Source organism: Rhipicephalus microplus, chromosome X (genome assembly GCF_043290135.1).
Source record: "Rhipicephalus microplus isolate Deutch F79 chromosome X, USDA_Rmic, whole genome shotgun sequence".
NCBI classification, from domain to species: Eukaryota; Metazoa; Arthropoda; class Arachnida; order Ixodida; family Ixodidae; genus Rhipicephalus; species Rhipicephalus microplus.
The window spans coordinates 52,188,123-52,332,301 of NC_134710.1; the positions used below are offsets into that span (position 1 = coordinate 52,188,123).

The window sequence follows — 144,179 nt, forward strand, 5'->3', positions numbered from 1 at the left end:
CGTCGGCATGCGGGCGTCGGAGCAGGCGAGTCCGTGTCATGACGTCACTTCTCCGCGACTGCAGCGACGCCAGTGTTCGTTCTCGGGCCACCGGCTGTCCCGGTCCCGTTTTAGAAAAAGTGGGTAACGATTTAGAGCACTTCGTACTCTGCTATGGGAGAGCATACAGCCGTCCCTTGCACGTCTCTTGGCAACGGAAAACTGCTTAATGGCACAGTCGACCGCGATTTAGCAGACTATTTGCGTGGCGACTCCGAAAGACCTCTTTGCTAAACTTGATTTCTACGTAAAGTTTTACTTCTAATTCAAAAAGATTTACTACAACCTAAACAACAAAAAACACCTCAAGGAAATCCTTGATGTTTACACTTCATCCTTTAACAAAACTTTTGTTACCATTGTCATCTTCATTGGCCACTTGATGATTATGGCGTGCGCAGGTGCATGTACATGCTCATGTGCCTTGTTCTGTTTGCGGCGTGCTCCGCGGTTGGGGAAAATGGCTGCATATCCACGGAGTGCATGATGGAGAGTGGGGCGAAGGATCCGTCCGTTCATTCGTTCTTGCTTCCGTCTGTCCATGCGTCCGTCTGTGTGACCGTCCACGCGTCCATCCGACCGTCCGTGCGTGCGTGTGTTCGTGCGTCCGCACGTCCATCTGTGCGTCTGTCCCGGCGTTCGTCCATGCATCCGCCCCTGCGTCCGTCCATGCGTCCATTCGTCCGTGCAGCCATCCATGCGTCCGTCCATGCGTCTGTCTGTGTGTCCGTTCGTCCATCTAGTAAACACTCCAAGTACCACCATCTCGCATCTTTTCATCGTATATTCCTCATATAGAAGCACCGCCATCCAGCGGACATACCAAGGACTAAACGAGAGGTGGCACACGCACAATTTCTTACGGCTTGCGCTTCTTGTCGACTTCCCACCTTTAACCACCTCGAGTTCGTGGTATATACTAGTTCACTGTATTTATGGCACGGCGACCCAACGCTCGCTAAACCTTTTTAAAACAAAAGAGGTTACGCCCAGCGAGTATAACGTAGCAACCCTTTCTTGTCAGATAGTGCTCAATGTACATGCCAATGGCTGCTAATGGGGAATGAGAGACAGGAGAATTCGGCTTTTAGTTAACGCGCACGCTGCGAATTTTTCATTGTTCGACAACGCACAGGAGAAATCTCCCACCGGCACCACCTTGCAGGTCAAAAGGTAAGACTGGTTACACACCACGACTACGACTACGACTACGAGGGACAAACGGGTGCCGCTTCAAGGAGCTTCGCCCCTGAAACAACAAGAAAAAAGCATAACCTCTGAGTTAATGATGACGACTGAAGGGTCCAAGCGTCTGTCTGTCTGGCTGTCTGTCCGTCCATCCATCCAGCCGTCTGTCTGTCTGTCTGTCTGTCTGTCTGTCTGTCTGTCTGTCTGTCTGTCTGTCTGTCTGTCTGTCTGTCTGTCTGTCTGAAGCACAGTCTTCAGCTCCTGTCATCGGCTTGAACGGTTTGCTTGTTTTACAGCAAGAGCTGTTATGAGATCACACTGAGCATCGCGTGCACCTTATAGTTTTCCGCCGCCGCCACCGATGTCCGTAACCACTATCACGCAAAATAAGAAAAAAATAAATAATTAAAAAAGAGGACATAATGTGATTCAAACCTGGGTCGCTCGCGCTCCAGTCCAGTATTCTAGCACAGAGCCACACCGGGGCTTGAAGGTTCGTTGCATCTGGCATAATATACAATTGGGAATATGAGTAATAAAGCGTTTTAGAACAGCGAAGGAACCACCAAGCGTTACACAATGCGAATTTCGTGACGAGTGAGTCTTTACTAATGCTCCAACCTATTACAAAAAACTTCAGGCATAATTCTTAATCGTCGTCAACCAAAGCTAAAAAAAAATAAAAAAGTTCATTGCGAATGTGTAGTGGGTATACTAACAGTTGATTGTCGCTGTCGGAATAAAAGGTTCCTGACAGATCAAATGTAACTCTTGTAAGGGCTTTCGTTTGCTTCTGTAAGGACTATTAGCGGTTTGTGGGAAATGTTCCCTGACCAAGAAAATGTTACTCCTGTAAGGACCATCTAGCGGTTGCTGCAAAGACTGACAGTTGTTCTCAGAAATGGACATTGGGAGAGCATTTTGTCCTCCCTCACGATTAACTGTTGATTCTGAGTAATCATCTTTAGGAGAGCGAATATATATATATATATATATATATATATATATATGTATATATGTATATATATATTGAATAACACCTGAGAGTAGGACGATTGGCCAGTGTCATTTTTACACCCTTATTCATATTAATGAAGATGATGCAATTGTTCTCAACAAATTCTCGTACACTACAGATGATGAGGTCCGCTACAGGGCCTTCAATGATGTGTATGCGAGGGAGCCTCGCCGGTCTTCGACCGCACTGTTTTGGGCAAATAAATATTCTCATGCCTAAATTGAAATCTCCCTCTTTTTTTTTTGTTCCTACTCACACTCATGCATGCAGTTCTGAACAAAGCACACACTGGCCTGAGCTGTATACTATGTCAGTCTGGTGAGAATGGCCAAATAATCCACTGACGAATGACTGGCAGATTAATGACTAGTCCATTCAAAAATTGCTCAAGTGGATCGAAAGTTGATTCCGAAGGAGTAATACTCGCTCTCATAAAGATGATTTCTCAGAATCAACAGTTAATCGTGAGGGAGGAAAAAATGCTCTCCCAAAGTCCATTTCTGAGAACAACTGTTAGTCTTTGCAGCAACCGCTAGATGGTCCTTACAGATGATTTCTCAGAATCAACAGTTAATCGTGAGTGAGGAAAAAATGCTCTCCCAAAGTCCATTTCTGAGAACAACTGTTAGTCTTTGCAGCAACCGCTAGATGGTCCTTACAGATGATTTCTCAGAATCAACAGTTAATCGTGAGTGAGGAAAAAATGCTCTCCCAAAGTCCATTTCTGAGAACAACTGTTAGTCTTTGCAGCAACCGCTAGATGCTCCTTACAGGAGTGACATTTTCTCGGTCAGAAACATTTCCCACAAACCGCTAATAGTCCTTACAGAAGCAAACGAAAGCCCTTACAAGAGTTACATTTGATCTGTCAGGAACCTTTTATTCCGACAGCGACAATCAACTGTTAGTATACCCACTACACATTCGCAATGAACTTTTTTATTTTTTTTTAGCTTTGGTTGACGACGATTAAGAATTATGCCTGAAGTTTTTTGTAATAGGTTGGAGCATTAGTAAAGACTCACTCGTCACGAAATTCGCATTGTGTAACGCTTGGTGGTTCCTTCGCTGTTCTAAAACGCTTTATTACTCATATTCCCAATTGTATATTATGCCAGATGCAACGAACCTTCAAGCCCCGGTGTGGCTCTGTGCTAGAATACTGGACTGGAGCGCGAGCGACCCAGGTTTGAATCACATTATGTCCTCTTTTTTAATTATTTATTTTTTTCTTATTTTGCGTGATAGTGGTTACGGACATCGGTGGCGGCGGCGGAAAACTATAAGGTGCACGCGATGCTCAGTGTGATCTCATAACAGCTCTTGCTGTAAAACAAGCAAACCGTTCAAGCCGATGACAGGAGCTGAAGACTGTGCTTCAGACAGACAGACAGACAGACAGACAGACAGACAGACAGACAGACAGACAGACAGACAGACAGACAGACAGACAGACAGACAGACAGACAGACAGACAGACAGACAGACAGACAGACAGACAGACAGACAGACAGACAGACAGACAGACAGACAGACAGACAGACAGACAGACAGACGGCTGGATGGATGGACGGACAGACAGCCAGACAGACAGACGCTTGGACCCTTCAGTCGTCATCATTAACTCAGAGGTTATGCTTTTTTCTTGTTGTTTCAGGGGCGAAGCTCCTTGAAGCGGCACCCGTTTGTCCCTCGTAGTCGTAGTCGTGGTGTGTAACCAGTTTTACCTTTTGACCTGCAAGGTGGTGCCGCTGGGAGATTTCTCCTGTGCGTTGTCGAACAATGAAAAATTCGCAGCGTTCGCGTTAACTAAAAGCCGAATTCTCCTCTCTCATTCCCCATTAGCAGCCATTGGCATGTACATTGAGCACCATCTGACAAGAAAGAGTTGCTACGTTATACTCGCTGGGCGTAACCTCTTTTGTTTTAAAAAGGTTTAGCGAGCGTTGGGTCGCCGTGCCATAAATACAGTGAACTAGTATATACCATGAACTCGAGGTGGTTAAAGGTGGGAAGTCGACACGAAGCGCAAGCCGTAAGAAATTGTGCGTGTGCCACCTTGGTATGTCCGCTGGATGGCGGTGCTTCTATATGAGGAATATACGATGAAAAGATGCGAGATGGTGGTACTTGCAGTGTTTACTAGATGGACGAACGGACACACAGACAGACGCATGGACGGACGCATGTATGGTTGCACGGACGAATGGACGCATGGACGGACGCAGGGGCGGATGCATGGACGAACGCAGGGACAGACGCACAGATGGACGTGCGGACGCACGAACAGACGCGCGCACGGACGGTCGGATGGACGCGTGGACGATCACACAGACGGACGCATGGACGGACGGAAGCAAGAACGAATGAACGGACGGATGCTTCGCCCCAATCTCCACCACGCACTCCGTGGATATGCAGCCATTTTTTCCAACCGCGGAGCGGCGCGCCGCAAACAGAACAAGGCACATGAGCATGTACATGCACCTGAGCACGCCATAATCATCAAGTGGCCAATGAAGGTGACAATGGTAGCAGTAGTTTTGTTAAAGGATGAAGTGTAAACATCAAGAATTTTTTGAGGTGTTTTCTGTAGTTTAGGTTGTGGTAAATCTTTTTGAATTTGAAGTAAAACTTTACGTTAAAACCAGGTTTAGCAAAGAGGTCTTTCGGAGTCGCCACGCAAATAGTCTGCTAAATCGCGGTCGACTGTGCCATTAAGCACTTTTCCATTGTCAAGCTTGGTGCAGGGGACGGCTGTATGCTCTCCCATAGCAGAGTACGAAGTACTCTAAATCGTTACCCACTTTTTCTAAACGGGACCGGGACAGTTTGTGGCCCGAGAACGAACACTGGCGTCGCTGCAGTCGCGGAGAGTGACGTCATGGCACGGACTCGCCTGCTCCGACACCCGCATGCCGACGGTTGCTTCTTTCCGAGCCCGCCGTGTAACCGCTCTTCAGTGATACGGTTGTGATTTCTTCTCAATTCCCGAGTAGTAGATTACTAAAAGTGCAAAACTACTTATTGCGGTTAAATATTTACTTAGCTGCGGAAAGTATGAATCCACTTTGAAGGTGCAGGACAGCGAGACATTAGTTGTTTTCACCATGCACGTACTCGACGAAATCAATGCTAAGAAAATATTCGTGCTAAATGGGTCTAACTTCATTACAACTTGGCATAGACTACGCGATTAAAGTCGAAGTATTACTAATTGAATTGGGACGTTTTCAGTTTACCCACAGCATTGCGATTTACCGGGCAAGTTATGTCTGCCGCTGCAAATACTCTCAGGTTTTATTCAATATATTGTAGCATTGATATTTGGCACCGGGTCTCCCACGGGTCTCCATACCGGGTCTCCCACGCCGAACGCCAAGTTATAGACGATCAAGTGTCTGATATGCTCAATCGTGGCGTTATACAGCCGTCTAACAGTCCGTGGGCCTCCCCGGTGGTACTGGTCAAAAAGAAGGACGGGGGCATCCGATTCTGTGTGGATTACAGGCGCCTTAACAAGATCACGCGCAAAGATGTTTATCCGCTCCCCAGAATTGACGACGCTCTCGACTGTTTGCAAGGTGCAGAATTCTTTTCTTCGCTGGATCTTCGATCGGGATACTGGCAGGTACCCATGGATGAAGCTGACCGCGCCAAGACTGCGTTTGTAACTCCGGACGGCTTGTACGAGTTTAACGTGATGCCGTTCGGCCTTTGTAACGCCCCAGCCACCTTCGAGCGTCTGATGGACAACATACTTCGAGGCCTTAAATGGCAGACGTGTCTTTGCTATTTGGACGACGTCGTCGTTTTTTCAAAAGACTTCGATACCCATCTTCTGCGCCTCGCAAGTGTCCTGCATTGCCTTACACATGCTGGGCTCCAACTAAATTTGAAAAAGTGCCATTTTGCCGCCCGGAAGCTCACCATCTTAGGGCATGTTGTCAGCAAGGACGGCGTTCTACCTGATCCTGGAAAACTCCGTGCTGTCGCCCAGTTTCCGAAGCCATCGACACTTAAGGAACTCCGGAGCTTTATCGGCTTATGTTCATACTTTCGCCGATTTGTCCGTAATTTTGCATCTGTCATGGCCCCTTTAACACGGCTACTTTCTGACACCGAGGGCATTTCGGCGTGGTCTTCCAATTGCGATAAGGCATTCGCGAAACTACGTCAATTGCTGACATCTCCACCGATTCTCCGTCACTTTGATCCTGATGCCCCTACAGAAATACACACCGACGCAAGTGGAGTCGGACTTGGCGCTATTCTTGCTCAACGCAAGTCTGGATACGACGAGTACGTCGTTTCTTATGCCAGTCGCACTCTTACTAGGGCTGAACAGAATTATTCAGTCACAGAAAAAGAATGTCTAGCCATCGTCTGGGCAATCACAAAATTTCGACCCTACGTCTATGGCCGTCCATTTGACGTCGTGACTGATCACCACGCCCTCTGCTGGTTATCGTCACTAAAAGACCCATCTGGCCGTCTCGCTCGTTGGGCGTTACGCCTCCAAGTCTATGATATCCGTGTCGTCTACAGGTCAGGCCGCAAACATTCAGATGCCGACGCTCTCTCCCGCTCTCCACTTCCCCATGAACACGGAATTACTTCTGTATCCAGCCTCGATGCTGTGGCACTTTCGTACGCGGACATGCCCTATGAACAGCGCCAAGACGCTTGGATAGCCTCTATGATAGAGTTACTGTCTCAGCCGTCCCAAGTTACGCCCAATCGTTCACTGCAGCGCACAGCTCGACACTTTACCATCCGCGATGGACTCCTGTACCGTCGCAACTACCTTTCTGACGGCCGCAAGTGGTTGCTTGTGATTCCTCGCCACCTACGTGCCGACATTTGCGACTCTTTTCACGCGGATCCTCAATGCGGCCACGCCGGTGTGATAAAAACGTATGCACGTCTCCGGCTGCGGTACTATTGGCGCGGAATGTACCGCTTTGTCCGACAGTACGTGCGTTCGTGCTCCAAATGTCAACGCCGAAAAAGCCCACCACACATAGCCAATGGACAACTGCAGCCGTTGCCTTGCCCCTCCCGCCCTTTCGACCGCATCGGAATTGACTTGTACGGTCCCCTTCCCTATACGCCTAACGGGAACCGCTGGGTGATTGTCGCCATTGATCACTTGACACGCTATGCTGAAACTGCTGCGCTGCCAGAGGCCACATCACGTGAAGTTGGCTTATTTATCCTTCACAATCTCATTCTACGCCATGGCGCGCCTCGTGAGCTACTCAGTGACCGCGGCCGTACGTTCCTCTCCGAAGCGGTACAAGCCCTTCTTCGCGAATGCAACGTTGTGCATCGGACAACCAGCGCATACCATCCGCAAACGAATGGAATGACCGAACGGTTTAACCGCTCACTGGGCGACATGCTATCCATGTACGTGTCCGCTGATCACACCAACTGGGACCGCATACTGCCCTTTGTAACTTACGCTTACAACAGCGCCACTCAGTCTACGACAGGATTCTCTCCGTTCTTCCTCCTTTACGGGCGCGAACCTTCCTCATTCATGGACACCATTCTCTTGTACCATCCAGACGCTTCGGAATCCACAACTCTATCTGAAGTCGCCACCTATGCAGAAGAATGCAGGCAACTCGCGCGTTCCTTAACCGCCCAAGATCAAGCGTACCAGAAGAACCGTCACGACGAAAACCTGTCTTCGCAGTCATACTCGCCTGGCGCCTTGGTATGGCTTCGGGTTCCCTCATCTGTTCCTGGTCTTTCCACCAAGCTACTGCCGAAGTACGAAGGCCCCTACCGAGTCCTACGTCAGGCCTCACCGGTTAACTATATTGTTGAGCCGGTTCAACCATCAACAGACCGACGGCATCGAGGCCGCGAGACTGTTCACGTAGATCGATTGAAGCCGCACTACGACCCACCCGTCGTACCCGTTCCATAGGTCGCCAGGATGGCTCCTTTTCTGAGGGGGGAGTGATTTGTAGCATTGATATTTGGCACAGGCCGGAACGCCAGCTGAAGAAGAGAAGGAAGAGTGTTGTTGCTGCTCGCGCTCGCTCCGCTTGACAGCTGGTCGGTTCTACCGCTACGTTTTCCACAAAGTAAACGTCTCTTCTGCTCACCACTAAAGGTGTACTATCAATATATATATATATATATATATATATATATATATATGACGCCGACAGTTTTTTTTTTATCTTCCATGTTAGGGAATAATCTTTCTTTCAAAACAGCGGTTTCGCTGCAGATCGTTGCTTATCTCTGCGATCTCAAAGTGAGATCGGAATCACCTACGTTCTTGGAACCAGCTCCAAAAAGATGAAGTAAACCCCTCAAACTCATGAGTTGAAGCAGAACTATAGTGGGAGGGAAAATCACGTTGCAGAACTATCAGAATTTTTACTAGTACACTATATTATGCTTACTATACTCGGCGACAACTTTTCTTGGCACTTGAAAGCTACGGAGGCGGAGCTTCTGCACATGCTATGCAGTACGCGAAGTTGTCCGCTTCGGCGCGCGTCTCCTAACGCTGTGGAAAGTGGTGGGGGCGCACCATCACCGTTTCATGTAGACGCAGGCGCCGCTTAGCGTTTGAGGCGCACATAAAAAGGCGGGACTTTCCAACGCCTTCAAAAACGCGAAGTCACAACAATTAAATTAAAACAAACACAAATATCTGGTGTGAGCTGCATCCTGTATCAAATGGCTCCACGTGTAAAATAAAGGAGGAACATTTATATTTCACGTTGAAAATACGGGCATTGTGCTTTGCAACTACCTTCACTGGCTGTAGGATGCACGAAATTCGGCTCCATAGTTTTCCATTCAGTGCCAAAAAAGGCTGTCGCCGAGTATAGGCGAAATATTCAGCTCATATGAAAACGCCACAGAGATTTTATTAACACTGTATTGACTTTTCTACATAGAATCGTCTGTCCTTAAATAAACCATTTAATCACTTTTCTATCAAGTTTCACAAAGACATTGGCCGTGGCAGAAATTTCTTCGTGTCAATAAAACATGTTTTTAGCGTGTATTATGAATTATTGATTAGCTAGTTTACTAGCTTCAAGTGAATCAGTTCAAGGGACTGGATATTAAACCATTATCTACAGGCCTCCGAATTATACTGTTGATTACTTGGATAGATGGTCAACATTTATGAATTCATACATAAAAAAAGATGACAAACTGATTATAAGTGGTGATTTTGACCTGCCAAATATCGACTGGGGAAGGTTTTCCTCGTATTCAGCTCAGAGTGCTGAAAACGTCATAGTTTATCTAGCTTATAACTTAGACTTGCTACTAGTTCTTAACTAATTCACCAGAATGCGAAATCATTCAAGAACCATTCTTGATGTATTCCTTGTTAGCGGTAGCATGGAAGAAATCATCTCACGTTCTGTAACGGCAGGTATTTCAGACCATAAAGGGGTTGTTCTTACACTTAACAATGTCTTGACCAAACAAGGCAGCAAGGCTCAATCGTTTCCTCCTTTCTCACGAGCACAGAATGAACGCATAGTTTATATAGTTTATATGCTGGCCTCAAGTTACGATCTCGTCGCGAGCCTTAGTTACGTGGATGACATCTGGCATTTTCTCAGGAGTTTGGTTCTTGATTTTGTAGAGCGTTTCGTTCCTGAAATAGTGGAGAAGTCTGAGCGCCGAAATCCCTGGATTACGCAAGAAACCATTTACAAATGAGGCGGAAGCTTCAGCGGTTGGGAAAAAAAACGAGTGAAAATGCATAATTATGAGCAGTTGCAAGAAGTGATTGATAAGCTGCTTGCAACATTTAAACAAAAATCTCAAAGATAAACACCACTACCACAACACTGTATACATATTTTTGCCATACTATATTAGATCACCTCTCTCGAGAGAGATTCTGGAGGGTTGTGACACCGGCTTCTTAATCTTATGACTCTTTTTCTTTGTAAACGGTAAAAGTGTGCGAAACAAGAAAATAGTGCGTACTGAATTTAATGACTATTTCAAAAGTGTATTTACAAATGATGACGGTTGTCTACCATGCTTCTCTACAAAACTGCCTTCCTTTCCTGACCTTGCTATTTCGGAGGATGACATTCTAAATTTACTGTTAAAGCTAGGTATAAAGAAATCCCAAGGGCCTAATCTCGAACAGTTTTTTTTAAGCGTTACGCAGAATGGTGTGCGAAAAACTTGCATGTTCTCTTTACAAGGTCTGTTAATGAAGGAATAAGGATCATTGTCGGAAGCATGAAAAGTTGCTAGAATGAAGCCTTTAGAGAAATCAGGGACAAAGCTTGCATAAAAAATTAAAGCCCGATTTCATTAACTTCAACTTCCTGTAAGCTCTTGGAGGATATAATTTGCAAACATATGATTAGTTTTCTCTATTAACATAAAGTGTCAACAGATATGCAGCATAGCTTTAGAAATGGCTCGTTGATACTGTACACGACTTCGCTAGCACTCTGAACAAAGGAAAACAAACAAGTGCCATATTTATAGATTTCAGCAAACATTCGATAAGGTGTGCGTGCTGTGTTAAAAAAAATGACTAACTGATAGGATGGATTACAGCCTACATCGCCAGTTCGTTGATATGGATGAAACAGCGTCAAATATAGCTCCTGCCAAGTCTGGCCTCCCACGGGTGATTTGTTCTGAAACCATTTTTTTTTTATATATCAACGATATTGTCGCTAACTTATCTGTAAAAAGCAGGCTTTACGCGGATGACTGTGTGATATTGAAAGAAATAACAATTCAGGAAGACCAGGTTAGCATAAACAGGAATTTTAATAAGGTAGTTTATTGGTGTGAGCAATGGCGAATGCACATCGATTTTGAAAATACTGTGTACTTGCGAGTAACATTAAAATAGAAGCCACCAATATATTGCTATGAAACGGAAGACCGTCAATTATCAGAAGTTACACAATATAAATACACAGGCCTCCACATAGCAAGTGATCTTTCGTGGTCGAAACACCTTGACAAAGTGCTAGCAAATTGCAGGCGTAAGTTGTTCTTTTTAGGGTGTGTATTAAAATAGTCCACACCAGCAGTAAATTTGTTGGCCTATAAAACATTCGTCGGCCCTGTTTTAGAATACTCCGTCATCATTTGGGACCCGTTCACCAAACCGACGTAGCAAAATTAGAAAGCTTAGAGAAAAAAGCGGTTAGATTCATCTACATTATGTATGGCCGCACTTCAGTAACTAACCTCGTATCTCAAAGTGGCCTACCTGCTCTGAGTAATCGAAATTGTGTATGTCGTCTAAAATTCTTTTTTCAGTTGATAAAAGGTCAGCACAAGGTAGACACGTCGCATCTTGCATATAAGACAGGTTGCGCTACCAGGCACACGCACTCACTTTAGCTGTTACTCTATTCACTACACGTGTCAACTGTTTCAAGTACTCTTTAATTCTTTCCTAGAATAGTCAATTGCAACAAACTGCCTGATAATACTGTTTCGCATGACTCACTATCACAATTTGAGTCACACCTCCAGTAGCAAGCAGTTTCCTTGTTTAGCTGAGATGTTTCATGTGCTTTTTTTTTTTACTTGTGCTAACGGATTCTATGTTCTATTTGAAATGTGTTAGAATAACGTCGCTTGCCTTTTTTTTTTCACAAAGATATTCATTTGTTCGTTTCCCATGGTTATTTTACTGTTGAGTTCACCTGTTATGTACCTCGCTGCCAAGACCTTGAAGAAAGATTGCAGTATCTATAAATAAATAAATATAAAAAATTACTGGATTCAGTCGAAAGGAGCTTATATGCAAGTGCGCTTCGAAATTGTCAAAAGTGGTGGCCCAGTTCCTGCTCTCACAGGAACCGTCAGAGCATTGGTGACATTCCATGAAAACATATCACCTAACTAGTGCTTTGGAAGCGGTACCCAATTTGTACGTATTAAACGCTGCAAATATGCGTTCTTTTAAGCGCTTAGAAGTCTTAATGCTGACCATTTGAATTTGCTTTGCCGAACTCGAATGAAACTATGTATACCACGGATTCAAGACTTGCCCTGGCGAGAATTTTAGTTGCGTGCTATTACTTTTCAATTCTTCAAACCACATTTAATCTCATAAATAAGGTAAAATCTTGATGAGAAGCGGCAAATTCGCATACGGGAATTGCATATACAGTGATATAACTGCCGAGTTTAACGTCACAAAAGCGCCATATGATTATAAGAGAGGCCATAGTGAGGACTTCAGAACTTTCGGCCACCCGAGGTTCTTCAACGTGCACCTATAAGTATGCCCGGACCTCAAGCATTGCCCCTCCGCGGTGGTCTAGTGGCTAAGGTACTCGGCTGCTGACCCGCAGGGCGCGGGTTCGAATCCCGGCTGCGGCGGCTGCATTTCGGATGGAGGCGGAAATGTTGTAGGCCCGTGTGCTCAAATTTGGGTGCACGTTAAAGAACCCCAGGTGGTAGAAATTTCCGGAGCCCTCCACTACGGCGTCTCTCATAATCATATAGTGGTTTTGGGACGTTAAACCCCACAAATCAATCAATCAAATCAAGCGTTTTCTCCTCAAGATATGGGATCACTAGTCTCATAAATGAAACCACACACACGTGCGCAGTGATTCCGATCGCCAACGGTTTTGATTTCTACATGCGTGAATTGCAGACGACTTTCGGTGTCAATTAAGTGTTCAAGAAAAAAAAAACGGTAAACACGAATCTCTTAATATCTATTCTTATTATTTACGAAAACGCCAAGGCAGGCGAATTTAGTTGGTGCCTGTTCCGAATAACTACATAGCAAAGCGCCACCAGCGCCCTTTAGGACATCGAAACTGCCAGAGGTCGTCACTGATCATACCGAGCCAACGGTTCGTGGCGGCAGAAGGAGGGATGTGTACCGTATACATAAAGAGCCCGTCGTCTCTTTACTGGTCCGGCTTCTCCAGTGGCTGTGTGAATGGTCAACAAGCCCACTGACTGGAGGAGTCAAGTTCTTTAGCGGCAACAAGCCGCCTACGTATTTTTTCGCGCCGCAAAAAGCTCCAACGCAGGAAACTATGGGAGTGCTCGCCGCAGCCAGATGCGGGCCTTTCTCGGAATGACCCTGAGTGAGCCGAGGCGTGGGACACTGCGCGGGAGGAGCGCAGAAGGTCCGCGCGAGCACCAGGCCCGCGGCCATTCCGAAGCATGCCCTGCAGGGTCGTGCTGCACGACGTGTCAGGTTTCAGAGGGCGTTCAGCGATAGGGCATGTTCCTTGCCGCGCCTTAAAGGCCGCCACGCACGATCCTGTGCGTCGGTGTTTCGCCCCAAAAGAAGCCCCAAAGAGTGACTTGGCTTTCAAGTTAGGCTCGTTGGTGCGAGATTGTGTTCCGGGAGCCGGTCTCGGCCCAGATACTTTCTGGTGACCGACTGGCTGAACGATCTGCGTGCTTGTGATCTGGAGCAGGCCTGTCAGCCACAAACATGCTGGTGGGCGACCGTGCGCAGCACGATTGCCACGAAAATGCGATGGCCAATATACCACGGCCCCATCACGAATCACCTTTGAGGGATACCTCTCATATTGAGTACGCGGCTAGCAGACGCCTGTGGCAGCTTTGAGAGAGCAGCTTTCACAGAGCTCAAGTGCTTTGACTGGTAATTTCAGAGGTGGACAAAGTGGCGCACACAATCCGAGACTGCTCCACAAGGAACTAAATTGTTTACCCTCGCATATGATCCCTGTGCGTGCAAACAAAACGTGTCAATCGCAGAACCGACCGTCCAGCCGTTCGAGGGTCCCCCACGTGACAGGTGACTCATGCATCTTTACGGCTTTCGTGAGGGTGACCCGTAATCCATGATTGCTCGTGTTTCTATATATCCTTATAATATAGCTTGTCACTGCAAAACATTCGAAGAAACCGATTCCGCGCATATGGGGAGCCATACCACACCCCCACAATGAAGTGTCTTACACATGTGTCCACTAACGCGGGCAACTTTCATTCATGAGGGAGTGTGGGTAGAAATAAGTACCGCGATTTGCTTGTATCTATAATTGCGTGATAAAAAATAGCTGCAGAATATATTCCATTACTGGTGGCTTTCCGACCAGAATATTTTAGATACATTAAGTGTTATAATATGTAGAGCACGGCGTCTGCGAATAAATAATGCTTGTATATTTTTTTTTTCGTTCGCTAGTCCCAAAGCAGTGCAGTGGTGATGAGAGACACCTTATTTGAACCATATGTCGTCCTCGAAAGCCTGCTCAAAACTCAATCGACGCGCAATCGTTCTTGTGTTTCGCCTGCATATAAAGCGTCTTACCCTACTCTCTGCAGCATATATGCTGCAGAGAGTAAGGTGTTTTATGGTTGACACTATAGTGTCAACCATGAAACCACCGCGGCGGGACCGAAGATCAACACTGAACGAATAACAATGCTGGCTATTCGCGTTTAATTTACTCAGCTGCGCTGCTAGGCCGGTGCACGAGGAATTCGTTCACAAATACTTTATCAATAACAACGATTACTGCCTGGTCTGCGCTCTCTACGAATATACCGAATAACGGTTCTCACATTGCTTGAGGTGGTTTCGATGTCTTTGAAGGTTACGAAACTGGAGCTAATTATGGAACTTATCGGACGTACGTAGGAGGTTTACGCGTTTCCTGTGTAATAATGGTCAAAAATCTCAATTTAAGTACTAGCTGCTGCCTCGCATTACAAGGAACATTAAATAATAATAATAATAATAATAATAATAATAATAATAATAATAATAATAATAATAATAATAATAATAATAATAATAATAATAATAATAATAATAATAATATATCGAAAATGAGTTCGCTGGCTTCATCTGGCCTATTGTTTTAGCTAACAGCTGTCAAGTTCTCTAAAACGTTTCGCATTGCTTCAGAGTGGATGAAATCTCGTGTGAAGCCGACGGTCGACCTGAGTCATTGGCTTGTGGGTGTGTCTCACTTAAACTGTTCGTGCAGTTCACTAAATGATTGATTGATATGCAGGGTTTAACGTCCCAAAACCACCATATGAATATGAGAGACGCCGCAGTGGAGGGCTCCGGAAATTTAGACCACCTGGGGTTGGTTCTTTAACGTGCACCCAAATCTGAGCACACGGGCCTACAACGTTTCCTCCTCCATCGGAAATACAGCCGCTGCAGCCGGGATTTGATCCCGGGTCTGCAGCCTAGCACCTTAGCCACGCCCACAGACCGATACATTTGTTGACAACTGTTCAGTTGAAAAAAAAAGAAGTAATAATTATAATAATAATTTATTAATTCACTAATATAATAATAATAATAATAATAATAATAATAATAATAATAATAATAATAATAATAATAATAATAATAATAATAATAATAATTTATGTTTATCGTCCAAATCTAACCATATGATTATGACAGACGCCGTAGTGGAGGCTTCCGGAATGTTCAAAACCACATGGAGTTCTTTTTAACGTGCACCTAAATCTGAGCACACGAGCCTACAGCATTTTCGCCTCCATCGAAAATGCAGCCCCCGCGCCCGGTATTCGATCCCGCGTATGCTAAAATTACTGTTTTTTTTCTCGAATTTTCTTAGAGCGCGCGAACTTGAAAAAAAAAAAACATGCTTGGCGCAAGTTTGCTCAAACACCCTGTATGCTAATCATGTGAGAGGTGGTGGTATAACAATGAATTAAAATCTATCCATTGATCAACCAGCTCAAGCGTACCAGTTACCTGATAAAAAAGTTCTGCGCGGGCTACCGGCTCTATTGTGCGCGAGCACGACCGAGACACCACATTTCTCGAATGAAATCTGTAAACTCGACAGAAAGCAGCGATTGTGTCGGAAGGACCATCGCGCAGGAAGTGACTTATCAGGTTACGTCTCTTACTCTTTTTTTTTTTTTGTTGTTGAAGATTGATTTCTTTTTTACTTCGAAACATAATTTGATGTGCCGAAATTCGCAGCAACCTTTTATTATTATTATTGAAAGTGTGCTGTTCATATTGGCATATGCCCCGCCGTGGAGGTCCAGTGGCTAAGGTACTCGGCTGCTGACCCGCAGGTCCGGGTTCGAATCCCGGCTGCGGCGGCTGCATTTCCGATGGAGGCGGAAATGTTGTAGGCCCGTGTGCTCAGATTTGGGTGCACGTTAAAGAACCCCAGGTGGTCGAAATTTCCAGAGCCCTCCACTACGGCGTCTCTCATAATCATATAGTGGTTTTGGGACGTTAAACCCCACATATCAATGAATCATATCGGCATATGGAATAAGATATACATATTAAGGTCGATGTTGGTTGTATAGGACTCGATGGTTGTCCCTGCTGAGTCATATAGTGTGGTGGCCCGGCAGGGCCTACTGCTCGAAGATAGCGCGTCTTCGGATCTGCTTTAGGTCTGGGTATATGTCCACTATTAATGGCCTTGCTGCTATTGGTTTTTAACATTTGCTGCATGCCGAACGAGCAAAATGCAATTGCATATCACTTGCGCTCGTAGGGGACGTCTTTCGATGCGATTGACCGGGTCTTAATAAAACGGCAATAAAGTTCTGCATTTGTGATGTACTTGGTCATCATCATCTAAATTAAAGCACGGTTCTACGTTGGGCAACGAGAGTGCGTATACGAGGAACGATAGTAAACAGAACAAAACAAAGAAAGAAGCGAACAAGGGACGTCTCGGTGACGCGGCCTGTTGATTTGTGAGTATGCTCGGTCCCTCGAAAACACCCGCCGAGTCAGAGTGCCAGGTGCTCCACGCAACGATCACAGCGGAGAGAAGCGAGAAGTGGATCGAGGCATCGACGGGCTATCGAGTTTTCCTGGTCGCTCCTGAGTCATCCTTCTCCGCTGGTGATGACAGCACGCTCGATTCTCCGGCAGAAGTGAGAGCGACGTGCGGTGTTCGGCGCGGCCGACGGAGCTGAAACGAGCAAGCGCTCGGTGACGTCACCAGCACGCGCCGTCTCCTTACCCAATGGAAAAAGTTACCCACCGTGACGTCACAACACGACGCGCCTTCTCCGTGGGACGGGCCGGCCTCCGCGCGAGCGCCGATCGGCCGGCAGTCGTAGTGAGGTCTGGCGCTGGTGGAGGTCGGACCGCGCGCTGTCGCCTCGTCAGTGCCGCGGGACTGGTAGAGGATAACTACGTTGTGTCTGCACCATGCTCAAGCACGTACACTCGTCAACAACAACCCTGTCTCCGTTCCGCTGCATCAAGCCACAAGCCAACGATGCGCTGAGCCTCAACAGCAGCGTGAGCTTCGGCAGCGGAGGCGCCGAGCAGCTGTCGTCGCGGTCATCGAGCACGAGCAGTCTGCACGAGGCGCTGCCGCCCAGGAAGGTCAGTTTGCCGCCACCCTCCTTGGAGTCCAGTGCATGTCATTCTTTCAGTGGTGCAGCACGAACGCATAGATGCACCGGAACGGCCTGCGGCTTGATAGCTTCGGCGCACGTGCTTTCGGACTGCGTTTGGGCTGTCAGCGCCGAGTGCCCTGGAGGCGTATAAATAAGCGCCTCCGGAGCATAATCTCGTGTGCAAATTTCTGTTGAACCGCTCAGTTTGTGCATATTGCAGTTCTTCACGGTCGATTCAGTACGCTTGCAAGCACATTCTCGTCTCCCAGCGCATATGCTGCTGCACTGAGCCGCATATTCCCTTCGGCTGTGCTTCATCAGCTCTCGCCTCTCACAGTCTGAACTCAAATCAAATAGAGTTCAAAGGTCCGCGCAACTTGCGTGGTACCCATATGCATATGAAGCGTGCACCGTCGATATGACATTAGAATTGTTACTGCACTTGCTTGTAAAGAAACGTGCGGTCTCTCAAGTGACTCTGATAAGAAAGGCAAAAGGCTGCGTGGTTTCTTGTTTTTTTCTCTTAAATCTCCCAAGTCTACTTGCGCCCGGTGCTGTCTGTCGCGTTGAGAGCGAGTGCCGTGTTTGCTTTGGCGCGACCGCCTCCTTCGCCGTCCCCCACGCTTCCCCCTAATGTTCGGGAGGGGACGCCAGGCAGGCGCCGCGGAGGAGTTCCACCCTTGACGCCGCCGGCTGGCATGGCTTCCCCAAGCTAGCATTCCCGAGGGGCAGGATAAGGTCGGATGCTACTTCAAGGACAAAAGCCTGCGGCTGGCTTCCTCGACGCGTCTGGCTCTTACTTCTTTGGTTCCGTAGAGTCCGCCCGAGATTTTTTTTTCTTTAGAGCACTCCTTTTTTTTCCTTTTTGTTTGTGTCGCTTCAAAATTGATGTTTGTTTGCGCCAAAGGTTTAGCCATGGTTGTTTATCACGCCTAAAAGGTGAAGCGGGTGCTAAGTGGACAACGGCCTGAAAATCTCGCAGCTAAAGTGAACGTGATGTGAGCATGCTTCTTCAAGTACCCGAAAAAGAAAAATTACTTGACATAACTACTTGATATAACTTTCTTGATAGTTCGTCGCAGATGAGATAACGTGTCATCGCGATTTTATCTCGTATTTGTCCAATATTGTAAGCTAAACGGGCTTGATATACGTATTTTTTAGTATCTTCATTTACATGCGTGTTTACTCATTACTCATCGTACGTGTAATGTGGCGACATCCGTTTTCACCAGCAGCTCCAGGCTAGTGAACTCTTCCGCTTAAGTTGGCGCGAAGAGCTGACCCACAGCTGCGAACTTTGCATTCGTGGTAGATGGCCGTTTGCTGCGTGACGTTGCTTACCACGAGCGCGCCTTGAGTTTGGTTTCTTTGTGGATGCCACGTCTGAATGTTTTCTGCTGGGACGATCACATGGGACAGCGCGTGTCTACTTTCGATTGGGTAGTTCACGTGTTGCTTTAGCGTGAACGTTGTGCAAGGATCTGTGAACGTTATGCAAGGATGGTTTGTACTACCACGGATATACCTTTCAGTGCAGCCGAATGCTGGCTCTGTCAGTGCGTCTGACCTCGACGGCCTGGTATTGTCAGTGAAGCTGCACCGGACGTGATTACCTGACCCCTGACGAACAAAGGACACTCTCTGGCTCGTGCTTTAATATTATCTTGCCACTTCTGCAACATCGGTTAAGAGAGCTCATAAACCACCGCGAAGCTTCTTTGGTCCAACCTTTGTATCCTGCACACTTTATCACATTCGGTGTCGTCACTATTCCCCACGGTGTGGTGTGCTTGCTGCCTTTCAGCGGGCGGCTTCACAAAGGCGCTCCCCCGAGCAACTTAATGGCGCTTTCAACACACTGTTTCCCCCTGGCGTTAAAGTCTTTCACGCTCGGCGGGGGACGGTCGTTATAAAACAAAACAAAAGGAACAATGAGAATACCCGCCGTTTATTCGGTGAGGGGGCCTCCGTTCGGCAGCTCAGTTACGCACTTCGCGGCTACCGCGACCCCGTTTGTTTAAGGCGTTGCAGTCGTTTGCGAGCATCGGAGCGCCCGGTGAACGCGCGTACATTGTACAAGTGCACATGATGCGGGCCCGCTAATGTTTCGCGCGCGCCTTGTTTTTTGCAAACTGTGTTTGCCGGCCAGCCCCGCGCGGAAGAGATTGTTTCGAATCATTGGGAATATGGGCTTCCGCGCCTTGTGCCGCAGTGACCACATGCATGCTTACTGGATGGCACGGCCTTTCGCAACCGCCCCTTTGCAGAGCGTGCGACGCACATTGCATCGGCGCGTGTGGGCAAAGATCAGTTAAAAGTAGTAACCTTGGGCACGCATGAAGCAGTATACACACGCGATATCGAGCATATGCGTATACTTGAATTGTGTGTGTGTGGCAAGACCATGTTTGCGACTGAATGCATGGGAACTAAGTTAGTTTCTAAAGAATAATGTGAGGGAAGGTCATAGAGAATCACTGATTGATTTATATGTGGGGTTTAACGTCCCAAAACCACCATATGATTATGAGAGACGCCGTAGATGAGGGCTCCGGAAATTTAGACCACCTGGGGTTCTTTAACGTGCACCCAAGTCTGAGCACACGGGCCTACAACATTTCCGCCTCCATCGGAAATGCAGCCGCCGCAGCCGGGATTCGAACTCGCGCCCTGCGGGTCAGCAGCCGAGTACCTTAGCCACTAGACCACCGCGGCGGGGCCATAGAGAATCACTTTCTCACCAACTGCAGATCAATAAGTATACCCTGCTGGATGTTTCGCATGGCCTGGAGCACAGTCAGTCTGTTTTGGCAGCGGTTCTTTCGTAAGCTGTAAGATCGAATCAAGCTGGGAGCTGAGGTGTTCGCTGGAACTGTATACAGACCAACCGTATAGGGTTTGTGAGGTGTAAAAAACATCCGAGCGGAATTGCCTCGACGGCACTTCTTTTCGCGGCTCTGTTGACAGCTGATCGCGGCTACAGTGTATCTGGAGGAGCAAGAACCCACCACAGCGTGGGTTTCCCGTACATCCCTTCGCGCTTGTGTTATCAGCCGCCTTGAAGTCGCCGGTCGTGCCCTAAGGCGCCTCGTTTATCTGTCGTCGCCATGTGCTCGCGGATAGCTTTTAAGAGAGAAAGATAAGACGAACAGCCACTGTCGTGGATGGACGGAGGCAGCTGTTGTACGCTTGTCGCGCTCGCTCTTTGAAATACTCCAGGAACTTGAGCATGATAGCACTCTCCGGTACTCAAATTGCTGCCGGGAGCCATATAGATGACGGCTAAAACCCCCAGTCATGCCCCTGAAACGAAAGAAGAGCGAGATTAGCATTGTCTATCTAAACTGTACATGGGGATGTCATTGGCACTCCGATCGTGTACACATGCCTCAAGAGCCCCTTGGAGACCCCTTACACACAAAAATATTCCTGCTCATGTTATGACAAGGTACCTGCCTTATACAGGTAAATATTTTGTCATAACATGAGCAGGAATAGATGTCTGTATCAAGCGGTGGTGAACGAGCAATGAATCAGTCATTTGCTTCCAGGTGCCTATTGATTGGTATTCCGCGCTGATTTGGTTGATATGTGCGGGTTTAACGTCCCAAAACCACCACATGATTATGAGAGACGCCGTAGTGGAGGGCTCCGGAAATTTCGATCACCTGGGGTTCTGTAGCGTGCACCCAAAGTATTTCGCGCAATCGAGTGAATATAGCCCACCATATGCACTTGTTTCCGTGTCCCTTTGCGCAACGACGAGAAGTATATGGAGGAACTGGTTGCCGTATGCGCCGGCGTGACTAACGCTTGTTTTTGCCGTTGCCGCACTTTCTCTCTCGCGCGCTCATTCGTCCTGTTTTCCCAAACGTCTAATAAGACGCGGAACTCAAGTGTGTGCATATGTGCGCGCAACGTGCCTTCGCAAGAATGGGCGCTGGTAAATCGCGACTGCAAGCACACTTTCAAAGACGGCTGGTCATTTAGGGGAGCTTTCTTGGAAACGAGAAACTCAGTGAAATGAGGAGCATATAGGCCCGTTAACGTGTGCGCTCGAGTGGTTCGTCAACAAAAATAAGCGGCGGAAATGGCAAAACTTTATGTTCCTAAATGCTCTTCTATATCGATGGTCAGCCGGTTTTGTTTAATGATATTTACAGCAGGTCTAATTGGCCGAAATTTTCTCCTAGAAGCAATTCTGGCTTACTTAGTTTTTTTCTTCTGAATACCGACCAACAGGGAGCATAACAATGGCGAATATGACAAGCTATGTGTAGTTACGGATGAGCTCACGAAAATTTTTTGTGAAGAGAGAGAGAGAAACGAGAAAAAAGGAAGGCAGGGAGGTTAACCAGATTCTAGTGTCCGGTATGCTACCCTACACTGGGGTTGGGGAATAGGGTGTTGAAAGAGAAAGGGAGAGTTAAAAAATAAATAAGAGAAAAACACCGACACACACGCACACACAAAATCAGTCCACTCAGAGGCGTTCCGACAGGCCAGTAGTTCGTAAGAAGCCCAGTAGCGCTTGCACGGCTTTCTTCTGTGACGATGAGTCATGACGATGGCGCAGTTTACTTTCTTCTGACAGCGGCTGGTCATCTACCCTGTTTAGTTTATTAGAAAGGTGTTGTCTTTCCAGGTTGTATTTCGGGCGGTCACACAGGATATGTCGAATTGTTTCTTCATCTCCGCAGTGTGCACAGTCGGCGGTGTCGGCCATACCTATGCGGAACGCGTACGCACGGGTAAACGCGACTCCCAACCATAGTCTGCACAGAGCAGTAGCGTCGCCTCGTCGAATTTTTGCTGGAAGCTGCATGCCTAACGTTGGATCAAGGGATCGTAACCTTGCATGCGTAAAGAGAGGCTCATTCCAAAGGGCCATGCCTAACGTTGGATCAAGGGATCGTAACCTTGCATGCGTAAAGAGAGGCTCATTCCAAAGGGCCATGCTTAACGTTGGATCAAGGGATCGTAATCTTGCATGCGTAAAGAGAGGCTCATTCCAAAGAGCCATTTTGTGAATATGGCTGCTTATTCAAGGGGGCTGCTTCGCCTTACGGCTTTGATCGTTGACATCTCTCTATCTAATAATAATAATAATAATAATAATAATAATAATAATAATATAAAGCCAACAACACAACGGGCTTACAAGAGACCTTGAGAACAGTTACTATATATATCAAACCAAGTGGCCGGGTTTACGGGACGGCTCTTTCGTGAGAAATGTTTTCTCGTGGTCTGTGCTTTAGTTATTTCGCTTCGTTTCGCGATTGGCTGGCCAATTATAACACATCGTTCTTGCGTAAGAGGATATGTGCGATTAAAAGCCGTGTGACCAATCAAGATTCCAAAGCCATGCCATCAATATAGTCATCACCAATTAAACTCGCAAAGGCTTTTTTTTCTTTTTTGCTGATTACCGTTGGGCAGCCGCTTCCTCAACTTTGTCCGGGTATCCGCAATATTGCCTCCAGTCCATTCGTTTCTGTGGCGTAAAAGCTTTGTTTGTTTGTTTCTGTGTGTGTGTGTGGGAGGAAACCAGCAGCGGTTTAAAGCTCCCCCACCAAGATCGCCTATAATCGCGGAGACAACTTGTCTTTTTACTCGATATGTGCAACTGTTATGAACACATACGCGGAATCATATTATACGTATACTCTGGGCGCTGCGAAATCGCTGGCGGCGTTGGAAGTAACCGTTGCGTGACGTACAGACAGTCGCTAAAGAAAATAATAAGAGAAGAAAAACGGTGCGACGCGCGCAGCGATGCGTTAATCTCTGAGAATGACGACTCCCTTTCTCCCTTCGCTTCTCTTCTATAACCAAAGCGGCCGTAGCAGTTCCCAGTAGGCTTCGCCGGACAGAATTAAACAGAATAGCTTCTGGGCTCTCCCGCTTGTCAATACTGCCATCGGCTCTGCGGGCGACCCTGAAAGCCAAAAAGTGCTTGAGGCGTGCACCGGGCGCTGGTTTTTAATTGCGGCTACATGCTGGCGTCACACGCGGTGAAGTCCTGAGCGTACGTATACAAACACCTCACAGCGTGAAAGAAAAGAAATTAAAAAAAAAGTGTCCCGTGGGAAAAGCGGCGTCTGGACCGTGAGCGGCCCCAATTGCGAACGCCGTTTTGGACGCGCGCCATGTCTCTTGTCACCACGCGGCGCATGGATAGACGCACAAACAGATTCGGCCAACCGATGTGCCCTCTCATACGTATTAATCGCTTCGCGGTGCGCCGGCATTTGCTTGGGAGGCCGCCATTGTCGCGCCGCCCGCACCTTCTCCACTCCTGCGTCCCCTCTCGCTGTTGCATCTGAAAGCTCCATTTGCGGACCGCGCGTACCTCATTCACTGAGAAGCCCTTGGAAGTATACCGTGGGCACGACTCGCAGATGAATGCCACCTCCTAATGAGTGGAGGGAACGGGGGAATGTTTTTTTGGTCTGGCCAAGGGCGCCCCGAGATGCCTGTGTGGGTCGCTGCGAATCCTACGCGCTTTTCCAAGTCATGTGTGGCCTGGCATGCAGAAGCTGAAATGGTACTGCGTGGGGATCCGAGGGCTGACCGCTATCGTTCCTCTCTCGTAGCAGACGCTATACGGTTCTCGTAATTTAGCCCGCCCGGGCTCCTACTTGATTTTTTTTTCTTTTTCCCCCACCTCTTTTTCGGCTACACCTTAGTAAGTATACTTGCCAACGTTATTTGTTGCTCGCACTTACTGCGTGAGCCATTGGTTTTGCCACTTTTGGACGAGGAATCACACGACGTTGAATGCTATTCCCAATTAACTTCAGATTCCGCGCGCTCACCTTAACTTACAGAGGCAAAACTACTTATTGAAAATAATAATCATCTGCGCCAAATTTTTGCCGTCCGTGAAGTGGTCTTTCGTTCTGGCCGACCTCATCGCGCTTACGTCGCCACATAAGTTTACCTTTAATGTGGCTAAAACGACCTCGATAGAAGCTGTCAACGCGTGTCACCTCTGGCTGTTATAACCGCTATGGGCATACCTAAAGGTACCGCCATCTGCTCTCTCCCTCGCTGCCTACTCTCCGGCGCATTGCCTTTTTTTTTTTTTTTTTCGCTTGCGACAGTGGCGTTTCCGTAATGCGCCACGAGCTTGCTCCGGCGGGGAGAGGAGGAAGCGGCGCAGATAGAAAGAACGCTGTACTTTTCCGAAAGTATAGGGGCTTTAGGTATACCCCGAGATCGAGCGGCGTCGCCGCCTGGCGGCCACTGACTGAAGTGCGCCTAGTATGGCATGGCCTCCGAGATTGCGGGCGCTTGTCCTAGAGAAACCCGCCGCACCCGCCATTTAGGAGACCATGAGTATGGATTGCTCCCTGCGTCGTCTGCTAGCCCCATAAGGCTAGCATGTGTGCGTACGTCATGCTCAACCTCAAATTGTGGTTTGTCGTCCTCTGCTAGCGCAAGTTTAACTGATTGTACGTTAGACTAGCACTATATGATCTGCAAATACATTTGTCCATCCTCGGCTGTACATCCACTACAATAAGTCTTGTTCGCATACTTGCCGAGAGTGCTGTGTGTCGTGGTACCCTCCGTTCGCCGGGATCATTTTGGTGCAGGTGCCACTCTGTAATGTAAGCATATCTTAATGTATACTTCGAGTCATCCCAATCATGAAGAGTAATTAGATATTGTGTTAATGCAGCGTTTTAGTGACTCCGCGATAAACAAAGTCCTGCATTGTTGTTTGGTGTTTAGCTGCGGTGCTGTTGCTCATTGATTAAGCTAGTAGCTTTAATTGTTCTTGAGTTATCCTTTCATTGTACGCTCCTGATCTCACTACAACGAAATATTTCTGTCTCATATATTGTGACACTTCGGTACTTAAATTGTACCTTAAAAAGATCAGAAAATGGAATGACGCGGAGTTGGTTACAACTTGTCGCCGCGCGCTATTTTATTATTGAAAAATACGTGGGGTCTAACGTCCCAAAACCACCATAGAATTATGAGAAACGCCGCTATAGTGGAGGGCTCCGGAAATTTCGACCACCTGGGATTCTTTAACGTGCACCCAAATCTGAGCACACGGGCCTACAGCATTTTCGCCTCCATCAAAAATGTAGCCGCCGCAGCCGAGATTTGATCCCGCGACCTGCGGTTCAGCAGCCTAGTAACTAAGCCACTAGACCACTGCGGCGGGCAATTTTACTATTGGGCGAAATTGACACAGACACATCCGTGTGCTTACATTTGGGTTCGCTTCAGAGTATCCCGATATTCAAAGCTAATCCAGATGGTGTGCCTCCAGATTTTTTTTCCACTAATAATTTTACGTAAATAATTTCACGTAAATATCTACCTTTTTGAATTATCTTGAGCAATTTTGTGACGTTGTTATATACTGACGGAAAGAGCGGACACAATTCACCTGAAAAAAAAAATGTTGTCCCATAAAATAATCTACCCTTCTTTCCATCATCACTGTCATGCAGACAATCAAACGAGAAAAAAAAAGCCATGTGCTGAACCGTTACTTTTTTATACTGTTCTTGAAATAAGAAGTAGCGTGCTAAAGCGCTGTCAGCCATGCAACTTTCCTAAATAAAATTAACAACTTTCTTACATCAGTTTCACGGAGAATTGAATTAGAAAAAATTCGGATTGGTATTCGCGGTTATTTTAGCTCATCGCCGAAGAATACGAAATTACTTCCTCTCTCTCAGTACTCAAGACCAGCATGCATGAAGCAAAAATGAATTCAGTCGCACTGCATGCTGCAGTGCGTAGTTGGAAATATGCAGCCAACGTGATAGTGCGAAAAAGCGCCTGCGATTTCGCACTATAGTTGGCAAGCGCGAACATCCCTTTCAATGGCAGATTGAGTTTCTCTCACGAGGAATAGTATCGTTCGGCGAGCGTCATGCATCGAATCGGCAATATATACGCATATTACGAGTAGACTGCAGTCACATTTTATTCGACGACAATCGGCTCACACCACTCACAAAAAATCACAGCATATCCACAGAGTAAAAGGTGATGAGTGAGGCGAAGCGTCCGTCCGTGCGTTCGTTCGTCTGTCCGTGCGTCGGTCCATGCATACATCCGTGCGTACATCCGTGCGTACATCCGTGTGTCTATCCGTCAGTCCGTGCGTCCGTCCTATTCCATACACTTTTGGTTGACCCAACGCCATCGAGGAAATGAGACGAGAAATGGTGATGAGACAGCGCCATCTATTATACTGTTCAGGAGATACTACCGGTTACGCCTGACGCAGGACAAGGTTAGACTAAGAGGAGCTTATCCAATACAAACCGCTGCTGCGTACATCTTTGTGCGTGCCATGGGCCACCTATCCACTCCAGCGCGGTGACAGTGCTGCCACCTATAGCCCGATCTCCGGGCGAATAGACAAATACATAACAACGTGCGGCAGCACTCTCGTTTAAGCTGTGATAACACTCATTTTTCTTTGTTCTTTTCTAATCTGTACTTTGAGGAATACTGTGTAGCACTTGAACCTCGCTGTACTCCAGCAGTCTTTTGAAGTTGTCACGTAAATTTTGGCATACAATGTCGTCCGGGTTATGTGAGGCTATAAGCGCGAGATTGCGGTATTTGCTTGTCCAGTGGGTTGGAACGCCCGGCCGCTCCCTGGCTAACATCGCCATTCAACCAGAGGCAGCCAGCCGCCGCATGATCTCGAAGTGGCAGCACGTCTGTCTCCCCCTCGTCCTGGATGGACGACAACTCTGGACGCACCTGTGGGCGCGGTGCAGGGGACCGTTTCACTGGCCGCGAGGGGCCGGGATCCGCAAGAGCAACCGCGCGGGACGCGGGGACTCTCTTGGTGCGGATCTATTGTGGGATCATACGCGACCGTTGTGTACTATATTTGTGTTCGCAAGTGGCCCAGTCACTGGGTGTCCGGGCCCTGCTCTTGGCGTGGGCCGATGATGAGACGCAGAAGATCGTGTGATTCATGTCACGCCGTGTAATCTGTCCCTGTCTATATATATATTCTCTATCCAAACCAGACTTCTTCAACGACATGTTTCCATGCGCGCAACGTGCGCGGGTCAGTTCGCGCCAGCACGGCGTGTATGAACACCCAGACAAATTGTACTCGCTAATGGCTCCGCGAAAACCAAGCACGCGCAGCTGGCAAACGTCGTTGAACGGCGAAATACGATCCCGCGTAGCATCTTAATCCGGATTTCTCGGCTTAGCCGATTCGTTTCGCTTTTGTCTGACCGGCTAGCCAAATGTTTTTCTCTCTTGCGGAGCGTGACTGTGCCTTGGAAGAATGCTGGCAGTGCGTCCTCTGCCCATGAGTGGAAGGAAGAGGGCAATTTGGGACCCTCGTGTTTCGTGCCGTTTGCTCGTAATTGAGGCGGCGGCGGCATGCTTGACACTCGCCATAGAGTGCTCGCCAGCGGCAAGCAGGACATTGGCCCCCTGGCAGGGCGCCGCCGACAAGAGGAGCGGCCGCCCCCCCTCCGGATGAGTTTTGTTCTTCCTTGATGCGCGCTCGTTTCCCCTCGCCGAGGGCTTTGTCTCTGCGCGGCGTTGTTGCGGTGTATATATATATATATATATATATATATATATATATATATATATATATATATATATATATATATATATATATATATATATATATATATATATATATATATATATATATATATATATATATATCACTACCGCGTCTTCCTGCCCTCACGCGCAACTCGTGGCGTTTCAGGGCTCGAACACCGACGTCCTGCGTCACGCTTCCCTGCCTCTTTTAGCGCCCGTACTCGTCGTTGCCGGGAACGAGGATTAGTAGTAGCACCCCGTCGACAGGAAGCGAGAGGCGAGTTTCTCGTGCGAAAACATAAAAGGAGCTCATTTAATTTCCTACGGTCAACGCCTTTCTTCCCAACAAGCGTCCGGGGGAAGTTGCATAAAGCTATATGAACTTGGCAGTGTAGGGCGCTGCGGTGACAGAGGATAGATAGATAGATAGATAGATAGATAGATAGATAGATAGATAGATAGATAGACAGATAGACAGATAGACAGACAGACAGACAGACAGACAGACAGACAGATAGATAGATAGATAGATAGATAGATAGATAGATAGATAGATAGATAGATAGATAGATAGATAGATAGATAGATAGATAGATAACCCTATGTTTATCCACCCACATCGTCCGTTATCCGTGTCGTAAATAGTGTGCAAACTTAAAATTAGTTTAGGACTTTGCCAGGTGCGCAATCGACAACAGTTAAGCAGGTGAGTTGCGCTCTTCACGCAGCAAAAACAAAAAAAAAGTGTGCGGTTTATTTGGTCCGCGGACAACACCATTGTGCGGGGGGGGGGGGGGGGTAGATGGAAGGTTTTCTAGAAGCATGGAAGCATGCGTATAAAAGCTATCAGGCTCTTTGGCGTACATTTGCTCATGCTGATGACTTCTGGACGAATAAAAATTTTGAACTGTCAATATGCATATAGTGTCGTGGTGATCGATGTTCAATCAATCAAACAGTCAGTCAGTCAGTCGGTCAGTCACTCAGTTAGTGAAAATGTTTTATTTTGATCATTACATACAGAAGATGAAAAACGAGGAACATTGCTGAAGCTTGTCGTTTATGGATAAATAGTCTGCGTGTTAGCTTATATTTCCCGGCCTGCGTATTTAAAAAAAAATAAAAAAGAACCACTTGATTGGCAGTTATCAAGGTATGCGTGGTTATTTGACGTATCACATGTTTTGACCTACAATCTGGTGCACCTGAGTCAACGCCGAGGCCAGAGATGCGCAGTGCATCAGTTACGTCACTTTATAAAACTTTCATGACATTTAAACAACACGCAAATTTTAATAAAATTATGATAAATAATAGATAAAAAGCGCGAAGGATACGCCATACTGCTGCGACGTTCACGGCTATAGCTTGCGTGTATGGAAAACTGCACTGAAGTGCTCGCAGAAACGCTTTCTGGCCACGTTAGCATTGAAAATAGATGCATCATTGCATCTCCTTCGCATTGCATTCGCACTGCATAATAAAGCGGGAAAGTGAAAGAAAAAATCAAATGAATATGCCCCTTGTTTGCCTTTGCCAGAGCTGGGATGTGGTGTACGAGCATGAGCAAGTGAACATGACGCGCGCTGTATATGTTTATATGTATTCAAGACGTCGCGACCACAGAACGGTCGTCGAGTTCGTCTTCAAAACGCACTTCGGCTGCCTACGCTATGAATGCGCACTTTGTAATGTCTCTTCACATATCGGTTGCCCCATATTGTATTAGACAAATTAATTTGAGAAAGCTTGAATCGCGCAATGCGCAGCCGTTGTTTGCACAACACCAAGGTTCGCGTAAACGAAAAGGATCGATTGATATGTGGGGTTTAACGTCCCAAAACCACTATATAATTATGAGAGACGCTGTAGTGGAGGGCTCCGGAAATTTAGACCACCTGGGGTTCTTTAATAAACGAAAAGGATCAACGTTATGCTTATTGTCTTTGCGTGCTTGTCAGCGCATCGTTCGTGCCGAACGACCAGAGTCGTTGCGTGCACAACGCGTCGATCACTGGACCCACATATGGCGGCGAGGTAGCGAGTGCGGTGTCGTAATTGCCACCGCGTCGTCGATTAGCGGCCCCTTGCAAGGCCGCCCCTTTTGAGAGCGGGGGTTCTCTCGTTTGCTCCCCGACGTCGACCAAAGAATGATCGCGGCCGCCGGGAGACTAAACACTTTCATCGGCCGCCGCTACTCTTGAACAAGCTACGCCTTCAGCGCGTCGTTTAGTAGTACACACGGTGACGCTCGATTATCGGACGATCATCGCCGGCAGCGGGGTCTCGAAACGCGTTGGGGCTGTCGTGAACAGTCGCGAAAAGCGCGTTGCCTTTTCTGGCCCGGTTGCGTCGAGACGTCTCCATCGAAGGAGGGTGTGGAAGGCTGAGCCGTCGCGCTGTCACCTGGTACCGTTCTGGTCTAGATCGCGCGCATGTCGCGAAGACTGCCCCCTTCGCCCAGTTTCTTTCTTTATAGACGACCGGTCCGGGAAGGACAGATGCCGCGCGGCCACCGTGGACTCGGAAAGTCGGACGTGGGACGCGAAAAACTACCGAGTGCGGCATCACCTGACACGCGCGCCGTGTCATTGCTGCGGTCGGCAAGATTGAGACGAGCGGCGCGATTTTCGTACGAATACGGAACCCGTGCCTGCGCGTGTGGGCGTTCCCCTGCGCGTGCGTCGCTCCTTGTACGAGGGACGCGCTCGTGATTTGCCTGCGTGCCGAGCGAAGAGTTGTGCCGGCAAGGAGTAGCCTGGGTCAGCGGCCCTCGATTCCGTCACGACTTGGTCGCCCCCGTCTGACTGCCGGCAGCGCGCGCGCTTATATGAGGTCACGCTCGCGTCCGACCTTCGGAGCGGCGAGCCCGATCGGCTACCGCAGCGCGGTTAATGCGCGCACGCATTGGTCGGTGGCCAAGCCCTCATTAATTACGGCGGCACCGGTTTTTCGCGGCGCGACGCCCGCCGGGAGCTTGATCGGCCACCGCTCCTCGTCGGCGAACTCCTCGCTTCCTTTCCGCCTTTGTCATCGATCACCGCCACGTCGAGACACATCCTGCCGGCTCTGACAGGTGGTGGGCCTTTCACCTTGCCTCTGTGTTGAAGGCAGGCAGTTACGATTCAAGAAGGCAACTGCTAACGGTGAATACACGTTGTTCAATCCTTGTCAGTATGTAATATACTCTGCTTTATCGGCACTATTGTTTTCATGCGAAACTTTCAAACGATGACAAGTGGCAGCGTCGTTGAGCTTCTCTCTCTCTCTCTCTCTCTCTCTCTCTCTCTTTGTTCACGGCGCTGCGCTTCTGAGCTCGCTAAGCATTTAGGAATTCGTACTCGCACGATAATGCATCTTTTAACCTTCCCTTTTTTGTTTTTTTTTGGCGTTCTCACTATCTTTGTACGAAAATTTTATACAGTTATAACGAAAGGCAAGATACTAGACAGGTAAATATAGGAACTGACGGTAAGCAGCAGCGCGTGAGCTTGCCAGCTCGAAACTGGGGATCGAAGTGCCGCTCGCATGATAGTTGCTGGTTTAGGCCCAATTAAAGATTGAAGGCTTTCTTGCGGCACAGATATACTTGTGGCATGTCCTATATATAGAACTGTGCATACGCTTATAAGCGGGATCGCTTCTCCGCAAGTAGTTCAACAACCGGAAATGTTCGTTAGATGGGCATCAGTTTACAGTCATGCTTATAAGTGATACTTCTTCAGTGGCGCCCCGCCGCGGTGGTCTAGTGGCTATGGTATACTCGGCTGCTGACCCGCAGGTCGCGGGATCAAATCCCGGCTGCGGTGGCTGCATTTTCGATGGAGGCGGGAATGTTGTAGGCCCGTGTGCTCAGATTTGGGTGCACGTTAAAGAGCCCCAGGTGGTCGAAAATTTCCGGAGCCCTCCACTACGGCGTCTCTCATAATCAAATGGTGGTTTTGGGACGTTAAATTCTACATATCAATCAATCAATCAGTTCTTCAGTGGCGCTGATAGTGTTGAACGCCTGCTATGGTGATGTTTTTTTTTTTTTGTCGCAGCTCTAGCAGTGACAGTTACCCGCTCAGCAACTTCTCAGCTATGTGTGACAAAGAAAAAAATTAAACAGAACATCGGCGCTTACCATCGTGTCAGTTTGGCTGCTCGCTGCGGCTTTAATGTAATTGAACAGAGAGCGGCGGGGAAGGAGTACTGCTCCTGTTTCGTTGCAATGTCGCGCGTCTGTGCGCTCTCACGGCCCAACGCGCATGGCCGCGCAGTTGTGTGGCAGTCTGATTGCGCAAGCCCTCCCGCGTTTTCCGCGCAGCACCCCGGGCATGTTTATCGTGGGGCGACGAAAATTTCCCATGGCCGGGAGCGGAGAGGAGGCCCGCTTCTCTCTTCCGATGTTGTCTCGGCAACGTATAGCGGCGGCAGACCGGCCGGCGTAATCTCCCCTGGCTTAGCCGGAGTAATGTCTGTCGCTGCAGGGACCAGCTTGATGTGGCCGTTTCCCTGGGCATACCTTCCCTCTTACCTTCTCGTCTAAATCAATAGTATACACGCTTTTCGTACTGGTCAGACCACATTTATTGGCGTCGAGTTCGAAAAACACGAACATTTCAATATCGACCACCTCAACGCTTTGGAATGAATACGGGAACGACTTCGGAGTGACGCTTAATATTGTTTCGTTTAATCACGTACAGCTACTTTTTCATGGTGTCTATATTGTAAGCTCAGAGACGTATTCTGCTTTGTGGCCCATGTATACGCGTTTCGTAATACTATGACATCGTTGCGCGCCTCGGATTTTATTATGCCAATAGTTAGACATTGATTTGTCACACTTCAACTTCGAGAACGACCGTGAGTTGCGAGATGCGGAACGCCATCATCAATTAAAAAACCAAGCTCGCGTTTGTTGCGAGCTGTTACCTCACGCTGGCTATTAACTTCAGAACTGCGAGGCGTCAAAGTGTAGAGAGAGAATGGCTGAGTACGTGTGTAAACGTAACGGCTACCTGGCCCCACCCGGTGCAAGCCGATGACAGTGTAGCGAAACTTCGGGGTTTGTATAAGCTACGCACATCTGATGACCATCCGGGCGAAGAAGTGTGGGAGCGATTCCGCACAGGCAAGCGATGACAAGTCGACACGATTATTTCGGGGAGCACTCGTTGAGGTTTTATTTATCTAACACAACTTCAATTTACACAATGCACTAGGTCACAAATATAAAACATGAAAAATGATCCTCGGCCTGCATGACTGGTCTCCGGTGGTGAGATGTCCAGTTGACCCCAAGTCCGCTCACCCCCCAAAAAGAGCCCGAGTCGCTGCTTAAGTAGGGTTTTCCAGCATCCACGGCTGCGCGGACCAATCAGGCGCAGGATAGCCAATGCAACACGAGTTTTCATGGTCGCGTGAAGCCTGCCTGGCAACAAAACTGTGGCAGCTTCTGGAAACGGGCGCATTCTCTAAAACGGCCTTGATCAGCTAACAAGTGCTGAAATTTCGGTCCCCTTTTGCCCCGGAGGACCTAAGCAGCGGCTCGTTCGTTTGAAGCGTGGGGGGCACAGTGGTTAGAAGAAGGAGAAAGGCATCTAATTTCTGCAGTCCGGTCAAAAGCACGGCGCGGCGCCTGCTTTGGCGGGAAGCTCACAGTGACCGACCGGATGCAGCCCTTTCAGTGCAGACTCTCATTCCTCCTCAAGGCGCCCTCCCCGAGACAAGTCGTTAAATGGCGCCTCTAACAAGAGCATCTAGCAAAGAACGAACTCCAGCTGTAGCCGAAAAAGAAAAAAAGCTCTCCGCGAGACATTGCCTTCGCGACAACAGGGAACCTCTGTCGGGAATTGTGTACACGCATTCCATTTGCTCGGAACTGTGCACGCAACGTAATCGAAAGCAGAGATGTCGGTGGTACGTGTCGTTCACAAGCTGTGGGGGGGCTCCGATCGATAGTGTGAAATGTATACAAGATGATAGGTTATCCGCATGGATATTACCTCCGCGCTGGAAGTGCTTGGAAGATACACTGCGTTGTCTAACGCCATCTTTGGTGGCGGCGCAATGTGGCCCGAGAAACGGGCTGCGCAAATGGGATGGTGCACATATCCGACCGTCATGGCGGCCATGCGTGGTGTTGACTTGAGAAGCGACACGCCGTTTTGAGAAGCAACTCTTTGGGAGTGTGTATAACTCGGGGGTGATGAGGGTTCGTGAAGCGCATCGCACATAGGAGGGGCGCAGCGCGTCCGTTTCCAGGGTGGAGTGCGCGCTGTGGAAGCCCAGCGCCGTAGTTGGTGGGGCAGAGAGCGAAGTAGATTCACGACCGGAAATGGCGCCGTGCAGCCCAGTATATATATATGTATATAAAAAGTGAGGGGGGGGGGGGTACTCGTGCTGGTCCACCGACGTACGATTCTCCCTCTTTCTTGAGTTGCGGAAAGAAAAAAAAAACGCCTAAGGGGGTGCAGGCATCCATGCGTCTCGTGGCGAGAGAAGGCGTATGCATTAGTAATGCCGTCCTGAAAAGAAAATTTAAGAGAATAAATGGGGGACACGCAATGAGGGAGACGCGCTTCGGGCGACATCACTCGCGGAAAGAACGATGCCGCGTCCTTGTCGTCTTTCGTCACTACGCACTATGTTGCGCGGGGTTTTTCGCGGTGTAATGGCGAAAAGTGGTATTGAAATACGGCTGCGGTAATATTACGTTCATAATGGCATCGCGCGTCTTTCCGGCAGCTGGAAGAGCGACGCCGCATAGGCGATTGACCTCACTTTGCGCACACTTTTACGTAGTGTTTGCCACTGGTGGTGGTGTACATATATGCGAAGGCGAACAATGAAATGTAATGACGCACTTCGGTCGCGGTCCTTTTTTGTTATTGGACCAGTGTTCTGTTTACTGTTGGCTGATTCTTGCGTTTACTTCGCGAATCCTTGTATTCACCTTTTGCGTCGCTGTCGGACTGCGGTAGCCACCGCGACGCAAATGCGCAATCACAAGGATTCCTCGGACGTTTTCCCCCACTTATCGCCTTTGTTTTCCCTAGCGACGACCCAAACGAGTTCTTGCAACCTTCGTGCGACCTCGTGACCCTCGCGGCGATGCATTCTGCCCCTCCCCGGGCTTCTCATTCGCACGCACACTCGTTCCTACGATGAACGAGCGGAGCCCGGTTCCCAGGCGCGAGCACGGTGTTCAAAGGCTTGCACGCAAAGGCAGCAGCTGCTCCCTCAACTGGTTTCCCGATCCCGTCTCGGCTGCTGTCGCCGGCGAAAGTGACACGCGATTTTTTGTTTGCCGTCTTCTTTCGGCGAGTTCCCTCCTCTCCCCCCCATCGTGTTGCGCGGGTAGCTTGTTTTTATCCGCTTGTGCTGTTATTTTGAGCAATGGGTGTTCCGCCGCCAAGGACGTCGTCCTCCTCCTCTGGCGAGGCGGTTGCCCTCTCCTTTTCCACCTGGCCGATCTCACGGGAAAGAACGGCGCACCCCTCGGAGCGTTCTTTGCCGGCGCAAGCAGGATCTGGGAAGGAAGCCTGCCGTATCCGCCTGGCGTGTATGTACTACACCGCGCGCTCTCCTCTAATCGCCCCGGTAGTGGAGCCGCTCTCCCACCGCGTCTTTCTTTTTTTTCTCCTCCCAACTCCGGATGGGAGAACAGCGAGAACGGCCCATCTCTCATTGAAGGTGCGCTGGGCCCGCACTTTTACCGTCATCTGATCGAGCCGCTAATAGGTCTCACGCTGCTACGCCGGATTGTTTCGTGTGTTCGCCGTGCCAGCCACCCCAAACGCGGGGGCCCATCGCGCTCGTTGCGTCACGGGCGCGCCCCCCGTGTGAGAGCGGAATTTCGGGCCAGTGTGTTTGCCGGAGCTATATAGTAGGCCACCGGCATCCGCGGCAGAAAAAAGAAATAAGAAAGTGTTTGTGCACCGAGCCTCTCGGGGTTGGCCGCCTCCATTCATGCACTCACTGGCGCAGCAGGCGAATGAAATTCTTGGGTGTGTGGCGCGCGGCGATTTGCTTATCGGATGGAAACTAGCTGTGGCATATGGGATTAAAGCCTATTTGTCGAGGTTTGACGGTGTTTGGGTGTTACCGATATAACGTTGTCGCAACGGCGGGCAAATTAAGCCTATAGCTGTGCGCTGTGTGTTGTACTCTCAAAAGCCATACCTATTGCGCCAAGATCCTAAAACACCAGCGCCATTCATTCAGCCTGGAACTGGAAATTCTGAGTTTGGTCAGCCGTTACAGCACCACCAGGCGTAAGAGAACTGTAATTAAATAGATGGGGTAATCATACACGTACATACATGCGCTCGTCTCGAGCCCTACTCACGTTTCCGTCCCGCATTGATGTTGGTTAATCTTGCCATATCCGTAGCGATTTTGGTTTGTTTGTAATCGCAAGCTCAATTGCAGCCACCTGCGCATTTCCAGTGCATTTGACCTAATTATGCCAATGAACAGTAGAGCGGAAACTCGATATACAAACGTCCGAATCGTGTGTGCATCACGAACGTCCAGAAATCATTCCGGAAAAGAAGTGATAACGGGTACGTAAGGACAGGACAAGAAATAAAAGGAAACACGCACAAAATTCCTTTGATTGCCCTAACAATGACTTTTTTTCTTTGGTGTTTTAAACGTTGAAATGTAAGCAGGTGTGCGCTTCCTTTGAGAGGACTCTCTTCAACGTTTCCAGTTAAAGTTTGACTATCAATTATTGGCGAAGCTAATCACCAATGCATATAATGTTCGCGGCTTTTGGTTTGAAAAGCGGTGGTTGGTTTTAGGGAAAACTTTCTTTCGCGTCCTCTGCAAATATGATATGTGCGTGCATAACAATATAATCACAAGCAAGCTATGTTTGCGTGAATTTGAATGATTGATGAACTGGACGGGGTGACGCGTTATCAAAGCCCGCGCTTGTGGGCATGTGGTTTCGTGCGTAATGATTTTTTGTCTATATTTGACCTGCAGATGCATTGGTTCCGCATGTATGATGGTGCCTCGATGGGTAGTTCTGGTTGTGCCGCCAATAAATGGTCGGTGTATATCAAAACGGAGTTTTATTAATGTAACGTCATGCTTTGGAATAAGTCACTGAATAAATTAGTCAACGGGCGGTTACAGAGAAAGTTGTTTATACTTGCATAATCCAGTATTCACACAAAGCTCTCCTCAGGAAGAAAATTCCAGCACTAGTATCGGTTGTAATTTTCCCATGTATAATGCACTATTTGTAGCGCGAGAGGCTTTCGAAAACACGCGCCCATGATTTTATGAATGTAACGACAGATGAAGAGAGTGAGAATTTCGGGGGCTTAGGATTTGTATATACGAAGAAATTTATAAAGCTAGTGTGTCAATATGTATATAGACGTAGGCCTTAGGATCGAATCTAGGCTGCAGCGCTGTATTTTCGATTGGAGCGAGTTCGCTCAAGAGGTGCGCGATAAAGAACCCCTAATGGTCAGAATTACCGGAACCCTCCACTATACGACGTCTCTCATAATTATATATCATGGTTTGGGACGTATTATCAATATATAGGTGTGCATTTGCTACAAAGTTGGGACTGTATGGACTTCAGTTTTCGAAACCCAAATACAGCAAAAGACGACACCCAAGACATAGCGCAACTTTTCTGGATTTTATTATTTGTTGTTTCTCGTCTTTTGATGCGCTTATTAAGTTTTAACGATGAGCGCATGCTGGGCGGGGCTGTGACGTATACTGTACGAAAATAGCTGACGGTGTTTTGCGCGAAACGGCGAAGAATTCCCCGCGACGTATTTGTCCATTGCGGGAGACTATACGTTCGGGGACAGCTTTGGCACAACATATCGGTCACGAACCTCGCTGTCCTTCCTCGCGGGCCGCCGTCGTGACGTTGCTTTCACGGGGAGGCCCCGGAGATTCGCGGCGCGTGGGGACCGTTTCGGACGCTCTTGCCTCGGACTGGAGGACGACCTTGGGCCGCCTTGTTTTTGGCGCTTTTATTTTCACGCCGCGGTTATTGCCGGTTGCGCCGCATATCTGAGCCGTTCTTCCCCGGCCAAGAACTTCCGCGTCCACTTCCCGCCGACGAATCTGGAACGACTTGGCGATGGTTCCTTATTCGTCCATGCCGCAAGTCGTCCGTGCTGCGCGCCATTACATAGCTGCGCTGCCCTATACAATCATAGCGCTGTTTATTTATTCCCGCTATTGTTAACTCTATAGGGTTATTCAGATAAACGCCTGCATTTGCTTCGGCTGAGCATCTCTGTGATTGCCGAAAAGACGTATGAACACGCAAGGACGAGTAAGACATGCAATAAAGTAAAAGCCACCGTCAGACGTGCCTTTCGTGCACGATCAGCCAAGATAACTTGCTCTACATATTGTATTGTATCTCGGAGGCTCGCGATTGGCCATTCCATCTATACAAGTCTATCAGGCCTCTTCACTCTATTGCCTTCTTCGGGGACTAAGGGATGTGGAATGAACGTCTAGTGGTTTTATTAAACGAGGAAATACAAAGGGTTGGTGAGCATGTATTATTGACTCTACGTATATGGTATATTGAAGCTTTCTCATATACTACGCAACCCAGTTAACGTCTCGCAAGTGTCTCCTGTCTCGTGCAACACGCCGCTGAATCGGTGTGCACGATTCTCAAAAGCCTGTCCACACTGCACAGATCCGCCCGCAATTCACTTGCTTGTGAATCTACAATACAGTGCAGACTCTATAAACACGTGCGCGGCTACGATACGACGTTCCGCCGCAGTCTATAAAGGTATCATATGAAGTGAACTCGAAGAAGGGGGAAAATGACGTGGAGCATGAAAAAAAAAAAAGGATGACTTCGCAATGACGTTCCTAGAACCTCGAGGAGTGGATCACTCGTTTTTTATGCTCTCTGCACCACGTGTTTCGTGCTGTGCGCAGTAAATAGAACTTGGAACACATAAAGGGCGCCTAAACCACCACGAGTTCAACTACGAGACAGTTGTTTCTCGCCTTCTCTACCCTTTCTACAAGCTATATCTCCTCGCCACTTGTTTCTTTTTAAATAAAACACGTGAAATGTCAGTACTAGGTGCTGAGTTAGTCAGGAGAGATACGCTTTTCACGCTTTTTTTTTTTACTACACGCTGCTGTCTTCGCTCCTGAAGTTGTAAATGCAGAAAATGAAGAGAAATCACTTTATCGTGCACAATACAAGGCATCGTAAAGCAGACTAGGAAACAATTGACGACAAATATGTCTCGTATATTGGCCAATCGAGAGCTTACTTCATCCTGGCGTCACGCGAAGAAACCGGTGACGTCACGAATTGTGCAGCGAGAACGGGAAACGCCGGGAGAAAATGAAACGCCCGTGTTTTCTATTTTAGAGGCTGTTTTTGGGGGCCCTTTAATCTTGTTCTTATACAGCGGCCCAACAAAGTGATGCATTTTTCGTCGCACAACTGAAGACGAGGTTGTTGCACGCATTGCGCACTTCCTGTCGTCGCTTGCGCGTAATTCGTGACTGTGACGCAATTCTTCGTCACATGCAGCACCACGTCCCCGTTTGTTGAGGTTCTGTCGCCGTTTCCCTCTTTTCAGTCGCGGATAAGAAGCGGAGGAGGGAGAAGGGTCGCGACATTTCTAAAGCAAATGAAAGCGTCCCCCCCCCCTGTGCGAGCGACCTCGCGTGCCGTGTTAAACGTCGTCGGCGCTGCGCAGGAAAGGAAGAAAAAAAAAAAGTAATAGCTAAGAGAACGTGTTGCCTTCTTCCGCAAAGTTGCCGCTGAGAGCAAATCGATTCGCCCCCCTCAGGGGGAGAACAGCCCCGAGAAAGTAGGTTTTCGAAGAGCGGGCGATGTGGCCGCGGAAGCCGACGCAAAATCGTCTCGCTTTCGCGCGGCGCTCGATGTCCTCTTTTCGCTCGTCTAAGAAGTCCCGACTAGGGTGTGACGTAACGAGATGAGTGTTAAATGTGTGCTAATACTCCTTCTAGATGGAGGGACGGCTAGTCGTTGACCCCCTTGGTGCGGCTGAATGGTTTCGACTCGTTCTGGGGGTGCCGTATACACACACACACAACGCCGCGGCACTCCCATTGTCGTGCGGTCTTTTGTCCCTCGGCGCCCACTAATTGGTTGTTTCGGCCACGCGAGCGCCATGCGGCACGTGCCCACTGCGCGATTTTTGTCGGGCGTCTCTGTGCACTCTGCTTGACCCCGCGTCTCTCTGGAAGGAGCACTTCCGGTTCGCCAAGTCAACGTGGCGTATACCCACTCCTTTTTTTTTTTCAAATTGTTTTCTTCCTCGGAAAATCTGCGCTTCTCCTTAACGACGGAGAAACTTCTGACAGCCTCTGCCAGCGCTTTAAAGGGCCCCTAAACCACCCACAGACGCTCGCATGATGTTCTCCGTGCCTTTCCTTTATTGACAACGGCCGTCATGACGTCACCTGTAAGATTAGGTGATTAGGCGAGCGGACGCCTAGCGAAGGAAAGGGCGAAACGAGCGAGAACGCGTGCAATCCCGCCAGCGTTCCTCGTAGACTCGTGTACAACTGGAACGCCACAACGAAATTTCGACCTCTGGGTGGTTTAGGGCCCCTTTAATACTTACTCAGCGTTGGAATCTTTCTACCCGCGTTTATGTGCCTATTTCCGAATTTTTTATGGCTGTCATGCGGGCACCAGAGGATTCTCATACTGTAGAACACTACAGGATTTTCTCAAGTTAAAAGCCATGGTGGAAGGCAGAGTCAAAAGCAAGTGGTAGAAGCGAAATAGAAAGAAGCAGATGCACCTTTGGGGTGACACAGAAAACTCCGGATCTGATCCGCGCTCTTAGAAGTCGAAGGTGCAGATATTTATTTGTGCATTACCAAATTCCCACTTAAACTTATTCAAAAATGGGCTGGTATAGCGCCGCTGACAAGACAACCACTTTTGTGTTCGCGAATTAGTTAAAAACTAACTTTCTACGTGAAGACTTATGGCATGCCATGGCGTTGCATCTATAGTTTTGATCAGCGTTGGTGAAGGTGGGAGCGACGCGGACAAATCGGATTGTTCCTCATACGCGCGCGTTAAGATAAGCTTCCATTGTATTAGGTTTTGTTCATGCAGATGGGGTTTGTGTGCAGTACACGAGAAATTATGAAATCTCTTGTGTCTCAAGCATCTTTCGGAAACAAATAACGAGTATTCCCAGCCGCCCGTTCGTGCGTATTTTCTTTCTGCCCTTTTTTATATCAGTTTTCGCCCTCGAGCGATATGCCCTGTATCGCGTCACATTGTTTCGAAACGCGGCAGCTTGTCTCCTGTTCTCGCGGAAGAACAGGCGCTACTCGAAACAATGGAGCTTCAGTATATTCTGTACGAAAGAAACAACATAATATATGCGCGCGTATGCTGTCGCTTGTTTCAACCTTCGTGAACCGCCTTTGTTCGTCGGCGTGGTGGAAACTTCCGACTCCTTTCTCCTCGCCCTCTGTGGTAAATATTATTATGTCACGAAATTAAAATACGATTATAAGGCACGCCTTAGGAGGGGACTGTGGATTAGTTTTGCCCACCCGGAGTTCTTAACGTGTGTGTATATCGAAGGGTTATTATTGCGCTTCTCCCCATTCAGCATATGTCTGCCACCACCGGGATCGAACTGAGTACCTCGAGTCGAACAACTCGTCACGGCGTGTATACTGCGACACTGCGGAGTGATACCACACATACAAGCATTGTTACGGTATACCTATCTTTCGTAAATACAGCGCATCAGACCCACTGCTTAATTCCCTGGAGTGATACCACACATACACGCAGGTTTACGGTATACCTATCTTTCGTAAATACAGCGCATCAGACCCGCTGCTTTCCTGGCAAGGTTTCTTTTGTTTAGTGCGTAGCGAAAGAGTAGGCCTAACTTTGCGTGCCAGCCCCGCACGCGTCCGCAGGAAACGAACCAGTCGCTGCGTCCGTCCAGCGCGCCCTTGCGCGCGCTGGCCGAGGTCGTGGTCACTCAGGCGCGGCTTTTTCGTGTTCTTCCGTCCGGCGCACCCTCGCTGGTGCGTGCGCCAGGGGTCCTTGTTCTGGGAGCCTCTGCAGCAAACGCACTGCGCTTATCCTCCGACTGCCTGTCGCTTCGCGAAGCAACTCTCTCTCTCTGCACGCCTTGCAGGACCGTCAAAGTGTGGTTGCACAGCAGCGCTGTAAAAGCGTCGATAATGGCCGCGGTGTGCCGTCGGGAGGACCCAGGCTGGCGGGACGCATCGCTGACGCTGTCCGTCCGTCGGCCGCGGCGCAGGGTCGTTAGCGGTTACAGCGAGGTTGCTGGTGCGGATAGAGCTCCCACCGCGGCCGATGATGGATGGGCGAACCACCCGCGGGGGCGTCTCTTGTTCTTGTCCGCGCGACACGCCCCGCGCCTCGTTTTCATCGACGAGTCGGAGGAAGCTGTGCACGCGATGCAGTCGCGCAGCCTCGGACTGTGCACTACTTTGTTCCGGCACCCCGCCCCAAAACCAGTGTGGGCCCGCGCCGCTGTCGTCTTGGCCCGATTTCGGCCCTCGCCATATCATGTATAACTCGTCTGGTCTTTCGTTATTTTCTGAAGGCTTGCATATCCTACTTTCACTTTTCTGGCTCGCGAAGAGTATATACGCATATGCTGAATGAACAGGTCGTGAAGCTAGTGACGAGTGCAGTCGCGTGTGGAGGCCCGCGCACGATGCTACCAAATATATGTATGTATGGTGGGCTATATAATATCTACAGCAGTCAGTTCGGAAATGTTTCAGCATACCCTTATAAAACGTTTCAGAAGTGTTCGGGGTGGCAGTGATCCGAGTTGAACGGCTCAAGGACGACGCCGGACAAGGAGAGAGAAACGCACACACGCATGAACGAACGAACGAACACACACACACACACACACACACACACACACACACACACATCACATCACACACACACACACACACAGCTAAGATCATGCTAAGCCAACCCAACACGCCCAGTTGTCCTCCCTGATGTCTCTGAAACGGTGCTCGACTGCTGACATGACGAAAGTCGCGGCTTTGATCTCAGGCACTCATATTTAGCGGCACCTTAATGAACGCCAGGTGGTCGGAATTATCAGACACCTCCACTACGGCGAGCCTCATACAAAAGTCTCAGCTACAGGCGGCTGGGAATACTCGTTATTTGTTTACCAACGATGTCTGCCGAGACCCGAGAGATTTCATGCCGAGACCCGAGAGATTTCATAATTAGTACGTACTCTCGTGGTTCTGGCTCTACAAATCATAAGCGTAGCGCTGATCGTTTCGACGGCACTGCTCCAAGTTCCGAGAAAGCCTCGCGGCTCGATGAGGGATCGGTGCTGTATGCATATTCATGGCGCAGATTAATATGATCCTGGTGTATACGTAAGAACAGATGCGCAATGGCGGGTAAGTAATGTACGCGTCCTTCCGTATCCATTTCGCGCAGGGCGTAGTTGCAGTTCTGAACGCAGAGTAACTGTACACGAGTAAGCTGTCTATTCTCATATGAGACGAGAGAGACAAAAAGTGGTAAAATTTCGTACTCTGCATGCCGTCAACTCGGAAGACCAGAAGTGACCTCTTGTGGGAATAGGAGGAGGAAAACGGCAGGCGACGTTGCGAGCATTGGGAGTCGGGGAAGGAAAGTGGACGTAGCAGCAGCAGCAGCTTGTTCGGAGGCTGGCACCTATGAAATGAGTCCCGACGTCATTGTCGCTTTGGCTTCGCTTAGTCAGCTGTGACGACTGGCCGGGGCATTGAACTGAGTCAGCTCGTTAGCCAAGGACGCTCCATGGCACCCCGCTCTGGTGGCCGTGGCACCCCGCGCGGCCGGCATCTTGCACCGTAACGACAACACGATTCATAGGAAGTGGTAGTTTTCCTTTGTCTTTCTTGTTCGTCTCTTCACGTTGATAGAGAGGGGGAGTGCATGTGTGAAGGTATCGTTCCCGGAAATATAAAGCATGTCGCTTGTGGTTTTTGCTTTTATGTTTATTTCGTGATGAGGCAATTTGCGTTGAACTTGACACATTACACGAAAGGGAAAGGAAGGGGGGGGGAGGGGGCACATGTTTTTAGGCGTCTTTCTGTGTAGTCCAGTCGCATGTAGGTTTGCCGTCGTCGACGGAATGCGATTCACATTCAGTGCTTGCCATAAACGCCGACGCTCAGTTAGCCCGTTCGTCGTAAAAAAAAAAAAAATGTCCATGTTTGACGTACCTAGTGTCAGTTACAGGATTGGATGAACGAGTAGAAAACAAATCCAGAGGCGGCGAGGAGACTATAGTGGCGTTGCAGGAACGAGCCGTGTAATGTTTCCAGTCGCTGATTTCGTAAGAGCGCAGAGCGGGTGCTGGGACGAGTTGTCGAACGTTGAGTGGAGCAACATGCACGCCAGGAGGCATTTTAGCATATAAATATATCCGCGCGCGCGGATGGGCTGACCCCTGGCACATGGGTGTCGCCGTGGCTCTTTTTCCACGCCGCGTGCTTCGGCGGCGTCCGTGCGAAACTCGTGATCCGTTGCCGAAACAGCTGCATGCGGCACTCGCGCCGTGCGAAACTCCTCTCTTCCGGCGTCTTCGTGAGCACTCTTCGTCACGCTCTTGATGGCGGTGGCCTTCGTTAGTTCGTGTATTCCCTCTTTATGTGTTCTTCCATTCTTTTGTTGTTGTTGGGTTTCTTCGTTCATCGATAAAGACCGGCATACCTTTTGATGGGATAGAAACTTCTGTTTCGTATTCGAAAGGTTTGCCTATTTACAAATACGTATATGAGCAATCTTAGTTTGTCTTGCTACACGACAACAGAAAATGCTGTCATGTCACGGGCGTGACTCCTATGGCGGCCACGTTTCTATAGAGGTGCGAAGAAGAGCAAGCTGATACATAGAGCTTCGTGCGCTTTGAACAAGGGGAAAAAATATTTCGGAAGATCAGTCTTTAATGACATGATTCGACGTTATTCTTACGGCTGCTCAATGTTCTGTATTCCACAAAGAAAGTTGGTTACGCGCTGTGAGTTCAATCAGTCATACAGGATAAACGCCTGGCAAGCGTCTATATAAGCCGGTGAGGATTATAGAAGAGGGCTCGCGGTCGATAATTGCCAAAACGGCCAGCTGATTTGCTTTCGTGCAATAGCGTACGAGTACTACGAGACTCAAAATCGATCCCAGAAAAAAAAAAAGAGAAGACAACGTTTTTCTTATGTTCACGTGTGCTCGGGGGTGAAATGTTTGCTCACATATTTACAACGGTGAGAATATTAATACAGCTCTGCCACCTCTACAACTGTGGTGGTATCGATGATGAGTTTCCGTTTAGCGTGCGAATACATGCACGCTAGGTTTCAGATACTGGTTCGCAGCGGTGTCATCCGATCCAGGTTGTTTCTGGAGGCCGGCCACGTTGCTCGAAAGGCGCGCTGTGACCAAGGCCGCGTTGCGGCGGCACCTGCAACGTGCTTTCGCGGTAATCACGTCTGGCGTCATTTTTTACCGGAAATCGTGGTGATTGAGACGTCTTTCGTGGCGAAGACGAGACAGCACCCTGAAGGAACCAGTAGATGGCGTCATCGAAGCGAGCACAATCTCTCTACGCCAGTGGTCCTAACTATATCGGTTTTCCAAGTGCCCAGGGCACGTTTGGGTGCGGGCACTCTTGCGACTGGTTTGCCACGTAAGCGGTTTGTCTTATATGACACTTGGAACTTGGGTAGTATTTTATTTTAGGGCGTGGTTTGTGTTGCACCTAGAAAAGAAATAATCGCGCAATCGGATGGGGTATCCGGTAGGGGTATTCCCCGTGTGGACATATAATGGGGGATAAGTATAGCTGCGTTGCGAAATGCAAGCGACGAGCATCAAACCAGGAGTAAACAAGGCGGCGTCATGCAATATACTTACTTGAGATGTTTTCTCGTTAAATCATTATTATTAGTGTGCTCGCCGAATTATTATCTTTTCTTAATGACATTGCTTCGCATTTTGCTGTACACCTGGAAATGCGTTCACACTCGTGGAACCAAGAGGGAGGGAGATAAAATTAGCGGTGCTCCGCTCGTGTTGACGGGTAACCGCTCGTTCACTTTGTATACGGCACCGACTTGACCGCAGCATTTGACAAGGTCCGCTGCCAGTGCTTGTGTAAGCGACTTCTGTTTGATTTGTGGCGCGAACAAAGGCTGCGCACTGAGTGGGTCATGCATGCCCCTCTAGTTGTCCTCTGCTGGTAAGACAGCCTTCGCGGAGTCTTATTTATTGCTGAAGAGTGCGGCTCTAAAGCGGGCCGCAAACAAAGGGGTCGACCGTCTCGACCTACAGTCCGCCGTTTCTTCCGTTTTCCACCGAACGAGTGATACATGCGCACAAAGGACGCCCTGCTGTCCGCCACAGAGTTCTGTTTCGCGCTCAAGTTTGATTTTTTTTTTTTTCATTCTCGTTTGCGTGCACAGTCGCTGATGTTGCGTCTGACATTGTCCTTGAATGTCCGTCGTCCGAGAGGCTTATGCGCTGAACAAATTAACTATATCGCCACTTCTTGACCCGACTGTCAAGTAACCTTGTCACAGACTGGCGCTTTCGGCTTCGTCGGTGACATTGGCACTATACTTGACCGATAAGCTGTAGTCCTTATTTCGGCACAATCGCTTCTCCCCTCCCCCTTTAATGCACGCTGTGAAGGCGTAGATTGAGGCGGCTGGCGCTCCTTGCCACCATATACCTGCAAACAAGCGTGGTTGGTATTTTTATGGCTGTATCAGCGGTTGGGGTGGGAGGGGAGGGGGTGTTCGGCACTTTTCCCTAAGTAAGCTCCTGGCTACGATCTACCTGATCGAATGTATGCTGCCGTAGATTCAATTCGTCTTCCTAATAAACGAAATGTTATACATTAGAAGGCTTTATTTTTGTCCGTGTTAGTCAATATAGCTAAGTTTGTATGACGGTAGGGCCGAAGTTACGGGTTAAGAGGTGGGCTTCTTTAACCTGGCAGCACGTGTTTTCGGCCAACGTCACTGCAAGATCTTTCTGTTCAAGGTATCAGAGTTCAAAGCGGTTTGCCAGAGCTCTCACTGTCTGCGAAGAGCCGTAACACGTGCCATCGAGGAAAGCCTCGCGTTTGGTCCCCCCTCCTGTATTCCCGGCCGAGCTCCGGCAAACGGCTGGAGTCGCGCTGACCAAAGAAGCCTCCCCCTTCGGCTGGCCCCTCCAAACAACAACTGCACGCATGGCTGCTGCGCAGCAGGTGCCCACCCTCGGCCGAACCGACAATGGGGCGGGTTCCCCTCCTGCTCTGGAATGCGGTGGGGAGGAGGCTGGCCCGTGCGTCGAAAAGCAGCCGACGGCCTCGTCGGAGCGGGGCCCGAGTTCCCGCGGCGGCCTATTTGAAAAGCACCGCGTGGCACTCTGGGAAAGATCCCAGCTCTTCTCCCCGCCCCTCCCAACCCCGGGATCTCCAACGGTTCAAGTCGTCGGCACCGACTCGCGTTCCCTACCGCCATTGCCAGAATCTAGATATCCGATCACAGATGGTACTGCTGTAAAGATAGCCGCTCTCGGAAACTGCAGATAACGTCGTCGTTGCCCCTTTTTCTCCCAAAAGGAAGCTCTGCACCCGGTGGTGTCTACAGATGGCTATCTTTATTGACTCGGTGCACATGTTTTCGTGTCTACAGCGAATATGTGCTGTGCTCGTAAATGAAGCGACGGGCTTGATGAGCTATGAAGGTGACTTCGACGTTGTACATGCGTGGTAGCGGATGGAGGAATGTAGCGTCAAAGAATTTCGCCGAAGCGGTCACCGGTTTGAAAGCCATACCGCGTGCAGCGCCGGCAAGCCCTGTGCACCGGCAGCATCTTGTTGTTGCGTATGTCCGAATGGTCCCAGGCTGCAATCATTTAAAAGCTATTATGAAGACGCGCAGTGATTCTGAAGCTGTTAGGTCTTGCGGACATGGCGTGACTTGAAAATAAAAGGACGAGGTGGATTCCTCCTCTATCGGTGACATTGAAACGGAAACACGCGCGTTTGAACTGGTTCGTACGTTCTCAAACTGAAAAAAACAATTAGGCGCGGGAAAGCGCTGCGACTAACTACTAACGCTACTGCCAGCTCGTTAGCCAAGGCCGTCGGTGCCTGCGCCATCTCACGACCACAGCGATAACGCGGGCCTTGGGAAGTCGTTTATTTTGTCGTCCCGTTTTCTTTTTTGTTTTTTTTTTCTGGCGATCGAAAGAGGGGAACGAGAACGACATCTATAAAGATGCAGTATCATTCCCGTAAATACAAGGGCTCTTGGCGAGCTCCTCCGAGTAATCGGCGTTGCACAGCGTTGCAAACAGAGGCAACTATTATTGAGGCATCTTCCTTTTTGAAAGCAAGGCCGAGCCGCGACTGAGCAACGCGCATGGACGCCGGTGCATCATAAAAATTGGGCGTTGTTCGGCACCGGCAGTCTTATACCGGTTGTCGTACCTTTTATTCATACCTATACCTTCTATTCATGCATTACTCAAGGTTGCTGCGCTTCATTCAGCGAAATGGTAGCATGTGTAGAATGTACTTCGAGAACGAAACAAAAAATTCTGCGTGAGTTGCGTCAGCGGCCCCTGTGGCCTCTTCGTTCAAATTTGCTTCCTCGTAGTCGCTCATTTCGGGTTACGTATGTTCGGTAACCAGGAAAGCGTGGCGAAACGATCGGTAGAGCGCGCGGGGCTAGAAGCATCGAGATTCCTCATCCGGCAATCGCCCGTGAAAACGAAAAAAGCATATCTCCGCATCGGATCGGTCCGCGCGGTTTCTTTTCCGCCGTGTTGCGTCGGAGAGCGGAGGAGCGCGCGTGTCAGTGATGGATTCGAGACTTCGCGGGATCGCGGTGTTGTCGCGATCGTCGGAGCAGGATTCCGGCCGCTCCTGATGGCGTCGCCTGGTGCACCTCGGCGACGGCGCGTCGGGTTCCATGCTGATCAGGGGGCCCTTTCCGTGGGAAAGACGTCCTGGGAAAGCGGGTCCTCGGATAAGTGCGACGTGTCGCTATGCCGGCGGCGCCTGCGGGCTGGCCGTGCGAACAGGTGTCCGACAACCGCCGTCGACGGCAGCGACCTCACTCCCCCCCTCCCCCCGCGTGCTTAGCTCATTCACGTATTGCTGATGCACCCCTTTCCGATTTTGAAAGGCACGGACGTGAACTGATATTTGCCACCCCACCCCCCTCCGTGCGCGCAGTTTGCTACTAAAGCTACTCCGCGCACTGTTTGGGCAGCGCGCAATCTCTCTCTCTCTCTCTCTCTCTCTCTCTCTCTCTCTCTCTCTGTGTGTGTGTGTGTGTGTGTGTGTGTGTGTGTGTGTGTGTGTGTGTGTGTGTGTGTGTGTGTGTGTGTGTGTGTGTGTGTGTGTGTGGCAATGATTTGTGATATGTGCCCCCTGGTGGTCGATCGCTCTATCAGGATGATGTCGACCACGCCATCATGGCCGAGAGTTCCATCTGCGCCTTGTCCTCGGGGAAACTGATCTTCTCCCAAATACATTTGCTTGTTGCATAATCACGGAAGGGCGAGAGCTTTGGGAGCAGCGGACGTAAGCAATTTAAACAGTTCAGAAGGAGTTGTTAAGAACCAGTTCCATTGTGCCTGTGCCTTACGCTACCATTGCTGGGGCTTTACTCTTCATTTTTAATGAACAGCGAATATACATAACGCATGTAGAGTGGCCACGTTTTCCTGAAAAAAGAAAAAGAAAGAAAGCGATCCGAAGGGAGAGGATTACTAGAGATCAAGGTAACCTTGAATAATAGACGTAATGTTCAATCTTTGTCGCGTAGTGCCATTTATTGTAACCTAGTTTTCTATCAACTAAATCAACTCTATCATCGTCATCATCATCATCAGCCTGACTACGCCCACTGCAGGGCAAATGCACCTCCCTTGATCCGCCAATCAGCCCGGTCTTGTGCTTTCTGCCGCCATGATATGCCTGCAAACTTTTTAATCTCATCGGCCCACCTAATTTTCCGTCTCCCCTTCGTGCGTTCGCCTTCTCTGGGAGTCCAGTCAGTTACCCTTAATGGCCAGCGGTTATCCTGCCTACATGCTACATGCCCGGCCCATGTCGGTTTCTTCTTGAATTCAACTATGATATCCTTAACCCCAGTTGTTCCCTGAGCCACTCTGTTCTCTTCTTGTCTCTTAAGGTTACACCTACCATTTTTCTTTCCATCGCTCGCTGCGTCGTCCTCAATTTATAGCTGAACCCTCTTGTAAGCCTGCAGGTTTCTGCTCCGTATGGGTAAATCAACTCTATATATACATGTGCAAAAGAAAATTGCCGCCCGCATCTTCCCACAGGTGAACTTGAGTAAACGCGTCGCAGAGGGGGGGGGGGGGGGGGTGTCACGTGAATGTTGCGTAATTGTGTATGGTTTGGGAACGCTTAATTGCATTTCATCTTTATTATTCTTGTTTATGTAATGAACGAGAAGTGTTGCCTTCGACGTCAAGTGAAAGCCAAGACGCCCTTTTGACTGAATCGGAACGCGCCATTCTGTGCCTACCTGTACGGGGTGGTCTGTGAACGCTTGTGCAGACGCTGCATGCGTTGGCCTTGCAAGGGGAGAGAGGGGGAGGGGTTGACAGTTTTGCGGTTGGCTTCCTGGGCCGGCACGAGACGCGAGCATGCGCAGTTGGGGTGTGGACGGCGCCGACGCCGACGCCGAAGCGTGACATCGTGCGACTGAGGTAGCCTGCTATATGTGACCTAAAGATACTCGTGATTGGAATGACGCTTGTCCGAAAGAGTCAGTCATGTTTTTGTTGTTGCTCTAAATGGGCTGCTCTGAAGAAGGAACCGCGCATACCGCGTCCATAAAAAGCTCCCCTTTGCGTCTGAATCTGTACGAAATGGCGTTCCAAGGAACGACGTTTCAGGAACGAGTTCGTTTTGGGAGGATTGATTTGACCGATTTTAACGTCCCGAAACCACCATATGTATGTGAGAGACGCCGTGGTGGAGGGATCCGGATTAAAAATTGGTATAACTATATGCATGTGGATGTAAGCTTTCAAATTCTAGCTTTATTTTGCCTCAGGATTATCTGAAACCATATATTTATTGAAAAAGTCAAAGTAACTTTAATGCAACGACGCGTTCCAACTTTTTGAATGTAATTGTAACGAGTTTCTTTGGCATATAAGGAACTTGTGACGGGAACTTGTGACGGGAACTCGTTCCAAAATCGGGAAGGAACGAGGAACGTGTGAAACACTGGTCAGAATCCGCCAGGACAGTGAGACCGTAGACACGAACGAGTGTCAAAATGTATATACCGTGGAGATGCCACAAAAATAGTGCATATTCTTACATACATGCGTGCTTCATTCCAATGATCGCTACATCTGAAGTGATCTTAAAGAGGGATTTGACCAACGGCATAAGACTTTGGCGGATTGACGATAAATAGTGACCATTGCAGTTATTGAGCTGACGATTATAAAACACCCTGAGATTAAGTAATTGCGTTATTTTTATGTTATTGTGACAAAAAGAAGAAACGATCCTTGGCTTCAGCTTTTAGGTGCGGACTGGCAACCGGCCCACAATGTAAGAAACCGGCCTGCCGTTCTAAAACAGGACAGCTTGCAACCCTAAACGTATGCTAACTTAACTCGACTAAAGTGAAATAATGAATCGCTTAACATGAATCAATCGTACTTTGAGGACTGTATTGTCGTTAATTTTGACATCATAGGTGCATTAATATAGCAGAACATCGTACGTGGCCAAATTATTTATTAAGTTTTATTGCTAAATTTCTTGCCCCGATTGCAGCGCGTGACTTCAGAGGTTTTGAAGTGTATTGGTCGTATTTTGATAAAATGGGTCAAAGAAGGCTACGTGCGGTTAACTGCAAAAGTTTACGGACCACCAGATCGTGCGCCGAGCTCTTATAAGGTGCATGTAGGCGCCACCTAGTGGTGCGCCACCTACCGTGTGTGGACTGCGGCGCTTGGCTCGAAGCGGGTCTTGCTGTTATTCACTGCTACATATTTTTTGTACCGCTGCGCAGTGCATTGCTAACACGCTGGTTTTCACGCAAAGCTTTTATCTACGACGTGAGCGTCACACGCCTTTTTTATAGCAGGATCTACGCTATCACATTTTGCTTCGAACTGTGCGCCGTTGGGTCCGTATCACTTTGTGAGAAACATTGCGACTGAGAAGCCATGCCATAGACGAGACATCTTTCCACACAAAACACGTAACCACGAGTGCCGAAGCGTCGCGTTGAAAAAATGAATGATGATTTGATTGATATGTGGGGTGTAACGTCCCAAAACCAACATATGACTACGAGAGACGCCGTAGTGGAGGGCTCCGGAAATTTCGACCACCTGGGGTTCTTTAACGTGCACCCAAGTCTGAGCACACGGGCCTACAACATTTCCGCCTCCATCGGAAATGCAGCCGCCGCAGCCGGGATTCGATCCCGCGACCTGTGGGTCAGCAGCCGAGTACCTTAGCCACTAGACCACCGCGGCGGGGCAAAAGTGAACGATGGACAATATTTGTGTTGTGCAGTGTGAAAAAGATGGAGGCGGAAATGTTGTAGGCCCGTGTGCTCAGATTTGGGTGCACGTTAAAGAACCCCAGGTGGTCAAAATTTCCGGAGCCCTCCACTACGGCGTCTCTCATAATCATATAGTGGTTTTGGAACGTTAAACCCCACATATCTATCAATTCAGTGTGAAAAAGTATAGCCAGGTCATCGGCACATCGATTAAGAGATGGCTGCGCCTCGAGCGCAGCGCTTCTGTTGATACCGCTTACGTAGCGTCATTGTTGCGAAGAATAATCTTGATCACGCGCTCACATGGTCCATAAACTTTTGTGGTTGACCGTATTCTTCGTATTTGCTGATGAGAAACTGGGTAAGACCTAGTGTATAGGTGCCGTAAATACCTACGACATCGGGACGTTTGGTGCACGAATTTCAAGGTTGATTGATATGTGCGGTTTAACGTCGCAAAACCACGAACCTCAAGGTGGCGTCGCCTATCGCATTTTTTTTTGCTTGTGTTCCAAACATCTCGTGCCTAGCTCGGTGAGGTTGGGATTGTGAAGAGTAATTTCTTAATAAACAATCATTTTTTTCTTCCGTATCCCTTTGAAGCCGTGCCTTTATATATGCGTAGACATTACCGTGAAATCGTATATAGCTGAAAACTGTGCTCTGAGCAAGCAACTACACTGTAAGCAAAAACTATCCGAGTTTGGGGTTTTTCCGGCTCATGACCTCTGAAAACTCCCTCGCGTTTAAAATTACTACCTCGCGTAGGAGTAAAAGATGGTGCATGACATAGTTTTACCACCACCTCTCAGGCAAGTAGTAAAAGGATGTCAAAATCCAGTTTTACCACTTAGGGAGTTTTCTATCACGTGATTTTTAACCTGCGTTTCAGAGTTTATTACCACGTGACTGCAAGGTGCAGCTGCTTCGGCGGCTTTTGCCCCATACCCCCCCTTGTGACGCTCTCAGCGAATACTGAAGGTACGCGAAGCCCACAGATGTTTTTTTTGTTTTTTTTTTTTTGCATCGCCGTGCCTCTGGACTGACTTCGAGTCAGCGCACTTTTACTGGAACTGGGGGCAGCATAAGCACAACAAGCGAGAACAGCATTCTTTGAAAGAAAAAAAAGAAAAAGACGGAGGGGGGGGGGGGGGGCCTCTCAAAAGAGAAAAAAAGAAAGAAAACCTGCTGTGGAAAGTTGTCCTGCATATTTTCGCAAATAGTTGCTTTTGCTCGGCGGTGGCTTTGGAGACAGACAGTGCAAGAAGCTCGGTATCTGTGTGTCTGGTTGGGCTGATGGATCTCACGTGTTTCCTACATCATCGAGCGACCGTGCTCTTCCGAGCGCCTCCGAACCTGCACGTCGCGGATATCTCCACATCTGCCAGTGGTAACAAAATCAATCTGGTGTCGTCGTCCGTGCTTGCCTGCTGGAGCAGCAATAAGCAAAATGCTTCACTCTGTCGTCGGCACCGAGCCGCGGCCACCAGTGACCAGTGGGAGTGTGTCGCCGGGGCAGGTGAAAGAAGCATCGCATATATTTTGTTCCACAGTAGGCGATGTCTGCACGAGTAAAGTGCTGCCCGAATTGCCCACGTCATGCACCAACTGTTCTCAAACATGTAGCACGAAGCCAATAAGAGGCAGACTGAACCAACAAGTAGCGGCCGGTGAGCACGAAGAAAACCCGGACCTGCCCGGATGGTGGTCTTTCGTTGGAAGTATGCATACACCGCCCGTCTCCGCAAGATAGTGGTCACGCGTTCATTTGTGTCTGAAATGACGACGAAATTCGCACAGGAAATGTGTTCTGTGATTGCCAGCTGTGTTTCATCGGATAGCAGTGCTCCTCGAAAAGGCCTAAAACGCCGTCGGTAAGAAGCTTGAGTGCAGGCGTGCACCGCTCCTCTACGCCCGTTGTGATGAATACGTGCTGCTACTGTGTTTGTGCACCGTCGCTCAATTAAAATCACTGAGCTACCATGGTTTGTGTGTAATTAGGTATATTTTATGGACTTGTGCATCAGCAGTGCTAACACGCGTGGGGCAAAGAGCCCGGTGTGCCAAGCAATTATTGGATAATCAAAAAGGTGAGATCGTGTAGATTTATAATAAAAGGTCGGTGTGACATTTAGTGCCCTGCAGCCCACCTGAAGCTTACGCTTGCACCTTTAAGCGTTGTTGTTAATCGATGGAAAAAAAGAGCTCTCCTACCGGTACTACTTGGCCGGTCAAAAAGTCGTGCCTATATATATACCGGATTGTCGAAGTGTAGTTGAGCAACGCGTGCAGTCTGTTCTAGTGGTGTATTATTCTGCATTTGTTGTGCGTGCGTGTTTGTGTGTATGTGAATCTATGTGTCACCAATTCTGCCGTTCAATAAATTCAATCAGTTCTGCTATTCAATAAATTTGTCATCTCTGGCCGATTGCACCCGTCAATTTTTATTTTTTTTTACCACCAGAAATAACTCCCGGTAATCACCTCAAAAACCTTGTGAACGTAGTAAAAATTTACTCTCTCTATACTCGCTGAAAACCTCACTGGGGTAAATATTCACTACTTTCCCTACGTTCAAAAACTCAGTTAGCACGAGAGTAAATTTTTACCTCGGTAGTAGGTGGTAAAAAAAACCCAGGAAAGGTAGTGCGCTAGAGGACAAATGGTTTACCCAGTTTTTGAGGTTATTTCAGGTCATTTTTGTTTAGTGTGTATAAATTCCGGTTATTCAAGTTCCCCGTGAAATGTGCATGGTCATGACTCATGAATTTTAACGGAGCGTGACAATCAAGAAAAAAAACAAATATTTAACGAAAATTTAAAAATCAGGCCCCTTTCAGGCCAGGCATGCAGACACCCTCCTTTGTCTTTCTCACTTCTTTTTAGTGGCGAAGCTCCTTAAGCCGCGGGTCTGTACATGCATTTCTCTCTTGGTACGTGACCGCCTATAGTTCTATGACTGACTCACTCAGCAGGTGCGGACGGGCGGATGTACGGACGGACGCATGGCCGGATGGCCGGATGGATAGAGTATTCACGGTTTACCGATAAAACCCTCCGAAGCTTCGCCCCACTGATGGTCATTCACTCCGTGGATATGCAGTAATTTTTATCATTTATTTTATGTGAGAAAATTACGCGCGCTGTTTATTTGTTTATTGATACTTCAAACCCATCTCCGTGCGTAAAGGTCGCAGTGTGCCTTTCAGTAGCGGGCTGCGATCTTTTCCACTCATTGGCCGTTCCACCACTCCGTCCACCGTCCAAAGCTCGTCGTGGTTGGACTCCTTTATGTCTCTTATTCCGAGGCCAGTACCGCTTACAGGATTACATGCAGTCGTTCTGCCCAGCCGGCCGTGAGAACGAGCGCGCCGCAGTGGCCAGATAAAAAGCGACGCGCAAGTAACCCTCCCGGATCGCGCCCGAAATCTCTCGGCTCATTCCTTGCGTTTCTTTCTTTTTGAGCCACTTATTATCCAGCTGCTTCCCTTCGCTGTCCGTGTTACCGCGCGACATTGCGGGGGTCCTTGCAAGGCCATCGGGCCGTGTGTCTAGCCCTTCCGACCGGTTCTAGCGCAACAGGCAGCCACGGTCGAACGTGCTTTCTGCTCGCGACGGTGGACCGCAGACGGCGCCTCTTGGTTGCGCCTGGCCACCGTGCGTCGAGATGTCCTAGGGCCATTGTTTCGAGAGCCCCCCCCCCCCACCCTCCCCGCTGAGATTTGTTTTCAGTGCGCCCTCTCCAGGAGAGACGACAAAAAGAACGCGTGACCAAGCCGTCGGCCGCACTCTGCTTCAGCCGTTAGCCCGTGGCTGTCTTCCTCTCAAGTGCATCCTGTAGCTGGCGTGTATACCGTGCGAATAATTGGAGCGTACGCCCTTTCATCACCCACCCCCGTCGCACCCTTGGCGAGTTATCGAACATGCGTCCCACGTCACATATTGGCCTCGTTCCTTTTCTGGAGGTATACATTGGACAGACACGCTACTGTGACATGATGCAAGTGCAAACGCTACTGCGACTGTGTTCTTACTTTCTAATGTTGAATTCCAATGGCGGAGTCGGAGCAAGTTTTTCTGCTCCTTTCAGAGCAAGTGTGTTCCAATGCCAGAGTGAGAGCGAGAGTCAAATGTTCCAATGAGAGAGCCGGAGTGGATTCAGAGCGGGAGTCCCTCCGTGGAGCAGGAAAAACTGCTCCGCCGAAATCGGTGGAGTGGACCGGAACTCAGCGTGACGCATTTCCTTTAACACGTTTGCCTGCTTGGGGGCGCAGCTGGCGCGGCGCGAGTTGTGTTGATAATGGCGGACGGCATGGACGGCTCGGCTACCTCGGCAAAGCGCGCGGCAATGCTTCTGCTACTCGATAGCGACAGCTCTGAGTCGGAAAGCTCAAGTACTGACACGAGTGATTCGTCGGACAGTGACAGCGACGCTAAAGCTTGCGCTTACGAGCGGGAATTCAACAAGTTGTTCCGCATTCCCGCGGAGAGGCCCAAAGTCGTCGGTTTCATCGAGGACGTCGTTCGGCAGTACTCGGATCACGAGGTAAAGAAATAGAAAAAAAGAAGGAAAGCATTATGCTCAAGGTTTAACACGTTGTGGTGTTTTCGTTTGTTTCTTTTCTTGAGCAGTTCCGGAGGCACTTTAGGCTGGCTCGACCTGTGGCCGAAAAGTTGGTCGCGGAGTTTGCTGTCTCGACAATGTGCCCTTCGAGCACACACGGAAGAGTTCAAGCGAAATCGGCGGAAACGCATGTCTTGACATTTATCTGGTTAGTTACACCTCCCCACCTTCACCCCCCCCCCTTTCTTTTTCTTTGTACGATGCCTGCACAAGAACGCATTTGACTATGAGCCTGTTGCTTACAGTGCAGTGTGATCTGAAGCTGTTTTTTTTTTCTTTCGGGTACCTGTAATCCCCCTGCGCAGGTACGCGGCCAACAAAACCTGCATGCGAGACGTGGCAAGCCGTTTCGACATGTCAGAAAGCACCGTGTACAGAGTTCTTCAGAGAGTAGCACAGTTCCTGATGACGCTGGGACCATCGGTGATCAAGTTTCCCGCAGACTTGGAGAACCTCACTAGCAGTTTTGAGAAGGTTTGCTTTGATTTTATTTATTGTGAGGACCAATAATATTGGCCGGCCAAGCTATGTTGATCATATCACAAACACGAGTGCACATTTTATTGTGGGTTATTTTAAGCTCAATTTTACGCTGAGGTGGGACTTTAAGAAAAATGTAATAGGTCGTGATGATAATACCGAGCTTCATCCAGTTGTGTTCGAAACATTCAACTTATGTCTCTCCTGCAGTCACAGTCGATTCCTTGCATGCGGATGATGCTGCATGCTTTGTCATTTCTGTTCAGATGTACGATACAATATGGATGAGGTTTGGTTTTAAATTTAAGAATTAAATTGCAATTACGTGCTTCAACTCCATTTAGGAAAAAACATATGCAGGCTTTGTTTTGTTTTCTCTCCCATTTTACCATTGTAAAAAGAGAGGTGGATAGCAAGAAAACGTGTAGTATATGGTGTGGACAGCAATGTATGTTATCTTAAATAGTTCTTAAAGTTGAATTTGGTTTGCATTTTGAATCTTTACCATAAAATATATTGTGCTGAGTCATGAAGCGTATGCTGTGATTGTGAGTTAATGGGCTTGATCACCAGTATTTCCTGTTAAAACTCCTCGCAAATGCTCATTTCTTGCTCAGGCATGGATGATATCACTCATTAGAAGAGTACAACTTGCTTGCAGGTGTCTGGAATGCCTGCTGTTATTGGCTGTATAGATGGATCGTATGTCAAGATACAGTGCCCAGCCAACAAGGTTGCCTCCACATACTGCAACAGGCACCATTACCTTTCACTAACGCTGCAAGCCGTCTGTGACCACAAGAGGCGCTTCCTCGATGCGTTCACTGGAACCTCCAGCCAAATGCATGATTCTCATGTGTTTAGCTTATCGCCTCTTTCAAAGAACATAGCTTCAGTATGTCAGGGCCGTTATCATATATTAGGGGACGCAGCATATCCGCTGCGGGAGTACCTGTTGACACCATACAGGGATTACGGTGCAATGAATAAGCAACAAAAAAGCTTCAATTTTAAGTTTTCAGGCACACGAGTGCTCATTGAAAATGCATTCAGCACACTCAAGAAGCGCTTCAGGCAGCTCATGTACCTGGAGTTGCACACTATCCACTGGCTCAATAAGTTTATTATAAGCTGCTGTATCCTTCATAACTTGTGCATCGATTACGGTGATGAAGAGCCAGATGATGATAATGATGATGATGGAGCACCCAATGCTATTTAGTGGGAGAACTGCACAGATAACCATAGTGATAAAACTGATGAGGAGCGAGCTTTGCACAAGCTTGGCGAAATTAAGCGTGCAAAGGTATTGATCAAGCTCCTGCAAAGTGATTGTGGGAAATAACACCATAATTCTCTGTTTTGTCTGAACTGGCCCTTTAGTTCCCCACAGTAGTTTGGAGGCTGTGTGTGTGCACCAATGCGCAGCCCCCTTTATATACACAAACACATGTTTTGCACTGCACATTTTATTTCAACTAGCTAATAGTATTTTCGGCCACTGAAATTATTCATTGTCTAGGCCAAGAAAGCGGCTCATAAGCTTCATTTTTTCTTCGTGCTGTTTTGCTTTTTCTTGCCGAATGCGCTCCTTCTGCTCTTGCCTCTCTTGATGACGCTTCCTTCTTTCATTCTCGCGTTCAGTTCGTTTTTTTTCTTTTTCTTCCTGAATTTTCCTCATTTCATCAAAGAAGTGATTCATTTCCAGTAATCTAGAAGCCGAGGGTTTCGGCTTTTTGGGCTCAGGCTCCTTCGTTGTGCTGGTAGACTCCTGGCTAGTTGAACCTTGGCTTGTCAGCTCCTGGCTCCCCGATGCTTGGCTCGTCGACGCTTGTCTGGGTGGTCTTTTTATGGAGACTATTCCAGAGCTGTCCCTGAGCTCTTCTGGCTGAAGGCTGTCATCTAGCCAGCGTATTTTGGCAATGTCATCTTCAAAAGGAACGTCGCAAGGAGAGTTCCCCGATTTGCTGTTATGTGCTGCAGCGCTTCTTTTTCGTCGCATGACTGTTTTGTAGCGGCTGCAGCACTGGTCACCTGTTTTAGGGACCCCGACAGCCTCTGTAATGTCGGCCGCTATTTTGGCAAACATTGCCTTTTTATTTTTAAATTTCTTCATCGGCCCTATTTGGGAAAAATACTGCTGGTAGTACTCGAGCAACAGCTTTGTTTCTCCCGCCGTCCACTCACAGCCTGTACCTGAAAAAAAAAAGTGCTTGAGACATTTGTACAGACGTTACCAGTTGCACGTCACCCGACACAGTTGTTAGAGAGTTGTGGTATTCTGCTGTGTTGGTATTAATGTAGAGCTTATAGGCATATATAAGCACCAACCTGTTTTAGTTTGTCTTGATATCGATTTTTCTACTTTGATTTTTGTCGTTACAGTGCTTGGTGTTCTTTGCACTGATCTAACTGTATATATCATGTATAATTCATTACTTGAATGCATTTGTATCCTCTCCTGCTAGGGCCTCTAAATGGGCCTGCAGTTTTCTCTAAATAAATAAATAAATGGACTCACTGCGTTGCTCGCTCATTTGGCTGTGTTCTGGCACTGTGAATAGAAAAACCAAATGCATTGTTATTCATACAGCTGGTATACATGAAGCGACATAACGACCGATTTGTGTTCTGTGACACAAATTGCTGTACATTGAAGCACCATGTGAATTTCATGCAACTATGTATGCACTTAAGCTAACCATGTGAGGCTTCCTAACACAGCTTCACAAAACAGTAACTCTATGTTTGCTATGCTATCTCATCACGACACAAAATTTGGAATAACAATTTCACGTAAGCATACATGGTGGCATGCAAGTTCTTCAACAATAGCTCAACACATTGTGCACATTCTTGATTGAATTACACACTCTCATCATGATGCACAGAGTTTCTGATCAGCTGACTGTTCATCAAAATGAAGCAGGATCTTTCAGGCCTGAAACAGGCAGTGACACTCCAGGAAAAGCAACGTAATTTCTGCGGACTGAGACCGATTCCTAATTTGGATGTGCTCAATGTCCCGAACTTGGTAATATTGCCAACCCATTAGATAGCAGAACATGCACACACGCTGCTACCTCTGCAGCTAAAATTTCCTGGGGGTTACTTTGGAGGTATCTCGCCGCAAATGCGTACCTGCCAACCTAGAGACTTCTGAAATCGGGAGATTCGCCGCGGGAGCGGAGTAGGGGGCAGAAAACAATTGTTTTGGACGATCGGTCCAATTGCCCTTATACCAAACACGCTTGTCACCAACGCGGTTCGTTTCTATTCGTGTGGCTACATTCTAAAGTGATAGGAAGTCGCTTCTTACTAATGACGCCGTTCCGTGCAAGAACAGCGGCGTCACGCGCACGTTTACTTTTTGCTGTATATTTACAGCGGTGTTTGTGCAATCAATGCGGTGAAGGTTTTCGTTCTCTACGGACACAGGCAAACGAACAACGGTATGACGCATGCGATGCGTTTCAGTGACATGATCGCATCAGCAGTAGAGCAACGTTGCAACATGAACATAGCGCGTGCAGACAATCGCTCCACCCAACACGTGTGTTGCATTCAACTTACAATTACAGCACAGTGTTGAAATTGAGGAGACACTTACCATGTTGCTCCGCATACTGTGTGGTCACCATCGCAGACATCGTGGACAATAGCTGCTGCACGCTTGGCGTGGTATCCATTTCACACAGGTGAATAGCGCTGAACAAGCAAACGAACGATGCGGCGATGCTGGTAAGCCACGTGGTAAACAGACAGCGGAAGAGACCACGCGCAAGGTATCCTGGGTAACGCAGCAGCTTCCGCCTTGCTCCAGCAGGGCGGGTTGTGTTCCGATGGCGGATTTGGAGGATTTGCTCTACGCCAGAGTCGAGTGCTCGCTCGCGGAGTCGGTCGGCTGCACCCACTCCGCCATTGGAATTCAACATAAGTTGTGCTTTACACCTTCGGCGAAAGTTCTTTCCATTCGAGACTGGTAAACGAGTCTTATTGGTACGTTTATTTTAGTTTCTTTCGAGGGTGTGATAAACTTTGATCTCTTTCCGTGTTTGAGAAAATTAGTCCGTACGATATAATCTCATTCGCTACTGGTTTTTGAGCGCGAACAAAGGGCCCTCGTACGCCAGGCCGAACAGCGTTAACTCATTGTTTATGGCCCTTATTGTTTCGGTGACTACACTGATTTGAAAAGAAAGGAATCACGACTACTTATCATGAATTGCCAGCAGACATTGTGTTTGGCGACGACCGGAAGCCGAGAACACTGCGCTTTCTTTGTGTCAAGTCACGGCTGTCCTGCTGAGATACTATGAATTCCGGAACAATGCTGAAGTAAGTAAATACAGTGGCACTTTCTCTCTCACCCCCATCGTTTCCATTTCGAGTCCTCAAAATTGCATTTCCTTGTCTTGGACATTTCTCCTTCCGTCGAAGGCTGCCGCTTTCTTCTTTGTTTCCTCCCCGGTCACGTAACGACACTTTAATCGCGTTCATTTGTTATGCGATCCTCGAGGCACCCTTATGCGCGTCAGCCCTAACGACCGGGAATGTCTGAACTGCTCGGGCGGCTAACGTCCTATTGTCTTCGTGTAACTTAGCAGCGTGGCAATCTTGTCACGGATATGGGCGGGAATTCCAGGGGAGAAGGGCACATTTTCTTACTTTCGATCCCCGCGTTTACCTGCGTCGGAACACTTCGGCCCCAAAAGAGCAGGGCCCCGCATCGTCGCCTTCGGATCGCTCGAATGAATGCAGAGCCGCCGCCTCGGTGTCAAACCCATTGTTCGGCGGCGTCATCATTTTGGGGGAGGCAATAGATTTATCGCTGCCGAGCGTGTACACACCAGCGGCGGCGGACGCCAAACGGCGGCTCGTTGCGTGCCGGGCGCCCCTTCTCGCAGGCGCCGCCGCTCGAAGCGGCCAGGCTCAGGGAGATCGCACTTTTTGCCAGGAATGCGGCTCCTCTCGTTGCCGGCTCGGCCTTCGCCGCCGAGTGGCAGGAAGGGGGTCGTATACGGCAGCGCGAGGGCTCCGCCGCCGGAGTGACCCTATCGACGCCACACGAACTTCGTGCTCGTCGCGTGCCGGACCGGGCAACATCGCTGCCGCGGCCGGAGTGCACCGCGCGTCGAAAGCCGGAGAAGAGAGTGCGGCGCCGGGTTTTGCGCAGAGAGGTGCGAGAGAGTGCGTTGGGTGGAGACGAGAAAATTACAGGCATTATGGCTGTCCGTTCGAATTCCAGGCCAGTTGATCCGCCTGCACGGCTGCTGCTAGCGGCGGTGTCGAGAAATGCGTCGGAGGGAGTGAAATTGGTGCGCCGGATGTCCCTTTGCGCCTCTAAAAAAAAAAAAGGTGTAATAAATATGCTGAATGGAAGTAGTGCGCTTGGTGGCTACGCTGGTATTTTTTTACGGAGCCACTGAAAGAAAACGTTTCACGAAGAGAATCCGTGAACGGCGGTGAACCTCGGTGGTTGTTCTGCTACCGTGCGCATGCACCGCAGTGAAAGCTATCGCCAGGCTCGTCTTGGCGTCGCTGATTGTCGCTGGCGTCGCTGGAGCGCCCGCCGGTGCGGCTTTTTCAGTTGAGCAGGTGCCACGTTAGCGTTTCGTCTGAATCCCTATACGCAGAGGCACTTATTGGCCGAAAAAAAGCGTCCCCTTTCTCTCCTCAGTTGCTCTGTTCTTTACACGGCACTATTTGCTAACCCAGAACGCTTGACGTTATGATGAATGTGAGCTTTAAGGACATTCTGCCTCTCTTATTCCTTACCCCCTCTTTTTTTTTTGTTAACGCGGTTAATCGGTTTTACTAGCGTAGTCCTTTGTTCCGTATTGTTTTCCAGTGAAGAAAGGCGGCGCGCTGGCCATCTTCTTGGGTGTTTCCCTCGCGCGCCCGTCTCTCTTTTCCACACGGGCGGCCTGCTCTTACCAAGTATCGTTCTGTGTACACACACACGCGCCACGCGTGGTCAGGCACTTGGCCTATTGTCTTCGGCAGCCCGTTTTCTCTCCGAGCTCGTCGTTTCCTTTCGGAGCAAAAAACAATCGGCTGTGAAAAAGGACGCTCGCCGACACCACGGTGGGATCCCTTTCAACGCGCCCGCTATTTCTATAGTCCGGCGAGTTCCACTCCAGAGCGTCGGAGGCAGCTCGGGGCTCTTTTCTGTCGCCCGCAATCACTTTCCGGCTTTTCGTCTCTCCTATAGGGCCGCGGAATGTGGGTCAACCAGTGGTGTGCTCCGCAGTTTTTTTTTCAACCGGTCCAATGAGCCTCGTGTGGCGTCGTCTATAAATAAGGACACATGTCGCATGCGCCACGTCGGTTGCTGCCCGAGGCCGTATTTACAACAGCGCTCGTGCGAGCATCTGCAACACATCGCGTCGAGCGGGCTGCTGCCGAGGGGCCTCCGGAGTCGCTGAGAGGGGAGGAGCCCGACGATGTCGCCGACGAAGAGCGTCTTCGCCCGACTCCGCGGAGGGCCTCCTCGAGCGCGTGGCGCATGTCGGACGCAGATGGTGCGGCGAGATGGCCCGCGGCACGGCCGGCTGCGACCAATTGCTCGCCGGAGCCAAGGCTGCGCAGCGCGACCCGCGCTAATTAGGCCACCTCGCGCCGCTTCTGCCGTCGCGAAGGCGATCTCCGTTTAAGCAGTTCTCTCGCACTCCGTTGGCTCCGTTTCAGGAGACGTGTGACAGCACCCATTGTCCAATGACACGACCTTGTCGGGGAGAAGACGGCTGGGAAAGAAAAAAAAATGCACATGTGCTCGTGTCGCCAATGCACTTCAAGTCATACGTCAGTGACGAGACGAACGTAACCTTCTCGGCGGTGCTCAAAATGCGTCCGACGTTCCTGTTGCACGTTGTCTCACACAGCGTACAGTATTCCCAGAAAACGGCAAACGTTTTAAGGAACTGAACGTTAGATGGCGCTGAAACGTGCCTAACATGCGGACGTCGCAGCCTGTCAAGATCGAATCCGCGACTTGTGCGTGTTCGATAACAGGAAATCATAACGTGTGCTCCAGAGAGAGCTTTTAGTTCAGTAGTTGTGCTCTCATTATGCAGTAACACTTGACCGAATGCGATGAACTGTATAGTTGTTAAGTTAAAGACGCGTGGGCTATGACACGCGTAGGAGAGATGCAGACCCACTGTGGCTTGTGTGTGCAGCTCTGTTACGTTTGTCGCCCTCAGCGCGCTTTTCTCCTCAGAACAAGCTAAGCCTGATTGAACATCCCGTAAATGAACTTCTTCTTTCCAGGAAAGAAACGAAAATCTCATTCGTGCCTGCTAAAAGCTGTTTCCCATAACTTAATTAAAAATTTATATCTTCGCAGTTTTTGCAAACATGAATAAAGACCCCGAGTTTAAAAAAAAAACTAACAATAGGCTCGCAATCTCAAGCCGTATAACACAAATAAGCATAAATTCTAGCTGTGAAGTGCGCATAAAGTACACACACACACACACACACACACACACACACACACACACACACACACACACACACACACACACACACACACACACAGTATCGTTTAAAGTACGTATCGTACTTCAATTGCCGTAACACTGCATACTCTGTTAGATACTAGAGAGTTTTAGTTTGGCGCGCGCAACGGCACATAGCCCACGCAATGCGCGAGAGGAAGCAAGAGTGCGCATGCGCTGAACCTAAAGAGAGATGCGTGCGTTTGCGCACACAGGGGATGCGCGCATCTCGGCGCTTATGTTGCACCCGCTATGGCCGTTGCGTACCTTATCGACGGCTCTCGCAAGATCACGAACTGCCGAGACCAAAATAGGCAAGATGGCTGCGACTGAGAGCACTATATACGGTGGTCGTGGCAGCTAACGTTGTCCGTGTGAATTTCGGCGCATTTTGAACTAACCTGAAGCTAATAGGCGAACAGGTGCAGTGGATTGGGATCGCGGCTATAAGCTCGAACGCAACGTTGGACGACCGGACACCTCATTTACGAAAAAGCAGGAATCCGACGGTGACGTGAAGCGCCGTGACGGGTTTGTGGGTTGTGTATATACGGGGCGTTGTGAGTGATCCCTTGCGGTGGTTGTTGCGTGTGTCTAACCGGAAAAACGTCCGAATGATCGCCTGCAAAAGCATTCCAAGTGTTAGAAAGTAAAGGTTAGTTCTGGTCATGCATTTAGCGTGCATGGGGAATGCACCTCCGTGTCTACGAGGCTCGGGGTATTTTTCTTGCACACGGTGCTCACATCATTGTGAAAGCGGCTATCGCGACGGGAAGAATGACACGTGGTGACGCCGCCGCCAATGGGGGCATTTGTATTTAGCGTTGAGCAATCCCAGTTTGTTGTTGTTTTCTCTTGTCTCGTGATCTCAGAAAATAGGGAGTTTTACAAAAGCGCACCGCGAGCCCTTGCGGTGTAGTCGCTGCCACTGCGCATGCGTCGTACGCGAGCCGCCGTTTGCGTTCGCGGCCCGCCCGCAGAAAATCCGAAATAGAGCGCGGCGTGTGCGGCCCCCGTATGCGGCCTGCAAAAGCTGGTGTCGAGGGTACGTGTAGTTTCCGTGCATTTGAGTTTGCGGGGCAGCTAAAGTACCTAGGTTGTTCCCTAGGAGGGGCAAACGTTATTCTACACCTCACATGGTGTCTGCAACGCCCACAGCGCCTGCAAACGTAATTCTAAATCTCCCTAATGCCTGTAGCAAATAATAAATCTTTAATTGGCAGCAGCAGATTGTCTCTTCTCTCATGCTGCTAGCTCACTTAGCCCCAACACCTCAAACCACTACTCGTCTTCGGAAAATATCGCCTTGTCTCATGCCCTGACTTTTGTGTTGCGTCGCCAATTATTACAACTTCCGAGTTGCTCCTCCACGAGATGGCGTGATTCAAAGGTACAGTTACTGAGGTAGCATATACAGTAACTCTACTCAAAGGCAGGCCTGTTGACGCCAAGGAAGAGTATAACCTCTTTGGTTGACGCTCAGGCGCTGTACACGTTTCAGACGTTGCGCACGGTAAACTAATGTTGTAGAACGCAACATTAAACGCTTAAACGCAGCGCGCAGCACGTTGCGAACGTACAGCCTTGCGTTCACTAAACAGAAATTATGTACTGTTTGCAAGACTATACGATATGTATAAGTTGCAACTCCGCTTAAAACCGCATCTTGTGCGATTATTTGCATTCGTAAAATAATGGTGACCCCAACTTCTCCTGGACAGTTCCCCAGAATTCAGCGTCGTTCTTCATGTAATAAATGCAGCATACTTAATTTAACTCAGCTTGGCCGGTGTGCTTTTCTCTGCTCACCTGGTACAGTCGAATCGAAGCTTCCTCTCGGTATGCACAGCGCTGTATCTGACGCAGCACCCGAGATATCGCGTATACCCTCGCCTAAAATAAACAAAACACTCGGCCTTGCGGGGTCAGCGCTAAAAAAAAAAAAATGTGCGGACGAAACGAATAGCCGGCTGCTCCAAATCAGCGGAAGCTCGGCCCCACTGCCTTTGGGTCAGAATCGAGGTCTATGCGTAGACTCACGATAACAGGAAAGCCAGCAGGCTTGATTGAAGAAATAGTCGGCCGGGGGAATACCGAGCGGGGAATCGGTAGCGCTTACGCATTTGGGGCTGCACTGCGGGGCCTGCCCCATCTTGAGCCAGCGCGGGCGGCCGCCCAAGGCTGCCTGCAAGCTGTACGTCTTCGTTGGCGCCTCGCCTCCGGCTGTCCGCGGAGATGCCGACTGGCTCCGCGGGGGAGAGGCCGACCCAGTTCGCATGCTACAAGTGGTGATGCCATTGGACCCTGACGGCACGATGAAACGTGTCAAATATTATGTCGCCTTCTCACTTTAGCTCTCTTATCACATCAACGGAGATCTGGCAAGCAGGAGATCACAGTTCGGGATTCGCACCGCGGTACATCACGCATTTTCGAGTGAAGCTCGTGGTATATGTACATGTTAACGGAGCTGCATAATATAGAGGGAAAAATGTTGGAGGCAAGAATACAAGAAATAAATATTCTGGACGAACACAACAATAGTAATTTTGTTGTTCGTGATTAGGTTTTTCAGTGTGTGTGTGTGTGTGTGTGTGTGTGTGTGTGTGTGTGTGTGTGTGTGTGTGTGTGTGTGTGTGTGTGTGTGTGTGTGTGTGTGTGTGTGTGTGTTTGTGTTATAAGTTTGATCCGAGTTGCCGTTAACCATTCTCCACACCTTATGTAGTTCAGCACTTAAGCGCTCTCAGATGCAGACCACATCACCACCCATCTCGTGCAAGCATGTACAACCATTAAGTAAACTGCGCAAATGTTGATCGTGCGCTGATGTGCGTACTTGCAAGAGGACAGATCTCCCGGGAGCTGCGGCGCGGAAGCGTCTTTTGTTTACATAAGCGCGTGTATTCTAGATCCTGGGCGCACGCCTATGTTTACACTTCCACTCTCGTGTTTCCCTGCCTACATCGACGCGTGCGACTGCGAAGCGGTCTGGCGCACTCTGGCTGAGGACCTCCATCGTCGCAGACGCGGTTGCCGTCGTCGCATATACATATATGGTCGCCCAGTGTGTTCATTGGGCAGGCGTGCCCCCGTGGCTCCAGCTGGACGCCGCCACCGTGTGGCAGCGTGTGTGGGGGCGCTATCGCTTGAGGGCCGTGGACGTGCTGCGCTCTCAGAAGATCGTACTCGGAAACGAGGTGACAGCGGGCGCCGCCTGCAGGCCTCTTGGATCTGCTGAGACGCGCGAAGCGGTGTCTCGCGATGAGCTTCCATGGCGCGCTCCAGATATGTTATCCTAGAACAAGGCGCATGTGCTTGGCGAAACAGTGTCTCGCATTTCTTGCTTCTTGTTGAGGGGGCTTTTTTTTTTCTCGAATTTTCCTCGTTTATATAGTCGAAAAGCCGGCATCGCGACAAAAGCTGTACGTGGAGTGCAGTGCATGCCGGAAAGGCGAAATCGAGCGAACCAGCCGGCGTGCGAATAACAATGCAACAAATGAGGCAATGATACAGTCGAGTTTAACGAGGTTGCAGTGTCTGGTTTGCTATCCTGCGCAACTACGACGGGAAGGGAGGTGAACGTGGGGATTCACTGATAAGGTAACAAGGGGAACGCCGTTCATGCGGATTGGTTCGGATCTTGAGAGCGGAAGGGCGGGAGGGAGGCATGGTCAGCAAAATCTGGTTTGCTACCCAGAACTGGAATGAGGGGAAGCTAGGAGAACGGGAGTGTAGTGATAAAATAAAGAGCGTATAACATCACTTCCAAGTATAAGACGCGCTGCTGATACTCAAAAGTACGCTGAACTATCGCAGGCGTTTGTGCGGGCCTGATAGTTTGCATTGAAGGCACGCCCAAATTGTGCCCCGAGAATCGGTGAATGAGCTTTTCAGATGGTATATGTTTTGTTGCACAGATAGCAGGTTACAATTTACGGAATGAGATAGGAGACCTGCATCGCCGCTCAGTCGTGGTGTGGTGACGTACTGCATTGTGTTCATCGTTCGTTACATGTGATGGTCTGATGTGGTCTGTTTTTCGTTCCGTATATGCTCTACCTCTTGCACGCTCGTCCGTCGTCGTGCTGAACTTTTGTTGGGGGAAAGGGTGTAAAGATGACTGTCGCGCTACACAATGGTTTTCTGTTTCCTCAACAGAGGTCTCCTATGCGATCCGGAGAAGATGAGCTGGTGAGTCGCTCGTCCTTTAGTCACTCTTATTTTGACATCGCGCTTGTGACACACTTGGGTCAAGCTTGGACAAACTTACATTTTAAAGTAAGCATGGTTGGTGCCAGTCAAAACGTTCGAAAAATATACCTGTGCACACCAAAGTACGTCGTACTCTCTTTTCTCCTGAATGTGCTATACCGTAGGCACTTTCGCACGTGCGAAAAGTTTACTACGATGTTTTTAAAAAGTTATTACGACTCTTTTCAACGCCAGTGTATAATGTAAGTTCAGCGTTTACGTTCACAGTTGTTATTTTCTTTGTATATGTCAGCGTGAGCTGTTCGAGTTATGACCATTTATTTCGCGTGTCACTCGATTAATCAGTGTTGGGGTCCAGTCAGAATCTGTTTCCCTCAGACTTGAGCAGTCGATTGTCGCGAACATCAAATGTCGATGCCTCGGAGGTTAAGTGCTCATTAGTGCTCGGTAACTGTTCAGCGACGACCGAAGTTGAGTTAAAAAAAAATCTGCACGAGAAAGTGCTGCTAACGTAACTCAAAAAGTGATGTCGGCTGACGAAAGGAAGCTCTAGATAAACCACACGGTGCATCCGTATCCCGCCTATAAAGTACACCGCTGCAGGTGCTCCGTGGTATGTCCCACCGCGGGCGCGTTCCCAGTGGAATAATGTTGGCATTGACTCAGGCGCAGCGTTTTTTTCGCGTCGCCATTGTTTCCAGCGCTGGCGCGTTTTCATTTGCCCGTGTTTATTTCGTCTCGGAAGACGAGAAATTCCCCGGAGGGCGACTGGCTGGCAATCGCCGATGCGTGTCGACGGTCGCGGGATGACAAAGACGATGACGAACGTGCGAAAGATGAAGCCCTGCGCGGCCTGGGGGCTGGGAGCGCGGCTTGCATAACGAACCGTTGCCCCAAGCGCTCGATAGAGGGCATTGTTTCCTCCACACCGCGGCGCGCGTCAGGGAGGCCTTGTGGCGTCTTTAACGATCGTTTTGCGCGCGAGTCTTTCTTTTAAATGTTTTTTTTTTTTTTTGCAAGCTGCGAAGTTTTGGGCTTGCAGAGGGAAGTAGCCCGCGGAAGCAAGTCCCGGGATTGCGCATGCCTAGGCATTTTGGCAGCAGTGATGCGACAATCTGAGCGTGGCACCGTCAGGTGTCGCGTTGTGCGGCTGGACACATCGCTGCGCCGACTGCTTATGCGAGCCGCGGAATCATTGAGCAACGCGGTAGTTGGTGTTTCAAAAAGCCCGTATAGCAGCGACAGGCGTGCGTCAGCGCTTGACATGCAGGAGCGTATAGCCCGCCTTATTGGCTACACCCATGCCGCTCGACCCGGTTAAACATGTATTATTGCTTTAGCATTTATTTCCTCTGGTTCAACTAAAGAGGGATTGTAATTTTTTTATCAATGCAAGTCGCGGTTATAGCCTCGGCCAGCCATGCAAGATAATCGCAAGCGTTCTGGCCTCGAGAACGTGTCCATCATCAGCTCTGTCTAGCTTTATAGATTTGTGTGAATACGTGTCCGAATTAGGAGGAGCCACTTGCCCTTAGCTTGGTGAAAGCATGTATGGAATGGACAGCAAATAGAAGCGATTTGTGGCTGTACTTTCCTGTCAGGGATGGAAGTCTGGTCTACGAGTTGTACGTTGCAAGGCTCGTGCAGCCATCAAGGAGTCTCTATCTAAAGAATCGCGTAATTAGAGTCAGCAGTGCTGCAAATTGCTTGTTTTTTTATTATTCACTTAGGATGCTTGTTATCACGTGTCGTACAGCCCTTTCGAAAGAGCCATATAAAAAAAAAGAAGGCTGGAGATGGCTTTCGGGAAAATCAGCGTTTAGCATTTTCTTCTACTATCCCGCTCATGACGCGCCATGTCCCCCAGTGCATGTTGCCGAATCGAGCTGAGCTTGCGCGTGAGCGATGACTAACGCCCTAATTGATCGGCGGGTGGCTGACGCTGTGCAGCGCGTGCGTTCGTGATCGGAGCTCATTCTCCTCCCTCGGCGACGGTCGTCGCTGGGTCAATATCATTACTGGAGCAGCTCCGCGCTTCGAATCGTCGATGAGGAAGAAGAAGAAAGCGAAACGCTGGCACTCACGTGTCGGGCAAGCCACAGCGCGCATCGCGCGAACGCTTTCTCGAGACGCCTCCGATCCCGCATCTCTCTTCTTGCCGTTGCTTCACTTTTTTTTTTTTCTCTTTTTGACAAAAACCTCCGCGACTGGCATCTTCGCGAGGGAAGAAGATGCGCCGGCAAAAATAAATCGGCTCGCTTTCGCACATAGCTGGAGGTGGCCATCAGAATGTATTGCGCTTCTTTCGTCTATTTTTTTCTTGCTTTATTTTCCCCCTTGTTTTCACGCGCAAGGTTAACGCGCCTCGCGCATGACGCAGTCGCCTCGGCCAACGTGTTCCTGGTCGCGCCGTTGCCTTGTTGCCAGCAACGGCGCCCGGAGAGCGGACCCAAAAAAGTGGCCGTGAAAAGAAAGAAAGAAAGAGGAGACCCTGCTGAGCGTCGAAATTCATTGCGGGCGACTGCGGTCGCCCGTTTGTTTCCCCGTGTTGCGGTGCCGTTTCGCCCCAAAATACACGCCACGATTCTCCTATTACGCCGTTGAGCGGCCAACTGAAAAGAAAGAAAAAGAAAAAAGTGTTGAGACGAAGTGCGGACACCTGCAGGCTGGCCGTCCAATTCGGTCCCTGCGTGCCTTCGCGGGAAGGTCGTCTTCTCGCATGATCTCGCGATCGCCAAAAAATTTTGAGAACCCGGAAAGAGAAGTTTTTTTTTTTTTTTTGGGGGGGGGGGGGGGGTTGGCATTCAGGAGTAACTTCTCGCGCGTGCACTTGGCATTTAAAAAGGAACAAAACAAAAAACGCCGAATGTTTGGGTCTACCCTTCAAAACACTATTAGAACTACTACTCGCAGATATAATGCGACATCGGGGGTGGGGGGGTATTCAGAAGTAACGTCTCAAGTGCACTTGAAATAAATAAAAAGAGAATATTCTTGGGTCTATCCTTTACAATACCATAGAACTACTCCTGGCAAATATTATGCGATGGCTCTATTTCAAAACTCTCTCTCAAATTTCTGTTCGCGATTTGATCAGAGAGGCGTTGCACGTATAGTTATCGCTAAGATTGGAATGTCGTCAATGGTGGATTGTCGATACAAGATAAGCATAGCACTGACAGTAATTAATACCCAGCCCTGTTTTGCATCATAGCCCAGTTCTCCAACGATGGCGCCACATTGCCATATTCTCCAACGACAACGTATTAGGCCGACTACTTTGGCCAATCAGGGGGCGATCGTTTCTCGATGTGCCCGTCTTGTGGACTATCTATCTCCACTGATTGGCTGGAGCTATAGGCGAGCAGCGCGCCCGTTGTTCCCAGTGATTTTACCGCGACTTCATTGAGACGTCTCGAAGCTTTCGCAACTCTCGACACAAATGAGAAGGACGGAATGCGTTTGACCGCAACGAGTGTTGCCCCCAGAGATCCGCTTTTGGACGCACATCTCGGAGGCCGTGCACGAACTCGCACGAATTACTTTAGCCCTTGAATTAGGTTTAACGCAGCTTCCCGCCTGACGCACGCATTATTGGTTGATATGTGGGGTTTAACGTCCCAAAACCACCGTATGATTATGAGAGACGCCGTAGTGGAGGGGTCCGGAAATTTCGACCACCTCGGTTTTTTTTTTTTTTACGTGCACTCAAGTCTGAGCACACGGGCTCTTCACCTCCATCGAAAATGGAGCCGCCGCTGCCGGGATTTGATCCCGCGACCTGCGGGTCAGCAGCCGAGTACCTTACTAGACCACCGCGGCGAGGCATCTCAACACGTTCTCACGCAAGTTCAGACTTGTCAAGTTTGCTTAACAGTCCTATCACTGTACGTTTTATCCATATTTCTTTCTCTTTATACGCTTGAAATGTGCTGGTGGGTTCGGTGCGTCGACGTCAAGAGCGCCATGAAGTCACGGCTCCCTGTTTTTTCGAGAATTTGAATGCGCTCTGCCAAAGCGGACATGTCCGCTCTATAGGTGGGCAATATCTCCCCAGAACTTAGGTAGTGGTGAATCGAACGACCTGGCGGAATTCGGCATGAAGGCGCTGGTGTTTCTTGAAGTATGTTTTTCCGCCTACTTATTTCTTTCTCATCATCCGTCGTGTCCTGTGGTTGCATTATTACGGTGGCAACATGGAAAGTGACTTCAAGTTCGAGCTAACGGCGACAGGGCAAGAACATGACAGATTTATTTCATTTTTGTTCAGGTTACGCCACTAGGCAACGCCATGATCGTACAATAACTCCCTTCCGTACCCACAATAACTGCTTCAAATATTCATTTTCCCCCAGAACTCTGCAGGATTGGAATAGTTTAAATAAACATTAAGTCACAAGTCTTTAACATCCTTTGCCGCTTGTCTGAAAAAAAAAACAGAAAAAAATAATTTTACATGTGTGCTAGCTTTGTTTTTTTTTTCTTAAAGTGAGACTGACGTGTCATCGGTAATGCTGTGTTACGTTTGCTTACGTTGTAAAACGCAAGTGATAGTTATTTGTTTGCTCTGTGTTATATTGCTGCCTACTATGTGAAATGTGATAGGCTGTTCCAACTGTTTGCCTGGTGTTATACGCTGATATTTACGTCTTTTGTACCCACCTGCTAAAATCCCTCCAGGGGATTGCAGTGCAAATAAATAAATAAATAAATAAATAAATAAATAAATAAGGCGAAATGAGGTCTACAAAATGTCGCGGCAGGGTGTCGTGCACGGTTCCGGTCTCTGGTCATCGCGCTATTCCGTAAACAAGCGTACTGGAAATGCGCGATGGTCTTGGTCGAAGAAAATTTGTGATTTTTTGGAATACACTGTGGCGCATTTTGTGTTTTTTTTTTTGCCAAGAAAATCAGATTCTTAGTGCTCGCAGAATGAAACGGCTCTCGAAAATTTTGGTATTTAACAACTGGTATGCGCTATTCGTTCCAGCATGCACTAGCTAGCCCAACAAAAAATGTTCTACTTGATTATGCCCGCGTCGTGTGGCAGTGAATATATAGTAAATCAACTAAAGGTTCTGTTAAAACTACGTCATCGTGACAGCACTAAAGGTGGTGGAAATAAAAGTATGTACGTGCATGCTCTAAATTGTCGCGCTTCATATATCGTGAGTGCTAAACAATGAAGTTAAATAGAAATCCTGCTTTTCCTATGTCCGCGGCGCATCTCTCCCACTCTTTTTTTCTTCTTGTTTCGTTGTATCGCTACGCTGAACAACTCAATCTGGCGGGCTGCTATAGGGATTGCGCTTCTTCGAACGTTTGCTGAGCGAGTTCATCTAGATGCTCAGCGAACCATTCTCTTGCCGGGCGAGCGTTCGCCTAGCGGAGAAGCCAGGCGTTAGGGAAAGGGGGCCCCAACCGCGACATTCATTCCGTAAGAAGGAGCCGCCTCTGTCCTGGCGAACTTGGCCCCGTCGCGCGGCAGAGAAGTTTTTTTTTTTTTTCTTTCTTTGGTCGACTTCGCGCGCAGCTGTGAGAGGAGCCTTTTGTTTCAGCTGCTCCACTTCTGGAGGCGCCGCGATTTCTGTTATCCAGGACGCGCCTCGGGCTCGTTCAGCGCTGCAGCTTAAGTGGCCCAGAATTACGAGCCTCCAGCCACTGGAGACGAAGAATTTCTCGGTTTTTTTTTTCTTTAGGAGCTCCTCGCGTAACCTCTTAGCCTGCTGAGGCGAGAAACACCACCACAAGAGGAGTAACACCGAAAAACTAATCGCGGTCACAGCATGCCAGATTATACTCGCTTCCACGGCTGGCGCATTGTTGTGTAACCCAGGCCGCGTCTTAGATGCACGTGTGTATACGTTGCCACGTGACCGTTGTGTTTTCTCAGAATCTAGACCGAGCCAGAAATCGCTGAGGCGTGTCTCGATTTGGACAAGACGGTGTGACATCTGCAAAGTTAAACAGCACGAAAGACACAACATGCACAGGTGAGCAGCACATGGTCCTGTGCGTGTTTAGTGTGTTCGCCTTTCACGCTGTTTAACTTCGCAGATATCGGGACTTCCGCGCGCATTGGCTCCGGCTGGCCGTTCTGGGCCCCTTATTCGCGCATTATATTCCCAAGTACTACAGTTGCTCGTGAATCGTCATAGCGCGTGATATCGCATGAGCCATCGCGGGAGTTATGCTGCTCACCTTGAAGAGCTATCGGGGACATACCATCGTTGATGCGGGAAACAACTTTCTCTGCTGGCGTGCACAGTGCTGCAACTGTCACATCCTTCAGATAAACGAGACGCCGTTGTGGAGGGCTCCGGAAATTTCGATCACCTGGGGTTCTTTAAAGGCTGGTGCACACCGGCGACTATATAGCAGCGGTCGCGCAACCATTTGCGACTGGTCGCAAACAGTCGCGAACGGTCGCAAAGCGACTGCTTTGGCTAGTCGCTTCCTGACCGATTTTTCAGTCGCGCGACTGCGGTCACAAAAGTACTGGAACCAGTCAGCGATGCTAAAGTTTTGTTGTTTGTTTTTTTCATTGCGCTGGCGAGAACGGATGAAAACAAAAAAATGCGGCACGCTCGGTTTGCTTCGCTCACTCAGCGGGCGGCGATCAGCTGATCGGCGCTGGTCTCCCGAGTTCTCGCTGATAACGAGATCCGGACGTGACTCTGCGCTATTGCGACTTCCGGTCGCTCGCATGCAGCCTCTGCCGCTGTGAACATCAGTCGCTTTTTGGTCGCCAGTCGCACGCGCGACCGCTGCTAGTCGCCGGTGTGCACCAGCCTTAACGCGCACCTAAATCTGAGCACACGGGCCTACAGCATTTCCGCCCCCATCAGAAATGCAGCCGCCGCAGCCGGGATTCGATCCCGCGACCTGCGGGTCAGCAGCCGAGTACATACCTTAGCCACTAGACCACCGCGGCGGGGCACGCATGTATGCATGTTAGCATTGGTGAACGTGTTTTATAAGTGAGGTAGCGCAATACAGTTGACGAGGACAATATAGCAAACGGGACGTGCACATGTCTGCGCTATTGTTCTTATAAAAGAATAATTACTTTTCAATGGCCAGATTGTCAGCATTGGAACAAAATACCTCGTCTATTCGGACCACGGTTCAAACAAATACTCGTTCTTATAGCTCTACGTTACCCATGTTTGCATAAGCGACCTTCTCTCTTTTCAGCATCGTAAAGGTCTCCGAAATTTGGGCTCCATCGAACTATTGGAGAGGTTTTATCGCATACTGAAGCTTTAGCGTGCACACACGAGGACGATATGGACACAAGCGCAATCCCTATCGTCTCTGCCCGCTATAAAGAAGCAGCAAAACCAACTATAGCCCGCCTTTCCGTATTACTCATGTTTTATCGAATACGAGTGCCGTGGTTTTTCGTTCTTTCGAACGTGCTCAGCCACCGAGTTAGTATAAAGCAATAATTTATACATTCGTGTGTTTAACACACCCGCCATCCTCGCCAGTCATCTGAACGGCAGTCAGCCACCGGGATCGCCTTCCCAGTTTGCGAAGATCATATCGCTTCATTAACAGAACGTTCCCACGGCGCGCATTTTCAATACACTGTGGCTTCAGCTGAAGCGTGAGGAACATGGCGCTGGCAGGAACTCTGCCGTGGCCCAAAAAGGGGAATAGTCACGCTTGAAACTCAGCGGCGCCTCTCTTGATTCGAGGCTGGGATGCACGAATTCGGCAACAACTGCTCGAAACATCGGCGTTGCCGGGACCGCTTCCTTGTGAGGGCGCTCATCGAATCTAATCGGTGATGGCACGGGAGCCAGGAAGCAGCGTCTTCATTGAAAGTGTGGCCCGAGTATACAGCCGCGACCTCGCGCCGATGGCGGAGACTCAATGACCCTGATCCCTGGACCGGAGAAGCCCGGTAGCGGCCAGACAGAGGCCCAGGCTCGCTGTGGTCCTCTTGAGGAAGCCCCATAGAAAGTTGCGCCGGGCGCAACAAAAGACGCCTCGGATGCGAGCCAGTCCTTTCCCGGAGGCATCGCGCAGAAGGCATTGCTCAGCCAATTGGGCTCGTTGAGCGTGACCCATCGTTTCCTATAGCGCCGGGGCTGCGCGAAACGGTGGGCCCTTCCGGCCGTGACTGCGAGTTCAATGGGTGACGAGAATGATTGACAAATGACGCGTGGCCCGCATGCAAAAGCAGCCAACCAGCGCAGACTCCACAAGCTGTGCACCCTTTTTGGGCCGTCGTGCGCTGCAGCTGGCGACGATGAGCTCCGCCTGCGGCGATGTGGACACGGATGTTTGTTGCCTGAATGGAAACGGCTGCCGAGGTGGTCCATTAAACGTAGGGAAATGACGCGATGTAAATGTGTTGCTGCTCCATCTCCTTATGGCAGATTGTTTAGTTTTTCGTATATAGCCGGCGATTGAACTATATACACAGTGCACCGATCGATGCGCATGAGCGCAGAGCACGCGATGTATTCTTTTGTGACTTTAGCTACGTTGAGCTTGATGTCCCGCAGGTATCTTGAGTCGCCACATGGGTCATAAATACTGAGAGTCAAAGCCGCATAATGTTTTCTTTGTTTTCGCACGAAACGTTTCCATGAAGTATTGTTATCTGGATTTTGACAATCACTTCGTAGCGCCGGAGGCTGCCCCAATTCCTTCACTGTTCTTCCCGATTACGAATTTTAGAAGTTAGCCAATGCGGCAGTGCAACACAGATGCCACTCATGCAGTCCGGTGCCATGATACGACAGACTTTCTTCTGGGTCACGAGAAAATCTTATATTGTAGAGGAGCATAGTGTTGCCTAACGTACATACAGGGTCTGCCTTCACTCGATTATTTAGATAGATGGTAGCTTCCCGGTGGATGTTCCGAGGTCCAGCGCGAAAGCCTGCAGGAGCTACCTGCCAGCAGCATCGCATGTGTTATGTATAAGTGCATGGTGGTATACAAACTCGGTCATACTTCGCAAGGCTCCACCTGCCGCCCGTCTGTTAGCGGGCACCTGGCTACACAAGAAGTGTCGCCGGCGCCGACCTATAAGTATAAAGTCGGCGCACCTGGCGGCGACACGTGAATCGTCGCACCATCTTTCATTATTATGGTCACGTTTTTATTCCTTTCGTCATGCAGCTTCGCGCGCGTCTGGTGGCTACAAAGGCTTCCGTAGGCCGCCTGCAGTCATTGCAGTAATCCACACTTAATTGCGCAGCCGGGCGCGTGCAGTGTACAATGGGAGATTTGAAGCCTCCTCAGAAGCGTATACCCTTACGAAACGCTCCCGTACACTTCTCCAGCCAGAAGACGCGCAGATCTTTTTGTTTTATTATAACTGCTATCTCTATTTCTTCAACGACAGGAATGAGGATACACAAAATAGAAGCGCACAAGTATACACAAAAGATAAACCGAGGAATCTGAGCGTTTCTTTCTGCCGGTTTCGTATTGGCTGCGAGTCCAGGCAGTTCCTTTTGTCTTTCTCGGGCTCCGCCGCGAATGGTGGGTTGCGCGCAGAATACTTATTTTCCGCGTCGAGTGCAGAGATGGGCCACCGCAGATCCTCGCGCCCGTCGGGACGCCCTTGGAACAGGAACTGGCGCCGATGCGGGGGCGTTGCGGATCCTGCTCGCGTGCCCCGATGACAGAGCGCGGCAGTGAAAGTGGCCGGCGTGCACGAGTTTCACGCGCTGTGAGCTCGCGATTAGCATGCGCGGCGGCAGCTGCGTGCAGTTTGGAGCGTCGGACCATCGCCTCCTGCGACGCGCGCCGAAGCACCGCTCTTGCTCGATTCTGCCGAAACGCAGCGGAGAGACGCTTGCAGCTGGCGTCAATGGCGGTCAAGCACCCTTCCCATGAGCACGTCATCGGAGCAAGCGTAAAGAGTAATTGCGACACATGAGGATCGCTGTAGTGGTAGTTACTTACACGTGGGGGCGCCGGTGGCAATCGGCTGTTATCGAAAGCTTTCGCGAATTCGTCCTCTCCGCTAAATGCGTATAAGTGTAATGTTAGAGATATCAGGATAAAGCAGGTACGAAAAAAGAAAGCTTGATATTCTAGGTGTTATTCAACAGCTGAGAAGAGCGGTTTTTTTTTTTTTGTACACCGGTGTTTTGCCAAAAGCCGCTGAGAGAAGTGGAAAGGTGATCGATATTTGCGCGCGTTTGGTTGACGTTAGTCTGTTGTCCTAATCAGGGTGACGAAGATGCAATGTGCATTTCGGCTACAATCGAGCATTCACTTGCAGCGCACGGTTTAGGAAACGTCGTACGAAGGCAAAATGTCGTTTCGCCGTGGGACCCGCTGCGTCGTGAAGCGCCGCGTGACGACAGCGAGCGCAGGATCCCGAAATCCTATACCGTTCTGTACCGGAGATGGCACGGAAGCGAGGACGGCGCCTGAGAATGCTCTCACGCGAGGCGAGTAAAACGACTCAACGCTTTCCGGCTGTTCCGCTGCAGCGTTATTAAACCCTCTGGTCGGCATTACGGATGTCGAACCGACGGGGGCTCTTTTATTTCGGCAGCGATCGGCCGGATGTCGGCCGTGTCCGACGATGGGAGGGAGGGTCAACGTGGATTTCCGGTGGAAATGCGCCAAGGTCCACCCATTGTCTGACCGGCTCGCACGTGTACGCTCGGGGCGAGCAGGCTCGGATCTTTGAATGGCGGAAGCCCGGCTTCCGGCCGGCGGCACGGAACCGTGGCGCGTGGCTGGAGCTCCGGAACCGCGCGATTGCCCCGTGTTTGCGTCCCATGATGGCCGGCGTCGCTGAGATTGCTTGCCGCTTGAACTTCAGAAAGGAAGCGCATGTATGCGAGAACATGTCTGGATTTTTCAGGTATCGCTGTGCCAGGTTATTTATTTATTTGTTTATTTATTTATACGTGTACCTAGAGCGCCCTCTAGGGGCATTGTCGTAGGCGGGGGAGGGGGAGGGATACAAATGAAAAGTACATACACGTCAGTGAAAAAAAAAAGAACAATTCGCACGGCACAAAACGATGGTGTTACGAAGAAGATGGCGTTCCAAAGAAGACATATGTCTATAGCCATGAATGTCCCTCGATTCCACACTCATGGAGGAAATTCGTCAGGATGGAAAAAAAAAAACCGTTTATTTAAGGTCTATCAAGTTTGGCATCTGTGCCGATTCGCTGTATTGGCATTTGTAATCACCTCGTGCACAATTACCTCATAAGTGATATCGGTGCGCTTCGAACACCATCTCACGGGGATATCGGTGCGCGAGCGGAAGGACGATAATAAAAGTTGCCCGTCTGATCGTATCGTTGACAAAAAGCTAAGTGCACAGTTACAAACAAGCACTTTAAACGCTGTGTCGGGCCACCTTTACGCTCGTGATATTTCCAGTGGCCGCAGGGAGGCGAGAGGACTCTGTTATTGTTTTTTTTTTTTTGACCGAGCAGTCGGACTGATACAGGATTCCTTGTGTGTGTTACTGCACGTATGTATGGCTGGAAATACTGTCTAATTAAAATTATGACCGTGTTAGACGTGCTCGATGCCGCACTTGCAGTTTGCGCACGCGTCGGCCGCGAAGAAAACCGGAATGTAAGGCTATAGCTGTATTGCATTCTGATCTGTATTTGTCATATGTTTGTGATAATCACAATCGATGTGAAGCCACTTTCGAATAAGTGTCCGCGAAATGGACTTACGTAAAAAAAACGCTGTTTTTACCCTCACAGAATGTCTTTTTGGCAGCATATGCGCATTCTTTAATACGCGATAGAGTGAAGAGCAACGTTGCGACTGTGTTTGTGTATTTTAATCTCCTGATTAGTGATGCCCCCCGACGAGGTGACGTGCTGGCCCAGATTGGGATGCTCGCCACTCAAGACACCCTTCGGGTCGTGGAGGCCGCAGTATACCAGCGGCGCGCAGTGTGAGTAATGTCCGTGGAGTACACGGAGTGCGTAAGCGCTGACGCACGCGCCTCTGCGCGACTACAATCCAGCTCATTGTGGCTGCTATTGTAGGAGTCTTCACAAGACCAGCAACACCTCTTAGCGTGTTTCTGCCTCGCTGGCGTGCCAGGGCGTGCGGTTTAATGATAGCGTCCGTACAATGGGCAGTCGTGTTGCGTGCAGTTGGGGGCGTTCGACGTGAGTCCTCATTGGGGATCGTCATAAACTTGGCCTTGCGCCAGCACCTAGCCCTCGCGCCTCCTTTCGGCGCGGTCCGCCTTTGTTGCTGCTTTCCAAACTCTTCTCGTCGCTGACTTATCTTCCTCTATTTTCCGTCTTTTCCAGTCCAGGAAAAATAAGAGAGAGAGGCAGTCCACGCTGTCTTGTTTGGCGGCTTGAGAATATATTATAGCGTGCTCGGTTGGTGACCACAGGGACCACACTCATACCTGTGGCAAGTGCGACGCAACGGAACAATGGTGCCACATCAAGATAGGTGACACGAAGGACTCTCGGCAGCAAAGTGGAGCGGTGACTCGCCTTGTTAAGAGCAGTGATTGTCTTTGCATATACGTGCCCCGCATGCATGTCCAACGCAGTTGGCCAGCTGCAAGCTTCTGCGATGCACGAACTCCTCTGCGTCCTCGGGCAAGTGCGAGTTGTCGTAACCCAGTAGTTCAAACATACAAAGTCGCCGCAACGGAGTCGTTTCAGATATATGCCCTTCATCTGGTTCGGCTTTCTTTCGTCCCGGCCACACCAACCGCTCGAGTGTGGACCGGTTGTTTAGCATATGCACATGGTCCTCATGACGTCTCGTTGAGCCACTTCTGGCGTGCGTGATGTCGACAGCCTCCTTGCAATCGATGGCTTACGAGGAGCGGCCATACAAGTTAGCGTCGTCCGTGACAGCTTCACGCCCTGCTTACTTGCATTGACATCTTGTACACCTGTGCACGACAGGGTGCGTATAATACACACGACCGCTCTTCATCGTGATCGGCTGCGTGGGAAACAGCGCGCTCGCTTCGTTATTGACGCTCGCTTGGCGCCGTGGTGCCCCGCGATGTTGCGGGTGCCGGGCGTGCAGTCCTTTGCGGCTCCCTTTATCGACAACGGTGGGCAATAATCCAAACCCGCGTGCGTGTGTTCTCATTCACGCGACGAGGGACTTTCCTTGGGAATCGGTGCTATGGTGACCACCTGGCGCTGCATAGTGTTGCTCCATTCCGCATGTACGTGCTGCAACGCACTTTGCGTGCAGCCGCCGCATAATTTCCAAGTCCGACTCGGGCGGCGTCCCGCTCGACCCACATCGAAGGGCCCAGGAAACGACGCCGCCAGAAAGAGCAGTTTGGGCACGGCAAGACCGCGTGCTTCGCCCTTGACACGAGCCGCGGGGGGTGCAGCCGCGCTACGCAGACGCTGAATCAGTGCCCTTCATCCGGCGCCAGGCTGGGGCCGAGGTTTGGAACCTGCCTGTGTTTGGCGTCTCTGTTTCCCCGACCGTGGAGTGTGCTTGGGTTAGGCGAGAGTTCTGCGGTATTTATTCTACACTGCACGCGCAGGGCGCCGCACTGCCATTATGTATTCGAGCTCACGTCCAGCCGCTGTCGAAGGGGAAAGAGTGACTGGCCGCTCAGCCCGTGCATTCCAGGGCCCCGTCCATCTGGGAACGGTATATACGTTAGTACAGCCGGGTGGTCGAGGGTCACGTCTGCGTGTGGCAGTTGTGATCAATCGCTGTTTGGCTTCGCGCGCGGTCTTGTTTGCGTTACGGTTATTGGGCCCTCACGCGCTGAAGCCATGAGCGTGCAGCCGCTACCGCTACTTGTGCAGCTGCAAGTTCCCTTCTCTGTGCTTGTTCTCGCACTATATTTTGCGAACAAGTGTATACATCTGGCATATGCGTTTAGAGCTCATATTTTTTGCTTTATTTGGTGTCGTTAATACTTATGGAAGTCCTTTAGCGTTTTGCGCTCCCTAATGCTAAATTTCTGCATCATTTTCGCTGTCATACGAGAACGCATTTGTGAGAGCTCTTATACTGCATGTGCAGTCACGGCAGCTTTCGGACGTCTGTCATGGTTTTCTGGCGCCTATTTGTTTAACGACTTAGAACAAGGCTCACCCTGCCAAACGGCCCACGCTAATTGCTGTTGTAACGGGAAGGTGGTTAAGACTCGCTCCACAAAAGCGTCCGTTTGGGCGGAACAAAGGACTTCGCGTACAGCATGTGACCGAGCCCGGTGCTGGAGAACTCCGTGGGTGCGTGCACGAGTCGTGGCATGGAATGTCCAACGAGCTCTCGACTGGGCTGTCTCGGCGGCCGGCCAGCTCTCCTCCCGCGCTGCTCACTGCGCAATGCCCAGCGTTTTTTTCCTGTGCTCAACGAACGGGCGGCGTGGGGACGTGTATGCCACGTGATCGCGCGCAGCGACGTATCGGACGGATCCCGCGTGGGCCGCGCCGTGGTCGGGTCCTCTTATCGGCCGAAGCCAGTGCGGTCATGTGCGCGCCATCCACGCACCGCCGGCGACCGCGGGGCGTTCGGGCCAAGCGATTCGGCTTCCCATGGGCACGCGATGATGCGGCGTCGTAATTCTGGCCTTGCGGCCGGCGCGCCGCATGTGCACCCACGCTGTGCCGTTGTTTTCTGGGCTGTCCGCAGCGCGCACGGCTCCCACGCTGGCTTCTCTTTTGTTCACTTATTTGCCCCCCTGCGTGCCACGAAGTGCGACGCCCGTCCCGATACGACCGAAGGGCCATGCGGTGATGTCTCTGCCGGCCCTATCGTGCCACCTGTCCTTGCGGTTCTTGGGCAATGGCGCGATACCGCGATGGGCGTTTAAGGTGTCCACATTTCGTTTCGTCTCTTCACGGGCGGCTCCGAGTTGTGTTTGTTGGGCGGCACGATAGAGTTTTGCGGGTGGAAGTCTTCCAACGCGCTCTGTTTCTGCTTATATGAACGACAATCGATCCGAGCGTGGGTCTGAGTCCTCTGATCCGATGACGCAGCTCCCCCCCCCCCCCCTTTCAACACGAAGTGTTTCATGCCGAGGTCCAGCATGGCTCGGCTGACGAACTTCCACCAGGGAGGTGGCGTTGAAAAACATGTACTAAAAAATTGCAGAGAAAAAAAAAACTAGAAGTAAAGCATTCGTCGCTCGGAATCAAACCAGCAGCCTCAGCCCGATTCGCAGCGCGTGGCGCTAACCACTGCCACGGAGCGTGTGCTGTCTGGTTTATACTAACGGTAAGCCATTTGTATACACCATACATCGTTTGGCAGACCTCAGAGCTCCGAGACTTTAGCGACTTTTTGTGCTCTCCTGCACGCGCTAATGAGACTAGATGGCGTATGGCTCACTTATCACGCTGCCACGGCCGCGTTAACTAAAGGAGCGCGCTGCTGACACACGACGCAGAAAGAATTGTGACAGTTGTTCGCGCTTGTCCTGTGAATACTTGTGCGCTCCTTTCGGGCGTCTTTCTTTCTGTTTCAACAGCGTGCTTGAAGTGTCGAGCTGTTACACTTGTTTGTCCGCGCTCGTCCTTTGTATGCTAATTTGTGCGTGCTTCCTGCCTGAGAGAGAGAGAGGTAAAGATGCAAGGAAAGGCAGGGAGGTTAACCAGACGCACATCCGGTTTGCTACCCTGCACTGGGGAAGGGATGAAGGGGAGAAAAGAGGTTGCAGAGAGATAAGAAGGTATACACAATCACGAGCACACTCGGGGGAGCACACACAGTCTACAGGCGGTCGCTCAAGTTTGTTGTCTTTAAGTAGGAGTGCTTTAGTCGCTTCCTGCGCAACTGAGGCAGATGAGGTCCCAGAATCTTCTGCGCACAGAATGGTGCGCTGGAAGTTTCGAGCTGCTTAGCGTTCCTAACGTGACTTTGAAAGTTATTACTATTACTGAAACAATGCACGACAAACGCCCAACTACCTCTGTAAAGACACGTTTCAGTTTCGTGTTATAACGATTTCTATATAGGGGGATCAGCCACGTGTTTAGTGTGTGTATTTCCTATCTTGTTCTTATGAGGCAATGTTACGCTTTGACGAATGTCGTCGTATAACATGAAACGTAACTTTTTTTAATATTTATTCGCAGCTTAGTTCAGAAGCTTCTTCGAACAGCTTAGTTCGACCAAAGTGCCCGCTAGTGGCGGTATACATGTAGCTACGATTTTCGAAAAGTGTGTGGTATATACACGCCAATCTATAGTAAGTTCGCGAAGTCGCCACTGCAGTTTGTTCTCCGCACCGCCATTTGTAGGTGCCCGCCCGTGTCAAACATCTGGAACCTTTCTCATATATTTCTCTTAATTAATAATTATTCTGCTTCGCCACTGATCCGCAAGACGCTGCTTCTTATCTCTTGAAGTGGTCCGTACCTCGGCTTAAAGCTGATACATAATTAAATTGGACGAAAACAGACAATTAAAAAAAACTAACTCGAATGATGGAACTTGAGCAGTAAGTGAACGAAAAGGATCCACAGCTGACGGTGGGCATGACTCGGGCGATGTCACATGGCTGGCAAAATCGCTTTCTTTGGTCCAGGAAAAAAAAAAAGAGGTAATGTGCGAACTCAAATACAACTTGCCAGAAAAACAAAAGGTGACACTTAAGGGCGAAGCAATGAATGTGATAGCAACATATTCGAATGTGTCATGAAGCAAGGCTAGCAGTTTTAGGAGCAATAATAATTGTATATTAAACAACCGCTTGTTAAGTAACCAAGTTTCCTGCGGCGCGACCACAGTATAGATGACCACAACAAGGCTCGTACGTAGTAACGGCGTTGGTAAGCGCCACCCGTGGGCAGCGCATGCTGATACCAACGTTTTTAGAGCTGATACTAAAGGCTATACGTCGTGTGTCGCCGCTTGTGGCAGTTTGTTATGTGTATACAGAGCGCATCTATATGTGGGGATGCCCTCCCGCGGGTGTTCTCGGAATTATAGCAATGCAAGACTCACATGGCAAAATAAATTACGTATTTATACACGTGTATATTAATGGCAGCAAATATAGTATTCGATAGAAACACTGGTGAATATAAATGAAACACAGTTCACTTGATGACAGCCACAACCACATTGTGGTCACTGAAGTACATTGGCAATGACACGCAGTGCACTCGTGATGTCGTGATGCAACACTGTTTCCGAACACAATATCTAGACACGTGTTGTTGCGTGTAGTAGGCTGTGTGACGTCAGACAGGGGTGGAGTCCCAAGTTCGGCACCGAGAAACGCCACAAGCCACTCATTTTCATATCGAAGTGCATTCACGTTGAAGTCTCCTGCGACGATCACCGGCACATCCTCTTGGCACAGCGTGCTGAAGTTGTGGAAAATGATGTCGCTCCGCGAGTTTCCCGGCGAGATGTATAGACTGCTGCGGCGATGAAGCCATGTGATCATCACAAGTCACCTGGGGCAGCGAGTTGAGATGGTTTCCTAGGAATGCTGCGCGGTAAAAGCGTTATCCCGTCGAAGCGTTCAGCAGCTTGGTGGTTTTGCCGTTTTGCGAGGCTGATGCACTTGCACCCGGGGAGTTCGACGGCAGTGTCCATCCGCGTTTCCGTGAAGGTACCTCGCAGACGACATGATCGTGCGAGACATCGACGGCGTGCGCGGGCAACGAGCGTATATATATATATATATATATATATATATATATATATATATATATATATATATATATATATATATATATATATATCCGGATTTTCTGTATACCACGGTGAAATGTGAAGTACTGTTCTGCATGCTTTTGTTAAAAACAGTCCTTCCAGTGTGGTGGCTCGACTCAAAGCAACGTATAGACGAGCTTCTGTGCATGCGTGGAAGAGGGGCAGCTGAACACACGTGACCGGAGCGTATAATAAGTGGGCTTGAGTATACATCCACCTTGGTTTGTTGCCCCGCCGCGGTGGTCTAGTGGCTAAGGTACTCGGCTGCTGACCCGCAGGTCGCGGGTTCAAATCCCGGCTGCGGCGGCTGCATTTCCGATGGAGGCGGAAATGTTGTAGGCCCGTGTGCTCAGATTTGGGTGCACGTTAAAGAAACCCAGGTGGTCGAAATCTCCGGAGCCCTCCACTACGGCGTCTCTCATATTCATATGGTGGTTTTGGGACGTTAAACCCCACATATCAATCAATCAAATCCACCTTGGTTTGTTGTACATTCTAAAAAAAATATCGAGTAAAAAGGGTGTCTTTTTGTCCCACAACAATAATCGTCATCAGACTTGCGTGCGCTTCCTTTCTTGAAAACGCTGGCCACTTTCCTATCGAGAATGATATGTAACCCTGATAATGGACATGCCGATCGTGACCGGAATGTACCGGGCGCGGGGCGATAGCGCAAGGATGGAACGCAGTATATAGAGGACGATTATTGTTGTGGGACAAAAAGACACCCTTTTTACTCGCTCTTTTTTTAGAGTGTAGCCTAAAGTTTGAAATGCGTGCATGCAAAGGCGTTCGCCGACGTATATGGGCGAAGTAAAATGCGCATGGTCGTGCGGACACGGGCATAAAGGCGATTGCGGCATTGGTTTGTCTCTGTCCGTAAATACATGAGACGGTGAGAAATTAGTAAAGAGAATTATGTGGCACGCATGCGGTTTTATGCGGTACCGCACGTTTCAGATCATTCCACTGCACATCAGGCTTAAATAGCTTATGACAAACGGTACAGAACCTTCAAAACGTGCACAGCCACTGGATACCTAGCTGTGTCTCAAGAAGCTTTCTCGGTGGCTATGTATACTCGTGCGCATGTTGTCAAGTGCGGCAGTTCGCGACTGTGGCAGGGATGATTGCAGAAAATCAGTTTCACCAAAAAGAGGGAAGCTATAAATGTGATAGCGACAAATTGCAATGCTACACGAAGCGAGGCTGCAGAGTCATTTCCGGTGACAGTGATAACGTTAGACGAGACGGGTATTCGCGCACACGTCGAGGCTGGGGTCGATCCACCGATGTCGGCGTCTTCATTGCCTGCTATGTATCCGCGCTTTTTTAACTGAAGAGCTTTATCTTGAACAGCAGATCGCGGCATGATACATACTTCCGTCGCAAAAGCGGCCTCGTCTTACGCGATATTCAGTACATGGAGGGGATGCCGGTGCTTTATGGCATTTTTTCCCGTCGCTTTCCTCCGGGAGAAAAGAACGTCCTCTGAGTAGACCCCCCCCCCCCTCCTCTTTACTAAGGGGCGTAGGCGGAAACTTTTCTTGGGGTGGGGCATCACCTTGATCTGAAGTGGGGACCGGGCAGGCCAGGCGTCATTTTGTGCTCTTTTTGGGCCTGGTGTGCCACCCCTTGGCTGCGCCACTACTGACAATTAAGTTGCGAAAGTTGTCGCGTACGTGTTCATTGAGAGACCCGGTTACTGTTTCTTTCGTCCCCCCAATTTTTTTTTAATGTTGAAATTTTACGTTGTAATGATTCAGCGGCACCAATTTCCGTCCGTGATACGCCATTCAAAGGAGTGCTGAATACTTCCGGGCGGAATAAGAGAGCGAGCAGACCCATTGTTGACGCCCGAGGTTGGGCTCCGGGTTTTATGGTGGGAAAGCACACGATGGGCGCTGCCATAGCGGGACCAGGGAACGTCCCGTGAGCCCTTTCTCACGCTATATATAGGCGCGTCTCGGTGACGCACCTCTGCCGACCCTCATATCATATGCAGTATAGCCATCTTATCGAGGTTTCCAATTCCTTCATTAGTCATAAGACTTGAACCGGTGGCTGATGGTGTTTTAATGACTGTGTGTGTGTGTGTGTGTGTGTGTGTGTGTGTGTGTGTGTGTGTGTGTGTGTGTGTGTGTGTGTGTGTGTGTGTGTGTGTGTGTGTGTGTGTGTGTGTGTGTGTGTGTGTGCGCGCGCTCTCCGTTTTTCGAACCCCTCATCCTTTTCTCCAGTTTACGGTAGCGTACCGTTCCTTCTAGACTGGTTAACACCTCCGTCTTTCCTTCGTTTCTTCCTTCCTACCTTCCTTGAGCTGTTTAAAGAGTGTGACATCAGAACATGCCTGCTGTATACGATTGGTAAGGCAGAACAAGTATATTACTCAGTCCTTCGATTTCTTCTCTAAAGAATCTCCTGTTACCGAGAGCACCTTCTTTTCGAAAAGCGTGTAGTCGCAGAGTCTGGAAGAACTGTCGCTTTGATACCCATGAGGCAGCCGCGGAACATGCATGCAGGTTTTCAAATTTTACAGTTTCACGCGGCTATAGTCTTCTAGTGCCGTGGCGACGCATGCGTGAATGTGTACGCCTTCTCGGTGGCCCGAGCAAACTTACTTCGACCGGAGCATCGAATATGGGCCGAGTGTGGCACCAGATTTGGAGGCCAGGCCGGCTGATAAGCGCTGCACCATCCGCCGCAGTGCATGGCGGGCGTGTCCGACGGCGTCGCTGGGAACCGGGCCCCAGTTTTCCTCCTTTAAACAGTTTAAAGGGAACGCAGGAAACCGCTTGAAAGGAGAGCGGCTTCCTGCCCGGAAGTTCTTCGCCGCCGCATGTACGCCAGCTGCACACGGCGGGGAAGAACGGAGCTCCTCAATGGGGGAGAAAAAATAAATAAAGAAGGGCTCTTGGTTCCCTCCCGAGGTCGAGCCATGGCCCTGCGTCTTACTGACGGCTAGGCACAGGTGCCACCACCGCTGCCGCCATCCAACGTGTACGGTCCGGGGGAATCTGTTAATTGGAAGGTCTATAATTAGATCACCAGTTGGGGGGGGGGGGGGGGGGACATCCGTGCAGACCACATGTGGGTCACGTGCTGCGGAAAACGGTAACACGTTTCCTTTCTTTCACTTTTCTGAGTAGCTCTTTTCGTTATGTTTCGGTTTGCTTCTCCGAGTCCTGAAGTTCATCTATAGATGAAGCATCGAAAACGAGCGCTGGCACAGCGTCAAAGATACCCATACGGCACGGCCGAGTACTAGCAGGCTGATGTAGCGAGCAACATTTTGTTTGTTTCCTTATGCGAATGCATATTATTGATCTGGTAGATAATATAACAAGTATGACTGAAAACAGACGACACGTACGCACCCCCCCCCCCCCCGATACACGCACAAAATAAAAATAAACATCAAAGCCAGGTTTTTAATCCGCAACACCGATATTAAACATTGCTAAATCACTGTAAAAAAAATAAGAGCACATTACCGTACACCGACGCAGGCACAAAAGACTTCTAGGCGTCGAGCCTGCTAAACATGCTCCTATATGCACCTCGGTTATATGCCAAGAAATACTAACATATTAAGTATTTATATCCATAAACTATAGTACTAGAAGTTGACGGCTCCGCATTACTGAGCTTGCTAACCGAGAATGCAACGAATAAATGTACGTTTCAAAGGGCGCTGCCATTACTGGATACCTTCTTTGATTCAGTTCACATGACCCCCCATGTTTGGTTCGATCCACTTAAGTACACAAAAGTAAGCCAGAAAGGTTCCGACTGCCCTATACTTCGCGTGAAGCAGGTTCATTTCCATGTACGAAGCCGGCACTTCCTCCTCATCTGCAGGGATGGACCGCAGCAGTCGCAGTGGTGGCCGTGATTCTTTTTTTATGTTCTGCTGCATATGTCTGGGGCCACTTCACAGGGCTGGTGGAGTATGGGTGACGTGAATAGGGGGAATTTCGTATGTTTACTGAACGGAAGAAAAAAAGAAAAGCGTGGGATATGAGTGGCAGGGGCCTTGCGCGCACGCCCACTGGGTTCGATTTGTGTGCCAGTGAGGCGCTGCACGAACAATCGATTGCACTTCGTCTTTCGTGTATCTTTCAAAGCGCACTGCTGCCAAAAGGGGTGCTGATCGAGAGACAAAACCACTGTCGCCAGAGTATGTCACGCTGTAATGGAAGCGAGGAAATAAACTGGAACGCGCCTTTTCTCTTACCCATTCGACCTTTTCTTTGTCGTTGGTGCGTTTCACTCGCCTACTGTAGCGCCCCGTTGCGCCCAATCATATTTTTAGCTAATTAACCGTAAGAGACGTTGTACTTTTGTTTCTCTATTTTATTATTATTATTATTTATATTTTGAGAGTCGCGTTTCGGTCCATCGTGATGTGGCAAAACGCCCACGGGGGTGGCGGTGAATTCTTTCTTGTCCGCTGAATGCGTACGCCATTCTGCAGTGGGCCGTGTAGTTACGCTGCCCCAGTTATTTAATTTTTCAATTTTACCCCAAGTTTGCTTGTCTTTCCGAGCATTCCGACGGGCACATTTGCCCGTAGATATGCGCCCCTAAAATCTCTCGCGAGTCTCCGTAATTTGGACTGGTTGCGTTTCTTCATACTCCATATCACTCTCGGACGGTCTTATGGCACTATGTGAGCAAGACCTCAAGTGGGACTAAGTCAACCGCTGCTCTCGGGCAGCTGACTAAGGATTTCTGCCGCATAGCCACCGTTATGCGTGTTTTTAAACCTAACTGGTGGTTTCGGTGGTGTTTGTTGACACTTATTTCTTAAATTTTATATGTATACGTGGACGTCTTCACATAAAGGTTTGGCAACCGATTGAGCGACAATTAATCATTACCGCAAATCTCATTTACGCTGGCCGTGTTGGACTCCGAATTATGGTAGAAGGAAAGTGAAAAGTGTGGGGGCTGTGTGCAGAGGCGCGTTCACAGCAGCACTCGGGAGTTTCGCACAGGTTAGATCCGCTCGCAGGTTTGTAACGGAGAGTTGCGTGTTTTTTTTTTCTTAAGGGAGGTGGGGGTGTGGAGACACGTTTCGGTGCACCACCACGTGCGGTGCAGGTCGTATACGATGCTCCACGTGCTGCACCACGCGCCGCCTGGTTTTGCGGAGGAAGACGCCGCGGCGGGGGCATCTTCCGAGACGCACCATCTGTCGTTGCCGGTCGTGGCACGAGCGACCTGCCCCCCTCACCCGCCGCCTTGAAGGAGACCCGCGGCCGAGAACATCCGGTGGATGCACCCGAGGGGAGCGGCACGGCGAGGCGGCCGCCATGTTTAAAGGTCCGCCTTTGTGCTCTCCAGCTGCTTGCTTTGGGTCTTGTGGCGAGACCGCATCTCGATTTCGAGGCGCCCAAGTTCGGTCTTGCGTGTCCCGCACTTCCACGAAACTTATTTCGGCTTTCCCGAACATTACCGCCATTTCACGAGTACTTGTTATCCCATGGTTGGTATATACTTGCTGAAAAGCACCATGTGCCGCTGAAACGTCGCGCACAGAAACACAAGCACCGTGTTGTACCCCTATAGACTCTTCGTCAACTTCAATTCCTGACTCACAGTGTGAAGTAGTTGCCGTCATATCACTCGTCACCCCCCCCCCCCCCCTGTTTTTTTTTCTTTTGCCCTCCTTGTCGTGGAATAACCTGCCACATATAAAATCGGCTTAGCTGTGCACGCAACAGTTTCCGTCTCCTGTTTTTTTTTTTTTTTAATTTTTGCTGTGGACTCACGAGTATGATCGTTGGCCTGCTTGCTGCGACATATCATTGGTCCGTCGTCAATGGAACTCTATAGCTCTTCGGCAACGCGCTGCAAAAGGCGGTGTGCCGTTCAGCGACTGCAACCGTATGTGTACTCTTCTTGGCAGTTTCGAAGGCGTAGCTCGATGTAACTGAGGCTTGCTTCTCTTACTAGTAGCAGAGTTACGCACGCTCCCAGTTCTAAGGACAGTTTCTTTTGAACAGAAAGACGACATAGAAGCTGGTGGGCCGCACGCTTCTGTTAGAGTAGCGGAATCCGCCTGGAAGTCTGCAGAAATGACCCCTTGCATATATGTGCCTCCTGATTTTGATTATCATTCGTTCGTGGCGTGAATTTAAAATGCTGAAGTACATCTCTAGTCGGCGAAGTGTAACGAACTCACCCATGTTTAGTTCCCCGAGCACTCAAAGCACGTGGTTCATTCCCACGAAGTCGTGCGAGACGCTTGACGCGCATAAATCGTGTATGTTGCGAGGCAGTCCTGACATGGTATCGGGTTCATTGCACTGGATGATCTGCTCTGGCGCAGCCTCCACTCTGGGAATGGAGTGGTTCCCTTTTGCAGCTCGTAAATAGTGCTGTTGTCTCTGCGCGCCTCAAGTTGCTCGCCGTCTGCGCCGCCCGAGCTCAGACGGAGAGGGATTTGCGTCGGGCTAAGCATTCCGTGAAAATTATATACAGCAAGGGAAAGAAACAGTCGACTGCTACGGTTCACCATGTCGTCCGCTTTAACTCGTTATCGCATTCTGACCAGCACAGAAAATTAACCGGCGGGTGACACAAGTTGTGCAAGTGGTTTGAGACCTGACCCGCCGCTTCCTATCTATATGGTGTTGGTGGCGGCTTAGATCGAGGTATTGCATTCGAAGAAGAATGGCTATTTGGACTAGTTTGTTTGAATTCATGGTAATAAGGGCTGCAGCGCGAGCACGAAGGTGCTAGAAGAAACAGACGAAAGGCGAGGCACGGAAGGCAAAAAGGACAACACGACAACAAGGATCCTTAAGCTTCGCCGTGTTGTCCTCTTTGCCTTCCGTGCCTCGCCTTTCGTCTGTTTCTTCTAGCACCTTCGTGCTCGCGCTGCAGCCCTTATTACCATGAATTGCATTCGATCCCAGGCGTGGCAACTGTATTCCGTGGAGGGGCCAGGCATGAAAATGATCGTGTTTCAGACCCCAGAATTAATATTTAATAAAGTCCAGAAAAGTTCACATCTGCTGGCTTTTTAGTGCGGTGCATCGTGTCATAGAAGTATGTGCGAATTTGCGTGTTCCAAACGCCATAGGTCGGTCACTGTCAGTACACATTGATTTTGTCGTAAATGGTGCAAATTGAGACGATAACGGCGAAGTGGAAAAAAGCAGACGACGAGCTCTTCCAAGAGCACAGCCTTCTGCACGCACTGTGAAGTCTTGGAATGCACTGCCACGTTTTGGCCGTTGCCGGCTACACACATTGTGCTTTTACATTGGCTGCTGCCTTCTGTGGCGAGAGATGGTGAGAGAAAAGAAGCGAAGAGGCTAAACTGTTAGACGCGTTTCTTTGAAGCGCGTCCTCTTGTCTGGTCGCTCTCGACTAGCATTAAAAGTGGCTCTCGGGAAACGAGTCCTGTGGTTGCGACAACAGGCGCGTCCTTGCGACGAAGGGTTAAAGAGCACGAAGGTCGGCTTCAACGGTTGAAGGAGGAGGAAAGCGACGGAGGAGGAGGAGAGCTCCGGAGACGTCCGTGACGTCGGAGTGCAGAGTCCGCGCTGGATTATCATGGCGTCACGGCTGAGCGCGTGCGGAGCAATTACAAAAGCTCGCAACAAAGGGAAGAAGCGTCGTCGTCCTCTGGCTGCTGGGTCTCGCCAGAGAGCGCGCATGCCAACGGCCAGTCGGGGAGGTTCAACGAAGCCGACAGGCCCTCGGCACCTGTGTAACGTCGCCGTCGTAACTTCGCTGTTTTGCCGTTTGTTGCTCGAATAATCACTGCCCTCGGATTTTGAGACCTCTCCGTCTTCCAACGGTCGTCGACGGAGCCTGCGGTCGCGTATCGTCTCCACCGCGGCTGCCTGGAATGCGGCAATTATTTCCGTCTTTAATGAAAAATTTGCGTGCTTGCATGCGTGCCCTAATGCGTGCGTCTATCTTTTTATTGAACACCCCTCCCTCCTCGTTGTAACGCTCATGTTCGTTAATCGTGTGATGTACTGCTGCGTGCTTACAGGTAACGCAGTGAGAAACAGAGGGGAATTATTGAAACGTTGCTCCTGAACCTGCGGAAACGAAGCATGGCAGGCGAAGTAACCGGTTGCATAGTGGTACTCTCTTTGTGTGAGGTGGAGAGACCAACGTCTCCGTTATTGTCGCCGCGAAGGCGAGCTCGGTTTGTGAAAGTCTCTCTCATCGGTTGAAGCACTTGGCTGCCTCTGCCAAGGGGCTCACGGGATGGTTCACCATCATCGCATAACGTTGCCCGTCCCCTTCCGTCGCCCCTTTCGCTGGGGCGTCCGTCTCACGTGCCCCCGAGAAAAACCGCAGGCGGGCCGGGGGAAATTCTTCAGCACGGCTCATTAGCGGCCGTGGCTTGGGACAATGGTCGCCGTGGATGCACGCCTTCCCGGAGGTCCTATCTGCAGGGCCGATCTGGCGGGACGCGCCGTTTGCGAAGACGCGGACGACTGACCGTTCACCGCGCGCCATTGTGGACTCGTTTTTGTGGCGCTTTGCAAATGCGCGATTGTCTTCGTTAGCTGATGCGGCAAGAACAGGTCATCGAGAACATGTCTTATGAATTTGCAAGTGCCACTGGCGGTGACCCACATTGCGGGCACGCGCCGCCGCTTGCATGAGACGCCCCCGGCTGTCTCTATATTGGACGCAGTCGGCGGCGTAGTCCAGGGCTGGACGGTTGCCCCAAGGAAGCCAACCACACGCACACTCGTAGTCGTACGAGCCGCGGCGTGCGCTGCTGTCGAAAAGCCACTTGGAAATTTCACAACCTCCGGGCAGGATCCATCCGCAGTCGCTGGCGTCCTTTGTGCCTGTAGCGCGGCTCGTCATTATGCGGTGGCGTTACATAATGTCGCCTCTTAACCAAGGCGCCACAAAAGCCGCTGGAGCGATGCCGCCATGGCGAGGACTGTGCGGACGCGTCGGCGCTCTCGGTGCGCATCGTAACAATTTCTCACACGTAATGAATACGTCGGCCCTGTTCTCACTGAAGGGTCGCCAGCGAAAAGTTTTCAGCGTTTCGAAACGCCGCGCGCTAAATAGGCCGGCACTTTTTCGCCCCTCTGTTTTGTGCACGAACTGGAAGGTATCGTTCGCCTTTTACAAAGCTCGTGCGCTAACGACTCGGTGAAAGCTGCGAGTTGTTGCAGCACGGGGCTTGGCAACGCAGCACACGGGAAGCCTGACAGAATTCGACGCCTCTCGCTGCTGGCCATTGATTCAAGATTTTAAACATATTGGAACAAAACGTTTTTTTTTTTTTGTGGTATCATTCCTTTGCAGCACAACGGTTTCAAATTTCGAGTATGAGCTCCGGACTTCATGCCAGAGTTCTACGTTCGTGTTAAAGTGTCTTGTCACGGAACATACAAGCACGTGAATCACTTTCGAAATATGCGTGTCCGTTTCTTTCGGCAAGCCTCCGCCGCCAAAAATTAACAAACGGCAAACTTTTCTGTACATGGCGAGGCTGTCTGGATTCTGCTATCGCTGACCGTGGTTTCCATTCACTGAGTCACGCTTTGTTCCGAAGACAATACGATTTTTTTTTCGCGTATGCGTATAGGAGCACTACTGTCGTGTAGAGCGCGTGTGTACTTTCACTTGCGTTCTCCTGCTCTTTCGAGGGAAGAAGGTCGTCAAGCGCGGGGACTCCTCGATCGATTTAGGCCCGGGAGGGCCCACATCCGCTGAGGCGTTGCTCCTCTGAAAACACGACCGGGGGCAACGCTTCCTTGACGGCGGGGGCTCCGCTCGCATCGAGCTAGTCGACACTACCGGGGGGGGGGGGGGCGGGGGGCACTCCGCGAGCTGAAAGTCATCGCTGAAAGATTCATCTGCAGCGGGTGCGTCCGCCACGACGTTGCAGTGGGTGCGGTATTGTACGCGCGCCTAGCACAGCCGCCGCCGATATACGCTTGCTTTTTGCCCCCTTAGAATGCAGGCCGCGCGCGGATTCCCCATTTCCGCCTATTGTCCCTCTACATTACGCAGACATCTAAATGTTTCATTTCGCAAATATCTCTGCGACTCGTATATGCTGCTCCGGTGACGTTGGGAGGCGTGGTGCCTTTCTTTTTTTCATACGCGCCGTTTGTTGGAACGTCTTGAGGCACTGCTGAACGAATATCCGCGCTGCTTGCTATTCACCGAGCGCCACGTGGTAACGCACTTTGGAAACAGGGGTGGCAAAAGCGCACGCGTTCCAGCTTTTCTGTGCGCCTGCGTATTATCGTGTGGCCGCAAAGTCATTTTTGTGTTTCGCAGTGTCGCTTTCACGGATTTAAAAGCGCTTTCTTGTATACGTGCGTCTTCTGCGCAGTCTGCCGAAACGTCCAGCCGTCCAGGTCCTTTCATCATCCATTCAACGCACCTCAAGCCCGCTCCTGCGCGCTGCCTTCGAGGAAAACCCGTGTCTCCCCGCCATAATGCTCCCGCTGGCACTTTTCATTACGAGCTGCGTGCTGTTGCGTTAGTCCGAGCACTAGCAAAATAGGGGGGGGGGGGGGGGGGGTTGGAGCGTCACAGCGCGGTACCCACAATTGCGTGCTAGCCGCGGAGGAAGCCTCTCTGCTTGGCTGATTCTTCACTTCACGCGGTCGAACAGTGACCACTGTCTCTCCTCGCGCAAGAGCTGGCAGGCCACTGTCGTGGATGTCCTTGTGCCATCGGTCTAGACACGGACCGTAGCGTCTGGGTCCGTGCTCGCGTTCACCCGTTCGTTGTCCGGAAGCGACTGGCGTGCGAAGGACTCCTCGAAGCAGCAGCTGCGCGTCCCTTCACGCGCCCTTCCGTGACCAAGAAACACAGCCGCAAGCGATGGGACGCCAATCTTGGAAATTCCGTCCTCGCGTGCTCCCCCAACGTTCCTTCACTGCACTTCGTCCGAGAGCGGCTCGCATTTATTTGCGGTGCCGCGTCGGTTCTCGGTGAGAACCGGCAGCTGGTCCCGGAGGCCTGCGCGTCGACCGAGTGCGCAAAACAAGTTCAAGGTTTCTGCGCACACTTTGAGACGGTGTTTACATACACAAGGTCATCCACTTTTGATGGACGTGGCTACAATATATGAAAAAAGGGTTAATATGGATCTTTAGCAAAATGAATGTGTGCAGGCATTACTTGAAAATTTTTAATTCCTTGAATAATGCGATGTTTCTTCTATAAGTCAACCATACCTTATTCCGATAATTATAATATAAATATACATTCTTTCAAGTAATACAACTAGAGTGTCAACAAAGAACTCGTAGGCGATCCTGGAATACTCCAGATCGAGCTCTCCATTGTCATATTATGCGCAACATAATTCTTTTCCATGCATGAAAGAAAGCCAGGAAAACAGGAATAGGGGCCAGCGGCTCTGCAGGGTGGCCTACAATTTTCTCATCGAACCACTTGAGGGGCTCGATAATGAATTACCAATCATATAACTTGGCCAAATACAGAAATAGTCAGACTTGCTACGAGTGATAGCAAAGAACGCCGCCTTCATTGTGGTCTCCAGATACGTGCCACTTTCATGTAGGTTTTTCTTCCAATATCTGGTAAGATTGGGTACAGTATGGTGAAATAACGGGGTTATATTGAAGTGAGCGACGCTCGATTTAGTGATGACGATGTCTATGCGCCGTCGGTCAACGCGCATTAGTAGAGCGTGCGTGACCCTCTATTGTGCCCTTATTGTACACGCAGACAATGGTGAAGGTGTACGCGCGTGTGCTCTGCGCCGACATGGAGTACAAAACGCTGAGCATCGACGCGAGCGCCTCCAGCTCCGATGTGGTGCGGCTGCTGCTGAGCAAGTTCAAGATGAAGCACCGGGACCCCAATCTCTTCTACCTCACCATGGAGGTGTGGGTGCGCAAAACGGGCATCCCCATTCGAACCATCATGGTTCTGGACGACGAGGCGCGCCCCGTGGAGCTGCAGTCGTGTCACCCCAAGGGCGATTCCAAGTGAGTGCTCCTCTGCAGTCTCGTGATCGAGCAGGGTTTCCTAACCGCGACTGGTCTTTGCTTCAAGGCATGCTCTTAAAAAAAAAAGAAAAAAAAAAGAGATTTACTTCAGTCTCGAGATTCCAAAAAAAAAAAAAGTTGTAGTCACTACTGTAATCCCCTCCAGACAGCGCGAGAGATTAACCGAGTGCGTTTGATTTTGAATGGCATGCAACATAACCCAGCGTTATTAAGTTGACCGCAGACTAGAGTGATGTGCTGTATTAGGGGATAGTTTAGGGGGATGTTCTGATAGGGGATAGCATCGCGCGCAGATCCTTACGCGCGATGCTTTTGTGCATTCTAAGCATTTTATCGTTGCCTCTGTTTCAGATTTCTCCTTCAAATGAGGCGAGGAGGCCTGGTCAAAGTTTACGACAGCTGTTTAATGGCAGGTGTAAGTATCCACGTAGGCTTACTTTCTGGTGCTAAGACGGCGTAGGTGTTTAGGAAAAGTTGAAATGATTCGGTGCGTGGCTACGGTTGCTTGCCAACATGTGCGTGCTAACATAAAAATAGAAAAAACTGAATAATGAGACAAGCCCGTGGGCAGGATATCTTATGTAAAAAGAGGGATGACGTACTGAAATACTGTGATCTGCTGACGTAGGCGCATTTTGGTGGTATAGCAAGTTAAAAACCAACTCATATAATTGTACCTAAGTGTTAATTAATTATAAGCGCCAATATGATATCTACGCTATCGGTGTTCTACTAGTCGGTTGAAGTCGTGTCACGCGTGCGCTGTTTGTTCAATTTCGAGGTGCGTATACAGTAAAACGAAACTAGCGATGTAGCGCTGTATTAGGATCACGTTCCGGTGACGCGCCGCCTCAGTGTACAGTGGTTGTGGCGCTCGGTCCGAAGGTCGCCCGTTCGAACCCAGCCACAGTGGTCGGATATTAATGGGGGTGAGGCCCGTGTATACTTTGTGATGCCCGTGCACGTTAATCAACACCAAATGGTCGGAAACTCAGGAACCCTCCACTACTGCGTACATAATAATAGACAGTTATAGTTTACCGTTAGCGTGATAGTGGGCATTCGGTGAAAAGCATTACCGTGCAGGAAACGTTCGCTGTGGACGGCGTCTTATAGTTTAGCGCGAGAACATTTTCGTGGTTTACGTGCCCCAGCTGGTATGGTGGCGCCACCTAAGTTTGAGGGTTCACAAGTTAAAAAAAACAGTGAAAAGGAAAGAAAAAAAACCAGAATGTTTGCCTGTTGCATCGAGCGAGTTATTGTTACTAGTTTATTTTTGTAATATTAGAAGTAAATTAACATGAACCACACACTTAATGCAAACACGTTTATGTTGCCAATTAGTTTACATCAATCTTCTAGTTAAGCGCAGAGAGGTTCGAAATGGGAAGCTATATCTAAAATCACGCTAGCTTATCTGTAATACTCGGTCTTTGAAGCCAACTGAAGGCAAACAAAGCAATTTAAGACAGTCGTTTCCTGCGAAGGAAGTGAGTCTTTCAATCACTATACCAAAATCACTTTGAAGTGAGCATCCGAAAGTGCCACCGGGTTTACGTCCACTATGTACACCACGCTAACACGTTAACGTTAAAGGCCTACTCCGGCGATTTTTTAACCTTGTCAGAATAATGGTGCTTTTAGGTTCTTCAGACACTCTTCTCATGCGCCCGATAACTGAAATGCTAAAAAAATTCGAAAATAATTTTTAATTACCGAAAAACCGCATTAGAGATATCGAAAACAACCCAGTGCGCTTCTACGTGTGAAGTAAAGATTTGCCTGACACTCCCGGAACCTGCATGATTGCACATGATGCCCACCAGATGGCACTACCTGTCCGCGTCGTCCGCGTTGATCGACTAAAACACTTACCCTGTTATGGTGAATATATGGCGAATCGTGTGCGGCTCACAACGCAACACCACTTGGCACCTATCACACACCCACCAACATGGAAAAGGAAATCGCACGCCCAACCAAGGAAGCACCGGCCAAACCCACACAATTCAAAGCAGACACTGCAGTGGCACATCAGTTTGTCACTTCCGCCAGACAAAACTCGAACATCACACACACAATGTTGCCATTAATTCTGGCAAGCAAAGTGAGCGTTTCGAGGCAAGCTATAAAATTCATTTGAAAAGAATCTGCGAAACTCTCAGGCCTGCAATTTGGCATGAATGGCGTAAATTTGCAAATAAATGTACCCAGTGAATTTCATTGAGATCCACTGACTTCAAAAAATTGCCAGAGTTGGCCGTTAAATTTGAAAAAGAGCGCGAGTACGGCTAGCGGTACGGGTAATGTATGTACGTATCTGCGCATGCACACTTCAATCCCACTATCACGGTAAGCCCGCTATCCCTCTAAGCCCGGTATACTATAATTGTCTATTCATATCATGGTTTTGGCACGTGAAAAGCAGAGTACGATTATTATTTACAATTGCGCACCTGGCACAAGTCGCACTATCGTGTCTCGTCAGTTGTGTTTGCGTTGGTACGCGCGGCGAAGAGGGCACGCTTGGCCGATGGTGTTTCTCCTTTCGTTTAGTGCGGTGAGTGATTTATTTATGATGCGAGTTCCATTTTATTCTACTTGGTACACTGGTGGTAAGAGCGTACCTGGCACTTCTTTCTTGCCTTTATGTTCTTTTTTTTTTGTCGCATGATATTTTCCGTATGAAAGCCCTGCGTCATGGAGACACTTATGCATGCAAAATCTATGTTTATTTTCTCGAAATCGCTGTCATACAACACGTATACATCGTTCATGTGTGGCTTCTGTGCGCGTCAGTATTGCCTATAGTAGGTGGGACATAACGCAGCATGCTTAGAAAAGATACACATAACATTTGAGTTGGCTGTCATACGCCACGTATACGTCATTCGTGTGTGGCTTCTGTGCACCTCAGCATTGCCTATAGTAAGTGCGACATAAATGCAGCGTGTTTAGAAAAGGTACACATAACGTTTGAGCTGCAAAATTTTTATTCGTTTTATTATTCTTTGGAACTTTTTTGAAAAAAATTCTTTCTTCAAAACTTACCTTTTCTTTTGCAATTACATGACTTGACGGTTTTTACTTATTTTTTCCCCGGTTGGAAAGAGCATGACCTTGACTTGGGAAGTGAACTATTGCTCAGACGGGTGTTGTCTCGCATTGTCTTACACTAGTTATCATGTGATGGAGGCTGCTAGATTTATCTTTTTTTTTCTGAGGGGGGGGGGGAGCTGTACAATATTGCATTCTGGCTATGCCTCTGCAGTTATGTCATTACCTTAGTTCCTAAAGAAAATTATAGGCAAAAGTAGTTTTGTTCGTTGTTTATTATTATTCGAAATATTCACTTTATGTCGAATTCAACGAATTCATTCTCAAGCATGGCTGCATGTTGTCATGACCTCATTTTCTTCTTCATCCCCATGTGCCATCAGTCCCTGTACAAGAGCCTGCTGGTATCAGAACGGACAACAGCGGAAGAAGTGGTTCAGCTTGTCCTTCACTGCTACAACTCCAGTGACCGAGGATCCAAGTACTCTCTCTACGAAGTGTGCCCCATCAAAAGTTGTAAGCATTCAATACGTCGTGCGCTGCTCATGTTGACCAGTTTCTTTCAGCGATCCGCTATCCTCTTCCTCCTTTTTCTTCCGATCCTGTAAAATTTCTGTCATATTTCATTTTCTTGAATTGGGCCTATCTTGACCTGCGAAGTTATACATGGACATTAATCATATTAACTTTTGTACTCAGAAAGGATGTAATATTCTGTTGCAGCTTCTGTGCAAATCCTTGTCATTGCATGGGCTCTGCAATGAGCTTCTATTTAGTTCGTAACGTCGCCCTACTTAAAACTTCATGAAATCTGACAGGGAAGCCAATAAATGCAATTCCAGAGCAGCTATAGTCATCGTGCGCAATCAAAGGTCTGTGCGCAGTAGGATGGTGGAAATGTAAAGTATTTGCAAATTATTTCAGCCAATAAAGAATCACTTGTTTCTCATGTTGAATTCTACACGTTGCATCCAGCTAAACTGTAAAATCTTCTAATTTCTGCTGTGAAGCTACCGTCTTAGGTGGTTCTGGGGGCGGACAGGCCAAAAAAGTTTGGCTGCCTGCCCCTTGCACTCCCCCCCCCCAACCTTCTGAGAGCTGGTATAGTCAAAACACAAAGCTTAGGTTTCCTGCCTTTATCTGCTCATAGAAAATAATGTGGCCCTGTACGCATAATCTCAGGCTGCACTAAGATTTGTGCAAGATGCACAAGCTATTGCAATTTTTTAAAGTGTAAAAACAACTTTTTATTGGCCAGATCTGAAATTCGTAAAATTTTCTGGCTCTCAGTGCTGTGCCGTGTAGCCTGCTTGCGCTAGTAGCGTGGGTAAGCGCATGCGTTCGTTGCGCCTTCCTGGTCTAGTATATTCCGATACTTCAGCTGAGCAGAGCCTCAACATTATCAGCTTTTCTTTCATGCACCCCTTCATCCTTGCGCTCGAGAAAACAATTAATCAGCTGCAGTATTTTCCTCAATTTGTTGACTGAAAATTATTCTGGAATACTAGTTAAGTTCTGACTTGACTACCATTTAGCTTGACTGACATTTATTGACATCAGTCGCATGTGACAGCTTACTTTTGATGAAACATTTTTATTTATCTGGAAATATAGTTAAGAATTTATGGTAATATTCAGAAAAACACCTTGTATGTGCACTGCTGTGGAAACCTTCAAAGGGTACTGATACGAAAATTTTCAGTTATTGTGTTTTTGCATCAATGATGGGCCAAGCACCCAAGAGCGTAGAAAACGTACTGATAAGCTTGTGTGCGCCCAGAAAAACTACAGCATGCTTTTAAAACCTAATTTCGGTTCCTAATGTAACCTGACGTCACGACATGGTAAGAGCAGCACCACTAGGCGGTAGTATGTGTACGCGCACGTTTTCATGACGTATCCTCATCAGCACTTCACTTGTTCGATTGTCTGCTTCGTCTGCTGTTCCCCGCATGTGTGGCAATGGTTGCAGCAGACAGGCTCAACGTTTGGATGGCATCACTTTAGTGCTGGATACATGGTCCGAATTCGAATGCGATTTTTCGTACGGTTGTTCGTGCCAACAGCCGCATTCGTGCAGAAGCGCGGCAATTAAGGGGCGCCATGCACTGGTAGGCACTCATTGTAGGTTTGTTCCTTGCCGCCCTAACAGCCCTGACCAGCATTATTCAATTATACGAGTTGCGAAGCTGCATTCCAAAATCTGGACACGCAGTTCAGTTGGCCCAATTTTTCGGGAGTTAGCTGACGTTTGCCCCCCCCCCCCCCCCCGAGAGTAGCAACACAAAATACAAATAATGTGTTTAATAGTAGGTGTCATGATCAACAGGTGGCGCGACAGTCTGCTCAATCCCGACAGTTAGTGGGGGCAATAACGTGTCCAAATTTTGACACATGGAGCCTATGGAGAGTTTCGCATGTGATGTGATTGAATGCATGAAAAACATTGGATAAACTGTTTATGACAGGAAATAACTCATGATTGAATAAAGTGATGTTTCAAGTGTGCTATTTTTGTAAGGCAACTTTCGTTTTTGAACCACCAACAAGATACAGTAGACTCCCATTAAACGAAACTTTCTTAAATGAAATCGCTGCTTGAATGGAGCAACTGGCACTAATATGTTTGGTTTCCTACTTGAATATTGTACCGCTGTTCATCTCTCAATAAAACAAAACTCCTCTTAAAGGTTTCGTCTACTGTATTGAGCTGTGATAGCAGGCCGTTTCTCAGGTAAAAAGGCAGTCGCACCGACCGTCTTGGGGAACCAGCTTGCTTTGTTCCCACATTTTCTTTTTACATCGAGGTCGTCGAGAAAACCAGTTACAAGTGTAAAAGCGTCATATAAGTGTACAAGTTTTATTGTGTTGGCAAAAAGAAGCGCTTAACAATAAGCTCACATTAGAAAGCGAGCGGTGCTATCGCGAACGTTCTCGGCCTTGCTAGACCTACGCTCGGAATCGAGAGTGAATGTGGGCTGGGGAGATGTTCGTTGCTCGCGAAGCCATAGCATTGTTGGCAATGTTATTAGACAACGAAGCATGTCTGTGTGAAGTTGTTTATATTGTGCTTTATAAGAAGAGGGTACTATGTCTTCCGAGCATGCAAGCTGAGGTGCCATATGTGGGCGGTGAACGAGCCGGGCGGAGACCGAGCACTGTTGGCTCGTTCTCCTTGTGAATCGTCGTACACCGCAGGCACTGTGGCACACCAAATCGGATGCTGAATCGCACCACGCGTCCAACATTTTTTAAGGTGTAGGTTCTTCATCGGCAATTCGAAGTCAGTCAGCAACTGCATGTAGTGTGCGTATGCATCCGAAGTGAACAGAGTAAACTCTGCTTGGCTGGCGTTCAGTCTTTGCCTCAACCTCGGTGCACGAGGTCGACCTACGCTTGCCTCAGCACCGTATCGCACTGTAATCGGTGGAACTTGCACCTGCTGTCTGCTGTTTCACTAGTGCAAGCTAATTCACAGGGCTAAATATTGATACCATTACGACAAATTGAAATCAAACGATTTCTTCGTCCTCTGATAAGTGTATATATTGTATTTGTGTGCACGGACACTGTATTCCAAACATTGCTAGCTTGCTTCACAGGTAGTACGCTGAATGACAGTGATTGCACAGCACGAGCAGATTGAGAGGGTGATGCGCAAGTGCCATTTTAGTGTTTTGGTGCTTGACGTTATCACAACTTGCCAGACTACTGCGTGAAGTCACCAGGATTAGTACTGTAGCCTGACGTTAAGTTATTAGTGTCGAAGTCGGTTGGTGTAGACGATCGAGAGGGTCATGCGCAACTGTCGTTTTAGTGTTTTGGAGCTTGATGTTATCACAACGTGCCAGGCTGCTGCATGAAGTCACCAGGATTAGCACTGTAGCCTGACGTCAAGTTAGTGTCGATGTTGGTAGGTACGCCGTGAGAAAATTGACTTTATTATCAAAATAAAATATCTTACCAGCATTTTCTGAGCCTCGCTTGTGTTCAGAGCCGTCTCTGTATACAGGAGATTTGTATGGCAAAATAAACTCCCCTTTGAAAAAAGGTGTCAGTACCTTTTTCAAGTTTTAACCTTTACATTCAAGAAACACATCATGTCGTATTAATCAGGTGGGACAATACAAAGCAAGTCTATTTATTCTCTCAACTTATGGTTCTGTAGTGTCCTGAATCAAACTTCTCTGTCTGTTTTTTTTTAATGCAGATGAAAGAGCACTCCACTCTAATGAGCTTCCCCTGAGGATCCAGCAGAACTGGCCATCTCCAGAGCATTTTGCCTTCCACCTCAGACGGAATCAGGAGGGCACACATCAGAAACGCCAGGTTAGCTCCGCTGTTATTCTTCAGCGTTATGACAGATACCAAGATGGTTTCCTTCCTTTCACATTTTCTATGCTGCATGTGACACCTGATTTTGGCTACTTACTTCATCACTACCAATCATCTCAAAAATGAAAGAGGTACAGAAAAACAAGGGAAAAAAATTTTGCTAAAGATATATATACAGAGACTGTGGGTGCATTGCATATATACAGAGACTGTGGGTGCAGTTGCTTAATTTTATCACAAAAAGTTCTTTTTTTTTTCTCTAATTTTTCGTCACATTTTCTGGGCTCGCTTACAGCACTTTTATGGAAGCCATCTATATTCTAAGTCAAAATGAAAGAGTGTTGTGCTGTTGCTAAAGTAAGTGGCTAGTTTTGTTGTTATAAATATGCAAATTATTTCTTATGCATTTAAGTATCTGTAATGAATTCTACAGTTGAGAATGAATAAGAAAGGAATTGAAAGGCTTCAGTCACCATATACATGTCTCTGGTGTTATTTCATTAAAAAAAAATGAATGGTGTCTTTGTATTCACTGCAGCTACCTTGGACATGCCAAACAGACATGACTGGTCATCTCAATTTTCGCCTCAACGTTTCAAGGAACGAGTTAAGTCCAGCAGCTATTCATTCACCTACATTGAAGCCATCGTACAACAACTATGAGAACTGCTTTTACATCTGAAATTCAGTAGTGTGATGTATCATCATGAGAAAAGCAAAATGTGTGCTTGAAACACAACCAATATGACATGTGGAGAAGCAGCAAATGTCAAATCATGGGCTTTTTCATGTAATATAAGTGCTTTGGCCAGCATTGTTGATTTTGTTGAAATGTGCACAATAAATCATTTCACATAGTCTATGGCACCTGTCCACAAGTCCAAAAGCCAAGACAGACATTACTTCTGTACCAACCAGTGTCCATCATGCTGCAGAGAGAGCATTCAATATTGTCATTTTCTGCGACTATAACAAGTGCACTAGGTTTGGAGGTGCAAGATCTTTATACTGAATTCATGTAGGCACAAGGGCTGTCTAGCTTGTAAATCGGTTTCCAAACTTGTAACTGTTCTTCCTGAATATGTCTGAAGATAGAGAGGGTCTGCTGTTGGCAGTGGTTTGCTTTGTCGTAGCAGTACAGCTTTCTTTTGCATTTTGCAGATCGAGATGTAGATGTGTGCAATTAATTCTCTCATGGCATGGTCTGCTGTTTGAAGATGTTCATTTTGCTTGTATAATATCATTGACCAAAGACATGTGCTTAGCATTCTGGTAAAAGGCCACATTCAAAGAGTCACTGGCAAGCTGCTGAGTGTAACAATGAAAAGAACTGTTATTTGGGCATGTTTTGGCAAAAAAATAAATAGGAATGTCTTCTCCTACCATGTGGCCACATCGACATGTATGCCAGTGAATGATGTGGCTCCAGAAATGTTTGCTCATGGTTGCCAGAGCATATATATATATATATATATATCACATTCATGTAATATATCACACAGTGTCTTGATTACTTTGTAGATAAATGAAAATTGCAAATAAGGGTCACACATTACTCAACCCACAGGTCATCATGCATGTCATCAGTGCCTAACATACTAGTCATGCAAGAAAGCGATAATAATGATGCCTTGACATGGCGTGAGTTTCAGCATTTTGTAAGATGCTGTTGTATTTGTTTTTCAACAGCTTTTGTTTCAGCATATATGGCTCTGAGAAATGGGTTTGAATATGCATATTTTCTTTTGCTATGGTTGTTGACTTGATAATTATTTATGCTTGGAAGCTGCATTTGCCAAGCATTTGATATGGAACCTGAAAACATTAAAAAGCATGTATTAGCAGACTTCCTGTCATTATACAAGCTAGCTTTTAAAGTAAAGTTGCTCAAATATTTTCTTGCTTTCTTATTACCGATTTCATTCGGCTTGAATATTCGGAATAAAACACTAAAAGAGTGAAGTCGTTGACAATTTCCTGTGCAAACTGGTGCCCTACGTACTGCCTTCACAATGCTTCACTTGTCTTTTACTTTGCAGGATGCCATTATTTTTTTTCCTTAAGAAGTTGAAACCCAGAAAAGTAATACTCTCATCCCCGCCACAAAGCCTCCGAAGCTACTTGGCAGTGTGAAACAGCACACCTTTTAATAACTTTTACTGATGATAATTGTTGTACTACCCTTCATCAAACACAGATAAGGAACAATATTTCATTTTTATGATGAAAAGCCTAAGCTTCACTGTAAAAAGTTTGACCATGGGGAACTCTCTCGCTCTAGTTCATCTGAATATTGGTAGTCCTACACATGTATGCAGTTTTCTTTGTAAGCTGTTAGACTCAAGGCAACTTTTCTGGTGTTCTTTCCATTTGTTTTTTTTTTTTGCCTCTATAATTGTGTAAGAAAAAAGTATACTAAGCTTGTGGTGGTTGTTCAAAAGTCGGACCTGACTCATGCTTTAGCATGCAGGCAAACTGGCCCTTTGAACTCTGCTATATGGCACATCACCACAATTTGGCCACACAATTTTCTGCATATTTTTGGCTTAATTCACATATCTTGTTGCAGTATCTGTCTGCCAATTTACTTTCTAATGGGAACAGATGGTGTAAGGCATGTAAAAAAAGGAGGCTGCAACCTTTTACATTATCTGGTATATTCACATGTGTATGCACTGTGTTTGCCCTTGAGTTTGCACCTCCTGACAGTTTGCCTGAATTATGAAGGAAGAAAGATCCATTTTTGCATTTGATAAGTTAAGAAAGCATGTAGATGCAACCACTCTAGGGCCTTGCAGTTTTCCATAAAGTGCGTGTTGCTTACTACCAGAAAATATGCATAATATACTGTAAAGTGATTTTGCATATGTGGATGAAATGTAATGTCGTAATTACATTGTTGTAAATTGTGGCCAAGTTTCACTTGTAAAGATGCCATATCAATGACCTTTACAGCACATTAATTAAACATCTATTTCAGTCTTGCAATTGCAACAGCCATAGCTGATTTAACATGGACGCAGGTATTTGCAATTGCTACCCAGCTTTGCACGCAGGGGCCTAAACGGCCTCGGTTTGTTTGTTGCATTGATGGCATTTTTGTAATGTCGGTGTTTTCAGAGTTGTCACACTTTACTCATTTGATGTTGTACAGGGCAGGAATGAGAAGTTTGAAGCTGAATATATATTGCAATGTTCTATTTAATTCTATTTTTAAGGCACATTACAATGACCAAAGCAGAGTATAGACTATTTTATTTCTGTACATATATAGTATTGTAAAATACAGCAACAATAAAATTATTGTTTCTATGAAAATTTCATGATTTCTTTTGGTGTCCATGTGCCGCATTTACTTGAAAACCAGAGCAAGTAAGGTTTTAGAACATTGCAAACGAGTTCCTGAATCCTGAAAGCTGGCGGTAATGTTAAAGGAGCCCACCAACACTATTCAACCCCACATGTTTCATTCGCGGGTTGCGTAGGCTCAAGTGCAGACTAATGCAGCAATACACTGCAGTGGTAACGGCATGCAATCTGAAGTTATCCGACTTAGAAAATTCAAAATACAAGAAAAAAAATCAGTATATATATATATACTGAGAACAGTATATATATATATATATATTTGTTTATTTATTTACGTTTCAAATATAAAATCTTGTCGCCCACCAGCTGCTTTTCGGCACCTTTTTGCTTTCGAATGTTTTGCAGATGTAAGTTTGAGTCTGTGTGCTGTTCAGCAAATGACCACACACAGCCGAACCTGTTCACTGGAAGGGGTGCTCGAGCTAGCTGTGAGCTAGCTGTTTTACGAAAACGAACATCAGTTCCACATGGCCTTGCCGGAGGTGCACGATGGGGGTCGGAGATAACTGGAATTGAGGACAAAGGTGCCAAGGGCTTAAAGGCAGGCATTTGAAGAAAATTAGAGATAAGCCGGGATTTAGAAAAACGAGAAAACGGGAAGGTTGTGTCAAAACTCCTGGATGCAACAACGTTCCCAGCGGTTGTGGGGGAGCGAACGTAAACATATGCTGGTCGGCCGCAGAACGGGGCACCTTTTGTGCGTGTGAGTGAGTGTCGCCAACTAATATGAACTCACTCGGATATTCTCCCCGAAAAATATCGCCTACCTCGCTGTAATAACAGCGAAAGTCGGGCTAGTTGGTGGTTCATACTTGGGAAGTAAAAACAGCGCACAAATATAGACAAATACAGAGGAAGCTGGCCTTGTCGGCGTCTCTCATAATCATATGGTGGTTTTGGGAAGTTAAACCCCACATATCAATCAATCCTCTGGCCTTGTCTATATTTGTGCGCTGTTTTTACTTCCCAACAATGAAGCTGTGAAGCAATTTTCAACTGGTTTATTAGCAAAGGTGCAAAGAAGTACAAAAAATGTAAAACAATGCCAGTATTAGCTCCTAATTGAGAGTAAATAAACTATTTTTACGCAATTTCTTCCGAACGTAAGGTTGAACAAGTTGCATTATCATTAAGAATGTCGCGACGGAAATAGACAAAAACATTCAAAAGCGCAGAGACGCAAACAGTTGTGCTCGCATTTTCCAACCTTTCATCGCTCTTTTCGTCTCACAGTATTCATATTCCCTTCATAACTGCTCGCTCAATTGCCAGCACTGAAGTCGTGGTCACTGAAAGTTCAAAGAGGCTCGAGTCCACTGTTAAGAGATCGCACACATGCTAAGTATATTTGGTTGGTTAATATGCGGGGTTTAACGTCCCAAAACCACTATATGATTATGAGAGACGCCGTAGTGGAGGGCTCCGGAAATCGTGACCACCTGGGGTTCTTTAACGTGCGCCCAAATCTGAGCACACTGGCCTACAAAATTTCCGCTTCCATCTGAAATGCAGCCACCGCAGCTGGGATTCATCGCGCGAGCGGCGGGTCAGCAGCCGAGTACCTTAGCCACTATACAACCGCGGCGGGGCCATGCTAAGTATATTTCGTGGTTGTCGCATCTGATACTGTATTGTATGAATACTAAGGCGTGTTTGGAGGAAGTAAAAAGTCTATCTTATTTTGTGTTAAATTAACAGTGACAACTGCAATTGCCGAGGTTGTTTATTCTAAACGAAATGATTAAATCTGAAGCTACGTCTTCAGAAGCGACATACTCACATTTACTATAAAAAAATTTCGATGCATCAAGAAAGGTGCAGCTCTTCCAGACCAGTTAGTTGTGATCTTGTACGATCCGAGTAAAATGAGCTCACAATTCTACTTCCGCGAAACCTGGTCGGTGTGGAAGGCTCCATGCATCTCGGGCAAGACAATACGGAAAATTAGCAAGGGCTGCAGGTATGTAAATGCAAGATCTGTAATTACCTGGTGGGCACACGCTAGACGAATATTAGGAGATTTCGCTGGTCGCACACAGATGCACGTGCTAACTACCGCAAGCGCCCCTCGGTGGCGCTGCAGCGGTGGTTCGGGAACTAGACCCGCGGTTTTGGAGCACGCGGCGGGTGGTACCCGTGCGCTCTTTCATCCAGTGGCCGTGGCTCTATCTTTCGCGAACGCGGCTGTGTTCGCTGGTTAATCGGCCATACCATGCTGAATGCGCCGGTTCTCGTCCGATCACCGAAGCTAGGCAGCATTGGGCTCGGTCAGTACTTGGGAGGGAGACCACCTGGGAACACCGAGTGTTGATGGCACCTTTTTTGGCACTGCGCCGTGTCGCCTGTAGGCAGACAGAAATTAGGTGCCTTCTTTCTTCCTTTTCCTCATGAACCACTTACATACATGACCAGATGGGAAACTGATAGAGCTTTACACGTGGAGAGCGTCCCTTGGTGTATTCTGCATTGTTGTGGCAGCCCACAACACAATACTTCGGACCTCGGCGACGCTTCCGTGGGCCGCTTCCATCGCGGAAAGGCAACTTCACACAGCGAGCGTCTCGTTCCGGAGCTCCGGCGAGCTCCGTCAGGGCCAGGCGCGGCGTTGTCTTCGCTCCACAAACTTGAGCTTCGGTTCCCTATGCGGCCTCCGGTTCTTAGCAAATAGTACGTCACACGCAAACAGGGCACCCAGTCGGGTTTCGGTTTTGCACCTTTTTGCTTATTAAAATTATTTTTTTGAATTTTCTAAGCACTTCAGCTATTGGGCTCGTGACAAGAGATGTCTCAAGAACATGGAAACACCATAACCTTGGCGTGGTCAAAAAATCACCGGAGTTGGCCTTTAACGCGAAGTAAGCGCGCGGAAAGCACACACAGCACGTACAAGGGTCTACTGATATCTGTCGAGATCAACTTTACTAGATCGAGATAATGTGCGTGCCAGAGCTCACGTCAGCGCCCTTGTGGTCAAAGTTCGCAGTTGCTGTTTAAACGACGCAGCCTTCCAAAAGCACCCCTTGATGCTCTTCTACAAGACAAGGACGAGAGGGGGCGTTCTTCTCGCTGTTTTAGGAGCCATTGACGGCACGCGGGGGTATGTTATCGCATGAGCTATTCGTGCGACGGAGATTGCCTTTCATCGCTGCTTCAGCCGCGTTCGTCACCAGTGCATGTGCGCTTCTACTCGCGCGCATACCACAAAAGATGAGCGGGGTGATATCACATTTGGGCTTTGTACGGAACAAGTTGGTGACAGAAAAACCCGCTGAGTGTGTCCATATAGTTGCTATCACAATAAAATAGTGCAAAAAACCGAAACGAAACATGACGTACAAAGCGCTATTTTATTCAAGGTAAACAGCTTCCGAATGATAGCGACAGAAAGAAGAACAACAAGGTATTAGAATTGAAAATGGAACAACAAGGTATTAGAATTGAGAATCGGAAATGCAGCCGCCGCAGCCGGGATTCGATCCCGCTACCTGCGGCCAATTTCAATGCGAACAAATTCACAAAGTGGTGGGCTCAATGACAGGTCAAGTCACCGCCGATGAGGTACAGAAGATTCAACAAGAATAGCTGAACCGCCACCACGACTACCCTCACGATCGATGACAATGCATAGCCAGACATTGCATACAGGACGCCGTCGTGTGATGTCAACCAAGTTTTCGGTAAGCATATGAGTGAAAGCGTATGATCAATGACTGAGAATAAAGCACTATAGGGTCATCGTATATAGTGTTTACAAAGGCCCCGTATGTTAAAACGAACAAAAGACAATATGTCGGCATTGTCTTATTTTTGGAACGCAAGTTGGCGCTTCGCGTGCAAGGGCATCAGCTTTTTCATTTCCTTCAATTTCAACGTGGGATGGTATCCACTGAAATTTTACACTGAAGTTCTTGCCGATCAGGTGTTTAATGTGCACCAGAGATTGTCTTGTAAATTTTTCTCGAGGTATCTCTCAATGTAGTCGCTGTAGCGCCGAGTGTGAATCAGTCAGCACTACCACATGCCGTGCAGAAAGCGTTTGCAATTTTCGCAAAGCTGCGGTGATTGCTGCGCTTTCTACTGTTGTGGACGACACAACACGATCCAGGTGGCCCGAACATGACACACCGAGGGAGGGTATGCAGAAAGCCGCTGCGCAGCTATCCGTTGGTGTGCACACCGATCCATCAGTGTAAACTTGTAGGTGACCATGGTACATGGTGCTCAAATGGTCCAACACCATAAACTTAGCTTTCTCAGTTGAAAATGTGCGTTTCGTCGGCAGCTTAGGGAACCTGAAGTTGCATGCTACGTCCACAAGGACGATGGCGGATCGATAGGGCCTCAATGAGGTGATTTCGAGCCTATATGTCGAAATGTGTTGAGCGCCGTGTGAAAATGTGAGGCAGGCTTGCTCTTAGCTGCTGGAGAAGGGCCGTCAGGTAATTTCCTCCTCCTCGACTAGCTTCTACACTAGCTAAGGAGGGAAGATGCTTGATTTTCGGGTTTGGGTCCCCTCGATGACTCGAGTGCACGGTGGCAGCGCGAAGGAAGAGCCGTAGTCCGGAGAAGAGACGCTTTATTGCAGCCTCAGGCGTTTGCCCGAGTCCAAGCCCGAACCTCCGCTCTCCTATTTCGGATTCAAACATCCTCTTTTCAACCCTCGGTTGAACGAAGAGTCTTCACACAAACCAATCACATGTTGGGACTCGCATCATCACAACCAATCGCAGAAACACCTTCACAACAGGCACTCACAGGTTAAAACCACGTTACCAAATAAAACACGCAAAGGGATAGGCTCTGCGCGTGTGACACTCTTTCCCATGCCAGGCCGTGCTGCCTCCGTCGGAAGCCGTTCTCACGCTCGAGCCCCGTCAGCTCTCTCATTAAATATTGCTTCGTAGGAGCCTCCCTAAGAGCGGTGAATACACCGTTGGGCTCCGTGCGCTTACCAAGTGTGCATGCGACAGCGAGGCGCTCCGACATACTAACAGCACTCGGTAATGACGTGCAGCGGGGGAGGTTATACTCGTCTCCCTGCCGCCACTACGTCTCGGTCAGCCAAGTGGTTGCGTCCCCACGTCATTCTCAATGGTGGTGGTGGTGGTAGTGGTTAGAAGATGAGAAAAGGCACCTAATTTCTGCAACCCGGTCGGGAGCACGGCGCAGTGCCCGCGTGCATGCGAAAAGTGGTTTAGACTCAGATGGTGGTGCCTGATCTGCCTCTTGCTAGACGCTTTTCCGAGTAACCTTTCCCCTTCTAATCCCGAACAGGGGCGACCTTGACGGCTTCGCTCGTGAACCGTGCGAACTAAGAAGTCTCCTTTCTTTCCCGTGCATGGGTCTTCCGCGTTCACCTTCGCGGAACCGATCAGCTTCGTTAGTTGACGGGACAGGAGCTGGCTACGCGCTCTGCATCAGCCGCATTAATTGCGCTACACACAACACCCCGGTAATTGGTGCCTCATACTAACTGCCGTCCCTTTGGAGGACTCGCCCAGTCTTGATAGCTGCGTCAACAAAGCCTGAGACGTCAGGATGTGGAATGGCAGAGACTCGGCTGCATCGCTGATCTTCTTATTTGACGTCGCCCGAGGGAATCCTATCGCCAATCGAAGACCCTTTCTGTGCACTGCCACCAAGCGTTCAAATTGTCTCAGTGACGGCGATATCAGCGGCAGCTGGTAAAGAATGCGGCTTGTTATGAGCACAGCATTCAACTTAAGCATCGACATAGGATTGTTGCCCTAGCGTGCACCTGCCATGCGACGAAGAGCATTGATCGAGTATCTGCACGGATGTGGCCATAATACCATCAACCGTGGCCATAGTAACTTGTCATCGATGGTAACGCCCAGGAAACGAACACTTGTCGCACGGCGAATGAATTAATGGCCTCTGATACTTAGTGACCGACGCGTTGACTTTCACCCCACCCCCGGGAAGGGCATGAAGGCCGATTTCTCCGCTGATCGAGAGAGGCCAACTGCCGACAAATGGCGTTCAATGATTGAAATGGCGCCCTGAGATATCCGGGCCAGATGTTTGTGTTGGTATCCTGAGATCCAGATGCAGATATCATCGGCACAGATTGATATTTTAACTGCTTACAGAGCTACTCTCAGAGTGCCAGGAAGGCTGGCCATTGCAGCGTTAAAAAGTAAGAGAGATATGACACTTCCTTCTGGAACGCCGAGGGAAACGCTTTGCTCTTCGCTCGTGACATTTCCAACTTTTACCTGGACACGCTGTTCTCCGATAAATTCATGTATGAAACGAAGAGCATTTCCCGAAACACCCATGGCTTGGAGTCCGTTGACGATGCCTGTTTGAAGCACACAGTCATGTACTTTGGCAACGTCCATGAAGACGGTGAGTGTAGAGAAGCCGCTGACACGGTTGTGCTCGATGTGGCTCAGCAGGTCAAAAACACTGTCTTTGGCACTCAGCCGTGGGCGAAATCCCGTCATACACATGGGTCATCTTCCTTGTTGCTCAAGGTACCAAGTTAGTCTTGTGCACATGAGTTTTTCCATCAACTTAGATGCACATGATATAAGCGATACCGGTCGATGTGAGGTGAGGCTCTCAGGATCTTTTCCAGGTTTCAGCACTGGCACCACCCATGCAAATGGAATCTCTCCTGTGCTCCAGACATGATTAAATATGTCCGAAAGGCGCACCTTCGTTCATATGGCAGGTTTGTCAGCATCGGGACCAACAGCACAGCGTCTTTTTATTTTGCTAAGCGCCATATCCAACTCTCGAAATGTGAACGGTGTATTCGTTGTATGGGATATTTGAGGTAGCAGAGGTATCGCCGCTCCTGCTGATCTGCCAGCTGTGTATACGTCTGCGAAATCGTCTGCAAGGGTTTGCAACGATTTCGGGTTTGCAAGGGTTTGCAACCTTGCTTCAAAGCGATTGCTTCGAATGGTCTGTGAGAGCGGATCTTTACAGAAAGACTATTTATGATTCTCCATATTCTTGTCAAGGGTGTAAACGGCGATAAATGTTCACAGAAAGCAGTCCATTGAATACGTTTCCTTGGAATACATATACGTTTCCTTTTTTTCCTCATGAGCTTCCGCTCCGCTCTTCTACGTGCTGCACACAGGTTCTTTAACTTCAAGTTAGGCGCAGGGAAATGATCGGGCAATTTCAGTAGCGATGTAGGCACTCGCTTACTCCGCAACATCTCTGCAAATAGCTCACCAGAGTATTCGTCCAGCGCTGTTCTGTACGTGTCCCAGAGAGTCACATTGAAGAAATGTCGACCAGTGGTCCCAAATCCAATTATATTGGTGAATATGGGGATATGGTCGCGGCCCATTCTGTCTGGGGGCGTTGCTGATGATACCAGAGGTCCACAGAGTGTAGTACAAGGTCTATCACACTCCATAAATCTGGTAGCCGAAAAAATGTTGGTTTGCCATCATTCGCCACACATATATGAGTCAGCAGCATCCGCTGCCGCTAAAAGTTTCTTGCCTCGGGAGTCAGCCCTCTTATCTCCCTAGAGTGGGGGATGTGCGTTAAAGTCACCACAGATTATTCGAGGAGCGGGCCACCGAGTGCTAATGTCCTTTAGGAGAGCCTCCATGGAGACCTTCTTGCGTGGACTTGTGTAAACCGATATTACACTCAGTTTTCGGTTTCCTATGCACACTTGAACCGCAGCGACTTCCACTGAGTTGGAACAGAGGTCTTGCATTGGTAATGCGACGTGAGTCACTTCCCGCCTTATGTATATCGTGGCGCTTCCATTTGCAAAGGATGGTATGTTCGATTTGCAGTGTCGGATATAGTTTATAAGCGTCCTTCTATTAAGGAGGCCGGCTTCCGAGAGGGCTAAAATCGGTATTGGAATGTCTCGCAGGAATAAGTTAAGCTCTCAGAGACGCTGCAGAAGACCGGCACAGTTTTATTGCATTATTAAGGACACTTTTGAGGGACGCATTGGGCCAGGTGGGTGAGATATTGCCATTATTTTACTATGTATACGTGGAAGCAGAGCTCTGACTCGAAAGCCAGTACTGCTTCCAACATATCCTTCGTAGGACTCGCTGGCATCTTTGCGACGTGTGAGCGTAGTGCCGTGAACAAAGCTCGGATCAAACGCTCGATGTTTTCCTGCTGATTGCTTTCAGTTGCTTTACATCGGTTCAATGCAGCCGCATAGGTGCGCTTGGTGGGCTCTGAGACACGTTCTTCAGCAACAGTAATCACTTCCGTTGGCTCAGTTACGTCTCGTGTCGGTTTCATGCGCGGGAAATTTTCTGCATGATCGTTATCCGTCGGGTGCAAACCTCGTCCTCCGAATGGGAATCCAGGCGTACTGGCTCTGCGGTGCCCACATTCACTCCCAATTCGGAACGCCCGGACACGATCAACCTTGGTTTTACCAGACATGAGCAGGAAGACTACGTGGAGACACCGCCATGTTGTTTCAAATGTCAGCGTTTCGGGCATGTTGCTAAGCATTGTCGTGGATAACAGAGGTGCAAGCGCTGGGAGGGGGGGGGGGTCTCATGACTTCAAGACGTGTACAAGTAGAAAAGAACTTGTGTGTGCTAACTGCAGTGGTGACCATCCAGCTAGCTACGGTCAATATCCAGCACGGACAGCCGCTCAGCGAAGAAATAAGACGTTTGTTCTCGGCCCGAAGGCTGTGAGCATCGAACACAAGGAAGACGACCAACGCGCCGCAACGTAGTGACTTAGATAACGACCATGCAGAAAATTTATAGGAAGCTGCAGTGATTCCTCTTTCCATGTACCCCCTTCTAGTACAGTGTACTCCATGGCATGTGACTCCATGGTTTACATTGCTACCGGTAATAAAGTGCGGAAACTACTCCTGCCCAGGGATCTGGACACTGTCTAATTTCACCACCTTCCTTCATGAATTTCACTACATTGTCAAATTTCAAAATGACGGCGTTTTAGGCCAATCAGAGAGGTCGTAGCAGTTCACTGGGCCAATCAGCATTGATCGATGGCGGAATGTGAAAACATGGCGGAATTTGACAGTGTCCAAAATAACCAGCGCTTTCTGTAGAGGAGGCGCTAAAATAACCAACGTTTCTAGAACTAACATCTCGAATAACACCCCAACTCGGTGTTCTTTGAAACCGGAACTGTTATTGGGCGCTTTAAACACGTTTTTAATAGAGTGCCTCGATGCCCGCTCGCGCGCACCTAGGCACCCTATAGTTTAAAAATAAATAATCGTCGTTACCGTCGGGTACTCGCGCAAACTAAGTTTACAGCCATGATAAGTGGGTCATAAGGTACCTATTGCAAAAACAACAAAAAAGGGGCAAAATCTTTGTATCAGAGCTCTTTTTAACGCCGAAGTCTCAGAGTTGCTCCAAAAGACAGTGAACATCAGTGAATTTTCGTAAGCATCCGTAGATATTTTTTAACGGCAGAGACTGCTGCACCGCGCAGTGCACGAGCCACCCCCACACAGAAACGGCTGCTGCTCCGCACGGAAGTAGCGTCATGCACTTTTTCGGTTAGGCGCTTCTTTTAAATTGCTGGAGCAAACTCATGGAGGAAGTTTTTTTTTTTTAATTTCTCCATGGAGCAAACTGGTAGGTGTTCTGTGGTTGGAGTGTCTAGCGCTACGTGTAGACGTGACCATAGAAGCCGTAAAAGTTACGTCCAAACGTAAAAAACGAATAAGAAAATGTTAGGTCCAGCGTGACAACAATACAAAATTGGCTTGTTAATCGTTCCGAACCACTTGGCAGTTGTGGCGTAGTTGGCTAGAGTAGCACATCAAGGTCTGGTAAGGTAGGTGGTTCGAGCCCCATTTCAGTCTTTGTTACTTCTGTTTTTGTTCGCGCATGTATTGTTTGCGCCCCCTCATCGGCCTCCCATCCGCCTGACTTGCTGGTGGTGACGGTAAGGTCCACAGGCCTTCTAATATTGGAAGTTGGATGACTCTCGCAGAATTTACTATATTTATTATGCTAAAGTGTTTTGAAAATTAGTGCTCTTAATTGGCGAGACGCAAAAGGACACGAAAAACTCAAATGCAGCTGGCTGCATTGCTTTCTCCGGCACAGGTGTCAGGAATGTTGATTTTCACGGTTTATCAAAGTTTTGATGACAAAAAGGCACACTGCAACGTAGGCTCAGGAAACTTTTTTTATGTCGCTCAGTGTACCATCACCCGACGAGGTAACCGGCAGGCCGCTTCAAAATACTGACGTGCCACCGCAATGGTCTAGGCGATCAGCACTTGGAAAGCTGACGGCTACGCTAAAGCGCTGGCCAAGTGTTCGCATCTTGAACGCCGAGATAAGCTTGCGCCGGCAAGAAAATGCCTTACTATCGTGGTCGGCACGCAGCTTTTAAAAAAAAAAGCTATTTAACCGTGCTAGTCACTCATTGTTTGCGGTAAAATGATGTAATAGAGGTCTTTAGGATTGAAAAGCCGACAATCACATAACTAAGGTAGTTAATTTTACTTTTGTTGAAGTGAATTCATGTCGTCAGTCTCCAAAACGAAGGTAGGTCAGTAGTCATAAAATGATTGGCTCAGCAGAGAAGTCTTTTGCAACGAATTCAAGACTGCTGGTAATATCCATAATGTTAGCTGGTTTTCACCTTTGTTTGAGACGTTCTATTTAACAGTGCAGCATGTACCAATCTGTGGAGAGTTTAGTGCAGATGATTTTACTCACACGTTTTTCCTTACATGACACCGCTCTTGGGTTACATACACAAAACAGCTTTTACCAGTTGTCTGTGAAAGCCCACCACCTGTGGCAGCTTAATATTTACAAGGTGGTCAAACTGGGCATCAGAAGTATTGGCTTTCAAGCATTTTGTGGACATCTAAAAGTAAACTGAGCTTGCATTTTACCAAAATTGCCTTCACATTACTTCTTTTTTTTTGGAGAGTGTCAGTTGAAGAGCTTTACTTCGATGCTGTCATGTGGGCTTCGAGAAAGTTTCGTTCATGAGCTCCACATTTCTATGACAGCAAGGGCTTTGCAGAAGCTTTGCCATGTAATTGAGATTACAGAGATCGCCTTCTCTTCTTCAGGCTCAAAAAGGCCATTAAAAGCAGAAACCTTGACTGTACTTTAGGTACAGCTCATTAGCATGTTTAAATAACACTACAAACTTGACCACTTGTTTTTGGAAGAGTTGGTGAGTACTGATCATGAATTTAGCGCTAAATAGATGAACTTATGTAAGAGTAAGAGCATTTGCTTTTTAGTGCTAAAATCACAATGTTCACTTGATCACTATACTTGCATATACTGCAATCTGAAAAAAAAAAGAGTAAAAATGGTGTCTTTTTGTCCCACAACAATAATCGTCAACCGGATTGCTCTCGTTTCATTTCTTAAAAATACCTGTGATTGTAATGGCAATTGGCTTAATGCATCGGCGTTCTGATGGTTCTTGCCATGCATGTAGATGATGCTGTAGTGATACGCCGATAACTTGATGCACCGAATGGTGGAGAAAGGACTTGAGCCGTTGACTTTTGTGGACCCAGTACGCCGAGCAGTGGTTGATGGTCAGTGACGAAAGTCACCTTTCTACCCGCAATATACTTGTGGGCTGCAAACACCACAGCAAGGCCTTCTCTGTCCTACTGAGCGTATAATTGCGTTCGGCCGGCCCTAGAGTCCGAGATGCAAAAGAGATCGGCGCCTCTCTATTCTGGTCGTCACATTGAGACGGAACAGCTCTTATGCCGTATGGTGAAGCGTCACATGAGACAAGAAGCTCTTTCTGTTCGTCGTAGTGTGCCAGTACAGTCTGACTGAGCAGCAATTGTCTTAAGCTTGTCAAATGCTTCTTGATGCTTGGTCTCCCATCTCCACGTGACGTCCTTCTGAAGGAGCTGGTAGAGACAGCTGGCAACTGCTTCCTGTTCTTCAAGAATCTGTCGTAGAAAGCCAGCATCCCGAGAACTCGAAGAGACTGTCCTGACCATGTGCGTAAGATAATGTTGTCAGTGTGAAGCCGTGGTGGATCATCTGTTTATGTGGCGTTTAACGTGGCCTCACTGATGAGTGTGCAGGCTGCACCCAAGTAGACATCAAAATCCAAGAACTTGCCAAGAACTTAACAATCGAAGAACTTGACAATCAAGAACTCTCTTGATTGTCAAATCCTTTTCTGCAAACAGCCGTTGCTGGACATGCTCGTTCTGAAGACCGCAAACGAAACGATCACGCTGCATTACGTAGTGTAATGTCTGCCGTAGTGTCTGTGCTTGTCCTAAAGTTGCATTCTGCCGCTAGCGTCTTGAGTGCCGTGGCGTAATTACTGACCGCCTCGTCGTGCAGTTGGTCGCGTCGTTAGAATTGTGCCCTGCAGAAGGCCTCAGACAGTTGTCGATCAAAGTGAGCCTTCAGCATCTCAACTATGTCTTCGTAGCTCCCTTGATTTGGCTGCTTGGGTTGAACGAGGGTGCAGACGATGTCGTTAGTCTGTTCCCCACACAGCGTTGGCAAATAAGCACGTTTTTTTCTTGAAGTGTCCGTAATGTCGTTAACCTCGAAGAAGAACTGTAGCCTCCCATACCAGGATCTATAGAAGCCGGAGCTGCCACTGAATTCGGGTAGCCGACGTAGGTCAGGCGTCGCCATGTGTTTCCTTGACGTCAGTGGAGTGCCGATGAGTCCAGTCTTTCTCGTTGCCAACTGTTACACCTGTACAGCTGCTTGTGGCTGTAGATGCTTTATTTAACTACAGCAAACAACAAGTTAATAGTCATAGCTCAGACATTCAAGTCACTGCCACCTTGCGTTCAATGCAAGGCCCGCGCACGTGCCACAGCTGTAGGGCAGTCGCGCGCGCACTTCGTTGTTGTCATCTGAGGCGACATGTCACTTGCATATACTGCAATCTGAAAAAAAATATCAAGTAAAAAAGGTGTCTTTTTGTCCCACAACAATAATCGTCATCTGGCTTGCTTGCGTTTCTTTTCCGGAAAAGACTGCGCTGGTCACTTTCGTATCAAGCATCCTATGTCGTACTGACAGCGCGCATGTCATTGGTGACCGGGCAGTACCAGGCTCGTGGTGATAAGGCAACGAAAGGAATGCAAGATAGATGAGGATTATTGTTGCGGGACAATTATACGCCTTTATAACTATCTTTTTTAGAGTGTATACTTAAGCAGTCCATTTATCATTCATCTTGATGACTGAAGGGCACCAACTAGTTGCCTCTGGGACTAAAAAACTGTCCCGCTCACGCACTCAGTGATGCTCCCCGAAGGCAGGGTCACCAGCTGCGCGGCTCTTTAGGTTAGTCTAGAGCAGGGGACCGCAACCCTTTTCGTGTGGAGGGCCGCAGTATGGCATGGACCTGGTGGGGCAGGGACCACACGTCTGAGCGAAGAGATTGGGTGGTTGGAAGGGGGGAGGGAGTATGCTATGCACGTAAGGAGAAAAACGTTTTGCAAATTGACAATAATGTAATGTCCAAAGGTGGAATAGAAGTCATGTTTATTTTCAGCACTCACCTCACAGGTTCCAAATTATAAACATAGGTTACTAAAAAAACCTATTTATCGCGACTTTAGATTCAGAACATTGTTAGCCAACTCACGAATGCTATCAACATCAAGGTCGTGCGAGCGACAGACTGAACATTGCGGAAGTGTTTCTAAGTTAGTGGAAGAGCGGGAAGGGGTGAGGTTGTAAAGGGAGGTCCGGATCGGTGCCGGGGACCACATGTGGCCCGCTGGTTGCCGACCCCTAATCTAGAGTATCCACCTTTGAGGAAGTGCTGCATGCTTTAAAATTGTATCCAACAATAAGGAACGAGCATCATACATGCACGGTGTTGCGAAGCGCACCTCCGACGACGTTACGAAGGGCGCCTCGAAATCTCACCGCTGCAACCACTGTTTCGAAAGACGGCGACGCCAACACGGTCCCGAAGGCTCCACTGCTTCGAACTCCGCCGGGAAGGTCACCAGCCGTTTGGTAGCGTAGGTTTTTCAGCTCGCGACTGCTTCTGCGCAGAGCTGATAGACGAGCGGACTAGACGACGGTGAGTTAAACAAGGTTTATGTACAGCATATATACAGAGGCGTTACAAATTCGGCACTGGGGCCGACAGAGACACGAAGAGCCGAGCTCTCCTCTCTAACACACAGGCCTGCTCTCGAATGAGTCTGCTGTCAAAGGGGTCTCCTGTCAAAGGGGCTGCTAACACATAGCTCAACTCTCTATCACATAGCTCTCTTCTCTGACGCACATGTCTGCGCTCCAACAGATCGGCTGCTCGCGACGCACATGTCGACTCTCCAACAGGTCTGCTACTCGCGACGCGCCGCAGGGCTTCTTTTATATGCACCGGGTCCAACCCAAATGTCCAACCAGAAGCGCCGCTGGTTGCGAGGTCAGACTCCTCCAATGGGGTCGCCGCTGGGCCGGGTCATTCTTTCTCATCGAATCTGGAGAGGCTGCGCTGCAGGTGGCTGCACCTAAGGACGAGTGACGTCGCAAGCATTGCGTCAGACCCGCCAGACAGGAAGACGCCGGTTGTTTACTCGACGGCTCGCTTGCTGAGGTGACTCACTGCACGTGGGCGCCAGAAAGGCGCCGTCGTGTGTTGACGCCGTTGAGTTATTCGCGTCAGGCGGGCTGGCCTTGACACAAATTGCCTTTTTCCGAGGCACGGACGTCCGCTGCGGACTCGCAGGCATAACAACGGTCAACACTTGCATGAATCAGATGTTCTGAATAGTTCACATCAGGACGTGCATTGCTTCCCCTTTGCATATTTCTCTGCCCATTTTGCGCATGTCCGCTGAGTCTGGTTACAGCCATGTCTTTCACATCTTACAGTCCAAGAGCCTTGCTGATTGCACTGACCATTGTGTATCTGTTCGAAGCATTGACTGGGTTAACATTGACCCAAACAACCTGCTTCTCTCTCCCTTTTTTACTGTAGTAGCACTGGAGTGGGTCCATAGAAACTATGGCGATACCGTGGGACTCGTGACACTCACACACAATCAATGTGGATTTTCACCTCGCCCTTGTCAAAAGCACCTTTTAGGTATCACCTGAAGTCATCCTCATGGCATGGTTTTCGTGGTCTTATAGTATTTGTGTGTGAAGTCGCTTAGAGAGAGAAAGAAATAACATTTATAGATCCGGCGTGTAGGAAGTGCCCGGCCTCCCAGGGCGCGGATGTTCCCTATCTTAAGATTACGGCTATTAGAGTCCGATAATCTCAGAGCCTACAGCTCGAGGATGTTGTGCTCCGACTAGGCGACAGTTACTCGGGCGCCTCCGCGCCCGTTAGACGGGTCGTTGGCTCCTTCTCTCTGTCACTTCGCCAAAGCCTCCTCAAGCCGCTGGAGGCTCATTCCTCTGTTGCATGCCAATGTACGCTAGAGCACGAACAAGGTTGTGGATTATGCCGTCTGCTTCAGCTTAACTCTCATGTGGCCTACAGGATGCAGCAAAGGACGTCTTCTGAGATGTCTTTGACTTCTCAGCCTCAAAGGTTGACATCTTGGGCTTCACAAGATGACGCGAAATTCTTACAAATTAGGTCATTAAACGTCTTTGCTCGATTGGTGACCATCTCAGTGTTGCAATATTTGCGCATTAAACTATGGCTGTGTTTCACTGTGGCCTGGAGACTGTCATTCTAATTCCACCAGTCCCCTGGTGTCTTTCGTTTTTTTTTTGTCTCCAATGCAGAATTATTTTTGTGCTTCGTACTGAGCCCCAGTTTGAGATGAATGTTCGACACAGCCAATACAAAGGGAGAGCCGGTATCAGGCACACAAAAGACGAAAAAGGAAGAAGACCCGAAAAAACTTATCTGCGCATGTCCATGTGCAAGGCTACACTATCAATCCGGCACACGTGGCGAACTACGTGAAAGATAATTGTTAAGACATTTTATTTCATCTTTTTGCAATTGACGGTTCGCTTACGCATGCGCTACAACTTATCCCTCATGTGCTACCACTAATTTGTTGCAAGTATTTTGTGCGCTTCCTCAGTTGATAGTCAGCGTTTGTGGTGTCTACTATTCCTTCTTGTGTCCTTGTCGTACGCACTGTTTTTTGTAGAATGAATACTTACAAACTAGCTCAGCTTTCTGTTATCTTAAAAGAGGAATATGTTCTCCGCAGAAGACCGTATTCGGAATTTACTTGTCAACTACATGTCGTACATCAATAATGTTACAACTTCACAGCTTGCCAAGTTCACATTTCGAGGGGGGCATATATATATATATATATATATCATCAGCCTGACTACGTCCACTGCAGGACAAAGGCCTCTCCCATGTTCCTCCAGTTAATCCGGTCCTGTGCTTGCTGCTGCCAATTTATACCCGCCAACTTCTTAATCTGGTTATTGTCACAAAACGAGCGCTCAAAAAGGGCGCGCCGCCAAATTCTCGCGACGAAGCGCAGGAGTGACGCCGCGAGGTCAACGATAAAAAAAGAAAACAAGCATCCGAAGACTCCCCGGGCACGCGTTCCTCTCCCCTCGGAAGCGTAGGTTCGCCAACGAACCTCCTCGCATCGGCGGCCGAGCAAGCCCTAGAACGTTCTCGATGGAAAGGGGCGTGGTGATGCAGGGCTGCGTCATCCGTCGCGGACGGCCCTCGTACCGTCTCGCCCTTCCCCCGCCTTCGCTGTGTATCGCGCTGACGAAATGATGAGAACTTTCTGGAATCTCGCGCGGAAGGTATTTATTCGAGCAGCCGAGATGGGAGATCAGGAGAAGGAAGTTAGCGCCAGAGTGCGTAGGGTATCCCGCCGCGTCTGTCGGTGAAGGTTTTGTCCTTAGTGACAAAGCAGGAGAAGAAGAAAGTATGCGCCACAGTGCGTAGGGTGTTCCGCCTTGTGGGCGAAGCCTTTTGTCCTCAGTGACAAAGGAGGAGAAGAAGAGGATTTCCACCTGAGGGGTGAAGACTCGAGCTACAGGCAAGAGTGTGTGTCTACCGCTATCGAACGAAGACGCGTGGCAACAGCTGCGTGTGTGAAGCCGACGTGTTTCCGGCGAAGAAGTTTGAAGCTTGGAGAGCAGCCAATTGAAGACGCGAGGTTCCTGGAAGAGAAACTTCGGGGGCAGCGGAACGACAACAACGCTGGACTTTGAGTGAGTGATTCTCGGAAGAGTATCATTCGGACTTTTGTTCCAAGACCTTTGGACTGAATAAGTTTTATAACTCTTTAGTCTTTAAGTGTCTTGGTTGTTCGATGCATGCGGCTGAATTGTAGTGCATATTGTTGTCTGTGTCCGTTGTTTCGAGTATGGCTGATTGTACTGTGTACTACGTTGTTTGATTGGTGTCATAATGTATTCAACTATTGTCGAGTGTGCATACTTGTGTATCGATTTGATCTGCCGTAATTGAGAATATAATTTTTGTTTTGTTTATCAACTCTTGGCTCTGACTTGTTCTTTGGGCCACAGCCGGCGTCCTCTGGCACGCCAAATAGGACCACTTCTAGATTGCCCACGCTTTCGTGGTGTGGTTTTGGGGGCCAATACTTCGGCCCTTCGAATTAGCCCGGCGATCGCCTCCCTAATTAACGGGACCTGTGACAATTAATCTGGCGTCCGCGACAAGGACCTTTTGGTGCACAGTGTGTCCAAAGTAGTGAGATGGAGCCTCGAGTTGTTGATAGTGCTATCGGAACGATTTTGTGTGTTGCTCAGTGTTCTCATTAACGAGTGCAGGAGAGTGCTCCGATACACTGATTTAGGCAGATATTTTTTGCACGCGGCAAGGTTTTATTTGCGAGACACAATGGATCTCGAAAATTTAGTAGCTCTTGGTGAGGACATGGGTCTTTCTGGCGCCTAACTACGGAAGTGGGTCACCTAGAAGGAAAAAGAAGAAAAAGAGAGGGCCAAAGAAGAAAAGGCAGCTGAGCTGGAAAAAGAAAGGTTGGTGGTCGAAAGAAGCGGAAAGGAAGCTGAGTTGGAGAAAGAGAGGTTGGCAGCTGAGAGAGCGAAAGAAGAAAGAGAACAGCAATTGAAGTTGGAACTGGAGAGAGAAAAGTTGGCAGCTGAAAGGGCGAGAGAAGAAAGAGAAGCAAAGGAGCGACAGCTGAAAAAAGAAAGAGAAGCGGAGATGGCTGAAAGGGAATGGCAGCGGCAGCACGAGATGGAACTCGAGCGGCTCCGTTTGCAACAGCGAAGTGAAACTCCAGTCCAAGCTAGAGTTGAAAGCAGCGAACGGGAAGATCATGGCTTCCGCTTGAACCCAAGCAAGCTGCTCGTAGCGTTTGATGAAAGGAAGGACGACCTTGACGCGTACCTTCACAGATTTGAGACGATTGCAAGGAGCCAGAATTGGCCGGAACATCAATGGGCAACTGCTTTGAGTACTTGCTTGAGTGGTGAAGCGCTCAGTGTTTACGGTAGGCTGACGCCGACCGATGCAGCCAACTATCAAGGTGAAAACTGCGTTGCTGAAGCGATTTAGATTTACTGTGGAAGGATTCCGGGACAGATTTCGGACAGGAAAGCCAGCTGATGGTGAGACGGCTACGCAGTATACCGCCCGACTTTGGCATTATTTCGACAGATGGATTGAACTTTCAGGGACAGCGCAGGAGTACGATGAGCTTAGAGAGCTTCTAATTAGAGAACAATTTCTTACTAGTTGCCACCCAAGCCTGTCGCTGTACTTGAAAGAGAGGAGAGCTAGGTCACTTGAAGACATGCTTCAATGAGCTGATCAATTCTTGGAAGCGCAAGGTGGCACTAATTTGGCCAAAGTCAAGAAAGAGTGTCCTGAAGATTCGAAGAAATCGGCACCCGAACAAAAGAAGCGTGCACCGGAGAGTGTTCCGCGATGTTTTTTTGTGTAACCGAGTGGGTTATCGCGCTAACAACTGTCGAACTAACTTGACGAGTCCCACGGTCGTAAAATGTTTCAAGTGTGGTCAGACTGGGCACAAAGCAGACGCATGTCGTAACGGAGTGAGTCAAACTCACCAGGTATCCTGTGTGCTAGCAGCACCGTAATCCGATGGTGAAGTCGTCACCGACGGATTTGTAGAGTTGAAAAATGGGGAGAAACTTCCTATTGTGGGTGCTGTAATGACAAAACAGCCAACCGGTGTTACGAATGGAATGCCAACGCTGCCTGTAAAAGTTGCGGGCAAGAAGATTATGGTGTTAAGAGACACCGGTAGCTCCACGGTTATCGTGCGGAGAAATTTGGTACGGGAAAGTGAGTTAACAGGCAAAACGAAACCGGTTTGCCTAATTGACAGTACGGTTGGGATGCTTCCCAAAGCAGAAATTGAGGTTGAAACCCCGTACTTCAGCGGGAAGGTTACTGCTCTATGCATGACGACCCCCCTGTACGACCTCGTCATCAGAAACATCGACGGGGCGCAACGGCCGAATGATAAAGAATGTTTGGGGGAAGACCCGAAGATGGAGCCCCCATCGACACAGGGACCGCGAGATACAGCGGAGAAAAATCCCGTGAAGGATTTCACTCGAGCCCAAGGTGAAGCCTGGGCGCAAGAGACAGCGAATGAGAACATTATCGTATTGAATGAGTTAACGTGCTGGGCAGCTGGACTTACGTCGGCTCGACCTCAATTGACCGACAAGGTAAAGATTATGGAGTCGGCCAGCCTGGCCCAATGCCGTGACATGAACAAGCTGGTAAATAAACGGACAGGACCCGATGAACGTTGTGACCCGTTAACGGTGTCGAAAGTGACAGTGATGGCTGAGACGCCGCCTCAGATACTGTCGTTGGAAAGGGCTCGCCGAAAAACAACGAGGAAAAACAATAAGAAGAGATCGAGAGAGCACCGCAAGAAAGGGTGCAAGCGCCACTCGAAATGCACAGGATAGGTGTCGAGGTCGATTCGGAATGTGTTTGACAGTGCTATATGTTAAGTTAATGTGGTTGTTATCCTGTGTCACAACTGTATGTCGAGTGAGTCAAAATGTTTGTTACGGTGATGTAATTGTACAATTGTTGTAATGAGAGAGCTTTGTACATTTGTATTGTCTGGAATCTGTGATGGAGTGTTGTACTCATGCACCTGTGGTTATATTTCATGTGTTGTGAGATTGAATTACAATGTACGATTGTATTGAGTGATCTATTGTGAATGTGACGTGTCATGAGCGACGGACTATGTTACAGTCTCTGAGAGTGTAGGGACTGTTCGCGCTCGTTTGTGTGGTTTTGAATATTATGCGATAATATTCTTAAAGTGGGGGGGGGGGCAGTGTCACAAAACGAGCACTCAATAAGGGCGCGCCGCCAAATTCTCGCGACGAAGCGCAGGAGTGACGCCGCGAGGTCAACGATGAAAAAAGAAAACAAGCATCCAAAGACTCCCGGGCGGGCGTTCCTCTCCCCTCGGAAGCGTAGGTCCGCCAACGAACCTCCTCGCATCGGCGGCCGAGCAAGCCCTAGAACTTTCTCGATGGAAAGGGGCGTGGTGATGCAGGGCTGCGTCATTTGTCGCGGACGGCCCTCGTACCGTCTCGCCCTTTCCCCAGCCTTCGCTGCGTATCGCGCCGACGAAATGATGAAAACTTTCTGGAATCTCGCGCGGAAGGTATTTAATCGAGCAGCCGAGATGGGAGATCAGGAGAAGGATGTTAGCGCCAGAGTGCGTAGGGTATCCCGCCGCGTCTGTCGGTGAAGGTTTTGTCCTTAGTGACAAAGCAGAAGAAGAAGAAAGTATGCGCCACAGTGCGTAGGGTGTTCCGCCTTGTGGGCGAAGCCTTTTGTCCCCAGTGACAAAGGAGGAGAAGAAGAGGATTTCCACCTGAGGGGTGAAGACTCGAGCTACAGGCAAGAGTGTGTGTCTACCGCTATCGAGCGAAGACGCGTGGCAACAGCTGCGTGTGTGAAGCCGACGTGTTTCCGGCGAAGAAGTTTGAAGCTTGGAGAGCAGCCAATTGAAGACGCGAGGTTTCCTGGAAGAGAACTTCGGGGGCAGCGGAACCACAACAACGCTGGACTTTGAGTGAGTGATTCTCGGAAGAGTATCATTCGGACTTTTGTTCCAAGACCTTTGGACTGAATAAGTTTTATAACTCTTTAGTCTTTAAGTGTCTTGGTTGTTCGATGCATGCGACTGCATTGTAGTGCGTATTGTTGTCTGTGTCCGTTGTTTCGAGTGTGGCTGATTGTACTGTGTAGTACGTTGTTTGATTGGTGTCATATTGTATTCAACTATTGTCGAGTGTGCATACTTGTGTATCGATTTGATCTGCCATAATTGATAATATAATTTTTGTTTTGTTTATCAACTCTCGGCTCTGACTTGTTCTTTGGGCCACAGCCGGCGTCCGCTGGCGCGCCAAATAGGTCCACTTCTAAATTGTCCACGCTTTCGTGGTGCGGTTTGGGGGGCCGATACTTCGGCCCTTGGAATTAGCCCGGCGATCGCCTCCCTAATTAACGGGACCTGTGACAGTTATACTCTGAGCATTCCTCTATTACCTGATTGATAGTATGAATGTGGTCAATTGTTGAGTAGCCTGTTCGAAATCCTGCTTGTTCCTTTGGTTGATTGAATTCTAATGTTTTCTTTACTCTGTTAGCAATTACCTTTGTAAATAGCTTGTATACTACAGAGAGCAAGCTGATCGGCCTGTAATTCTTCAAGTCCTTGTCATCTCCTTTCTTATGTAATAAGATGATGTTAGCGTTCTTCCAAGACTCTGGTACTCTTCCCGTCAGTAGACAGATCGTAAACAGGGTGGCTAGTTTTTCTAACACAATCTGTCCTCCATCTTTCAGCAGATCTGATGTTACCTGATCCTCACCAGCAGCTTTGCCTCTTTGCATGCTCTCCAAAGCTTTTCTGACTTCTTCTATCAATACTGGTGGGGTGTCATCTGGGTTTCTGCTAGTTCTTATAGTATTAAGGTCGTGGTTGTCTCGGCTACTGTACAGATCTCTGTAAAACTCCTCCGCTATTTTAACTATCCTATCCATATTGGTAGTTATTTTGCCTTCTTTGTCCCTTAGTGCATACATCCGATTTTCGCCTATCCTAAGTTTCCTCTTCACTGCTTTGACGCTTCCTCCGTTTTTCAGAGCGTGTTCAATTCTCTCTATGTTATACCTTCTTACATCGCATACCTTACGTCTATTAATCAACTTCAAAAGCTCTGCCAGTTCTATTTTGTCTGTTGTACTTGACACTTTCATCATTTGACGCTTATTAATTAGGTTCTTCGCTTCATGGGAAAGCTTGCCAGTGTCCTGTCTAACTGCCCTGCCTCCAACTTCCACTGCACACTTCGTAATGATACTCGTCAGATTATCATTAATTGTATCTACGCTAAGGTTGGTTTCCTCACTAAGAGCCAAGTACCTGTTCTGCAGCGACACTCTTAATTCCTGTACTTTCCCTCTCAGTGCTAGCTCATTGATTGGCTTCTTGCGTATCAGTTTCTGTCGTTCCTTCTTCAAGTCTAGGCGAATTCGAGACCGTACCATTCTATGGTCACTGCATCGTACCTTGCCAACCACTTCCACATCCTGCACGATTCCTGGGTGTGCACTCATTATAAAGTCTATTTCGTTCTTATTTTCGCCATTAGGGCTCCTCCATGTCCACTTGCGGTTTTCTCGTTTTCGGTAGAAGGTATTCAAAATCAGTAAATTATTGCGTTCTGCGAATTCTACTAGTATCTCTCCTCTAGCATTTCTAGTACCGATGCCATAATCTCCTACTGCCTGGTCTCCAGCCTGCTTCTTCACTACCTTTGCATTAAAATCGCCCATCACTATAGTATACCGTGTTTTTATCTTACTTATTGAAGATTCCACGTCTTCATAGAAGCTTTCAACTGAGGCGTCATCATGGCTGGATGTAGGCGCGTAAGCCTGTACTACCTTCATTTTGTATCTTTTATTCAGTTTAATTACAATACCTACCACCCTTTCAATAATGCTATAGTATTCCTCTATGTTGCCAGATATGTTTCTGTGAATTAAAAACCCCACTCCCAGTTTTCTGCTGTCTGCCAAGCCCCGATAGCAAAGGACGTGCCCATTCTGTAGCACCGTATAGGCCTCATCTGTCCTCCTAACCTCACTGAGCCCTATTATATCTCATTTAACACCCTCTAGCTCCTCGAATAGTACAGCTAGACTTCCCTCACTAGATAAGGTTCTAGCGTTAAACGTTGCCAACCAAGTTCAGGTTCCAATGGCAGCCTGTCCGGATCCAGAGATTTTTAGCACCCTCTGCTGCGTTGCAGATCTGACCGCCGCCATGGTCAGTTGCTTCGCAGCTGCTGGGGACTGAGGGCCGTGAGTTATTTGACGTATGCATGTGGGAGGTAGTGGTCAGATACTGCACGAGGGTGGCCAATCCTTTTCTGGTGAGGGAGTGCGTTCCCGGCGGTGGTTACCGGTGAGGCCGCACCCAAGGCCTCTTAATGCAGTTCCATCAACACGCGGATTTTTTTGAAATCCTGTTGGGAACAGCACGGCACCGGGATTTGAACCACGGACCTCTTGCATGCGAGGCGGATGCTCTAACCACTACGCCATCACCGCATTAGTCTAAGTAAACAAGTTTGGCGCAAATGGCGCAGCCTCGGTCAATGCAGGCCTAACACAAGGCTAACAATGCTCGAAACCAGTGCAACATAAACAAGGTCTAAAATAATATAAGCTACAGAAATAGCCCGAAATAAATCGCAATCATTTATCTAAAATGGCGAAAAATGCTTCTGTAGCATTATGCGGATACCCAAGCCATGCAGGAGAAGGCGCCACTGCGTTGACAAGCGCACAATTGTCAAGGGAATCCCTGTATTTCCTGTGCAATGGTTTTCCCCAGGTTTCATGGTAATGGAGTGCATGATTTTGAACTGCGCCAAAACTTATACAGAACTACATTAGGGCAGGATTCAGAACTGCACCGAGACCTACACAGAACTGCATTAGTGCCACAGAATTTTCTTTCTTTCCTTTTTTTGGTCATTTTCACAAAGGAAGCAGATATGCTACATTTTAGTCGAAAGCAATTAGAAATGAAGTGTTAATTTTCCTTAAATGCTTGAATTCGTTTCTAAATACCAGCTTACAAGAGTAATTCATTACATTACTCATTATAACAAAAAGCAATGTAATTACTGTAATGCCATTACTGCTAGGTCTCGTATAGAAAATGCAAAAATGTTGGGTGGGAAAAGGGTTGAACTCTGCACACGAGGAACACTTTCAAGTGCAATACCTATGCCTAAAAAACTGCAGTGAAGGATGGGCAAGACAATTTATAAACACATGACAAGAACAAAAAAATTATGGTGAGGCAGTGATAAAAGAACAGAAAATAAAGTGCCTCTGCCCGTGCCACCGTGGTATAACAGGCTAACAAGAACAGCCAGAAAGCACTTTATTTGACTGTAAGCCACAATGGCAGTCTGTGAACATTTCTTATGAAAATAAAAACTAGGACACCTATAGGCCATTGACCAAACTTGCATTGGAAGCTGAAACATCACAAAAAAACTAGGTTGTCCATAGTAAAGATAAGCTATACTTATTCACAAAAAAAAAATAAGAGGCACAGGAACAGAAAGGAGCAGGGAGTGGCGCCTATAAATACAAGCTATTTACAGCAGTGTACTCTGGGCCACTTGCCTCTTTTGACTAGGCTCTGTGCACAGCGCAGCGCTTGGCCTGACAAATCGCAGACCACAGACCACGTTTTAACGGTGTGAGTGGCACGATTTAGACTTGATATGTGTCCGTGTAGACATTCGTACGTCGAGAGATAAATTAATTAGCATTGCACTACTGTCATTTGCGTACAGTCGAAAAGCACCTGTCCAGCACATCACATGAGCTTCTCACTAGGCTCTCTCATGAAGCAACTTCACTTGGTCCTGGATTTAGCTCTTCAGGCTCTTCATCCTTTTCTGTGTCTGTCGCAAAACCTTGTTCACAGCACTCATATTCGTCTTCGTCGGATACTGGACAGAGCGTCTTTTCTTGTTGTGTCAGGGGAACCTCCTTCCGAGGCTTCGAGCTAATCGTCTTTGACAGGCAGGTGGCTAGAAAATGGCAGCTTAAAATGGCTGAAAGTACGATGTGCCGTGAACTAGCGAATAAACAAAAGAAGGGAAATTTTAAAGGCTCGTTTTTTTTTGTTAGACATATCATTAATTAAAACAAACAGATAAGCCAAGGAAAATATAGGGAATGTTATTTGTAGTCATTAGAATGCAAATGTCAAGAAAGTAAAAAAAACGAGCGAAGAGAAACCTTGCCACTGGCAGGCACCGAACTTGCGCTTTTCGAATAACGCGTCCAATGCTCTATACCAACTGAGGTACTGTGGTTTTAATTTTTTTAAGCTTCTTTGTGGCTGACTGTAAAGGTTTTCTCCAACTTAATACAATTCAGAAAATTACAGATGTTCCGCCTCTTATGCAGGTGGCATCTTCAGTATGCACTGGCAACAAAAACAAGAAAGAGGAAAAAATTAGCGGACTTCAATCAGTTCGTCAGTCACTCATCTCCTTGCAAACATCCGGCAAGGGGCTGCAGTTGCTATTGCAAGCCAATTCGTCGTGGGGAATGAATGACTTTTTCAGAAGTTCCCCTCCCTCCCTTTCGCTCATGAGCCATCGTCATCGCATTGTTTAGGTCAAAGCTGCGTACACCCTGTCCAGCAGTAATCAACAAGCTCCATCTAAGAACGCGTTGCATGGTCAACTTTACCAACCCTTGCTTTCCTGGTCCTTCCCTGATCCTTTGCGGCCCGTTTCATCGATGTAATTATGTCGCTCCGCAATCCCTGCATCGTACTTGTAGATGATCCCGCACTGATCATTTGCAGGTGTGTGGTCTTTGGGTTTCGCGAACACGTGTCCCAAGTTATAGCGGCGCTTAAAAGCGGTTTTTACGCCCAGCGGACGCAAAGCTTTCTGAACAGTGTCTGACACACAATGAACAACATAGGGAATAGACTTGATGACGTCGGCTCCACTCGTTACGCACTCCCCGTTCCTCCTCATACCTTTTTATTAAATATATTCTCTAATTTCGTATGAAAGCAATATCTTATTTTATGGTGTAATGGAAAAGTAACGACGTTTCTTTTTCTCGGTAACTAACTGTAACACTGTTACTTTTTACTGGTAACGTGTCCATGAATTCTCTGCCGCCACTGTGTTGAATAAACGTCTCGTGATACAACTCCCCAATGTCCGACATCCGCATTTGTTGCTTCCTGTAGAGGCTGGATAATTCACTTGAATCACAGAGGGAGTGCAAAGTAAGGATGTGTCACTCACTAAAAGCGCTCTTTCCTATCTGCGGGCTTAAAAAAAAATGATATTTCTTTTAAAATGTGATACCAACCAACCCAAGTAGCTACTCTTTTGCAGAAAAAAAAAGCCCACAGTACCATGACCAGTATAATTCCTATCCATGCATTCATATTCTACCCCAACGAGTGCGGGTTGCCAGCTGAGACAACGCGTCCACATTCACATTAAGTCTACCCTTTCTGTGCATATATGGTGACATTAAACTTCTGTGGTGCCAGTGCCCAGAACATCAGCAGAGCACTCTGAGCAGACGTCAAAGTGAGGAACTTTTGTAGAATTATAGTCAGTCACCACTGTGACATTTGCAACAATAAGCCACGTCTCACGACACTGTAATGCCCAACGTTACTAGATTCTTTGGTAATGCCCATATATGACAGCATAAGCTTCTCTCAGTCGTGGCCCAGCGGGTTTCGGCCGGTGTTAGCTTCTTGCTGAGAAAAGCCACCGACAATTTTCTGCCATTTTCATCAATTTGAGCAATACATCCTCCTAAAGCTACGTCGGATGCATCTGTTGCCAGTATGTAACCTTTTCTTCTGCCGCCAGCATGAAGTGTCGGCGCCCTTAATAACTGTTCCTTAATGGCTTCAAACGATTTCGGCGCGGCATTACTCCACGGTATTTGCGATGGGACCCGGCGCCCTGTAAAATTGTTTAGCGGTAGCACTAACGTAGAGTAAATGGACGCGTAGTCACGGTAATAATTACATAGCCCGAGAAAGCTCCGTTCACGTTTCTTCTGCGGCCGAACATAATCGCATGATGTTGCCAAATTTTTCCCTTATATTGACTGACAGCACAAAAAAAGACGAGAAGGAAACACAGACAAGTGATGTGCTAGTCCTTTCTCGCGCTGTTAGGCAATATAATGGACCACCAACTTGCCAAAGTTTTGAATTCTCCCTTATCTTATAAAACTACGCTGTGGCCCCATGTTCACTACCTTTTTTTGTGTGTGTGTGTGTGCGCGCATCAACTTAAGTTGACCTATGATTTCTTTCTTGCCTTAATGCATTTTTCCTAATGACAGTAACTTTTTGCTTCCACAGCATCACTTTCTCAACTATTCAAAAGAGCCACGACGTGCGCTCTTTGAATTAGACGGCTACTATGTAGGCAGAGCCCGGGGCATCGATCAGCTCGCCAAAATCATCGTGGCTTCTCTCTTTCGAGACTTTCGACTCGGAATCCAGTCGCACGGGTGCAGCGAGCCAGGTGCCCGCTACAGGGTGCTGAAGTTCAGCCACTGCAACACTAAAGGCCACGAATCCTGGGGAATGTTCCGAATTCATTCACCTGCCCTCTCGCCATGGACCAAGACAGCTTTAGATAATCTTGAGTTTGAGTTTATTCAACCACGTGACAAGTACACGAAAATACACTGTATACGTGGTTTGGTGCGAAGGGAAAAAAAAAGCTGCATTTCACAGCTTGACTGGCCCCTTCACCCAGAAAAAATCAAAACTACAAATTTACAAAAAAATACAAAAATTACAGGCAGCGAAAAGCAACAATACAATAAGAAACACGCATGTGGCCCATGACAGCAAATAATAGAATGACAACTCTAAAATACATACAAAAATATTCATAACAAAGCAATGTATGAAAGAATAAAAACTGAATAACCATTACAGAAATCACCCAACATTCATTTACAACACAATCAGCACATCCGATTTAACATTTCAGTTTTAGACATATACGCAGATTATCAGTTGTTAGTTTCCATTTGTTTCTCACACTTGGGAGGCGGTGGCGCAGTGTTTCAAATCTATAGTTTGTGCGAGGACAAGGTACGTGCCAAGTCTCCGTACACCGAGTAACGCGACTGGCAGGATTTGGTTGCAAGGTGGCCAAGGTGCGTAAAAAGATACTTCCTCTGCGTATTTCTGATTTGAAAGCTGACAGAAGCTGGTATTCGTAATAACAAGTAATTCTTAAAATTCTATATTTTGCAAATATTGAAATAGTGTGTGCGTTATAGGATACACCTTAAATGTACCGCAAGGCATTTTTTTTTTTTTTGTAACACGACCAGGTTCTTTAGAGATGCTTTAGAGCCTGTAGACCAGACCAGATGACAATAGTGTAAATGTGAAGAAAAAAGAGCATTGCACACTAATATTTTTTTTTTGTTTCACAGGTAGTATGTTCAGGCATCGTCGCAACACAACTAAAACTTTACAAAGTTTGTGACTAATGTGTTCGACATGGTAATTTCAGGCCATGTGTTCGTGAAAATGGACACAGAGAGTTTTAACTGTTTGACCAAGTTTAATTTCAATGTTATTAAGTATTAGTTTGTGAGACGTTTCAAATGACCTAGTTTTCGCATGGAACAAACAGTACAGCCTTGCTTTTAGAGCAATTAATGTGTAGAGAATTTGCCACAGTCCAGGCATATATTTTATTCAGTATTTCATTAGCAGAAACAATGAGGTCATCAGCCGTTTCCCCAGAAAAAAAATATACTGGTATCGTTCGCGTAGATTACATATTCTACAGAGCTGTCAATACGTACAATATCGTTGATAAAAATATTAAATAATAGTGGTTCCAAAATGCTACCTTGAGGTACACGACTCTTAACGTTCATAGATGATGATAGCCCTGGATTGATTGATACACATTGTTTTTTATTAGATAAGTAGCTTCTTATTAAAGCTGAAACGGTACCGCGAACTCCATAACAGTCAAGTTTTTCTAGCATAATATCATGGTTCATTCTATCGAAAGCTTTCGAGAAATCTAGAAATATTCCTAGGGTAAGTTTTTTTGCTTCTATATTTCTTAGAATCAATTCCTTTAGGTATATTAAGGCACTTTTGGTTGAGAGGCCTGACTGAAAACCGAACTGTGACGGCGTAGTAATGTTAACGTGTGAATCAGCGCAGAGAAACCAGACATGTAAGGGAGAATATGATTCGACAGGCCAACCCACTGTACTTGCAACTAGGTTATTTTGAAGGGGAAAAGGGAAGTGGTAATACTCACATGCACAAGTGCACCACATGTAACAACTTTCACAATTTTATGCACCGTTATGAGCAAAGCTATTTGTTGCAAGTGGTGTACTTGTGCATATGTGTATTACCTCCACCTTTTTTTTTTCCTTCAAAATAAGCTGGATGCAAGTGCAGTGGTTGGCCTGTCAAATCATATTCTTCCTTACATGTCTGGTTTCTGTGCGCATCTTCACACGTTAAGATGCTCTGTCACCAATTTGCCCAGCCCAACTTTCAACCTCACTGAACTTTGATCAAACGACCGTTTTCAGGGCCACCCATGCGTTGTCCAGCGGGTCCAAATGTTTCCAACCGTTACCCCCTCTAGATTTCCTGGTCGACTTGCCTGGCCAGGGATAGTTTTCTGTCAAGGTAAGGATGTATATTGTGCATAATGTAAGTATTTCACATTCTCCCTCCATCCCTAGTTTCCTTGCAGTAGCCTTATTGTATGCCTCTTTTTTTCAGAAATTTCAGTAAGCGTATAACTATCAACAGCTACTGCAGCTACAACAAGATGCAGGAAAGTTAGTATAGACATACACAGTAGTGGCTGCATAGATAAAAAACACCATTGTTGGAAAATGCATTTTTAGGAATATCTAATTTATTTTGGTATAATCATTGCACTGGCCGAAGCTTGTATAACATCTCAACAAAAGTTTTTTTATACAATAAAATTTTAGGAATGAGTTCGCGTAAATCCGCTAAAATTGCGCGCTACTGGTGGCTGCGTAATCACTCGATCTTCATCGAGTGATTACGCAGCCACCAGCGATAACGCTGGAAGCTTCGATGGTTCACATATAAAAGCAGACGCGCGTTACCGCTTGCCGGTTTACTGATGGATGCTGCTCTGTTCGCTGCCATCAGAGTACAGCGACCATTGCTGTAGTGTGATTTTTGTTTCTTGGCACAAGTTTGCCAAATAAAAGTTTTTTTCTCAACCTGCCGACTGCTGTCTTCGTCCACGTCCCGGCCACATGACAATATTGATTGATATTTATATGCCAGTTTTATTTAAAAGCTGTTGCCAAGGTGCCACCTTGCAGTTACTGCAGTATTCCCACATGCAGTTACAAAACCTTTCTATGGTTTTCGTTGCGGCTGTATACAACATTGCCTCACTTTACAATGTTTTCGTATGTTTTTTATCGCCTATAAGTAAACATAATCTTCCTCTGTGAATATTTGTGTCGAGTAAAATGTCGAATTCTTAAGCTGTTTAGCAAATGGTTATAATAACCATTCTAGTGCTGCTTCAAAAGCAGTCGCTTCGCTCCACCGCGGTGGTCTAGTGGCTAAGGTACTCGGCTGCTGACCCGCAGGTCGCGGGATCGAATCCCGGCTGAGGCGGCTGCATTTCCGATGCAGGTGGAAATGTTGTAGGCCCGTGTGCTCAGATTTGGGTGCACGTTAAAGAACCCCAGGTGGTCGAAATTTCCGGAGCCCTCCACTGCGGCGTCTCTCATAATCATATGGTGGTTTTGGGATGTTAAACCCCACATATCAATCAAAAACAGTCGCCTCACTACTTAAAAACTACTCAAATGACATTTGATTCACATTAGTATTCCATTTGGTTCTAAAATTTACTATTTATGCACCCCTTGCTTTGTGCAGCACGTGCACAACTTTGCTTGATGTCAGATGCATCGTATGAAGTGGGTAGATGCTAGGCATCTTTTTCACTGTTGTCATTATTTTAGAATTTACTGTACCAGCAAGGTCTATAAAAAATATGAACATTTAATACTTTATCTAACGATATCAGATTTGACAAAGTTCTTAATCTAACAAAGAAATTTTCCTTCTCTGGCGCTTGCCCATAACATTCGATATTTCATTCACCCTCATTAAAGGACCCCTAAACCGCCTTCGTTAATTTTTTACATTTCAAGCGGGCATCGCATTCAAGATGCCATTGCGGTCAACAATGCCAAACGTGACGACACTAAGAGCGATGAGCACACCGCAAATTTTCAAGAAATAGTCCCTTCTCTTTTACAAGCCTTTTTGTGATCCTGAGCGTTTATTGTGGCATAAACATTCTTGTCTGCTCATGTAATTTACAGAAAAAGACTTGTTTTCTCAGAAGTAAGTGTGCTCACTGCACTTCGTCCTCGCATGATGAGGAAGAGACAAGTCGATAAACAAAGCATAGCGAAGGAAAAAGCGAAACTTGAAAAAGATTCTTTTAAATCATCAAATGCACGTAGCGCTACTGTTACGGCGCACATTTGAAAAATTCTCCTGGCTTCGTGTTATTTGCAGACTCCTGTGCAACTAAATTTCAACCTCTAGATGGTTTAGGAGTACTGATACGATTTTAGGGTGCCCCAGTAAGGACATTTTTTGTTCTATGGTGTGCAGAGTCGGCGTTCTCCACACACCGGAGCAAGACAACACGTATAAAATATTTAAGTCTGGTTTTAAAGTTAGCGTTCCTCAGCATCTGCAAGGCAGCCTGATTGCAAGAGACATCACGACAAGTCAACACGGGTTGTGGTGGACCTCAAGGTCCACCGGTGACCAGGCTGTCATGCAAGACATAAGACGGCACGTCCAAATGAACGCTTCTCTTTTAATGGATTATCGAATGAATGTGAATGAGTACAGATGACTTCAAGCCCTCAAGTGATCGGAGCTCGAGACGTGCTCGAGAGGTGCTCGAGAGAGGTACCCTTGCGTGCAGGGGCGTAGCCAGAAATTTTTTTTTCGGGAGGGATTTCCCTCTACTTTATGCATGTTCGTGCATCCCTTTGTATGTGTGAGCGTATATATACACATGCAAAACTGAAAAAAATTCGGGAAGTGGGGTGAGGGGGTTGGACCTCCACCCTCTGGCTACGCCCCTGCTTGCGTAATCCCGTGAACTTCTTGCAGGGGCGTAGCTGGGGGGTGGGCGGGGGGGGGACATGGGCGGTTCAACCACTCCTCAATTTTTTTTAGTTTTGCATGTGTGTACACACACGCATACATACAACGGCACACACGAACATGCAAAAAGTATGGTTGAAACCCCCCCCCCCCCCAAAAAAAAAAAATTCCTGGCTACGCTACAGACTTCTCGCATGTTGCAGCTCCCTTTAAAATCTGCTACCGCTGCTTCCTCCACTTAATAGCAGGCTCGGTCCATACCGAACTTTGCTACAGCACTATGGTTGAGTGGCTTAGATTCCCAAGCAAACTTTTCTTTCCAATTTGGATTAGCAGAAACCGGGGACGTACTTAAAATAACGAAACTATGGTATTCAATGCACAAATAATTGCATTCATTGCACATTCATCAAGCTAGTGACTGTCTATACAGGACACCTCTGCATGCTCAGGTGTGTATGTGCAGGCCTTGTAGTTATGGCCTTGCTATCTACGCAAGCACTCTGTTCCATTGCTATTTGTGAATGTGCCAAGCAGGTAGGTCTGAACACATTTTAGAGTGCAGTGTGGGTTAGTTGTATACTGCTTCATTATGTTACACCGTGAGAAAAGAAGCCAAGGTATGCCGTGCTGTGTCCCATTGTTTGATTCTCTTAGCTTTTCCCTCGTTCTTGGAGCGAGAGAGTAACAATGAACATTTGAGGGCATTCACTTGGAGTTCCTGTTATCACATTTGGCAGCATGCTCCAAGCCTAGCTCATCTGGACATGATTAACCCCACAAGCACTTATGACGACCTGCGCTCGTCGTGGCTCTTCAACAATGTTTCAAGGAGCTCACTGAAATGGTTTTTTCCTGTTCAAAACACAGACGGCAGCCCAGGTTTCATGACTCCCGCTTTTATTGAGCCTGCCCACTAAAAGGGCGATGCGTGCCTTGGTTTTCCGTTCACTGTAAACGAACATGGCCTCATCTGTGGGGCAATCTGACATGGGATAACTTTCCTCTTTAGATGATGAAAGGGTTAGTGATAAGAATGTTGGTGATTGATCATTTGTCATATTTGAATTTTATTTGAGATTACACTTCAAATGCTTCAGGAATGAGGTATTGCATGCCTGTGCAAAAAATGATGAATAATGCAGAGTGTTTGTAAGTAACACTCTGATCATGCAGAGTGTTTTTGTAAGTATTTTTCTGTTTTAGCCACGTCACCGAAGCATTTCACGTCCTACAAAAATCTTCATTTTTTAAAGGTATAACTGCACTAAGCAGACAGGGACATAGAAAAGCACAGCTACACCTATGAAGAATGAATATCAACCAACTAGCCCAATTTGGTGCTGTCCTGCTATAAAAAAATGGCAAATTTCGAACAATTTTTCACGATTTATTTGGCACTTCATGTGTTAAAAACATCACAGTTGCGCTCACATACATTATCTGCGTAGAGGACAAATTATTTTGAATTAAAGATTGGCCATCCACCTGTTTTAGCACAAAGCTACCACGAAATACATATCGATTTCTTGGAAAGACAAAACGTTGTGCTCCTAGGCTCAAGCCTGGAACCAGCATCTTTCTGGGGTTGTTACTCTACAGATATAACTAGGAGGTTAGCAATGTGTAGTGCAAGGGCCAATAAGCCAAAAAGTCTGAGCATGTACACTGAATGTGGCAAGAGTCCTGCAGAAACATGCTGCAGCTTTTACGACGCGATTCTTCTTTACCATATATTTATGAAAATCAAACTTCAAAAGATTACTTGCGGCTGGTTATCAGTGTCCATGCACTTCAAGTTGAATTCGCCCTCGCACTGTGATTGCTGGCAGCATATTGGTTAGCTTAAATGGTAAAGAGACAATCCCGAAAACGCGCCCGTCACGGTTTCAAACTGTGCACCATACCAAATTTTTTTACCAACTAAAATGCTGTTATTCATGACAAATCC

General features: G+C 48.2%; 2 protein-coding genes and 1 pseudogene across 3 annotated transcripts; 2 read left to right on the forward strand and 1 right to left on the reverse strand.

Moving 5' to 3' along the window:
- The first annotated feature begins 17,316 nt into the window (after positions 1 to 17,316).
- rau (RA domain-containing protein rau) lies at positions 17,317 to 109,959 on the forward strand. 2 transcript variants are annotated; one of them, XM_037427148.2, is made up of 7 exons: positions 17,317 to 17,600; positions 69,554 to 69,586; positions 98,966 to 99,228; positions 99,601 to 99,664; positions 102,690 to 102,822; positions 106,517 to 106,635; positions 107,180 to 109,959. In XM_037427148.2, exons 1-7 carry the CDS (start codon positions 17,421 to 17,423, stop codon positions 107,321 to 107,323), a joined length of 936 nt encoding a protein of 311 aa, XP_037283045.1. In that variant the 5' UTR covers positions 17,317 to 17,420; the 3' UTR covers positions 107,324 to 109,959. The 2 variants fall into 2 exon arrangements, with proteins under 2 accessions (XP_037283045.1, XP_037283046.1); XM_037427149.2 differs by lacking the exon at positions 69,554 to 69,586.
- Positions 59,372 to 62,122, reverse strand: LOC142775256 (uncharacterized). Its single transcript, XM_075876602.1, has 3 exons — positions 61,504 to 62,122; positions 60,415 to 60,447; positions 59,372 to 60,089 (listed from the first exon to the last, which is right to left on the reverse strand). The coding sequence occupies exons 1-3, from the start codon at positions 61,826 to 61,828 to the stop codon at positions 59,401 to 59,403; spliced, it is 1,047 nt and encodes a 348-aa protein (XP_075732717.1). The 5' UTR covers positions 61,829 to 62,122; the 3' UTR covers positions 59,372 to 59,400.
- A 2,248-nt stretch (positions 109,960 to 112,207) lies between the features above and the next one.
- LOC142777714 (5S ribosomal RNA) lies at positions 112,208 to 112,326 on the forward strand (annotated as a pseudogene).
- The last annotated feature ends 31,853 nt before the right edge of the window (positions 112,327 to 144,179 follow it).

Excerpts from the sequence above, each read along its gene's own strand:
- LOC142775256 (XM_075876602.1), bottom strand. The coding sequence starts at position 61,828 with ATGTTGAATTCCAATGGCGGAGTGGGTGCAGCCGACCGACTCCGCGAG. Across the intron at positions 60,448-61,503 it reads ACAGTATGCGGAGCAACATG|TGCCAGAACACAGCCAAATG; the intron begins GTAAGTGTCTCC and ends TTCTATTCACAG. Across the intron at positions 60,090-60,414 it reads CCAAATGAGCGAGCAACGCA|GTACAGGCTGTGAGTGGACG; the intron begins GTGAGTCCATTT and ends TTTTTTTTTCAG.
- rau (XM_037427148.2), top strand. The coding sequence starts at position 17,421 with ATGCTCAAGCACGTACACTCGTCAACAACAACCCTGTCTCCGTTCCGC. Across the intron at positions 99,229-99,600 it reads CACCCCAAGGGCGATTCCAA|ATTTCTCCTTCAAATGAGGC; the intron begins GTGAGTGCTCCT and ends CCTCTGTTTCAG. Across the intron at positions 102,823-106,516 it reads AGTGTGCCCCATCAAAAGTT|ATGAAAGAGCACTCCACTCT; the intron begins GTAAGCATTCAA and ends TTTTTAATGCAG.